This window comes from Micropterus salmoides, unplaced genomic scaffold (genome assembly GCF_014851395.1).
Source record: "Micropterus salmoides isolate LMB-PRFRI ecotype aquatic unplaced genomic scaffold, ASM1485139v1 Ms_hic_scaffold_8, whole genome shotgun sequence".
NCBI classification, from domain to species: Eukaryota; Metazoa; Chordata; class Actinopteri; order Centrarchiformes; family Centrarchidae; genus Micropterus; species Micropterus salmoides.
In genome coordinates, this window is record NW_024044570.1 from 26,238,978 (window position 1) to 26,365,881 (window position 126,904).

At 41.3% G+C, this 126,904-nt stretch overlaps 5 protein-coding genes across 9 annotated transcripts; all 5 read left to right on the forward strand.

Moving 5' to 3' along the window:
* The first annotated feature begins 9,318 nt into the window (after window positions 1–9,318).
* On the forward strand, window positions 9,319–90,341 carry btbd11b (BTB (POZ) domain containing 11b). Its single transcript, XM_038706384.1, has 17 exons — window positions 9,319–10,362; window positions 64,920–65,078; window positions 72,405–72,609; window positions 76,959–77,111; window positions 77,401–77,566; window positions 78,250–78,339; window positions 80,198–80,299; window positions 81,591–81,684; window positions 81,929–82,064; window positions 83,426–83,646; window positions 83,779–83,957; window positions 87,198–87,303; window positions 87,604–87,706; window positions 88,214–88,295; window positions 88,401–88,469; window positions 88,673–88,786; window positions 88,932–90,341. The coding sequence occupies exons 1-17, from the start codon at window positions 9,510–9,512 to the stop codon at window positions 89,139–89,141; spliced, it is 3,042 nt and encodes a 1,013-aa protein (XP_038562312.1). The 5' UTR covers window positions 9,319–9,509; the 3' UTR covers window positions 89,142–90,341.
* Window positions 90,342–94,584: 4,243 nt separating this feature from the next.
* On the forward strand, window positions 94,585–101,473 carry mlc1 (modulator of VRAC current 1). Of its 5 annotated transcripts, none has more exons than XM_038705064.1 (12): window positions 94,585–94,868; window positions 95,230–95,505; window positions 95,978–96,067; window positions 97,611–97,664; window positions 97,796–97,897; window positions 98,027–98,128; window positions 98,251–98,322; window positions 98,403–98,519; window positions 98,632–98,688; window positions 99,575–99,697; window positions 99,893–100,054; window positions 100,358–101,473. In XM_038705064.1, the coding sequence occupies exons 1-12, from the start codon at window positions 94,788–94,790 to the stop codon at window positions 100,436–100,438; spliced, it is 1,317 nt and encodes a 438-aa protein (XP_038560992.1). In that variant the 5' UTR covers window positions 94,585–94,787; the 3' UTR covers window positions 100,439–101,473. The 5 variants fall into 5 exon arrangements, with proteins under 5 accessions (XP_038560992.1, XP_038560995.1, XP_038560994.1 ...); XM_038705067.1 differs by having other exon boundaries at window positions 94,588–94,868; window positions 95,183–95,505; window positions 99,893–100,063; XM_038705066.1 differs by having other exon boundaries at window positions 94,588–94,868; window positions 95,226–95,505; window positions 99,893–100,063.
* Window positions 101,474–105,545: 4,072 nt separating this feature from the next.
* Window positions 105,546–115,573, forward strand: panx2 (pannexin 2). The gene is made up of 5 exons (XM_038705484.1): window positions 105,546–106,131; window positions 107,515–108,620; window positions 108,920–109,055; window positions 111,621–111,806; window positions 113,446–115,573. Exons 1-5 carry the CDS (start codon window positions 105,903–105,905, stop codon window positions 113,763–113,765), a joined length of 1,977 nt encoding a protein of 658 aa, XP_038561412.1. The 5' UTR covers window positions 105,546–105,902; the 3' UTR covers window positions 113,766–115,573.
* A 59-nt stretch (window positions 115,574–115,632) lies between these two features.
* On the forward strand, window positions 115,633–122,334 carry trabd (TraB domain containing). The gene is made up of 10 exons (XM_038705485.1): window positions 115,633–115,725; window positions 116,286–116,326; window positions 116,648–116,714; window positions 117,437–117,603; window positions 117,908–118,048; window positions 118,475–118,585; window positions 118,693–118,832; window positions 119,549–119,721; window positions 120,294–120,390; window positions 120,482–122,334. The coding sequence occupies exons 2-10, from the start codon at window positions 116,303–116,305 to the stop codon at window positions 120,651–120,653; spliced, it is 1,092 nt and encodes a 363-aa protein (XP_038561413.1). The 5' UTR covers window positions 115,633–115,725; window positions 116,286–116,302; the 3' UTR covers window positions 120,654–122,334.
* A 709-nt stretch (window positions 122,335–123,043) lies between these two features.
* selenoo1 (selenoprotein O1) lies at window positions 123,044–125,800 on the forward strand (the record flags this gene model as incomplete). The annotated part of the gene is given in 6 exon segments (XM_038705483.1): window positions 123,044–123,817; window positions 124,108–124,311; window positions 124,416–124,593; window positions 124,992–125,122; window positions 125,232–125,509; window positions 125,632–125,800. Coding segments are annotated over 6 exon segments (1,514 nt in total), but the record flags the coding sequence as incomplete, so codon positions are not given.
* Between the last annotated feature and the right edge of the window lie 1,104 nt (window positions 125,801–126,904).

Here is a 126,904-nt window from a genome sequence, read left to right on the forward strand (position 1 = left end):
TCTGACGACACCTGTAAAGCAGAAAGGAGCCATTTTGGTTCGGAGAGCATTTCAAGAGGCCAAACCCAAATGTAGCACCGTCAGAGACACTTGGGACCTTGCTCTATCAGAGAAGCTCAGAGAAGATGCCATCAGCCTCTTTGAAGAATATGCTGAGCTGAGCAAAGTCAAGTTCCCTAGAGCCCTGACACCAGTGAGCGGGCCAGCTAAGCCTGATGCAATTACTCTTTCTGATGGCAGTGATCATGCTTACGGTGCCGTCCTATACCTGCGGTGGGACTGTGACCAAGGTCCGATTGTGAGGCTGGTGGAGTCTAAAGCTAAGCTAGCTCCCCTAGACCACAAGGGGGAAGCAGTCAAGGCAGAGCTATGTGGGGCAGTATTCGCCGCCCGATTAAAGAGGTACTTTGAACGACATGGTCGAATTCAAGTCAAGCAGTGGTACCACCTTGTTGATAGCCAAACAGTACTTTGTTCAATTCAACGTGAGAGCTATGGCTTCCAGACATTTTTTGGCAACAGGATTGGAGAAATCCAGACCAGCACACAACTTCAGGATTGGTGGTGGATTCCTGGATCTCTGAATATTGCTGACATCATTACTCGTGGGGCTGGCCCAAAAGAGTTGGCTGAAAATTCACCATGGCAGAAAGGACCAAAGTTCCTGAGCCTACCAGCTGAGGATTGGCCGATTAAGTCTGCAAAGGATGTATCAGCAGCTGCCAGAGAGAGTGTTGAAAGGATGCAGAAGAAAGTATTTGCTGCGGCTCTCACAAGAGTTCAGGTGAAGAGGGAGCCACCAGATCTGGAGCATCGAAGACCACCTGCTGGTGCTGCTGTCCGAAATCTGGTGGATGAAGGACGGTTTAGCAATCTGACTCGCCTGGTTAAGACGATCGCCTGGGTCTGGAGGGCGGCAAAATGTTTTGCAGCTAAAAATAAGATCCTGGGAGATCCAAAGTGGGAGGCGGTTTCCTCAGCTAGGGTCATCACCACAACGGAGCGCCAAGATGCTTTAAGAGATCTTTTCCTTGCCACACAAGAGGGGGTGACCTTTCCAGCAACCACAATAGATCGGCTGGTAGTCTTCAAAGAGGAAGAAACCGGGTTACTAGTTTGTGGTGGACGAATCCAAGCCTTTAATGAAGACCGAGTTGGTGTCCCTCTCTTACCTTACAGCGCCTGGGTCTCAACATTGCTGGTTCAGGAAGCTCACAGCAAGGGTCACGAGGGTGTGGCTGCAACTCTGTTGAAGGTGAGGAAAAGAGCATGGGTCATCAAGGGACAAAGAATTGCTCGAAAAGTTATTGAGAAATGTATGGTCTGCAAGAAAGCCAGAGTGAAAAGATGTCAGCAGGTGATGGGAGATCTGCCTCAAGAGAGAACCAGGCCAGCATCTCCATTTGAGTTTACAGCAGTTGACCTGTTTGGACCCTATCAGGTCAAAGATGATGTGAGGAAAAGAGTCAAAATGAAAGTCTGGGGAGTCGTATTCTGCTGTATGGCCAGCAGAGCAATCCACACGGAGCTTGCCAACACAATGTCAACGGAAAGCTTCCTGATGGCTTATCAGAGGTTCACGGCAATTAGAGGGCCCCTAAGAAAATATGGTCTGATCCTGGGACTAATTTTGTTGGTGCCAAGTCTGTTCTGAAGGAGTTGTATCAGTTCCTGGACAGCCTGGATAAGTCTGCTGTAGAGGATACTTCAGCTCAAAATGGAACTGACTGGCACTGGACAATCCTGCCAGCTGACTCACCTCATCGGAATGGCTCTGCTGAAGCATCTGTTCGGATGGTGAAGAAGGCGTTTCAAAGTCTGGGAAAAGAGTCAGGGCTCTGTTTCAGCGAGTTTCAGACGACGCTTCAGCTGCCGCCAATCTGGCAAATGAGCGGCCCATTGATGCCAGGGTGCAGAGCCTTGAAGATACAGTGCAGTACATCACACCCAATACACTCCTGCTGGGACGAGCATCTGCAAATGGTGATTGGAAAACATTTGACTTCACAAGTTATCCCTATAAGAGGCTCCAGGAAATGCAGCATCAGGTCAACAAATTCTGGAGATCCTGGAGCCAACTTGCTGGTCCCAATCTTTTTGTGAGGAGCAAGTGGCACACTGCACAGAGGAATGTCGCAACAGGAGATATTGTGTGGATCTGTGATCAGAATGCATTGAGGGGCCACTTTAAGCTTGGAAGAGTCATCAGTGTCAACCCTGACTCCAGAAACATTGTGCGGGATGTGAATATTAGAGTTGTGGTGAGCTCCTGTATCCCGGAGGTGAGGCCTGAAACATCAGCATCCAAATTCCCTGCATCCAAGCATCGCGTCTCCAGTATTCGGGGGGACCTTCAGTCCACAATTCTTCACCGGGACGTTCGACGGTTGGTGGTCCTACTACCAGTGGAGGAGCAGGATGGGAGTCCAGGAGAAAATCTCTAACTACTAGTTCACTGTGTGCGATCTCTCCAGCGGTTTCCGTGGGAAGATCGAGTGGGAGGTGTCAAGCTGAGCTGCAGACCACGCCCTTTTTTCCCTGGTTGTGGTGCCTAGCTGCAGTCAGCTAGTTAGTCACCAGGTGGGAAGGATCTGGTAATTAGGAGATTTGGAGTCATTCACAGGATAGAAAGCAGGCTGGGAAGATGTGTTGAGGAACTGGAAAAAATGAGACTGCAGGACTAAAGCTTGTCTGAACGAGGAAGGAGTCGGTGAGCGTTTGTTTGTTTGTGAAATGTGGTGGATTTTAATATTAAAGTGAATCATGTAATTATATTTAGGGAAAAAATGTTTGTATAAAACCATGTGTTTGAATTGTAAACTAAAGTGTTGTACATTTAACATCATGGAGATTTGAAGCATGGTTAAAAGTAATGTATTGTAAAGTTTAAAAGGGAAAAACTGTAAGTGTAGGATTGTGTTTGTAGAGGGTTAAAGTTGTTAGGATTTAAAGTTAAATTATGTGAGCAGTGATTTAAAATAAGTATTTTGATGTTGGATGGTGATGGTTATTATGGTTACCTGAGTTTATTATGTGTTTCATTGATTTACTTGTGTTTGTATTTAAGGTTTTTTACCTGCTTATGGCTACGACAACTTTCAAATAAAAGAAGGAAAAGAAAGAATTGATTCCTGGTCATTGAGTAAAATCCAGTCCAAACCTTCAGAGGCAAGCATACCCTATCAAGTGGGGGAAACTGCAGGGTTGAACTTCACTAAAGTGAATGCACTTGACAGTTATTTAGTATGTTGTTAAAGGGTTTAGGTCTGTTGTCCTGTGTCCAGTCTGTTAATGTCATTGTATGCTCTGCTTGATTTGTTATTCCTTTGGTTATTATCTCTCTGTGTTTATCTGTTCAGTTATCTTAGTCTGTGGTTGAGTTGTCAGTGTTGCCCTGTTTCCTTGTCGTACTTAGCCACTCTGTGTCATTAGTTCGGTCCCTGTTAAGGCCTTGTGTTATAATCCCTGTTTCTGTCCTGTTTAGTTAAACCTTAGCAGTTGGTCCATGTTTTCTGTTTGTGATTTTGGTCCCTGGTCTTGTGTTCTCTGTTTAGTCTTGTGTATTCCCTTGTTCATCTACTGGTTCTGTTTAGCTCTGCATCTCAGCCCTGTGTCCAAGTTGTGTCTCAGTTCATGTCATAGTGTTTACTTTTGGTCTGTGTACTTGGGTGTTCTGGGTTAACTGTCTCTCTGCTGGCCTGCCTGTCTCTCTGTTTTCCTGCTGTCTCTCTGCCTCCCTCGTTAACCTGATCCCAGTCACCTGTGTTGCTCCCTCCCAGCTCGTTAAACCATGTGTGCATATATACCTGTTTGTTCCTTCAGTCTGTGTCCGGTTATTGTATTGTCATGTGTAGTGTGTTTAGAGGGGTGTCTTATTCTGGATTACGTGCCTGTTTTGGACCTAGTTCTAGTGCTGTATGGATTCGACTTTATTTTGGACTCTGTCTGCACCTTTCTGTGTACACCCTGTGTTTCAGTAAGTTTGAATAAACCCCTGAACTGTACCTCTCCCTTGGTGTCTTGCGTTTGGGCTCTCACCTCCTCTGCGCTCACCACCTCCGAATCGTGACAAATGGCATGAATGTATAATAACAATATTGCCAAAGCATCATAGAAACTACAAAAGAACAGTCAACACCATACATTTCATTAAACAAGTAATTAAAGCGTAAAGTAATTAAAGCGTGTGTGTATGTGTGTGTGTGTGTGTGTGTGTGTGTGTGTGTTTAAAAAAAAAAAAAAATTTAAAAATAAAATAAATAGATAATTGCTAAAATATCAAGCAATCAAAATAATAATAATCTGAAAATTTGTACAATTATATATCAGTCTGACTTTCCACTGGTTGTCCTGACTTCATGGCATGAGGAGACATATTTTGCAGCAATTATTTCACATTGGGACATTTCTCCCAGTAAATAGGGGAGTTTCTGTGTGTCTGATATGAATTTGAATTTTGGGGTATACTTGGGAAATGTTTGCAAAGTATTTTTGTCTTAGTGTATATTTAGGGCATGAGGTTAGAAAGTGCAGCTCTCTCTCTACCTATCCTGTGTCACACTGGTAGCAGAGTCTCTCCTCTTGTGGTAGCCAGCTCTGTCTGTGGCGACCCTTTTCTATGGGCATGCTGTGTTCACTCAGTCTGTATGTTGTCAACATTTTTCTTAGTTTAGGACATTTTATTGTGCTTCCTTTCTTTATGGCTTCTGTAGAGACGGATGAAGTTGGATGTTGTGGTGGTCGTCACTGAGTTTTGAGCTGCAAAACTTGCACACTGCTGTTCATTTCTTTCTACTGTCATCGACAACATAATCCTTGAATGTCTGTGTTGTACTACATGTAACAGTCTTTTTCTACGCCGCTGGTTACGGGGATCCGGACTGCTATGGTTACGTGAAGCACACATGGTTGCAGGATTATTAGGAATGAGCAAATGCAAGTATCTATTTAAAAATCAAGTCATTTTCAAGTCATTGTCTCAAGTCTAAGTCAAGTCTGAAATCATGAACACCAAGTCAAAGTCAAGTTACGTCTTTTGTCTGTTTTTAGTCAAGCAAGTCTCAAGTCTTCAAATTTGGGCAAGATACTGAATCCCGAATTGCCCCTGGTGGCTGTTTCAGTAAATGAATGTGTGTGAATGGTGAATGCAGATGTAGTGTAAAAGCGCTTTGTCAAGTCAAAAAGACTAGAAAGGCACTATACAAATATGGAGCATTTACATTTATCCCAGGGTATATTTATGATTTCAGCATAGAGAGACATTTGTATGTGAAAAACAAAGCTGAGCTATACTTGATGTGACTTCTAATGTAGGTTGGACTTTCCCTTTAAATAACATTGTAAGCATACAGCATAGCAATATGTGATGTATATGTATGTATGTATAGTTTCTTTGTTTGTTGTAATTCTTGCATAGGTTATTGTACATGAAGTGTAAGATAAATGGCTGTAAAGCATTCTTAACCAACTTTCTTCACATTTTACTCCACAATTAGCCTAATGTTTGATTTTAATTACACAATCAAAATACCAATTTTTTCTAAAAGGGGTATTGCAAAAGATTTATTTCTGTTGTTTTACGTCACACCAAAATGCCACTGTAAGATGTAAGAGAATTGTGCTGAAGTAAGAGGGAATGTGCTGTATCACCCTGGAGCAGGATGTCAAAAGATATTACTGCCACAGACCCAGACCTGTGGAGCTCTACAGCATATCTACAATAATCTTTACAGGCTTTTAACTTGTGCAGAACATTGTACACCTGACGATTTCTATTTCTGTTGTCGTCGTCTTGAAAAGATCAGCTTGGCTTGAGCAGCCTGTTCAGTGATTCAGACACCAAGGTCTAAAAGAAAACAGCAAAGCTTAATGTAAGGCACTAAAGTCTGTATTTTAGCTATTCCGTAATAACTAGTTATGAAATGATTTCTGCAGCTTCCTGTCGGACTTTTTCAGCTGCTTTTTCAGTTATGAAATGATTTCTGCAGCTTCCTGTCAGACTTTTTCAGCTGCTTCAGAAACTGCCTTAGTGGCCTAGTATTTGCCGACTGACACAACCCTCACTTCCTAGCAGCCTAAATTATAGTGCATGTACCTATAAACCTACAGCATGCTGTTTCATACCCTGGCATACCCTCCAGCATCACACAGTCAAAGTGATTTACTCAGTGAATCAGCTTTTGGGTTTGTGCTGATTGTCTTTGGTGAAAAGTTATTAGCCAAGGACTAGTTGCAGTTTGCATTTGCTAACTTCACCTGCTCACTGATCAACCTTTCTTGATTTCAAATTGTATCCATAGTTCTCACTATCCTAATAGCTGAAGAATTATAGTAGCCTAATTTCTATTTATCCTGATTGCTCATGTCAAAGACTTGGTTGCACTAGTTTCACAACAAACAACCAACTGACAGCTTTGCAAACGGACACTAGATGGCGGCCTTAACCAGGAATTGTTTTTGAAATGCCCTGGAATCCCCTTCATCCCATTTTTCAAGGGTTTTATTTGCTTTGGTTAAATCAGTCACAGCTTTGGCCACTTTTTGACACACAAAAGAGTACCGCTATACTGTTCAACATGTGTTCACATACACATACAGTATATAGGCCTATATATATTTAATGTAATATGCAACAAGAATATCTACAGTCATGCTAGTCGCTCTGTGCGACTGTAGGCCTACACAGCAGCTCATTTGGCTAAATGTTAATTTCAACATGCTCACAATGACAATGTTAACATGCTGATCTTTAGCAGTGAGTTATATCCACTACCTTCATGCTAACACCATAGCATTTTGGACAAATTGAAAGTTGCCTGAAAGCCTGGTGGTGGTGCTGGTCTATTACAATTCATCCTAAGGGGAAACAGTAATGTCTGTGCAAAAGTTTGTTCAAATCAATTAAATCCATGTTGAGATTTTTCACAGGATGAAAACTTGGAACTGCTGGTGGCACAAGAGAAAAAGTGACAGATAAGTACTCTGGGCACCATGACTATCTGTACCAAATATTATGTCAGTCCATCTAATAGTTGCTGATATCTCAGTCTCAACCAAACTGGTAGACTGACCAGCAGACTGTCAGACAAACATTGTCATCCTTATAGCCATGCCAATAGCATGGCTTAAAAACAGGTCACTTAGTTTGTGTTTAGGCTCCAGATAGGTTTTAACTAGAAAAGGGCTTTTGCCACAAAATTATCTTTTTTTATTTACCTTAATCTGAGTTGTGTAACCTCTTACATACTGCTCCTGGCCGCTGCTGTGATATTAAATTATCTTCTAGGACTAATAAAAACCTTCGAGGTGAGTTTTATTACCAAATTTAGCTACTTTAATCTTACAAGAAATGATTCTCCAAACTTCTTTGGTGCCCAACATCGTAGCTTTTCTTCTCAAAAGATAGAGCTGTCATAGAGCAATGAGTGTGATAAATTAACATTAAAATTAAAATCAGTAAATCTCTCTGTTTCTCACCCTGAAACTGAAGAACGAGGGCATCACTCTTATGAAACCAGGTCTCTCTCTTTCGCACTGTTGATTTCTCTATTTAAATGATAGGATAAGATCCAGCTTCATAATCTGTGACTATCTTACACATTCACAATACCGGGTGAAGAACATGGTTAAGCTACTTGTAGGTAGACCTGCCCCATCTGCCCTATCCAAATCAGCTTTGACCATCAGCCTCATTGCCCAAGGTTTCACATTGATACTGATACTCCACATGCTACTAAAATACAGTATCTGTTTCCCTCTCACCTTATTGTCCAGTGCGTTTCTCACTTCTCTCACCTACTACCTTTCTGTATGTCTTGCAGTAATGTATGAGGATTGTGTTCTGTTTACAATTTTCACATTCAGAGCAGAGAGAGAACCTACTAAAACATTTAAGGTCGCTATAAGTTTGTTTGGGAGAAACATGTTTTTCTTTTGCACACTGCACACTTTTTTGTCCTTTTCGTATATGACCTTCTGAACAGAATGTCTTCATACTTGTGTTTGTAATGGATTTCTACAGCATGTAATGTATTAACAGACTAGTCTTTTTTACAGCAGACATGTTGACTTAGGAAATACACAGGTGTTAATAATACCATTAACAATGGCTTTTATATGTTCAAGTGTGCAGTAAGTCATGACAGTGTGACCGTGAGCCAGCATGCACAATACCAGGACTCTGAAGCTGAAGCAGCTAATTGGAATTCAGCCATCAGCCAGTGTTTCCTACCATGACATGTTTAAGTAGCCTATCTTCCGTGAAAAAGGTCTGTGCCCAGTGGAGAATAAACTTTAGTTGTTTTTTTATCAATTTTCCATTAACACAAACAAAAAATTCCAGTGCACGTCATTTTTTTTGCCAAATGTGTTGTGCAATTGAAGCCTTTTGTCCTCACAAATAAAGTGAAGTTTGACTGCACAACACCAGGGTTCACTGTGGCTCTAGAGAGACATTCAACCTGCCGCCAAATGCAGAAGCTACAGTCTCATTGCATCTCTGTAAAGCAGCCACTGTCCCACTGATCAGTGAGCATTCTCCAGTTCATGGAGTCATTTGTCTTTTTTTTTTTTTTACCATGAGTTTAGATTATTTCCTGTAGTATTATTATTATTATTATGTTTTCATTTAACTTAAACCAAATTCCCACTGCTGTACTTTCCATTGTACTTCCACATGTTTCCATTCAAGGTGGATTGGTGTTCATGCAGATTCCACAGAGCTCGGTTTAGGGGAAAAAAACTAATGACTAGGTTAGATCCTGTGAATGATCCCAGCTAATGACCTTGAAAGTAATTCAGATCTTTTCAATGAGTTCTCCTCCAGAGGAGCAGAGAAGGATACATTATGCATGCAATCTATTATTAATGGTCTTGAGTCATGTTACGATCAGACATGGGTCCTCAGAAAATATCTGAATAGCCTGATCCTCTGGAGGACATGTCCTCTAAACAGGGTTATATAATATCAGCAACTTCTATATTGTGTGATTTATTATTTACTGCAATTTCTGTCTTCTACATTTTACTTTTACATGTAGGCTAACATTTGACAGGATTCCTGCATTTGTGCTATTCCAATGTTTTGAGAAATTAAGTTTATAATTCAAGTCCAAAGGGCTGTAGACAATGAAACAAGCAAATTGCTCAATATTGACATCGTCTTTTTATTAATAAGCCATCATGGGCTACATCAATGACTTGTTATTGATCCTCTGAAGCGATCCAATAAAACTCTTTGCGGCTTCATCCCGAGAGTCGATTGGCTGATAGCTTTTCTCGGTTCTCCGCCGCCCCGCCTCCATCTGTCAGGCACTGCGCTGGAACAGTACTGTGTGACTGTTGATGCACTGTAGTGAGATACTATTCTTTAACTTTATACGACGGACTTTTCATAAAAAAGCAGAATAGGTTACTATTTGTCAGCAGAGCTCGTGCGCACCCTAACTCCACCGTTTTGAATATTTTCCCCCCACTTTACCAAGCCCTCTTTTACAGTATGAAGTGCAATTATGGCAAGGAGTAGCAAGTCAGTAGCGAGGACCCTGGAGGATTTGACGCTAGACTCGGGTTATGGTGGAGCCGCCGACTCCTTCAGATCTTCCAGTGCGTCGTTGTGCTGCTCAGAGGCACATGGGGGGAATCATTGGCATTTAACCGACTCGATGCACAGTCGACACAACAGTCTGGACACTGTTAATACGGTCCTGGTCGAAGACGCCGAGATCCTGGAGAGCACCGGGCAGTGCGCTAAACTACCCGAGCTTGAGGATGTGCCGTGGAGCCTCGGGGAAGTGGTGAGCGCACTGAGCAGAGACGAGGAGATGAGCCTACCGACCCCCCCGCAGGACGTCCTGCTTAGGCTCTCGGTGCTGATAAGCCGGGCCCTGGTCAGGGTCGCTAAGGAGGCGCAACGCCTGAGTTTGCGCTACGCCAAATGCACCAAACATGAGATCCAAAGTGCCATAAAGATCGTCCTGTCGTGGACCGTCTCGACGAACTGCATAAGCGCGGCCCTCAGTGCCTTGTCCCTGTACAACATGAGCACGGAGGAGGACAAGTTTAGCCGCGGTAAGTCGGTGCGCTGCGGACTCATCTTCAACGTGGGGAAGTTCTTCAGGTGGATGGTCGACAGCAGGGTTGCGGTGAGGATCCACGAGCACGCCGCGATCTACTTAGCTGCGTGCATGGAGAGCCTCTTCCGCGATGTGTACGCGCGGGTGCTGCGCAGTGCGCTGCTGGAGCGGGATAACGGGATCCCCAAGTTCACCGTGGAGATCCTGGAGCAGGCCGTCAACAGTGATGCAGAGATATGGGGGTCTTTGCTGCCTTGGCAACACCTGATCTGTGGGAAGAATGCAAGCGGTGAGTTAATGATACTCTAAGTCTATGCCACAGGGTTTTCTTCCACTTCATATCCTTACCACACATCATATGCGTAATTTGTCACTTGTAGAGTTCCCCTTGCAAACCACAGTAGATATTTACATCAGCATATCAAAGTAAAGCCTTCTTCATTGGATCTACTCCAACAGATCACATATTAATGTAATAAGGGAGGTGGCACTGATCCATGAACCTGCACCATGAACATAAGTAGCCTATTACATGTCTGAGGATTTATATAAAGACCTCTCCCAGATTCACTTGCTGCCAGATGAGATGTCTGATATGAAAAGGTTACAATCTCTCAATATCTCTATTTGATTTGAGGAACTGTGAACTTTAAGTGAAAGAGCGTTTTTTTTCTGCAGCTGAAACAGTGCTTCCTATTCTCAGAGTGCAAGAGAGCTGCAGAAGCTGCAGGGAGGTGATGAGTGACTGAGATCAGAATGGGAGAGTGGGTCCTCTTGAGGCCAGCTTGCCTGCTCCGTCTCATACTGTATGCTATACTGTATGTGGTTGATTTGTTAATGTACGAAATGATGAAGCAGGGCTTGATATCCCCAGGCTTTGAGAGCTTTCAGTGAAAGGGGCTCTCCCTGTTGGTTTCATACAATGATGCCCTGCAGAGGTGGATTTTATTCTTTTCACCCAAAGAGGGAGGTCTTTCATTCCTGTGTACATTTACTGATCCTGATTACTCTCCGGTAGTTTCCGGCTTTCCAAGTGTTAAGACACACTTTTTTGGTGTGTGCTTTCAAAATAAGTGTAATTGTATTCAGACTTCACTGAAGCTTAAGCAGCAATACATCACCAACCACTCTAACGCATGCTTGCCCCTGTTTTGATGGATGTTGTAAAAGTGCTGCTGAGGCTCCTCTTGCAACAAGTTTATGTAATGAAAGGCCTTGGGGGACCTATGTGCTATCATGCATTATACAGAGTGATGTGAATAAAACTGAGTTATAGAGTGAGGGAGAGAAAGAGAGACAGACAGCACACACAGAGAGAGAAACTTAGAGAGTCTCTGTGACTGTATTGATGAATCACCAACAGAAGCCTGGCATCAGGAGAAAAGCACTTTATTTCACTGTAACTCTTTGTTTTAAAGGTACAGGGAAATATCTTTGGTAAACATGCGTGTCAGTTTGGTTATCTTTTCCATGTGTATTTGTTTACAATGGTACACACATAAATGTTAATTTTTTGTGATGACAACATATAGTATCATTATATTTCTGTAAATCTTGACACAGTGCAAAAATGCCAAGACTGGTCACAGTTCAAAGAGACTGTTACTAATGTAACATTAGAGTTTACTGTATGAGCACAGACTGTACAGTATTGAATTTCAATATTCAATCACTCTGCGCACTCCAAACACTGCAAATGCTCCAGCTGTAGATGGTATGGTGCGTGTTCAGTGGTGCATTAGGCCAGTGAATAGGATGAGATGCAAGAAAAATGTCTGGAGCATGTGGAATATTGGTGTAATGCCTAAGGCTAAAAAAGTGTCATAGTGCATGGTGTTGTTTATTATAAAGTAATTACTGGCATAAAATTCACTTGAAGGGGGCTACTATCTAGATTTTAATAACAATGCATCTGTAACAAGTGACTATGTTTAATGCAAAGAAAGCTTTATAGTGTCATTTTACTCATTGATTTCGGTTTTCCCTCGGATAACTGTATTACTGTGTTCACTGTTGGATATACACATGTGCATGTGCACTCTGAAGCTTGCCATATCAACATAAAAGGTGAAAATATGTCAGTGAGAAAAAGTAAATTATTGCAGGTTTAATGCGGATGGGTTTACAGACAGCAAAGGTAGTGCGTCTGTTGGGGCACCAGAGGATGACTGGTTAAGTGAATTTGGGAAGTTTCATATTGTGGAAGATTTTGTCCTCCACCACATTTCTTATTGTGACCCTGCAGGACCTCTAAACCTCCAGATACCCTCTATCTGCAGTGACAGATAAGGACGTGGCACAGCCACAGTCATTTGTTGTCTTCCCTGTGAAACCAAACAACCAGTCAATCTGAGGGTGGGTTGACCTTAACAGAGCCACTGCCTGCCAAATTGAACCTCCGCATCGCTCCATCCATTCTCTCAGTTTCTCTCTGCCAAGTGGGAGTAATTGAGGTGATTTTTCTATATTATGCTAACGCTTGTGACCTAGCTTTGTCAGGAGGCCTTTATGAATATCTTTATTGCATCTCTTCTACCAAAGTGGATTTCCTTTTATTGTGCATTCACAAAGGCAGTAAGATAGTTATGTCATTTGTGTCTGTTTTTTTTTTTGAACTGTTTGTACTAGGTACGTTTGTAATAAGCTAAATCATTTGGGGGACTTTTTCTCTACGGCAAAAGGTTGGGGGGAAGAATACAGTTTGCTAATGCTAAGCTAAGCTAATGGGCTCTGGGCAAGAATGTGAATAAGTGTATTTTACCAAATGTTAAACTAATTCTTTAAACCTTCAGCAATGATCAATAAAAGAAAAACAGTCTTACGTATACACTGATCTGTAGTTGCAGGTATAAGTACTGTATATACTGTATGTTAGATATTGCAATACATTTATTTCTTTGTAGTACATACATTTTTACAACAAGGGGAGAAAGCATGTTCTTGGTCGTTTCATGAATTGATGTGTCAGGCTTCAACACAGGATCTATAATTACCCTATGCTATAATGTCTGTTCTCACCTACTGCACCTTACAGTTCTGCATTGGCACATCTAGCATATGGCAGGCCTCCCACACACAAGCCCAACACACACACACACTCTCACTCACTCACCGACATACACATACATCAAGATGTCAAAGGCTCCTCTCACCATGTCTGACTCACTGTTATTTGTAGGTGGGTGTTGGGTTTCCCTTCTTCGGCTGTGGTATCCTATCTGAACAGAAAACTCCTCTATATGTTGGGATATTTCTTATGTCTCCCACTAGACCAGGAACATAATGATTCTTTGATTTCTTAAAGATGTATGTCTAGTGGAACATGATATCCAGCGCTCAGGCATATGAACTACCCTGAGGACAAGTTTCTAATCACACTTTAGGTGTGAGATGACTTTCAAGTCAGGGCAGAGCTGGTTTGGTTGAAAGATTTAAAAGGAAATTTCACCCTAAAGACATTTTAAACAAGTGGAGGTAATGTACCTTGCACTTCCAGGCCGATTGTGTTTCATGATGTTTTTTTCCTTCTATTTCAGACGGACAGGTTGCCAAACAGGCATGTTTTGGTTCACTTTCACTGCTCTCATCAACAACATTTCAAGCCACGGAAATCTGTATTTAGCCATAAAGCTCTGATAAACCCACTGTGCGCATCATTCCCACCAAACAGCAGACAGAAAAAGTTAGTGACTAGCTTGTACAGTAGTTGGAGCATAGCTGCTGCTAGTCAAATATTTCCTTCTGGAGGTGGTGCAGGCAAAAATAGAGCTTAAAGGAAAGTGAATATTGTACTTAACATTCATCAGGTTGCCAGTAGCATGACTCCAAATAAATGCTAATGTCGTTCTGTGTTTGCTAACATCTTCGCCATAACAACATTTAAAAATGATAGTAAGTCAATGTTGTGTTTACAGCTGAATCCACTGCTACAGCCGCAGCCACATAAATAAAATTAAATTAAAAAGTTAAAAATTAGTTTCTAACCTGACAAAAAGGTATTTTTATTAATCATATGGTTTGCATTTATCTAACATTAAATGGACTGCACTCGTACTGTATATTGTATAATGTTCTTTTAGTTGCTTGATATTTTTAATATAATTTTATATTTTTTTATGTCAATATGGTTGCACCTGTCCTTTATCTAAAGACATGATGAAAGAAAATTTGTGTTTTTAATGTCAGTCCTGCAGAATCAAGAAACAGTGGTTTCTTTATAGACATACCATTTTGCCACGACATTCAACAATTGGACGGCAATCTATGTGAAATTCAACACTGTTGCAGGGTAATTTGATGTAATTTGAACAGCTGGGCATGCTGGTCTATGGCATTGTTCTCTCCTCACTCTTTAGTTTTTCTTGCATAGAAAACCTTTGCTATCACCATCAGCGCTCTGGGAAATGTGGAAGATCAACAACTCAACAGGCAAATTTGGGGAAACTGGAGGTACACAAAAATGGTAAATTATAGTACTGCACCACATCCCCTGGAAACCACTGGACCAGTACAGTGTGGAGTGAGTAACCGAGGTGCAATTGTCTTTTTGTTGTTGCATTTGAAATTCCAAAGTGAGACCTCATTTTGTAAAATTGGTCAGACACAGACATCATTTGTGAAGTACAGAACAAATTGAGCAGTGATACTTTACTGTTCTTCTGCTGGGTAGCTTTGTGCAGGTTTAGTAGTGCTTCACGGGGTCGAGGGAGTGTAGGTCCCATTCCATTCACAGGTCTTTTGTTTCTTATCCAATAGTTAGCGTTGCAGTGCGAGGTCGGTGCCTGGTGCACAGATGTTGTGGGGAAGGCAGGCAGACAGGAATGACTGCGGTCTGCAGTGGTACCACTCTGTACCGGTGGAGACCAGCCCCCATTATGTCTGGGAGTGAGATATAACATATCTGTGCTGGGGAAACCCTTACAAAGCCGCGTACCCTTGAGCATGTAAAGCAGCAACATACACAAAGAGGGGAACACATGACCCAGGAGCAGATCTGATTTTAATTGCGAATTTGGGAGGGGGGTGAGGAATGCTGATGTGACATGGGGTCTGGTACGGTGAGGATGAGCTCCAGCCAAGTTTACATCAGTTGATTAAGGGGAAACAGGTGAAAATACAGTTAATTCTGCACCCAGCTGGCGGCATCTACAATAGATCGGGTGCCTTTTTTTTCTTCTGTAACCATCCTCCTTTCTCATTCACCTCATTGTATTGTATAAAAAGTATAAAAAGTTTCAGTTGCATAATGTCACTCATTGCTGTGTGTGTTGATACATGCAGCTGGTCAATTGGCATTAAGCTCAGTATCAGTTAGCCACTATATGATTTAGTATCCTACTGGACAGGATCTTTTCAGTGGCTATTTAATGCACACATCCTGTTTTTAACTTGATGAAGAATAGAATATTGCAGTCTGGGCCACTTTAATCAATATTTATGAATATTTCTTCAAGGCTAAAAACCAGAGGACATGGTGTTATCATTTTTCTAATTTTCACATTTGACATTTTACACCGAAATGAGATTTATTTCATTATAGCCCTGACACTGTCAACCCAGAAAGTGTGCACTTATTGCTTTAAAATCTATCTGCATAGTGTTTAGCTTCATATTTACTGTCAGTATTTTTATCTGTGGGTGACATTATGGAGGGAGATTTAGCTGCTGTATTTCTGTTCTTGGGAAAGATTTGTTTCCCTCTGGACTAAATCTCCTAGGATGACTGTAAAGTTGCGCACGTAGCAAATTCACCTGTACCTTTACTAGTGTTCAATATTAGCTCTTAGTTAGGTAGACAATTAGGAATATACCAATGCTAGACCAGAATAGTTTAACAATTACTCTGCACTATGGAGCCAAATCCAGTGAAGCTGTGGCTAAGAATGAATCGTTCATGATGTCGACTTTGGAAGAAAAGCAGAGGGAGAGAAAGAGGCACAGATGGCAAGGATCAAAACAGGAAAATCCATAAGAGAAGCTGTGGGTGACAGATGAGACCAAGACAAGCACTGCTTACTTCATACTAAAGCAGGAAGAAGACTCTGGGCAAACAAGTACCAGCACGTGGATTAGTTAGGTGAAACATCAGTATGGATTGCACTGTTTTTCTGCAGCTCTCAATTCCTATTGTTATATAGAGGGAAATGATCCTGTTGAAATAACAGCCAGTCTGGCCAGAAATTATGAAGAAGATACTAGTAAACAAGCTTTTTTTGACTTGTGATGTGAGCTCAGCAAAATTCAAAGAAATTGTCTTGTCACCATTTGAAAAGTGATATGTCTGATAGCAAAAGCTGCATGTCAGGACACGTCAAGATACCTCTGGATTCTTACCAGAAGCAAATACACGGTGCCGCCTCATACCATTGCAGTCACAGGCAGCACTATGCTAATCTAGTGACGCCTAGGTCACCTATACCTCACTTGTTGTTGTTGAATCACAGCAACACAAATGTTAGAGGATCTGGCTGTTCATTACTTGTGAGAAAACCAGCTACAGTAACAGTTAGCCTACTCTGGGTGTGTTTGTCATATCAGGACATCATTTCCCCAAATCAGTCAGCAATCCAGCACCACATAGAGCCAGTGAATCAGTGTGAAGAGGAGCTCTTATCTGCCCAGAGCACCAGTTGAGACCTATTTGAGAACAGCTTAGATGAGTTCTTTGGGATAGATAGCGACGCTCATCAGAAAGCTCCCACGTTTCCTACTCTTTGTCCAACTCGCTTTAGCTTCAGTAGCTCCCACACTGCGAAACAACTGATTGTTAGAACTGAAAATTATATTAAGTGGATTCTGTTAAAGGAATAGTTTGACATTTTGGGAAATACTGCTTTTTTGCAGCGAGTGAGGTGGTTAAATATGAAGCTACAGCCAAGAGAGGGTTAGTTTAGCTTAGCATAAAGACTGGAAATGGGGAAACAGGCAGCTTTACTCTGTCCAAAGCCAGCACTTATAAAGCTCACTAATTCACATGTTATATCTCGTTTGTTTACTAAAAACTAAAAATAACTATTTTTTGGCTGGGCCTCTTTCTGGATTCTTACCTGGCAAACTCCAGGAAATAAATGAGTTACTCCAAAGGGCAATTTGTGAGCTTTAGAGATATTGGTAGGTGGATTTTGCTACCTTCGGACAGAGCCAGGCTAGCAGATTCCCCATTTCCAGTCTTTGTTCTAAGCTAAGCTAAGCTCACAGTGGCCTTATATTTAACAGACAGACATGAGGGTGGTATTGATCTCGGCATGTAATAAATAAAGTCTTGGTATATTATTAGTATATATAGTATACTTACCAAGATGTGGACCTATTCCTTTAAAGTCATTAATCATATTTATTCTTGGTTATACTAAATCTTTTACAGAAGATTAGTCATGTTTTAAGAACATTTTCTCCCATATACCCTGTGGTCAACTTTCTTGCAGTTTTCGCTAATCCATGGCTAGCCGTGTGGGGGCACGAACATGTCTGGGATTTCTGAAGCAATTGTGGCGAGCTGAACATCTATTATTTCAGTCTTCCATAAACCACTTTATGTGTGTTACCTCTGCACATGACGAATACCGTGTCATCAGCTGTATAAACACAGAGCATATATAGTTCATGTGACAGAAATAAACACGCTGCTTCTGACGGAATAATCAGTGGAGGACATAATTATCCTTGGATGTATGGATACACTGGTTTGTAGCTGCTGTCATCTGTTTTCATTACTGAATTTCAAATTCATTTGGAGTCAGAATAAAGTGTGGACCCTTTGAATCTGAGATAAGTTTTTAAAAACCCTGCTAAACATTGTAACATCAATCTGAATATACCCACTTTATCTCAGTCATCTACAGTACTTGTAGATCATTAGTTGTTTTCCCACATTTCACAAAATGCCTTTCTGCAGTCCTCAGGGTATGCCTTGTTTTATTGATTTGGAAGCATCAGAAGTAAAGGTCATAGTGACAGTAACACCAAGAGAGCAAGTTTTCCTAGTTGAGAAAAACTCAGTCTCACCTCCTCCTCAGAACTCGTCTTGTGGCTGCAGTGCATTCTGGTCTGAGGAGGTGTCTGTAGGTAAAGAAATTAGCATATACATTGGATGGAGCTTTAGAAATGCTCAATATCAGTAGGGTTTTCTGTAGGAAAATTAAGTCACATTTAGCATTTAGTAAGATTACAATAGTGGTAAAAATATTTGCCATTACTCATTAATGTCCAGAAATATTGTGAAAAGTGTCATTATTGTTAACCGTTCAATTGACATATATTGGGTCTAGAAATCCTGGAATCAGGCTATCAAATACTCATTTATGTAAATACCCAAATTACTAGTATGAAATACAGAGGGCACCACCTCAGTGTCCATAATGGCAGCTAAAGCCTTGACAATAGATTTCTCCCTTTTCTCTCTTGTTTTGAAATATTGATTCTTCAAAGACTTATTTTTGGGACAACAAATGCCAAAATGTACAGTATATTTAGTCACAGAAAGATGTGCCGTGTTTCAGGTTAGAATTGGTTGTTTTCGAAGTTGCTTGTGAACAATGAAACGACATAATGAAATGCACAGACTGGGGCTTAGTAGCATTCTAGGAGGCGATGAATCTGCTGATGCACTACTGCTGTTGTCCAATGGACCGGTATCGCATTACCTCCCATGAGAGCTCAGAGCACTGACCTTTGGACTGTGTGTGTCATTGCATATATACTGTATGCATACTATTTTCCAGTGTGCAATCGCCTTTGTCAGAGCTGATGACCTGAAAAATTTGGCCAGATGTTTTAAAGTAAGGCTAATCCTGATGTGAATAAATGGATGTCTTCTATTTGTCTCTCCTCACTCGCTCTCTGTCTGTCCTTCTGTCTCATTTCTGCTGGTCTTTCCCCATTTTCTTTGTCTTGAGTCCACATTCTGCCGCCGCCTTGATGGAGAGAGTAAATGCCAAGTTGAGGTAACCTTGTCCCGTCCTACATGTCTGGCAGAGCTCTAATAGTTCTGTCAATCCTGACGGCCCAGCTGGGGAGCCTCGGCCGAGCGCACGGTGTAAACAGACACATGTGTCTGAACCATGAGTCCAGATCGAACTACAATCTGTAACTGTAGTTTCTACTGCGAAGTGGGCGGGGCAGTGTGTGGGTGATGTGAGAGAAAGTCAATGAAAAATGTCCCAGACAACAAGACTTTGCTTGAGTATCAATCAACAGTTTTACATTAGGTCCCCATATCCAGTGCCAAACAGCTTTTCTTCTTAAACAACTAAGTGTTGGACGTGTTCTCAATGCTTCACTCCAACTGAGTGAGTTTGCTCAACCCCCAGTTGAACTAGCAGCATATGGTACAGATTACCACAGGAGAAGGTATATGTCTATTCCGTTCATGACATTTTTTTATCACTAACATATGCTGGTTCCTGCTTTACTATATTTTCATTCTTAAAGTGCAGGAGAGACTGAGAGAATAACAACCACACTGTGAAAAGACAGATGGAATCAGCAACTGTAACTTTTTTACTTTTTTTGGGAAAAATACTTCTCACTGTATATTTTGTTATGGCAGCCAAAGCCGTGTACCTTAAATCCAGAAGATAAATATTTCATTGCAGTAATATAATCAGAGTACTGCAATAAAAGTACTCCTCTTACTTTCCTGTAGGAGAATTATTTGGCACATACTCTCTGCTAAACCCTACATACTTTACTACATGCTTTAAGTCTTCATAGGACATCATTCTAATGACGCAATTATGTGCAAGTGGATCTTTCCAGAATATGACCAGATATTACATAGATATATCCAACAAAGGTTAAAGTCAAGGGCAACTGGACTTGGTTGAAGATACTGGAAGACGTTTTGTCCCTCATCCAAGGGACTTGTTCAGTTCTGACTGACTGGTAGGGAAACTCAGCTGTTTAACCACAGTGGGGTTGTTTGCCAGGATCATCGATACTGCTGGTTCGTTAGTGTTCCTGGTTGTTGTAACTACAGACGTTACGCTCATTAGGACTACCCGTGGCCAAGACTGAACGACCATTGTTGGCATCCTCACCTGAGGCCAATAGGTTACGTTTGTTGAGTTTCCTGGGAATGGATGAAAGGACAGCAATTTAAGTGGGGGATAAGTGGTGGTGTAGACCCCTTCCCCTGTTCAATGGGTACATGGATATAACAGGATTTAGAGAAAGGTCCAGATAAAAAATGGTAAGTTAAATACCTTACGATACACAATCTCAGAGTTGACACTAAACGTGTTTCACTGGGTCACGCGCAGTGTTCAGCAGTAACGCTTTACTTAGTAACACGTTACCGTAGTCAAAGTGATTATTTTTTTCAGTAACAAGTCATGTGAAGTGTTTGCTGTCTTATTGAGTTTTTGATAGAAGGTTAAACATCAGTTTGGTTCTCTGCATTCAGTGAAGAGACTTCTGTCTGATACATGTGGGCTTGGTTCAGGGGCTGGAGAGACAGGTAGCCTCTGTACCATGAGAGGAAAACTGTCTTTTGTCTGTGAAGATTCTCAGTCATCCAGGTCATAGTTATCCAAGGTGGGTTAAATTCTTCAGAAATGAAGAAACCACTTGGATGGGAGGTGAAAGAGTATCTATCCAAGTCCTGCTGCCCTTGATTTTAACCAGTGCTGTAAATGTACTTTCAGTGTCTTCTTAGCTGACTTGCTATAGTTAGCCACAGGTAATTCTGCGTTCCAGTCCTGTCCTCACAGTGTAGCTACAGTGTTTGTAGCCCACACCCTCCAACTTTAAACTAAACCACAAGATTCCTGAATTTAGTGCTGATCAGTCATACACAAAGTACTGTCAAACTTATTCTGTGGACATGTTGCTACGGTGTTGCTAACAACGACATCTTGGTTTTTTCAACTTGTTGTATAAAAAAACAACTAGAATGCAGTCACGAGGGCTAACGTTAAGCTAGCTGTTGATCTTGATTAAATTTTCCTGCATCCCAAAAAGCATTTTCTCCATAGGCCACCAAAAAGAGACTTCTGTAAAACTGTTGACAGGACACTTCGACCTGCAAACAAGGTCTATTGTGACTCTATTATGAATTTTTATATTTGTAAAACTTTTCTCAAGCCAAGAATAGTGATTTAAAAATCTGTGATGTCATCAAAATGCGCCAGGGACCATCTTTGGGTCCAGTATCCAGTTCTAATAATACATCCGTGCTACAGTCATATTAGCGGCTCTGTGAGATTGTACTTAAGCACAGTGTGGTGCTTTCAGCTAAATGCTAACATCAGCATGCTAACACAATCACATAGAAAATGCTAACATGTTGATGTTTAGCAAGTAGCTGTAATGTTTATACCATATTCACCATTTTAGTGTAGCCTGTTGCTGATGTCATTAGTGAGCAAATATTTAGTCATAAGGCAAATGTCAACCTGATGGTGGCACTAGTTAAAAGGGTACCTTTAGCGTCAAGTACCTACGCTTTGTCACTCTTTCTCAAATCGTGGCTATATGACGCCCTGAGATGAGAACGGGCTGTTCATTGATAAAATCAATTAATTTGATTACTAAAAAGCTTTGACGCAAATTCTTTGCATCAACGCTTCGTTTAATCATTATAACTATATAGCACACAATTTCGCATGAACATTTATTACTGTTGTACTTTGTGCTTACACTGTGTGAACACAACGTGATTATGATGCCGCTGTTTGCAAAGTGGAGGAAGAAAGAGAAAATAGCGAGGGACAAAGAAGAAAGTGCCCAAAGTATGGGATTATTTCAAGCTAAAATAAAACAACAACTCTGTAATGTTACAGTCTGTCCACCGTAAAACATAACTTACATCGCCTATCGCAACAGCACAATGGCACCTGATCAGAAAGCACCGGAGAGGACCAGCGACAAGGTAACATTAACAGCAAATTTAGCATTTAACTGAAATCATGATTGATTGTTGAGTTGAAGGCTAAGGCCAAGCAAAAGTACTTCTAAAATGATTAAATAATCTATAGAATCTTCGAGTACTAAAATCATCGTTAGCTGCAGCCCTAATTAGCATACATGCTCTGGGCACTGTCATGGTCCTGGCCTAGTCTGGCTGTTAGTTAATTTTTTTTGCTTTGTTGGTTCAGTGTTTTGATGTGTATTTCAGTCTGTGATCTGTAAATCTGTTATTTTGGAATGGTCTGTGTTGGGTGTTTGTCTCGTGTTTGTTTGGATTTGGTCTGCATGTCTGACTGTTTTGGCCGTGTGCTTGTTCTTGGTTTATTTTGGTGATGGTATGTGTTGGGTTTTGTCTTGTCATTGTTGTTGTATATTCTTGGTTTTGGTCTGTTGTTTGGTCCATGTCTCAGCGTCTTTTCCGGCTTCCTGTTTTAGGTTGAAGTTGTCTGCATCTGTTGTCTGTGTCTAGCTTAGTTCCTGTCTGCACTGTCCAGTCTCTGTCGTGTCGTCATCATATGATGAGAGTCTCTGGTGTCAATGTGTATCGACCCTGCTGGATATTTGGATATTCCTTCTGTTGTGGATTAATGTCTTTGCTTTTTTACTCCTTTTTGCCTCTGCTTGGACAATGACCTGCCTTCACCTCATCTAAGCCTCGTTTTGCCAGTTGTTCTGCGTTATGGGCTGAAAAACTCTGTTTTCCTGTCTCAGCACTCAGGCATGGCAGGCACCATGAACAGGTCCGTTTTAAGGAACTTTGGGGGCCCCAGGCAAAAGGGATCATCCTGTGCTAAACTTTCAACATAAAATATTCTTTTTATTAACAAATTATATATAAAAAAAGGGAATACACATTCATGATAATAGCATGCAATAAACAAAGTGCCTAGGCTACTACAGACTGCATAAAATATTTTGGAATTGGACCCCATAAGACAGCACATCCACCCTACCTTCATCTGTGGAAACATCTTTTGGAGGTGGGCTAACTGGGCTTTAATAATAATAATAATAATAATCTTCATTTGTAGAGCACTTTTCAAAAACAAAAACTTTGTTCTGGTTATAAGCCTGGCAGCTGAGTTCTGGACAGTCTGGAGTCGATCAATAGATTTTTGGGTTAAACAGGTGAAAAGGCTGTTGCAATAATCCAGGCGTGATGAGATGAAGGCGTGTAAAATGGTCTCGGTGTCCTTAAAAGTTAACATAGATCGAATTTTTGCTATATTTCTAAGTTGATAAAAACATGATTGAACAAGCTTTGTGGTGTGCTGCTCGAAATTTAAATTACTATCAAACCAAACACCAAGGTTCTTTGCCACAGGCTTAATGTGATTTACTAGGGAACCAGCAGATGGCAGTATTTGATTTGCCATCTGATGGGATCCAATGACCAGGATTTCTGTTTTGTCTGAGTTCAGTTGGAGGAAATTATTTGACATCCATTTTTTAACTTCACAAAGGCAGTTGTTAAGTGAACTCAGCATTCCAGGGTCTGTGGATCTGATGGGCAAGTATATTTGTGTGTCATCAGCATAAATATGAAAAGAAATGCCATGTTTATGGATAATATGTCCAAGGGGAAGCAGATACAAGGAAAACAAAATGGGTCCTAAGACCAACCCCTGAGGCACACCATATTTAAGTGGACAGAACGAAGAGACATAGTTGTTTACAGACACGCAAAACTTCCTATTTGACAGGTAGGATGAAAACCATTCTAGGGCAGTACTGAGATCCCCACCCAGTGCCTCAGTCTGTCTAACATGATGTTGTGATCAATGGTGTCAAAAGCAGCGCTAAGGTCCAGGAGTACCAGGACTGAGCACATACCTTCATCAGCAGACATTAAAAGGTCATTGGTGACTTTAAGCAGGGCAGTCTCAGAGCTGTGGTACTTCCTGAAACCAGATTGAAACTTTTCAAATATTTTGTTATTTTCCAGTACAGTGAGCAGCTGTTTGGACACAATTCTTTCTAGAATCTTTGCAATAAAAGGCAGTTTTGAAATTGGTCTAAAATTATGTGGGAGGGAGGGATCTAAACCCGGTTTCTTTAAAAGTGGGTTCACGCAAGCCGTTTTAAAATAATCATGGACACAACCAGTAGATAGGGAGCTGTTGAAAACAGAGATCAAATGGGGCCCAACAGAATCCATTACTTTCAGTAAAAACTTTGTAGGTATTACATCAAGTGGGCTGGAGGACACTCTCATTAGTGATACTGTTTTTAAAAGCTTAGACAAGTCGATGGGATAAAACTGGTTAAAACTCTCTTGTTGCTGGTGAGGAACCTCAGAGTAAGAGGCCACGGGGGTAATAGAGGCTCTGATTGACACCACCTTATTGGTAAAATAAGATAAGAACAATTCACAGTCATCATTACTTCCAGCTGAGGCACAAGGAGGGGTTGGGTTTACCAGCTGATCCACAGTCTTAAACAGAAACCTGGGATTGTGTTTATGTGTAGTAATGAGTTATTGATGATGTTATTGTAGTTAATTAATAAATCCTTCAGACTGAGGTAATGGACTTGGAGACTGGATTTTTTCCATCTGTGCTCTGCTTTCCTGCATTCCCTTTTTAGGCTGCGAATGCTGTCATTTATCCAGGGTTGCTTACTAGTGTATAGTGACGACAAGCAGATATGATTGAAGTGATCGACCAGATTATTGGTGTTGGAATCAGACAGGTGTTGGCTTTGGCTCTGAAAGAATGTGCAAAACTTTGAAATGCTTTGTTCATTAAAGATGCGAGAACACACGTAGCTTGGTGAGGCGGCATGAGTAACAGGCGAATCGCAGCTAAAAACAATACATCTGTGGTCAGATATGGTCATGTCCACTAATTCCACAGAGGAAATGCTGACACCCAGGGTAAAAACCAAGTCCAATGTATGACCACGGTTATGTGTTTACCCTTTGACATGTTGTTTGAAGTTAAAAGAAGTGGCCATATTTAAAAAGTCAGTTGCATTAAAATTGGTGGGGTCATCAACATGAATATTAAAATCGCCACAAAGAACAATTCTGTCATAATTTAAAAGCAGAGTAGATAAAAATTCAGGAAGTTCTGATAAAAATCCTCCAGGCGGTTTTGGGGGGCGATAAATTATAATAAATATGATTTAAGAGTGAGAACTTCAAAGTTAAATTCATCACAGCGTACTTGATGACATTTTAAATATTTCCCATACACGCTCACTAGCCCACCACCACGACCACTGACCCTCGGTTGACTAAAACAATCATATTGAGGCGGACACAGTTCAGCTAGCTGGCTATAGTCACTCATTTGCAACCAGGATTCAGTTAAAAACATAAAATCTAGATTTGCAGACGAGATAAAATCATTTAAGATAAAAGTCTTACTTGAAAGTGATCTCACATTGAAGATTTTAAATGAGTTTGTTCTGGGTGCTGGAGTTGGTGCAGTTGTCCTAATCCTTAAGAGATTACTAATATTTCTGTGTGGGATGTGCACATTTCGGTTTACTGGTCTATGCGTGATGATGACAGGAATAGAAGTCTTTGGAACAACGCTGGGAGTGAGGCAGAGATCTGTTCAGTGAGCGGTGGTGTGTCCAGGTGTGCTGCATGAATGATTAGTCATTCCCGTAAGTCATGTGTGGACCGCACCACATGCTTTATGTGCGCAGCTAACATTTCTGAGCCCCGTTTGTTTGGGTGAAGTCCGTCTGTCTTAAAAAGAGACATTCTTTGCCAGAAAATATTAAAATTATCCACATAACACACACGGTGAGCCCTGCAGGCGGACTGGAGCCAGTCGTGGAGGCCAAGGAGTCTACTGAAGCGGCCAGCACCGCGACCAACTGTGGGAATGGGACCAGAGATAAAAACGGACTTTCCACACTGCTTTAAAAAGTTAAAAAGACGGTTAAAATCTGATTTTGTCAGCTCAGACTGCTGAAGAGCTGTGTCATTTGTTCCGACATGGACTATCACTCTTGTGATGGAGGACGGGAGCGATGGCATTAGGTCCTGGAGTTTTTTTAAAATGTCAGCCGTGGTGGCACCAGGGAAGCAGTGAGTGGTAGCGTTAAAGAAACGGATGTTTCTGGTTATGGAGTCACCAATTATTAGTGTGGTTTGGGAGAAAAGAGGACGAGGAGATGCCGGTTGTGGGGTTCCAGAGCAGGACTGAGCAGAATCTGCTTCAACACTGCGTGCGGACTGAGGATGGAGTGTGTGAGCTGCCGAGTGTTGTGTTGGAGTAGCAGTAACATACCTGAGAGAAGGGCTACCCGACGGTGCAGGGTAGAGACGGCCTCCGAAGCGTCTGAGCACAGCCTCCTTAAGAAATTTAAGCAAAGCATCTTGAGAGGGAAAGAAGAAGGGGTTGTGTCTGGTAACCTAGCTTTTAATTTTTTTTTTTATTTAGATGTTTAGAAAGACCAAATTTAACACAGTCACACATCACAAAAATAATTTTGCCAAATGGCAACATTTCATTTCTATACACTGACTTGAATTGTTGCCAACATAGCACATTGAAAGCATTAAGCAGAAGCTAATGTTATTTTTCTTATTTAGCAGTTTGCACTCGGTCTTGTCTCGGTCTCGGACATTGAGGACTCTGGGTTTTATTTCAAGACCAGTCAAGACCATAACTTTGGGAATATCAATAATTTGCTTTTGCATTGTTTGATTTATTTGTTAACATCCTAACTTTGATTGAAAGTAAAACTTATTGCTTCAAATGCAACCAATAACCCTAATTAACGATTGTCACCTCTCCCTGCGATGCTTACGTTGATTTCAGCTCTTAGTGTTTGTATGTGGGTGTTTTAATGGGAATGTGGATCTTTCAGATTAATTTGTGAAGTGCCTATGATCTCGTTCCACATTTTATTGCTTGCCATGCAATGCAGAAAACTGGTCTTGGTCTTGACTCGGTCTCGCCCTCCCTTGGTCTTAGTCTCGACTGTTCTCAGCCCCTAAAAGTCTTGGTCTTGTCTCCGTCTCGATAAACTCTGGTCTTGGTCTTGACTTGGTCTCGGTTTGGGCGGTCTTGACTACAACACTATCTCAATGTAAAAGATTCTCACTTTCCACTGTCTAGTCTTTTTTTGTCCTCCTTCTCTTGCTTTAGTTGTTCACTTTTCAAACTGGATCTATGTGGCCGGCCGAACGACCGACTGACAAACGTTGCGCTAGAACCATGCCATGATTTTCTCAGGCCTGATGGATACACTCAGAACACTGAAAATTAAAAGCTGTGTTCGTTTACAGTATTTTTTAATAACCAAAGCTAATTTCTGGGAAACACCTACACCAATGCCAAAGTACAATAGTTATGAAAGGCCACTATAAATGACTCACCCACATCATTATTCTCTGACTATTCTTCTGGTTCAGTCACTGTCTCTCTTTGGACAGACAGACGTGCCGAGTTCCCTCTGACTCACAGGACAGATAGGAGTTGAGAGGATGACACACTGCTGGTGAGACAGGTGTGTCTGTCAGTTTAATGCTCAGCATGATGTTGCATCAGCTTGGGCACACGGCTCTGATCCACACGGTCTCACTCACGGCTGGAAGAATGTTTTGTGAAGGATAGGAAGAGCACTTACAGCATGCTGGGAGGAAGGGCTTTTCACTTTCAGATAATCTCCAAACCTGCTGAAAAATACACGAAGCAAGAAATTCTCGTGAATTGGATGCGTTGCATCAATATTTGTTTATTCCCGCATTTGTAATTTAATGACTTTTGAGGGACTGCTGTTTAGTTTCCCTAGAATAATACCTTTTTGGTCATGTTATTTGGTACCATTAGAGGCTCCTCCTTGGAAAGATCATGATTTTAGATTAAACCAGTTTAAATGAAGTTCTGTCACCCCCTGCTAGAGGAGGAAATCTGTGATCTAAGAGACCAAATACTTTGAGGTTAATGCCTGAATCTGATTAAAAAGATCAGAACTTTATCTCTGGGTGGAAGGAGATTAATTCACCAGTTGCACCATGGTTATATCCTCTTGTCCCAGTGTCCCATTATAATCATTAACCTCCCTTACTGAACACTTCCAGACAGTGGTGAACTGAAGCGCACAGACATACAAGGTCCCACCGCTGCAAATGTCAAATTCAGGGTATAAATTATTGATGGTCTCCAGGCGGGGGATGACTGATTGGAAAACTGATTTCTACTATTGTAACCTTTTGCACACCTGCAGAACTTACACAGTGAATGAAATGATGAATTCAACCTCTGCTCTACAGAGACACTCAGCGTATTTTGTGTGCGAGCATGTGGTATGTGCAATCACACAGAGTTATTGAGAGAGAGAGGCTGCGAGAAGAGAAGCAGATGGAAGGCAGGATATGAAAACTTGGTGAAAAACATTGGGACCGAGAGCTTGAAAACGAGAGACAGCACATTTGTGTGTGTGTGTGTGTGTGTGTGTGAGACTGATGAGGGAGGGCTGAGCCGAGATCTGAAGTGAACTATTAGGGTCGCCTCTGCTGGCAGAGGAAGCTGCATCCATCCAATTTGGTCTATTTGCTTGCCTGTCAGTGGCTTGAACCAAGTGGGCAAAGCGACACCTAAAAGCAGCGCTGCCACAGTGACTGTATGGTTCAGCGCATGAAAATATGGATAAGATGTTTAGAGATGGAGGTAGGGGATATGGCAGTACCGGGGGTTTGATGGGGGGTTTGAGGGACATTTACTTTACTTACTTTATACTGCACAATATTTCAGAAGAAAATATTGTACTTTTTATTTGAACCTTTTTTCCGTTACATTATTTTGACAGCTATGGTTACTAATTACTTTACAGATAAACATTTTTTATACAGAACATTTAATCATCTTATACAATATAAAGCATTGTTACAGATTAAAGTACCTTATACACTGTATAAAGTAGTTAAAATGTGTTCCCGCTCCATTAAAAATGGATACATCAATAACAATAATCCAGTAATATTATGTTTATATCATTGTATTATTATTGATATTATTATTGATTGTTAATGATAAAATAAACATCTGAAAGGGACCACTCTGGATAATGAATACTTACTTACTTTTGATAGTTTAAGTACATTTTACTGCTAATACTTCTCTACTTTTACTAACATCTTGAATGCAGGACTTGTAATATAGTATTTTTTAAATTGTGGTATTGCTACTTTTACTTAGGTAAAGGATCAGAGTACTTCTTCCACCACTGCCTTCTACACATGACCAGCAGTATGAGCTGTGCTCACTGCGGCGCAGAGCACAGTGCAGAGGAAATGTTTACATCACAAACAAACCCCAAGCAGCAGGAAGACGCCAGGAAACTTGACAGTCAACAAATCAACATGTCTGAAATGTGTGAATTATGTATTTCAGTTCAATACAAAGGAAGGCAGTGATCCTCCTTCAAAGACGAAGACTGGTAAGAAAGCAACCACCGAGAAGGGTTTGTTTTATGCTCAAACTTAAGTTTAATAAATTTGAATTTATTTCAATGATGAATGATAACTGTGTGTGACGTTACCTGAAGGCGACCTGTGATGGATGAAGACCACATTCCCACCTTGATATACCCGATCTTGGTAGGAGGACTGTGGATAGCAGAATGTCAGTTGTCAGATGGGGTTGCCAGGTGGCAGATAGTAAACAATAACTTCCTTCCTGTAGTACCACACAGTGATCACAGCTCCTGCTGATCATATAATGAGGGCCTTAGATCATCACTACACAGAATTGATATAAACGTAATGGCCTTACCAAAATATTTTTCTTCTTTTCTTTAAGCACCAGTGTTTTCTCAGCTGTTTTTTATCCTGACTGATGATGGCTTCTGACTGCAGCTCTCATACTGTCTGTATGTTTTAAGGCAGATTCCTCTGTAAAAACTTGTTGGAAGGGCATTTAGATAGAGACCCTGCCCTTTGCCCTCTCCCACCACTTCTGGATGTTTGATCAAAATTACAGAGGCTGAGAGAGGGCTCCTCGGGGCCAACGAGTGATGTTGACCCAAGCTTTACCCCCTGTGGGGCAAAAAGATTATCACGTAGACATCACATTGTCTGTTTCAGCCACTGCAGTTAAGTGGAGCTGGGGGGGGGGGGGGGGTGCTGAGGAACAGAGGGAGCCCCAGGGAATGACTTCCACACAGACAAATATTCGACATTTCATCCAGAGCATCAGAGGCAGTGAACTCTGCTCTTTCTCTTCGTCACCCTTTGCTTCCATGGTCATCCAAAGTGCAGAGAAGACAATATAAAAGCTATAGCATTGATTTTCAGACTCATTTCATCTTTAATGGATGAAATGGTAAGGTCACATTCAGCCTGATAAGAGGCCAACTGCACTACTTATGTCACCTCTGCAAGGTTATGGTTAGAAGCGAGAGAAAGGGAGTGAGACTGTATATTTACTTGTAGACACTAGATATTGAAATACTTTAAATACTTGCCATCTATCCTCTGTTGGGAGGTGAAATGTCTTCTGATCTGTCACGCTGTTTGCTGCACCTGGACTAATCCCTGCCTCACAATGACTGACGTGGGCGATAGCACGGCACATTGTCCTCAGGAAACACATTCACACTGCTACTTTAGTATATTCTTGGACCAGCCAAGGGGATAGGGTGTTTGAAGATTTGATTTTCTCCATGGACAAGGATTACTACTCAAGATTCAAAACAGATATAAATCATTTGCATATTCATTTTGGCGGGATGAGAGCTGACCTGCCATTCTATTTCATCAAAAGACATATCCATCCATCCATCAATCCATCGTCAACCACTTATCCTGTGTACAGGGTCGCGGGCAAAAGACATATTGGATTTCTTATTTGAGGGATAACAGAATTGCTTGTACCCAGATCCTTATTTAGGGCGGACATTGTAAGGGTTAAGAGTGAATGTGAGGAGACTGATGCTTGACAGAGAGGGTCATTTTATGCATAATCGAAGTTGGGGAACCATGAGCTGTGAAATTTGTGTGTGGAGATTTGAAATGTCTCCTCTTTGTGATGCAGACTCAAGCAAATAAATCATGTCCGACTTATCACACGAGGCATGCCTCTCAAGGCCTGATTGTCAGCAGGAGAAAAATGAGAACATAGCGTGGATGATTTTGATCTGCTCAGGGACCTAGGACAGATAAATCATTCAGTTACCTCCAGCTGACAAAATCACATATTTGAGGGGTTTTTTTCTTACCAAAATGTTGACATTTGAAAAAGCAGCTCAAATAGTGGAATGTGATTAGCTTCATGACCAGTCCTTAAACAGAATAGCTGACAATTTGAAACGATTTTTAAAGAAACTAAAGTGCAGCATCATTAAAATATCTTGTGTAAGGAGATAAAGGTCACATATTTATAACTTTCTGATGAGGAAAACCCCCATTTGCATTTCTCTGTCTTGGCATTTATTAGAAAATAGAAGTTTAATTCAATTCAATTCAATTTAATTCAAACAACTTTATTTATCCCCGTAGGGCAATTCAGTTTTAATCTGCCAGTCGTAAAGAACAAGAACAATAATCAATCAAAAATTCAGAAACCCTGTCAGTGACAACATATAAGCATTTGGGCACCAGAGCAAATTTACAATACTTTTTTGGACATGTTTACATTACAGTTGTATCTTAGAGAATGAGCCAGCTTTTTTTCAATCTTCTTAGGAAAGCTGAACATAGCTGTTTTGATATAGAAGATAGGTATGAAGGCTGTTAACTTGTGTTTGACTTTCGCTCCTCAGTTTCTAAAGTAGTGGACTCCTGCAAACTGTCAGCACAGAGCAGAGAGTTTAATAATGAAACAAGTCATAGATGTTCGTCAGGCTCCATTACCTTCTTTTTATGTACGGGATCACTGTGCAGTTTGTCTCCCAAACCATATGATGTTCAAACCATATGTACTTCAAACAAGTACAATCTCATGACTCAAGCTATATGTATTGGGTCTATGAAGCGCTTTATGTTCTCTCTTGGATTCACTCTGCACTGCTGGGAGGGTCTCATTGAAATTTAAGCCTCATTAAAGAACCATTAAGATATGCTTACTTTGAAAATCTAACTCACTGTTTTTTCTCTCTACGCATGGAAACCACATAACGTGGCTGGATCTCTTGCTCGGCTTTGTTGAGCTTTCCTCACATAACACCGTGGCATGTGTTAAGCTGGAGCTGCTCTGACAGAAATGAAGAAAGAAGTCTTGAGTGTGGTTTAATAGTTACTGTACACCTTGAAAATGGGACTAAACAAAACAAACACAGACGCTGTGTACTGTAGTCCAAAATTATATTCATGGTAATGTTACCAAGTTGTTTGTAGATTTACAAACTCATTGAATGTGCTTTTGATTTTGTAGTGCATGGCTCTGCAGCCCATAATGAAGGGTCTTTAATAGTGTATAACAGTTCATCTCTGGGGGCCCAAACCACTGCGGTGATACTGTATCACTGTGGATGCAGATCAAGAGTAAGGCAGCTTTAAAGCACCCCATTTTTTAAGTGTGTCACATCAGATTATGTGATCATTGTTTATGAAACAAACTCCTCTTAATTAGTCATTTCTGTCCTTGCTAACGCAGCAACATACACACTCAGCTGCTCCTTCACAGTATTATTGTTGGCTGCAGGGGACAGTGTTCCTGTATAATCATTACTTGCTCATCTCTGTCTGAACTTACATGGTTTTCACATGTTCTCAGGGAGCTCTGGTAATGAAAATTGCCCAATGACATCACACTGCACAGCGCCTCGCCGGACCTATTTGGATGAGACAGCGTACTGAACAGAGGGGACCCACATGCTTGGGTTGTGGTCACGTTGGTTTTGGGGGTTTTAGGCCCATGGTGTAATGATGGAAAGATGGCAGAGAGCCACATGAAGAAAGGTCTATTATGAGAACAACATTCCCTGGTCCATAAGCAAGAAGCCCCCCCCCCCCCCCCCACACACACCACACACACACACACACACACACACTTTGCAATTGCAACATTAAATGTGCTGATAGCAGGCAAATGTAGTTTCAGACAAAAACTGAAAGAATTATCAACATACTCTTATCTTTTATTTTTTGAATGTTAGTGGATTATTGAGAAATGTAAACAATCACACATACAAAAACATACAAAACAAAAATGGGAAGGAGAGTAGAACATTTGGGAAATGCCAGAGGCCGCAACTGATTACCATAGCTTTGCGTGATGAGTGGGAGAAGTGGGACGAAACAAATTAGATGTAACATGTTAATTAGTGTGCTTTAGAGGTGGTTGTAGGCAGATGTTTTTGGTTTCCCTCTGTCTTTTTGCTAAGCTAAGCTAACTGGCTACTGACTGCAGCTTAATATTTAGCATAAAGACATGAGAGTGACATTGATTTTTCCAAAGCAAATAAGCGTATTTCCCAAATAATGAACTATTCCTTTAAAAATAGAGCCCACCCTTCAGCTTGTAACCCCCTCATAAAGCCACCAATTGACATGTCTATTTGTGTACTGGTTCAACGAAAGAGATAAGGCATGTCTATTAGTCGGCTTTTGAGGTGTTGGTAGGCGTGTTTGTGAACTTTGGACAGACATAGGCTAGCTGTTTCCCCCTGCTTCCTGCTAAAATAACCATTAAGCTTTGTATATATATTTAGGTTTGTGCTGATCATGTGAGTGATTATACTGTTTGCATAGCTTGTATACAGTATGAAAATAATTGTGGACAGAGAATGAGAGAGGTCTGTTATCGGAGATTGGGCACCAAACCCTGTGCTGACAACTGCAAACTGAATTTCCTCTCTTACCTGTTGTGTTGTGGTGGTGTCACGTTCCCTGGGGGGAAGGAGATTAATATGTCACACTGTGTCTCTGATCCCTCACCCTGTGTGCACTCATTACACTCTCTGTTGTGTTGCTTTTGCCCACATCCTCAGTTTGATCTAGCTTTTGACTGAACTCAGCTAGCACAAAACAACACTGAGGTAAGAGTACAAAAATGCTGCATCACTTTTCCCCATGTAAAATACAATATGTACTGTTAGCGATTCCTTCAAACTCAGAAATTGTCACCCACACTGACAGTCTCCTCCTGGTTTGTGTCCCATGAGGGAGTAATTTAGCATGGAGCAGTTTGGGATGACAGTAGAATGAATGAAAAAAGTTTGGTTGGTTGGATATCCACTGTTGCAGGAGGCGGTGGAGAAAAAAGGAGAAAGAGATGGCTTATGGGAGGCACATGCGTCACAGTACAGGAAGATCTATGCTTTCTGAGGTCCCTGCACACCATCCAGATGGCTAATGGCTCTCTGTGCCTCTCATGCAATTGAGAACTGTCATCTCCTTATACAACTGACACAGCTGGATGCCAGCCAAAACACTTTTGAATATATAAACAAGAAATCAATCCATGATCAATAGAGTCAAATATCCAACCATTCAAATGGCTACACACTGGTGTTTGATCAGCATGTGTGAGATCAATGAAGGATCGTCTTTTGAGTGTTCAGCTGTGTGGGGATCTGCACAATGACAGCATTCAGCACATGTGCCTCTCAAACTGATGGGCTGCACAGACACAACACACAATTAAAGCTGCAAGCAGCGTTGGGCGGGCCCTCGCACTTGTAGCGCGTCCGCGCGTGAACCGGCCGAGTTGCATATTCTGGAGCTCTGCCGGTGCGGCTGTGAATTTCCTACGCGGTTCCGACGCCGCATGAAGGTGCTATATGTCACTTCCTGTGTCCCCTATGTGGAGCTACATAGCACTTGCCGCTATGAATATAAATCGGTATTGGCGTGTAGATGTCTGCGTGGTGGGAGAGTTATCAAGCACGTAAAGTTTGTTTCAGATGTGACCATGTACACTGAACAATAATGTACCCAAACAATAAAATAAATTCCTTTTATATTTCCCTGCCTTGTTGTTTATGTGTACATACAGAGGAAGAATGTGAGAACAGCACACATTTCATCGTTACTGTGTGTTAGAGCATGGGAGAACAGTGGATACTTTTAATACAGCCCACACCCCTAATACTGTGTAACTATAACAAGTAGAGAACAGAAGAAAAAGATGTTCTTTCTTTACAACTGTCTGCATAGCTTATTCATATTGTGTAATGAATGAAAATAAATAGGCCTACTAGGATCCTCTCTACTTTGACATTTAAGATTAGCTTGTTTGATCCACCTTCATACACATGTGACATTACTGTACAACTTGAGAAAGGTGAGTTGTTTTCTGCTCCAGCCTGCCTAAAAGAAAAGCGTTTTTGGGATTAAATGGACTTTATTAGCTGCTGCAGTGCAGGATGAACTCAGAATAGACCCATTTCTCACCTTATTATTCTAAATCATGCAACGAAGAAGAAGAAATGCATAATAAATCCTGGGACAAAATCTAGCATGTAGTCTGATGAACAAGACTTGTGTTATAGCTGACTTGGGCAGTGAAATGTTTTTTTAATTCATGTGGTCATAGTTGTCCACAACTCAAATCAGAATATAAGAAGAAATGTTTTATACCACCTCAAGAAGGCTTCCTATCAGAAAGTTAGGAAGGTATTTCAAATGTACAACTGCAGTACTTAATTCTAAGTAAAGTAATTTCCCTGACATTACTGTGTTACGCATGTAACAGGTTTTATACTTCCTGTGAGTATAATCCAATCAATCTTATTTTCATACTGTATATCCGTTGTGTAATTTGATAAATTGTGTTGTATGTGGTGCTCGCATCTCAGAGAAGACTCTGACTGCAACATGCGTCTTTGTAAAGAGAGAAACGGACAGAAAAAGTCTCTAACTCTGCCTGTCAGCTCGCTCTGCTCCGTTAAAACTGAATTTACCATACAGAATTGAATACGAGTGCACTCCAGATTTAGCTGCAGCTAGCTGACCGTGTGCTTCTCCCTATACCGCAGTTCTGTGTCCATGCATGCAGCAAACTGAAAGCACCGTCTGTCGGAGCGTCTACGTGAAAAGAGAAGGAAGACATTGCTGGTAGTATTGTCTTCAGAGTTGTTAAACACCTCAGCGCACTGAAGGAAGCCATCTGACTGTGTGAGGGGCAAGATCGTTGATGTCTGCAGGCAGAGTAGGAGCTCTCCTGTCTGACTGGTCCACCAATAGCAGAGAAGATGACCCCTTGAGACACAGCCCCTCCTCATTTGCATAATGAGGCAGAAATGCATACAAAAATTTAAAAAAGACAGGCAGAAATAAATACCATGGGTGAAAATAAATAAGGTAAATAAATACAAAGGAAGAATAAAACAGACAAAAATATTAAAACACACACATAAATAAATACATTAAAAAAATTGTAATAAATAAAGTTGAATAAACAAATAAGGTAATTATAACAAAGGTGAATAGTAAAGGCACTAATTAAAATATACATTTATGTCTCCTTGTATAATTTAATTACTACCTACATTTATTTATTTACTTTATTTTTTTGTGTATTTAATTGGATGCTTATTTATTTATTGAGCATTTATTTATTTCTGTATTTATTTCTGACTGTGTCAGGATCGGTCCTCCATAACGGGGTGGGAGAGTTATCAAGCACGTAAAGTTTGGTTCAGATGTGAGCATGTACACTGAAGTTACAACAACTTCCTGTGTCATGGCGAAGACTTGATCTCTGACGCCACGCCACGGACACACCCATTGACGAAAACTTGCAAATAGCACAACTTTTCATCTTCAATGCCTTTAGAAGGCACAGCACAAATTTGAAGTCGGTCGGACTAAATCCCTAGGAGGAGTTCGTTAAAGTACGAAGTGTGTAAATCATCCAAAATTTGACGTAAAATTCAAAATGGCCTACTTCCTGTTGATTTTAGGGCATCGCTCCAAGAGGCTTTTTTGTGCGTCTGGACAAGATACACGTACCACAGAAAATTCGTGCACGTAGGTAAAACGTGCGGCGGGGGCTGCTTCGTTAAAAGTCACTTCCTGTTGCCAGCAGGTGGCGCTATGACTGTCTGTGAATGTCAGCATGTACATGTGTTCAGGGCGGGACTCTCATCCTACATGTACAGTTTGGTCCAGATGTGAGCATGTACACTGAAGTTACGACAACTTCCGTGTCATGGCGAAGAGCTGATCTTTGACGCCACGCCACGGACACGCCCATTGACGAAAACTTGCAAATAGCACAACTTTTCATCTTCAATGCCTTTAGAAGGCACAGCACAAATTTGAGGTCGGTCGGACTAAATCCCTAGGAGGAGTTCGTTAAAGTACGAAGTGTGTAAATCATCCAAAATTTGACGTAAAATTCAAAATGGCCGACTTCCTGTTGGGTTTAGGCTATGGCTCCAAGAGACTTTTTTGTGCGTCTGGACAAGATACACGTACCACAGAAAATTCGTGCACGTAGGTAAAACGTGCGGCGGGGGCTGCTTCGTTAAAATTCACTTCCTGTTGCCAGCAGGTGGCGCTATGACTGTGGGTGAATGTCAGCATGTACATGTGTTCAGGGCGGGACTCTCATCCTACATGTACAGTTTGGTCCAGATGTGAGCATGTACACTGAAGTTACGACAACTTCCGTGTCATGGCGAAGAGCTGATCTTTGACGCCACGCCACGGACACGCCCATTGACGAAAACTTGCAAATAGCACAACTTTTCATCTTCAATGCCTTTAGAAGGCACAGCACAAATTTGAGGTCGGTCGGACTAAATCCCTAGGAGGAGTTCGTTAAAGTACGAAGTGTGTAAATCATCCAAAATTTGACGTAAAATTCAAAATGGCCGACTTCCTGTTGGGTTTAGGCTATGGCTCCAAGAGACTTTTTTGTGCGTCTGGACAAGATACACGTACCACAGAAAATTCGTGCACGTAGGTGAAACGTGCGGCGGGGGCTGCTTCGTTAAAGGTCACTTCCTGTTGCCAGCAGGTGGCGCTATGACTGTGGGTGAATGTCGGCATGTACATGTGTTCAGGGCGGGACTCTCATCCTACATGTACAGTTTGGTCCGGATGTGAGCATGTACACTGAAGTTACAACAACTTCCTGTTTCATTGCGAATCATCGACGCCACGGACACGCCCATTGACGAAAACGCGCAAATAGCACAACTTTTCATCGTCAATGCCTTTAGAAGGCACAGCAGAAATTTGAGGTCGATCCGACTAAATCCCTAGGAGGAGTTCGTTAAAGTACGAAGTATGTAAATCATCCAAAAATGGCCATAAAATTCAAAATGGCCGACTTCCTGTTGACTTTAGGCTATGGGTTCTTGAGGCTTTTTTGTGCGTCTTGATACGATACATGTCCCCAGAAAATTTCGTACATGTAGGTTGAACGTGAACGAGGGGCTAATCATTTCCAATTTTCTAGGTGGCGCTAGCGAGTCATTTTGCCACGCCCATGTGCGAAACTTGTAGAATACGAAATTTTTCACCGGTTCTGACATGTTTGCAAATTTTGGTGAGTTTTCGAGTATGTTTAGGCCATGTCATTTGGGCCTACTTTGCAGAAAAAAAAAAAAAAAATAAAAAATAAAAAAAATCCGAGCAATTTCAATAGGGACCTCGCACGGTCGTGCTCGGGCCCTAATAACAGAAACACTGTACAATGTAATACAATCCAAGTAGACGACTAAACAATGTGAGCTCAAAAAGTGGCACAGAGCTCAACACCTCTCTGACAGAATCAGTCACTAAAATTACAGATAACCTTCACAAAGGCAGTATTTATTGCAGGGCTGTTTAGTTGCATTGCCTTACACTGCACAAATGTTTGTCTTATTTGGGTTGACCCTCTGTGCAGGCAACTCTGTTTACTTAGGAATCATTACCTGTGTAAAACGGGGAAGGCTCAGAGAAATGGGGAGGAAAATGTATCAAATGTCACAGAAAACAGAAAGATATTATTCCAAATGCACATACAATATATCTGCCTGATGAGAAGATAAATACCCCTCTCATGTCTGTACCATATGAAGCTACAGCCAGGAGACGATTAGCTCAAGCTAGCATTAAAGTGGAAAAAGCACTAAGCAGCTATCTGGGCTCTCTTCAAAAGTAAAAAATAAAGTGGAGTCCAGTAAGTTACTGCACCCAGCCTTTGTGCTAAACAGACAGCTGGCTGCAGCTACATATTTATTGTACAGATGTGAGTGGTATTAGTCTTCTCATCTGACTCTGCAAGAAAGTGAATAAGCCTAACTCACATCAGATGTGTCATGATAACTGAATATTATGACTTTCCAAAATATGATTACATGGAAAAATTATGAGTCAGATAGTGTACTGCTGGATTGTACTTGCATAGATTAAAATAGAATTGACTACATTGAATATACTGTATATTGTCACAGGACAGGTAGGTATCCAGCATATTTGTTTCTGACTGGGCCAATTGTGCATTATCTTTAGATAAACAGGCGCTTTGAGGAACCAGTAGCTGTAAGGCGACTCATTTCCGCTTTGACTTCCCTTACCTGTTTGAGTTTTGAATTAATTTAAACGCCAAGGTTGACAAAGATTGTGATAATACACATTTTCCATTTACATTTACCTCAATTGCTCCAAATCTTGAGAAAACAGTGATAAATGTGTCTGACAAGTGGCAATGGTGGGATAACCAACTTTTATATTATTTACTAACTGCATGGGTTTTTGTGTATTTTCCCTCACTTTATTGCAAACTCTGATGGAACATGAACATAATTTGTTAAAAACTGCATGTATATCACTTGTTCACAGTCACACCACAAAGAATGTGAAGAAGTAGCAAGAGGTACTTTTTCATTAATTAAACAAGCATACCTGATCATGTAATGATGAAGTATGAGAAGGTGTAAGCTCCCACCTGTTTCAAACACTTGCTGCATCATCCTTCCCTCTTCCACAGCCGAGGCCTGCAGGGCATTTTCTCTTTTATGTTTGATTAAGGGCAAGAGCTGCTTTTTCACTGCTGTGAACACCTGCGGGTCAGAAACTCTCTTTACTAGTCTTCACATGGCCAATGCAGCCTGGCAGGTGTAATGGCCAGTATCAGATATCATTCTCCCTGCTGGGGAGATTTAGACAAACCACTCAATTATTTTCACAGATGAAAAGTGGACGGGTAGAGAAAGGTCATCCCTATTCATTAGCCACAGTAGCTGTAAATCTGCATTAGCACAATTCTGTCGTCTTTGGCGATAGGGACATTAACATTGTGGCTTCTGTTAAGGTTGACTCAATTTCAAAATTAAACTGAATTACTTTGTGTTCACTGTTACTTACATAAAATGACAACTTTGTCCTCTGTTTTGGGTGAGAGATGAGATTTTTCTCAAGGTCTTTGCAGGGAGAGAGGGAGAGGGAGAAAAAGAAAGGGAGAGGGAGGGACAGTAAGAGGACTGCGCCCTGCAGTCCGCATGCTGTAGTCATTAGTTTGTGTGGTGGGGAGCTTTATTGCTTCCCACTTGTGTTAAGTCAATCCAACAATTTACTCTGCTGCCCTCACTCCCTCTCCTCTGACAGTTTCATGTACGGACGGCTGTTATGTCTATGGACGTTTCTGGTCAATCAGTGCAATGTTCTGGATGGGTGAGCCAGCGGTCTGTCAGCCCTCTGGTTGAGGCCGTACAGTTCCTCTAGGCAACATGAGGATGGGTGGAGCTCCTGATCTTGGAGCCCTTAACTGGATGGCTGCAGGCCAGTGGCTAGGACACCCTCCAGCTATTGATGTCATCGCGGCTTTTTTGGTATCAACACCCTCAGGATGTGTGCCCAGCCATGGTTGTTTCTTTCTGTAGGACAACAGCAAGTCGCAATACCATCCAATCATTTTTTCAAAGCTTCCTTTGTTCCTGTGTCCTTATTTTACCCGCGTCTTGCCACTGTTCGCTAAACATAAGTGAAGCTAAATGGGAGACAAAAGCTAGATGAACTGTAATGTGGTGGTGCTTTTAAACACTGATTACATGGGGCGACAACAAAGGCCTATTTTTGTGCTGTAAAGTTGCTGACCTGGAGCTGACGGGGGACGATTGTGTTTCACATGCTCCTGCAGGCTTTTCTGCAGGCAGACGCACTATCACATTTTCCACCAAAGGGCATCAGCTACTACTCTCCAACTTTCAGATTGTATTTTTGTGCCTTCTGCATCTGTCCAGGCGCATCACAAGGTCACTGCAAGAGACTGCAGAAGCATTTTTGCAGCTGACTGACACACATCTTGGCAGGTAGTATCGTCATAATATTTGATGACAGGGGAAGTGACTGTCAGTTGCTGGGCTTGTCATCTCCAAATCCTCTCAAGTCTATTGACTGTCCATCACTGTCTCCCTGTTTTCATTGATTTTCTCTTTTGATTTCCCCACTCACTGCACCCAACTCATCACTCATCTTTGTCTTTTTTTCACACTGTACATCTGTCTTTTGGTCATCCAGGCAAATAGGAGTCACTGTCTAAAGTGAGGATGCCCTCATTTTGCCAAAAGGGGAAAACAACTGACTTTCATTTTAAATAATTTTTCAGTAATTATTCTGATCTGAAAAGTGCCACACCCTAACATTCAGCACCATGTCTTTTCTCCAGTAGTCCATACACGTAGACGTTTTATGTTTTAATCTAAATTAATTTAGGGACTGTTTAAAAGTACATTAAAAGTACAATGTGTAATAAATGGCCAGAATTTTAGTTTAAAACATGAACTCCCTCTCGCTCTTCTCCCACCTGAGGCCTCGCCTGAACCCACTGTGTCTTCGTTGTTGTTGTAGTCTCGTAGGCTGTGTTCCCTCCCGGTCTGTTCACTGGGAGGTCGCTAAGACCAGTTCCCTTTGGTTCTGTTGAAAAATGCCACACCAGTATCTCAAAATAATATATTTACAATGCATAACATAACAAAGTGAGGTTTATTCTAGCCACTGTATTTTTAAATAAAGACCTGCTAAGTAAACAGTTATTACAGCCTCTGTGGTTTCTGATGGACTTGCGCACCAAAGTATTTCCCCCCACCCCTGGATTCTGCTCAATGAAAATATATATGAATTAGATCAGGTGATGATTTAACCTGACATGCATGAGATTGGATGTCTGACTATACTTAATATTAATAAATATTAATATTAAAAATATACTTAATAAATTATTATGATGCATGGGATTTCACATTTCTTTCAACGAGCACAGCGTTAAATATGAAAACCTATGGCATCTTTGAATGAATCTGGGATAGGGAAAAGTTAAAAGTCTCTCTCTGCTCTCCCAAACAATACCTTCCCTCCAGCAAAAATGTATAAACCTCTCCCATCTCTGACCACCTCTTATAATTTTCTTACAATCCCTTACATTTTATGTATGAGGTAAGCCAATAACCCTGCCAAGACCTTTATGCCATGCTCGCCCCACCACAAAGGTTATGATGGTATATGACTGTGAGTAAGCCTATACGAAAAGTGTATGTCAGTGTTTAAGTGTAAATTCAGACAGTATGTAGCACCATATAATATTAACAGCAATGGATATTTTTATGTCCCTTAGAACCACAGAATCACTTTTATCCAGTCACGGTGAATTATTCACAACTTTAGTCTTACCTGGACTACAGGAGAGAAAAACACACACCAATCTCTTTTTTGTTTGTGCATGTGTGCATGCTCGCAGACATGAACGGCGTGGCTGCCGTCTGGTGCAGAGTGTCTCTGTGGAGTCAGATTACCTGTCATTCAGGAGGTTGCCATGTCTGATGAAGAAGCTGAATCCTGCTTCAGTAGTAAACACAAAACATAGGCGGAGTGTTATTTTCTGCTCATGGTCCCAAGGTGTTTTCTTGAATGTGACAGATAAAGCTAAGGAAATCCCCCATCTCCCCCATCTAACAGTGCTATGGTGACTCTATCAGTGGTTTTCCTCTGTTTTGACCTAGAGTAAAGAAATGGATTGCCAACACCATCCCCTTAGGAGGGATATGAATGGCTTGCCAGTCATTCATTGGCAAATAACATTTCTCTGGCAAATATAAATTCCCTGCAGGGGCCGAGTGGCACCGGTGTGGCACAAGCTGCTATTGTGACCACTGACTTCCTTTCCATTCACAAGCTGATAGTAATGCCCACCAAAGCTCCTCTTCATTCTTGATGCATTCAGTAAACCACTCTCCTGTAATTACTCCACTGACTTCTACTTTATTCACAATATCCTCATTATATAAAGATCAGACACTGGCATATTATTAGTTTAGGGTACAATCAAAAAGCTGCAGTGCAGTCTCACTTCAACTACATTAAGTTTATTGATCATTTTAGCAGGACAGCAGTCAGAGAGATATTAGTCAGGCGTCCTTATACCATCATGCTGTTTTGCCATTTCAGTCACACAACTGGATGATTGCCAGCGTAATTCTTATACAGTATTTTGTTGGTAGTTGTTTGCCTCCCAAAGATTCACTGTGTTTTCCTGTGTGTGTTTGCAGTTAGTTATCATCCTCATTTAACCGAAATCGAAACTTAATTAAAAACAAAGTGACTCAAAGTTTTAGGAACTCAAGTTCTGCCTGTTTTTTCTGCTTGATTAGCTGAACGGAAAGCATTAATACACCATTTGTGGGAAGCCAGTTCTAAGTGGGTATCCTAAATGATATAAACGAGTGGTTTGAAAGACAGACTGCATTATGATTGCTTTGCAGTTTCTTTATATATTATCATCCAATCATCATTCATCATTACATACTGTATATAACTGATTGTTAGGGTAAAACACACACACACACAAAGTGTACGTGGTATGATAACTTGTGTAGTGAAAATGTAGCTTTTTAAAGTGCACAGAAATTTTGATTTTTAGTTTTACCATTAGAATTAAAAATTAATGAGAAAGTAGGAAATTATTTAAATATGACTTATTATTTATAATTTAAACAAACTTGAATATAATTTCTCACAGGATAGTTATATAATATATATTAGTAGTTTGTCATGTAACTTTGTTGAGAGACACTGAACACTCAATGCTTTCTACATTTACACCAAATGTGTGTTAGTAAAAGGGCATCTTCTTTACAATATCAAGGCAAAAAATATAAGGTGGCCAGGCAATTTCCATCAGCAATTATATGTGTCCAAACACTCACCGTTAATTCTGGTACTCCTTGTCTGAGATGTCACTGTATGCTGTAAATCAATAGATTCTCATTTGTTTTCTTTGTAACAGTGCCACCCTGTTTGTCATTGCAGTGGAAGCATAATCTGTTTGTTTTTTATTGGGAGTGTGTGGAAGGAAGAGGACTTGCACCATGAAGGATCTCGTCGTGGCCCGTATAAAGATGAGGAATGACTGCAGCAACCAGAAACTCTGCTTTAACTTGTTAACATGGGTGCTGAAATGAAAAGCAAGAGGTTCCGTGATGCTCATGCAGGGGTTATTATCTCTTAAGGAAAGAGACTTTTCTACCCCCAGCAACAACTGCTCACAGGCTCCCACTGCTGCCTTACACACATCATCTGCTTTGACATCCACTCAGGAGCTTCCAAATCATCGACTAGTAGCCTACAGTTAACGTTGACTTTGCAACAAACTGTTGCCATTCAGCTTCCGCTCAAGCTTTCTTGCCCTGCTGCCTCTCCTCTGCTGCCAACTCAGTATACCTAAGCATTTTCCTTTCATACGCCTCATCTGCAGCATCCTCCCATCACACTGTGAGCTCCTCAGAATACATAGCCTGCTGTGCTGTATGACCACAACACAGAGTCTGACTTTAAGGTATGATTTTTTCCAGGGCTGGCAGCTCCCTCTACAAACAGATTCCCATTTCCCTGGCCACCTTCCTGCCCCACATTCACTACCTCTTTCCACCTTTATGAAAATAGTAATATCTTTCTTCTTGTGAGCAAATTCATTTTTACCCATTTCCTCTCAGCTGTTGCCGCTCATGGTTATGCTAGCTAGGTGTACTGGGACAGAGAAAATATCCTCACTTCTTTTCAGTGGGAGTTTGGAGTTAGCATTAGATGTACATCATACTTGACGATTTATTTCACTTTGCCTCTATACCCCAAGATTCCCTGCCACAAACCTACCTGCCGCTTTAATAATTTAGGTAAGTGAAGTGATAGATTGTCACAGGCAAAGGCTCTGTCCTAAGATAAAATCTGCCTATTAGCACTGCTAAATGTTGTGTTTTTCTGTGTAAATTGTAAAAACAGCACATGTTGGACACAGTGGTTGAATTGGGAAAAAATAGGTGCCAGTAGCCTACACCCCATTCATGTTGACGTGTGTATCGGCTGATACAAATTTCGCTAATGAACTACTAACTTGTCAATAATTATAACCATTCATAGATAATGACTTTGAAGAAAGTTTGCTGTAGCACGTCAAACGTTTTTTAATATCCTGCCCCATTTAAGCTGTGAATGGTCGGTTTATGACTTAACCAATTGCCTCGATTTTCGCCCCAAGTGCAAATGAGAAATCCATGTCTGATCCTAGTATTTTGTCACCCTATGCATGCCACACAGGTCCGTGAAGCTAGGAGCTCAGAATCTCAAACCAACCATTTGATCCATACCAAACACACATCAAACACCAAGCATCTAAATGAACATAAATCGCTCTGTAATCACTGTACATGGCTGCAGTTGCGCTAATCTTATCCTACACCGCTATCCGACCACTCTAAAGCTCAGCTCCAGTTATTAGCTTGATAATAATAATAACAACAACAAACGCACCAATATACATTTACAGTTACAACCGCTGACTTACTTTTGCTGTTTTTGCTGTTTTTAGTTCAAAAACACCTGTTTTCTGTGTGTCAAAATATCACCTGGGCTGCCATCTTGGTATTACACAATCCCCCTGAGCTCTTAGGTTTCATTTTCACCAGGGACTGAAGGAAAGAAGTGTTGTCCAAAATATCAAATGATTCGTCTGCTCAATCCAAAGAGATTGAGCCCACTATTACAGCCCTGTAGGATGTTCTGTTGTCAAGTTGTGGGCCTGTACTTTTGGTCACAGGAATGTTGATCAATGTTCACTGCTAACTGGCTTCTGGCTGTAGTTTAATACTGTTACTGTGGTAGATCTGTCTCAGCAAGAAAGCAAGTAAATGTATATTCATACTATTCAGTAACTTAAATAAATGAGATATCTCCATCACTTTTTGTGTTTATAGACATGTTTGCACTGCCACCAGAACATGCAAACTAACATGGCTATCCAACAGCAGCTCCCATAATGCCCTTAAAGCAAGGACTCCAAACTTTGAGAAACTGCAGAGAGGTATTTGATTGTCAAGATGTCAGTGAGCAGCACTCAATACAATTTTGCTGTTTGTTTTCAAGGCAGCTCCATCACTGGATGTAGACACACTGCTGTTAAGGACCCATTTTTCTCTCAGTCTTCTCTGTTTTGTTTCCACATCAATCAGTTTGGACCGGTCGGGTCCCTGCTGAGATCCAGGATGAACCTCAAATAATGAAAAAAAGAAAGAAAGAAAAAGGAGCTATTGAAGAAATGTAGCAGAGCAGCAGCATGTCGGCAGACTTTTAGCAGCACTGAAAACCCTGAATTTGTCTGAGTGGGCTGAAGTCACTTAATGGTTGGTACAGTTAGGCCTACTACAACAAAGATTGTAATCTGTCATAATGGACGGTCTCGTGTGTTCTACCTCTAACAAGAATCCTACCTATAAAAGGCCAAAACAAATGTAATTGCTGCTCAATAGTCCTAACAGTTGGCCTAAATGTGTTACCCTGTTGGTTTAATGTGGTTATTCACCTTCAATGCCTGAATGCTAATCAGAGACCTTTATATCTTAGTCCGTCCTTTTATTTAGTTTAAAAAATACTCTACTTGTCTATACTTTTATCTCAGCTTCACTGTGGCCTTGAGGTGCCACTGTCAGGTAATTTCACAGCTGTGGTTCCAGTTCATCACTGTTGGTCGCAGCCCTTGATACCATCAATCATTCCATCATCATTAACTGACTAAATAGATGCATTGGATTTCAGGGAAAACGCTAGAGTGGTTTGTTTCATATTTGTCAAACGGACTCTGCTCGGTCTCAATAGGTTAATTTGTATCTTCATTCAGTCCCTTGTTATATGGGGTGCTTCAGGGGTCTGTTCTCGAGGCTTTTCTTTCTCTTTCGATATACTTGCCTTGAGCCAGATATTAGTCACTTTTGTTGTATATCCTATAATTGTTACACAGACAACACTCAACTTTATGCTTCAGGAAAATCAGATGATTTCAGCAACCTAGACACTCTCTTAGCTGCTATAAGGACTGGATGTCACTAAACTTACTTCAACTCAATTCTGACAAAACTGAGCTTTTCATCATTGGCCCTGAAAAAGCTACTAAAGGCATTTTCTAGTATGTTGGCCCACTTTTCTCCTATTTCAAAGCAAACTCTAGAAATCTTGGCGTTATTTTTGACCCTCATTTGAAATTCAAAAACCATGTCAGCAAACTGGTTCAGTCCTGATTTTTTTTCAACTCAGAAACATTGCAAAAATCAGACCATTACTATCAGCTTCATTCATTAATGCCTTGAAAATATCGCGTCCCTGACTTCTGCAATACCCTCTTCACTTGTCTGAGTCAAACTGCCCTGCCACATCATACTGCTTGTACAGAATGCAGCAGCTAGGCTTTTAACTATAGTCATAGATCACACATCACACCTATTTTAGCCTTGCTGCAATGGCTGCCAGTTGAGTTCAAGATTGATTTTTAAATTATTTTAATCACTTATGAGACACTCCATGGCTTAGCGACCTCTTCTGGTCATCCAACCAAAACCTTTTGCCTATACCATGTGCCAAATGTAAAACAAAATGCCATGTTTCTACAGTTGCCCAACTATGTTGAATACGGAAGAAGAAGAAGAAGAATCTGGAGTGAAAATGGCTCCAGTGCGCATGGAAAGGAAGGGGTGATCCGAGGTTCAAATCATCTTACTTGAAAGGAATCAAAGGACGATTAGCAACCTTGTGTGCAGACACGCAGGCTAATCTCCAGTAAGCCAGAAAACACATCTGTGCTTATAGAGGCAGGTCACATGCTCTGGGGGCATTTCATCACTACAACATGCTTTTCTGTCATTGTGCACAAACATGCACTAATAGCATATAAGGGTCACTCATGGGTACAGTCCAAGAGGGGGCATTGTTTAAGAAAATTAAAAGAAAATAGTGAGCGAGGTTTAACTTTGATCTCCTCTCTGATTCGAACAGGCAACTGAGTGTTTTGGAAAACTCGAGAACGCAGATTTTAGTTTGAGGCCTCTATTCATTCTCAAACTCTCCATCAAGACTTGGCTGTAATACCCCTGGCAGCCAAGTCAACATTATACAATATAATGCATATGAAAGTGCCTATTGTAAATGCTCCGTATTTGTATAGCGCCTTTCTAGTCTTTTCGATGCTTTTACACTACATCTTCACCAGTCATACACATTCATTCACTGAGCCTAAGTGCTCAAACGGAAACTAACATTCAAACACATTCATACACTGGCGAACAGCCACCAGGGGCAATTCGGGGTTCAGTATCTTGCCCAAGGACACTTCGACACGCAACCAGGGGGAGTCAGGGATTGAACCGCCTACCTTCCGATTAACGGCCAACCCGCTCTGAGCCGCAGCCACCCCCTATTGTGAAAACAGAAGGACACTAAGTGATGCAAACAGAGTAAATCTATTGCGGAACTTGTTGCTTGCAAGCAAATTGACAACAGGATGTAAATGAAGAATGGATGGCAGTGTGAGCAAAAATCACAAGCCTATTAATACCAGTGTGGAGACTTTTTACCACAAGACTGTTGACAGCATGATATTAAACTGTGACAGGCTTCTGGGTATTACTGCTCTCATTTTGCTGAACAAGAAAAAGGACTCATAAGCCTGGCACAGGGCTTATAAGTCCACAAATGCTCATGACATTTGCCTGCTCAGTGCAATTACTAATGGATTTTTGTGCAAAAGCAGTCAACCAATCATGCATTCAATAATGCAGGTCATTGGCATCTTTTTGTTATAATCTTTACTGAAACTCTCTGTACTTAACTTGCATTAATGCCTCACTGACTGTGGGACCATAGAAGTTGGCCTCAAGTGGAGAAATGAGGCAAGCAGAACATTTGGAAAACAAGTTCACACTACACCCATTTGGGATAATGGATGATGTATTTCATGCGTAGCCTCCATTCTAAGCTTCTCAAAAGTATCTTGAGAAGGATAAATGACACTGTTTAATAAGAGTACCTTCGGTTGATACTGTTGTGGTGTTAACGCATGTGGACACACTTGACACACAGAATCTCACGCAAGCAGTCATGCTTTTAAAAGCAAAAGATCACATGTGCGGCCTTCTCAAAGGCCACTTCACTTCAAAGTCAGACTATCATTCTCCATGGGGAAACTCTCATATGCACAGACGATTTGATTTCACTTTTTAAACTTTTCACTTTATTTAATCTTACCTCTCTGAGGTTGGCCAATTTCCAGCTCTGGCTATGCAGCCAAGTACATTAAGCGGCGCAGATGAAGTGCCACAGCCAACCAAGCAGAAAACAACTTGTGCCTGCCTCCACTGGGCGGTGGGGGCGGCCCGGGTTAGGTTTGGACACGGTAGTGCCTGGGGCAGCATGGGACTTGGCCACCATTAATTACCACTAATGAGTTGAGCATGAGTGATCTGATGATGATGGACTGTACATCCCCTTTATGGGCTAGGGAGGGATATGAGATACGACACTGTCATGGGACATGTGGGGACATGTGGCTATGCTGGTTAGTGGGGTGTAGCAGCAGAGATGCATTCTGATGGTGAAGATGAATAATCACTGAGGAAAGAAAAGTATAAACATGATGAAGAGCAGTGAAAGTTCCCTGTTTTATCGTGCTGAGGAATCAAGTCGATCAGCATTTCTTAAGAGATTTTTTCATTTTGGAACAAACTATGAGCGTGAGGTCAAAAATCTCACATCACAGTTTGAGTTGTGCACTGTTTGTGTCTTTGAAAAACTTTAGTATCCATGTTTTGCTGTTTTAAACTTTTAAGTGAACTCCACCCCTGGAACTGAGTAGAGAGTTGAACACTGAAATTGGCCGGTTCAACAATGACTGCCTTTTTGCATTTATGTTCCTGGCATGCAGCGTGTATGAATCTCACAACTCGGCAGAGTGAAGCAGGAACAGAGGAAAAGAGAGATGCTGTGTGTGTGTGTGGTTTTTGCATGTACACACATGCCGCAGATGTGTACATCTGGGTATGTGTGTGTGCGCTGGGATGATTTGGAGAGCATGCGTGCACATTCCAGGTCCATGCCTGTGTATTTGGATTTGCAGTCACTGCTCTCAGCCAGCCAGCTTCCTCCACCTTCCGTGCTTCTCACAGCAGAGCCAGTGTGCCCAAGGGAGAGGCTGGGAAAACATGTGGGGGGAGTTCCCAGAGGAGCAGGAGGGAGACCAAGCTTACCTGCTGCCTGCAGCTGACTGGAGTCGGTGCAGGGCAGGTGCAGGGCAGACACCCAAAATACGATACCTTCAATATTTGCTTTGGCTTGGTTTGTATTTTCCGTTAAAGGATGTACTGTTGGCCTGGGCTGTGACATTTTTAACCTGCAATAACAATCCTGCTTTGGGAATATATGCTTTTTTTAAACAGCTTGTGTTGCATGCATATTATTTTGCTAATCTCTGTTTATGATGCATGAGGTAGCAGCACTTGTCCTGTCTGTTGAGTTTTATTCGTTAGAAGTGTTAGAGGACATGTTTTTTTGAAAGGTGAGCTTGCATGACTGATTTAATGAGTGATACTGCAAATTGCTCAATTACAGCTTGGCCAATGTTCACCCCTAAGTATGCAAGCAATCATTCATTCTCGAGACTTAACAAAGAGGACATTATTTTTTGTCAGACTTTCCACATTTTCCATAATAAGCAATACAGATGAGGTCACCAGGGTGCCTCCCCTGAGGTTTGGAGCATTGTTCAAAATTGAATGATCACAGTTCTGATACGAGTGCTCTCACATTATCAAAGTGACAGGGATATTTGATAACGGAGGCCCTCAAGAGTGAGGGTCATCCCCTGGAGGAGGTGCTGGGGTAAGGGGAAGCCCCAGGCCTCATCACTTTGTGCCAGGCATGGCCCACTTCCAGTCAGTGTCTGTGCTACACGCAGCCACTTTGCAAAGTCAGAATGATAGATTACGCTTGGTGAGTTAAACAATTATGGAGCAATTTGGAGCTTCATGCCTCATCAATTGTTGGTCTCCCATCCTGAAACATCTCAGGGAAGAGTAATGAATCAACATTCGGAAAAGAAAGTCAGATAAGTCGCTGAGGCAATTCTTTAATGTTAATAATAACAATCGTAGGGGAAGGAGTGTTGTTTTTTTGACAAAGACATTTCTGTGCTGTTTTGCTTTGTCTACTGTTAGTGCATTGGAGGGCTTATAACCATGCACATGCACCATTTAAAGAAAAATACACATTCAGTTAAATTCACAAACACACACAACACTGTGACATTGTTTTTTATGCTCATATGAACAGGAGCACAGAGGGGAGAGCTTCATAGTTCTGAATCATGCAGGGTGTTTTCATGCAGGTAACTGATAACTGACTTGTCTGCCCACTGTTAATACAACAAACCACTGTCTATAAAGTAAAGGAGGAAGGAGAGTGCAGGGCATGTGCTTGACGTGACTCTATAGTGACGCACAAGACGCCAGGGGTATGTCCTGTTTGCTGGGATGGCAGCAGTTATCAGATTATTTCCGCCAGTTTGCAGACATGGGACTCCTGGGAGGAGCAGAGGGAAGATGGAGATACATTTGGTGGCTGGCAGTAAGGTGCCGATACTGAATAGATATTACACATATAGTAGCTTTTATGTGTGAGTTGGTATGTGTACCATTGAAGACACTATAGAAAGGGTCAAATACATACAAAATACTGTATAAAGAAACCTAGCGGTTGAATGTAGCTGAGAAAGTGCTATTTTAGATTGTGGTGTTGTGTGATGTTTACAGTGCACCACAGGAGCCACTGGAATGAAACATAGATTGCAGCATGACCACATTTTAAAGGATAAGGCAGGTGTAATGCTATATAATACTTATTGTCAACAATCCCCTGAAAAGACCAACAATGTTTTAGACCATCTCTCAGTACTTTGAGCCTTCCCTACCCTCTGTGACTCTCAAGCCCATGTGTTCAGTCTGTCCTCACCAGAGAAATATGTTGTTCAACCAGCTTGTTACGACCCATATTTACTTTTATTGTGGCTGCGACCACAAGTGGGAGTTTGACGGTAGCAAAGGAGGAAGTTTCCCTGTGGCTGGACTGGCACAGGTAATGTTCATATATGTTGTTTTGGGAGGCATTGACGAAACAACCTATTTTGTCGTTTAGGTATGGTGACATGTTGGTCATTTTCTAAAACAGCGTGGCAAATTTCTTGAACAGGAGTAAATGACAAATGCTTGTTAGTAGGATCATTTCATTGTTGGTTATGGTCTTCTCATTGAATTTCTTTAAACAGAGAAAAGATAGACCAGAGTTATCCTTTAAGTGTGTCAGTTATTTAACTGAAACATGTTACCTATCCTTCACCTGGTGTCATCAGCCATCACCTCGCTTTACATCCAGCACTGTGTGTGATGTTTTTCCCAGAATACTTTGAATCATCCTCTCTTCCCCTCATTGCAAATGTCTTTTTTCACAGCGTGTTTCCTTTTACTGTGAGTCAGTGAGAATGACAGGAGTGGGGAACTCTAGCTGCTGCAGTAGGATTTTTCTCAAGAAAAGGCAACGCAGAGTCTATTCAGTGTAGATTTAGGGTTACAGAAATGTGCAGTGGAGAAATTTTCGTTAAAGATACTGTAAAGAAAATGTTGGTAAACACCATTAATAGTTCATGAAGTTGTGGTTTGCTTCTTTTTCTACCAGAAATCTAGACACGCCACACACTTCCTGGGAATAACTTCACACACACACACACACACACACACACACACACACACACACACACACACACACACACACACACAGTACCTTTCCTGCCTTACGGAGGTCTTATCTACATTGCACTTTGCTTCATATTTATGATGCTGAGTGTTCATGTCCGAGTGCGTCTTCACTTTAAAGCTCCCAGTGTTAACAAGCAGCTCAATATGATGTCACCCCTTTAAAACGACCCAGAGGAAAATATCCCCTTGCAGCAAATCTCATTTTATGACATTAGTCATATCCTTTAATTACGCCAGTGCCCTCAGTGCTAAATGAGCAATTACTTCAGAACGTTGTTGCTTTTAGCAGGATTGCTGTGCCTGTTTGTCAAAAGTTCAGAGGCTTTTCATATTTTTTTTTATCATAATTCTCAGCGACTCCATCTTTGAATTTACTGTAATGCAACGGACCGCACAAACCCACTTTTTTCTTTACCGCCCCGTATCAGATTATATGAGATAATTGTGAGGAAGAAAATACCGTACCGCTGCTTTTTAAGACCCTCCCAAAAGCTCATAGAGAGGTAGTGCAGGGTGAGCAGAGAGATTACGGCTCAGTGACTTCAGATTTTTCCCTGCTGCTGCTGATTGCCAGTATTGTCTGGAAAGCATCCTGCGGGAAGCGTTCGACTCACGGATATTACACACAGACTTATTACCCTTGACAGAAGAAATGAGATGAAAAGAGAGAAATAATAGCGAAAGAGCTGCTACCTCGGGGTGGAATAACACACGGCCTGCAGGAAGGCGGGTTTTCCTCTGATTGGAGAACATTGTGTAATTCTAGTTGTGTCCTTGTTGTGCGTCAGTCACCCGTCACAAGTCCTTCGTCTGTGTGTGTGTTTGAGTGTATGGTCCATTGTGTGTTGGTGACTTGTATGTACTTGCGTGTGTGTTTTTTGCTTGACTTATTCTGTCTATAGCAGTCTGTCTTGCTATTTCCAAGCTGCCTTCAATGATAGTAAGCTGACCTCTGATTTCTCTATTTTGTTTAATTTCTTTTAGTATTAGCTAATTAATGTTAACTAAAACGTTTTGCATTGGCTTTAATTAGTTATGATGCAGGATGAGTAAAAAATAAATAAAATAAAAATAACAAATAATTACGGGACTAATCTGTGGTTAAAAAGTATATACAAAAGAGCAGCCCCACCATTAATAATCAAAGACAAGAAATGTAACCTGCTATAACTCAAATTCGGGTAACTTCAGTATTTTTCCTTGCAGAATGTGGGAGTTGCTGGTCTACCACTGCCTCATTTGGTTTGTTTGTGTTATTTTGTGACTTTGGTGTTTTAAAGGGTTAAAAACACCAAAGTCACACAATAACACAAGCAAACTAACCGACTGAGGCAGCGGTAGACCAGAGATGTTTTTGTCAAGGGAGTCTGGTGACTTTAACGTGAGCGATATAGTGACAGTTTCTGGTTAAACAGAAATTATCTTACTATTTAAAAAAGGTCTATCTCTGTATGGATCCTTTCCATAATGTTGTCAGACACTTAGAATAAGTCTGAGCCTGTCAGTGGCAAAAACAAGTATTTGAGTGGACATACTTTTATAATGTTTTATAAACTGCAGCGTGCTCATTCCACACTGGACCAATTTTAAAAAAACATGGGGAAAAGGGTCCAGGTTGAAAAATACAGAAGTTACCCTTTAATGAAGGATATAACCATATCTATAGCTAAATCTATTAGTGATTTCATAATCTGTTTAAAGTTTTGTGAAATTAAAGGTTTGTAAAATGTACTTGAGAAACTTGAAACTTGTAATGTCCATCTATGAGTGCTTTTCCATCCACCTGTTTTTGTGCATATTTTCATTTGCACATTAAAACCTGAAGTGAAAAAAATGGAAATAAAAAAATAAAAAGTTTAAATATTTAAAGTTGTTACACTTGGCTGAGGCGGAAAAGTTGGTGTACCAATAAAAGCAAAATGCGACAAGGTGCAGGAGACTTAATAAATAAATCATGACATACATGAAACATGTCACTTTAAAACTCAGTGAAGCTTTGGCTCCTCTGAAGAGATGAAAAAATGCACAGACGAAAACATCAGATCTATGTGGAGCGACAGGGAGACTAAAATGTCGTCTCATTGCGCCATCTTATTTTGCATTTGTTTAAAGGTAACCAATACGTATATATATAATATTCACTCTACTTTATAGTATGTTTGGTATCCATCAACTCCTGAGGAAAATATCTGGCTCTTTAGCTGTAAGCGCTTCACTATGTTTACCAGCTATTAGCTAACTGTATCTGTTGGTCATGGGCAGCTAGTACAGTTTAGGTGTGGAGAGACTGAACCAAAACATAAAATTTGCGAGGTGTAAAATGTGCAGAGTTCAGTGATAACTGTGGGTTCCACCCCATAAGAGACCCCTTTCACATCATGTAGGCTAGTCATTTTGTCCATTGCTAGTACAAAAACATTTATTAGTGCAGCTCTTAGAATCAATTAACAAGTTAAATAGATTTTTTAAATTGTACTTAACTCGAAGAGAACAGCTCTCCAATAACAGTGCTGCCAAAAGAGGCTAGGCTTCATATAAAAGAGGATGGACTGTGAGCACATTTGTCTGTTCGTTTCTTGATTTCTTGGTGTCTAATGGACACCTGCTTCAAGGAGTGTCAATGATGAGGTGTGACTTCAATCAAGAAAATCTAATCTAATACAAGATTGTACGCACCATTCAATAAACACTAACACGGCAGAGGGCAGCAGGGTGACTAAATTATTAATTGGATTGTTTAAGCCTCCTGTGTCAGCAATCAGAACCTTAGTGAAGTGTCCTTGAACAAGATGTGAGACAGTGACTCCTAATCAGCTCCAAGAGACACTGTTGCGTGTCTGAGCCCGACCTCTGACCTCTGCTTTGAGGAGGGGTATCAATAAAGTTCCAGTACAGTATCACATTCATTTTTGCATTCATAATAATTCATTATTTAAAATAAGAGCAGAAGAGGTTTGATGTGCTTATACAGTGGGCTCTTCTTACTAATGATCTGAACACAAAAATAACCTATTGTCAGAATGTGTTTCCTTTTGGCAGTTTACTCATCCTTGTTTTAGACCATATCAGGAGGTGTGTGTTTCTTTCAGAGCGATACATAATGCAAACTCAGGAGCTTTTTCAGTCTTCTGTGTTAGGGACAGCAACAAGTCTTCAACAGACTGCATCCTGAATGTACTTCGTCCCCAGCGAAAGGAAATATCCTGTTTGGATTTAGCTAAACACATTGTTCTCCCTGCAGAGCACGTCCCACTTCAACTAGACATGAAGTGCCTGGGATTAAGACATTTTAATTACTAATAATTATCTGTGTGTGTGTGTGTGTGTGTGTGTGTGTGTGTGTGTGTGTGTGAGTGTGTGTGTGTGTATGTGTGCACACACTTCGGTGTTGTGTGCAACATGGCTTGCTATCAACTAGTTTGCAGCTACTGACTATATTAGCATTTGTGTGTGCACGTGTATGTGGTTCATCCAGTGTTCACATGCCTTCTCCCTCTGCCAGTTTCCTAATTTAAACATTTGCATGTGCACATGTATTTTTTCTCACAAGACTCGTTTATGCCCCTGTGGCTGGCACAGGACTAACCCATTAAAGACTTGTGGCTACCTCAGACCATATTGTGGTCACCTGAGAACCCAAACTGAGACCGTACCTCTGGAGATTTACAGTCTATTCAGGCATAACAACACTCCTTCATAAAAAAACACAAGTTTCATATTCACACCTCTATTTCTACAACTCAGTATGAATCAAGCATTCACTTAGAGAAGGAAAGTCATTCTAACTCATCTTAACACACATCACTACTCTGTTTCCCACTTTCCATCTCGCTATGTCTCCCTCTATGTTCACTCGCTCGGTATACATATGGTGGCCATCTGGCCTGGCAGAACAGAGCCGGAGCCTAGAGTGGGGCAGCACTACTGTGATCCATGTACAGTAACAGCATGATTAACCCTTTAGAACCATAATCGTGCACAAAAAGGAGTCTTGTGCATTCTGTGTTTGGATCATGCTGTCTGTATCTCTCTTACGTACTCACCTTTTTTCCTGCTTGTCTTTCATTTCATCCTATATCAAATACTACAGTTGAGTGAGCAAATAAATTTCATTCATACTGCTGTACAGCTTTAGTGTACCTGTTTGTACAGTATATTCATGATTTGCCAGATCAAAGCTCGACTGCTGTCATTGTGTCTAATCTGTCTGTGAAGCCCTAAGCCAGGTTTCTGCAGAGCTGCAGCGTGTTTAGGGAAGTGCATTTCTACTATGTCTCCCTCCAAAATAGTTTTAAGTGCAGGGTAGGAGCCACATCGAGGTCAGCGTCCCTGCCCCACTTCATAGTAAACCCTGAGACAAGTCAGAGCGGATCCAAACAACATCGCTACAGTCTGCCCTGACAGACAGGCCATGAGGAAAAAAATAGTGAAAATGAGGTGAAAAAAATTTGTAATGTTTGTTGATTCATATAGGCCTACAGCATTAGTGTCACCGTACCATGTACATACAGTCTGAACAAATTCCTTTCTTGACCATCTCATAACATTTACGCATTATGTACACATTGAACAATCTTCAGATAAAGCTAAAAACATGTTCCACTTAAAGCCAGATAAAACCAATTGTTAGACATTTTGGGAAGTATGCTGTATCCCGTCCTTGCCTGAAAGTTAGATGAGAAGTAAGATACCACTCTCATGTCTGTACTATAAATATGAAGCTATTGCTAGCAGCTAGTAAGCTTAGCTTAGCCCAAAGACATGAAACAGGGGAAACAGTTAGAAAAAAACAAAGTGTAAAAAACACAATATACAGTCGGTACACTGGCTGTTTGGGCCGAATCAGTGGATGGACTGCACAAATGGTTCAGAGGTCAAATTCACATGAATAATAAAAGGTGAAAATTTGCCTCACTCTCTGTCTGAACACACCTCTGCTACACTTTTTTCCACATTAAACTAACAAGATTAGTGAGCTTTGGTAGGCAGATTTACTTACTTTGGACAGAGATTGGCTGGCGGTTACCCCCTATTTCCAGTCTTTATGCTAAGCTAAACTAACAGGCCATTAGCTGTAGCTTCATATTTACTGTACAGACACGAGAATGGTATAAGCATCCTTCCCCAAACTATTCCTTTAAATATCTAGCCAAGATACTTAATGTGATAACCCAAATGCATTACTGCCAGTGAATGTGGAATATGTGTTTGACCATGCACTGGATCTCTTCTGTGCAGCTGCCTATCACAGAATATGACTAAGGTGCATGCAGTGACATCTTAATGGGATCTCCTGCACTCATTAGTTCTTCTCCAGTGAAGGTGTCGTGCCTAGAGCATCTTTCAGCATCCTCTCCTCTCCTCGACAGTGTAAGCCATATGGCAAACAGGGCTGGTCTACTTACAGAATGGCAGGTGCCCATTAAAATCTCTTGCCACTATGCATACTGAAACAATAACCAAATGTTCTATTGTTATAATTATGCCCAGTAAACTTAAACATCTTGTGCAGTTATAGCCTACTGTAGTTTGAAACCTGAGAACATTACATTTTCTGATTTCTGGTGCAGTGACAATGAGGAGGAAGACAGTGACAGGAGTTCTCATCACGCACACACACACATAGAGGGAGAGCAGCTACAGTCGGTGGCATATAAGAGCTCCATCATATCCTCCCTGAGGGTAGACAGTGCCTTGCATTAAGACGCAGAAAGCCAGTGAGTCACCTTGCCACAGTCCATCCTGAGAGCACTCAGCTCTTCACTCTCAGCTGGTCCTGTTAGTCCCCTGAACCAAGGTTAAGCACCTGGTTAAGCCGGTTTAAGAGCAAATATTAGGTCCTAGGTCTACTCATACAGCCCTGTATGATCCGACTGTGGCGGGAGCAACCTCCAAAACAAAATCAAATCAAACTGACAAATAAATAAAAACACACAGATGTTGATGACCTGGCCAGGGTTTAATTGAGAGAGGTGCCTTTAGCCACTTGTGAAAATTATGCCATCTACAGTGCAATATTCAGCAGAATCACACCTGGGGGCCTTTAGTCTGTGCACATCAAAAGAGGTAGGTTTTAAATCCGGTGGTCATGCTGCAAGTGGGCTATTTACTTTGGTATGTAATTGTTTGAGAAGAAAGTGGGAGTCAGGAAGGTGCCAGGGTTGCCCTCCTGCTGCTTTAAATGGTTTAAGATGGATTTCCTGGAGTTTGCACAACTGCTTGCCAAAGAGGGCCCACGGTGAGCAATAAAAGCAATAAAGGAGGTGTTTCAGAGTAATCCCTGCAGACAAGTTCCTGCAGAAACAGAGAGAACGTTTCTTTTCTTCATAATTGATCTTGTTGGCTTGTGTTTGGCTGAAAACTGCAGCTGTTTAGGATATCTGACACTGGCGCAGGAGATGGTGACGTCTCTTGCGCTTTGTTCCAGAGACGTGTAGGTTGACATTAGCTCTTGCCTGACCTGATGTAGATGAGATAGTGCCGCATTTGCCGCTCTGTAAGCAGCTGCTCTGTAGGTTTATGAGCTAAATAACTGTGACTTATTACCAAGAAATCTGTTTCCACACACTATTTTTGCCATACAGTTTTTACTGCTTGTAAGGTACAAGGTACAAGGTTGTTTATTAGTCATTATACAGCACAAGGCTGCATAATGAAACAAAATGTGTAGTTTCTTCATTCTAAACATACAACATATATTCGGTAACATATAAAATAAATTATAAAACGGGTAGGTCAAATCAAGCAATCTGATTGGTTCATAGTAGTGATATAATGAGCGTACACAATGGTTTACCAAAGTTAATCTACTGATGCTGGACAGTTTTTTAGTGGCTGCACAACAAACGGCAACGTGTAAATACATATAAATAAATAGTTATAATAATTCTAACCTTTGATGTATGTTGCTTAGCAACCGTCATGCGCTATGTAGCCTTACGGCAGCCTGGTGGGACTGCTTTTTGTATTCATAAAGAAATGTCTGTTGATGAAATAAAGTTAAATTGTAGTGCATCTGTTAGCCTACTTTCTTTTTGCCATACTTGGTAACCGTTTTATAAAAGCAATAGCTCACTTCAGGCCGTGATATTCGGCTATTATATCACAGTTAAGGGGGTTGCCCTTAACTGTGATATAATAAGCGTACACAATAAACAGTCTGACATTTAGGAAACAGAGTCCATCTTGACTGTTTTTGAGCACCAAGCATCACTGATGTAAAACAAAGAGTCCACCTCCTCTCATCCTGTTCCTGAGTCTTGCGCTGACAGCTCCGAACATGGACAACCTGCCGAGTGCTTGATCCAGGATGTCGATGGGGCAGGTCTCTGTAACGATGTGCGCACAACAGTCTCTGAATTCTGTTGCTTGGTCAATATGAGTCCCATTTTGTCCAGCTCGGCTCTTTAGGAGCAGAATTAAGTCCAAGCTGGGCCAGCATGGCTCCTCTCCTGGCTCTCTATCCTCTCTTCTGAGCAATCAACAAACCCGCCGTGGTGCCTGCTCTTTAATCCAAAAATCCTGTCTTCATCTTCCAATGACTATACTTATGTCAGAGGTAACGCATGTTTGGGCAATAAAGCCAGAAAAAACAGATTAAAAAAAAAAGTGTAGCGAAGTTTGATGCTTCTACAAGCGGTGCCTGTTGCCATACCTGAGGTATTGTATAATGCATGGTGAATAGCAAACACAAAAGTGGAGTATCATCAGAGGCATGCCTTTTAAAATCAGCACATTTCAAGATTTAGTTGCTGTATATTCAAAGGAAATATTTGAGATATTGATAGTAACTTCTTTTTCTTTATCGTTGGACTACTGGACTATAGTGGGGGGCTAAAAATTATGTTTCACCTTTTTTTTTTTTTTTTAAAGTAAGGTCCTCTCCAGCATGATCATTATTTACTTTGAATCCTTCTCTTGGAATTGCCCACAACAGCTTAAAGTAAAATAACACTACTGAATTGGTACAATTACAAGTACTCCAATTTAAACCTCCACTGACTTTCCACGGTCTATTTACAGGGCTTGGGTAGTACTACTGCATATGTGTGAAAAGTTGTTAAAAGCCAATCAATTGCCTCATGTGATGTCACTTGAGTCAGCATCGGTTTGTTCTACAACTTTGAAAAAGAAAAAAAAATCTGCAGAAAGAAGTGAGCTAACCAGACCTCCGTAGCTCGCTGCTCATCTCTGCTTGAGGCTAGCAGTTGGAGGCTACATTAGCTGCTACTAGCATTACACACCCAAATCTCCCACAGAACTGTTGAGTGTCTAGTTGCATTGTGGGTAATGTAGGTACCAAGTTTTTACACAGAAGAAGAAAAAGAAGACAGGCTATCTGGTTCTGCTACATCGGCTTTGATCTACTCTTTTCTTTGCTGCCCAACTTCAGGGGCGCCCCCAGAAAATATTCCCAGGGGTGGCCAGATGGGGCCACTGAAAATCCTGGGGTGGCACACTAAACCAAAAGCCATAACTGAATTTCAGGAATTCTATTATGCAGTATATAGACTAGTTGAATACTACATAAAAATATGAGTTAAGGAATCACAGACTGAATTACTTTGGTTTCTTATTTTACAGTTAAAATTGTCTAATGTCCGTAGACTAAAACCAGTTCAGTTAACATTCCATGAAAATCCTGTTTGATGTGTTATCTCTATATGTTAGGCAATTAATTGTTCTTTAAATAGGCATGTTTCCTTAAAAAGACAAATACAGCTTTTATTTGTAGGAGTGCACTGATGGGGAGGAACAAAATATTTACTGGGAACAAGTCAACTCAAGATTACAGACAAATATTTTTCTTTACATTCAAATTGAAATATACGATATGTGTCTGTATAGAGTTGTGTAATTATTTGTTAACATACTAAGTTAGGTGTTATTCTTGTTACAAACAACTAGGATAGTTAATCTTGAAATATCCCACTATTTAACCACCAATTTGACCAGTGTCATATTTCTGTATAAAAATGGGGGGAGCACCAACCATTTCAAAACATAAATACCAGTAAAACTACAATACTCTCTCTTGCTTCTATGTTTTTTTAACATGTCAACAAACAGCATGGCTCCGCAAAACACTTAACATGAGAGAGCGAGCGAGAGAGAGAGAGAGAGAGAGAGAGAGGAGTGCATTGACACAAGTACCACTGTCACAAACCTAAATTAAGAATGCAATATTTAAGCAGACACAACCGAACCAAGCTCAGAACAAATGAGCCTACAGGGCCATAAGCAAAGAGCAGTAAGCTCAACACCAATGAAGTCAACAATGACACTCAGACAACGTTTTAGGGATCCAGAGCCTTTCTATAGCTGCTTTCCACTGAGATCCTGCAATCAAAATTGAAAAAATGTCAGCCAATATATATCCCATTCCCAGCTTCTTGTCGGGCTGAACAACTCTTAACTTTGATATAAGTTAATAAGCGTATACCACGGCCTGTCATGAGCTATTGCTTAAATATATATCCCATTCCCAGTGTTGTAGCCCTACTGGTTTTCAAACTAACTGGTTGCCATACTCTTGCACGTGTTGTGTGCAGCAGCTGCGGACTGACTCCATCCCCAGATTCGTCACACATTCACAAACATATTCCTGGCGAGTTTCAAGTCGCATCTTTAATCTACTGCGGCGATCATGATTGTATAAGTGAGCACTACATTAGAGCCACACACGAAAAAAGAAATGAAACAAAATACTTTTTACAAAATCGCATCAAGCTGGATTTGAACTCACCTGAGCAATAAGTAACATCTAATCCCAGCTCTTCATGTTACCTGTGAGCTGACCGAGCAATCACAGATGACTGTCTTCCAGTCACATATTGATTAAGCACGTCATCATCCAGGTAACACTTTGTTTGGGCTGATCTAAAACAACTGGTTACCTTGAGTGATCTTAAAAATACCACAACATGTTTATCAAGGTATTTTTCTCAAGGCTTCGGCCATATTGACCCCCTAGACACTATGACACGGGAATACTTTTAAACAGTGACGACAATACTGTGAAAACATGAATTCATTGTCAACACCGAGCCACAGGAAGATCAGAAGTGCAAATATTCTGCCCAATAACACAGTAGGCCTAAGGCATGTTTTTGTAAAAAGGCTCCATATCTTTCATACAGCGGTGCGAGCCAGCAAACTGACCTAATATTCCCGAATAATAAGGCAGTATGAAAGTGGCTATATGACAACAACATCATAACAACAACCGTAATCCGTAGCCTAGTCTCAACCGATCCAGCACAACAATTTGCCCATGCAGGGACCAGCAGCAGAGTCAGGATGATAAAAGAAGTTTTCACTCACCAGAGCTAAGGTCTCACATGAGGCGAGAGGCGGCCATGCAGTTTTTCCTCTGGGCAAACTTCTGGGTGGCCCTGCAGTGTTTGTTGTGCTGCTCACTGGAGCGCCTGTTGGGCGCAGCCCAGTTTCACAGCATGTCCAGATGACTCCCGTTGTTCTCATGTTTTGCAATCCTCTCAGAAAGATGAAGGTGAAAACAGGCACAGGACGGTCTCCCTCGAAGCATACCGTTAACAGCCGGTCACACACGGCGCTGTCAGGGCTTCAGTGTTCGTACGCTTAGCTTGCTGTTAGCGATGGTGCTAACCTGTTGATATCTGTAGACTATTAGCTCTCACACACAGTACAATACACAAAACTGTGTAGCAGTGTGACACATTAATTAAATTACACTTTTCGTTCTTCTGCAGCTGGTCACTGCCTCCACAGAAAACACACACCGGTGTACTCCGCTCTGCTCTGCCTGTTAGTCCCGCCCCTTAACCAGTCACAGTTTTAGAAACGTGACAGGCATCTACGTGGACAAATTGGAGGCCTCTCCTAAAATAAACATCATAGTCTGTCACAGCTCAGGGTCAGAGGTTACCCTCTTAAAGTGACAGAGCCTAATATGAGAACACTTGTATGCTGCTATTCAGCTTTTAACTCAAACATATAGTATATAGCATTTTATGCCAGGGGGGGCCACTGGGGTGGCCACCTATTTTCTAAAGGTGGCCGTGGCCCCGCCCCCGGCCGTCCATCTTCAGTGACACCATGTTAAATTGGCAGAGTACTCTTTTAATATTTGGCTGGAATAATCATTTTCACTTAGCCACTATATATAAATCAGATTAGCTATGGGTAAAATGATGGCAAAGATAAGACAATGATACATCCTGTTTACTATTCTAGACCATTTTTACTTTTATTCTATGACACATTTTACCCCCCCCCCAAAAAAGATTTGACAACCCTCCCAAAAAGACAGAATATATGTCCCTCCCCTTTTCTGAACCCCTCTCCCCCCTAATTTTGAAATACTGTCTCATTGAATCATCCTATATGCAACCGTCTACTTCCACAAGATGAATGAAGGATGTCACCTTCGCCGCAGACAGCATGTGCATTACATTAGCAGCATATCATGAGAGAGGAGCCATTGAAGCCTAAGCTTTTTTCAGTGATTGAAGGGTTAAGTAGAGAGTCAGTGCTTTCAGCCATTTCATAAGTTGACACCCTGTAAATAGTAAGAAGGGTGCAGCATGAAGCTGCAGAGGAAAAAGAAACTCAGCAAAGCAAAATGGAGAGCAGTCTGCGTCGTCACCCTCAGAGCGAGGCAGACTAACTAACACACAGAGGTGTGACAAATGAAAACACATTTGAAATATTACACATTTATTACCTTTGGGAGAGGTCTATGACAGGTGCAACTAAGAGGCATAATTACTACTTTGTATGAGCTCGATTGATGTGTCATTCAGATTCTCACTCTTAAAACAAATAATTACACTTTAATATGAGAAATATATAACGTGAAATAATAAGATGTCACTGATATCTACGTTTTTTTAAATTTGCCTTTTTGTCATGTAAAGAGTAATTACTTTTCAGACTTGTCTTGTGCTCTACCATGACATTGATGCGATGCCGCTCTCCGTTTCTCTCTCTGTCTCTCAGGTGTGCTCTGCCTACCTGAGGGTCTCACTCTTCACAGGGACCAGCAGCAGCAGCAGCGAGCGGGGAAGAGCGGAGAGGGAAACTCCTACAGTCAGCCTGAGCTGCGTTCCATTGAACAGTGTTTACTGGCTACAAGAGTGGGCAGCATCTCTGAACTAAGTGAGTTGTGTGTGTGTGTGTGTGTGTGTGTGTGTGTGTGTGTGTGTGTGTGTGTGTGTGCAAAGCCCTGACCTCAAACTAATCCTTGGGGATGAATTGGAGCAACGTCTTCTAGTCAGGCCTTATCACCCAAAACCAGTACTCAACCTCACTAATAGGCCTTTTTTACAGCAGACACTTGTCATAGTTGGAAAAGCACAGGTGTTGCTAATAACATTAACGATGGCTCTGTTCTAGTCAAGTGTCCCAGTAAGTCAGGACAGTGTGACAGTGACCCAGTATGCACAATACCAGGACCAAAGTCAAACAGCAAAATGGAATTCAGCCATCGTTAATTGTATTACTCACACCTTTGCTTTTCCTTCTGTGTCAAGTCAAAATATCTTCTGTGAAAACAGTCTAAACTGTACAACAAAGCCTTACACTCAGATTCCAAATCTAGTAAAAAGCCTTCCCAGAAGAGTGGAGGCTTTTAAAGCAGCACGTTAATGCACATGGTTTTGAATTGAGATGTTCAAAAGTCACATATGAGTATATTGTTTGGGTGTCCCCATACTTTATGTGAGTATCCACTTACTTTTGGCTACTTAGCGTATGTGTGTGAGGCAGGATGCTGCTGAGAAAGAGCACTTAAGTTCAGGGGAATCTACCCATGAGAAATACATTTTAAAAACTGTGTATGTATTTGATAAATTTGGCTAAGCTAGAAGCTTTTTTTAGCTTAAAATTGCAGACACCTGCTATTTTGGGCTGATATTCAAGAGTTTTAAATGTGACTTTTTTTCACGCCAAAAGAATACTCCTTGTTCTGTACTTGGTGTTTCCCCCAGAATTTTGTTCTTGGACTGAAAATCTTTTGAAGCAGTATTTAAACCATCTGATGCAGTGACCCATCCCACGTACTCACTGGCAGAGAGTGCTTTTTAGCCATTCTAGCGACTAGGGAGTTTAGGGATGCCAGTGTCGTTATGTCGTTACGTTATCTGTTGGCCTGTCTGTTGGCCTGTCAGTCCCCCTCTTTAGTTCAGACTTAAAATATCTTAACAGCTATGGGATGGATTGGCATGAAATGTTTTTTACAGGCAGTCATGGTCCCCAGATGATTAACCTTAATGACTTTGGTGATTCTCTGTTTTCGTCTGGCCTGTAAAGTCACTTTTCACTTATTGGATGGACAAATGGATTTGGTGTGGACATTCATCTGTGCCCACAGGATAATTCTAATGAATCAGTTCATCCCCTAACCTTTTGTTTTAGGGCCATCACCAGATCAAAGTGTGTACTTTCACTTAAAATGTCTCAACATCTATTAGATCTATTGGGACAATACTTTGTACATTCTTCGTTCCCCAAGGATGGATCTCAATGACTTTGGTGATCCCCTGACAATTATTGGATGGTTTGAAATAAAATTTGGTATGATCATTTATCTCCCTCTCAGGATGAATGGGTGATCCCCTGCCTTTTAATCTAGTACCCCATCATCTAGCCCAAATTTCCATTTTTGATTTATAGCTAAATACCTGCAAAACGAAAGGCATTCTCATCAGCTGTGCTTTGTGCTAAGTACCATGGCATGTGAACATGCTTAACAAAGATAGTTAGCATACTGACCCTTACATTTAGGTCAGAGCACAGCCCAACAGAGGAGCAAGAATGGCTGTAGATGCTTAGTCTTGATAAGCCTTTAAAGAATTTACATTTTGATTGCAGGTTTTATTGAAGGTGTGCAGCTCTGGTCAACTAATTCTCCTACACATCTGAGTTGGATGACATTATTGGCTGATATGATAATGTGATGTTTAATAAGGAACAAATATTGTTCTGTAAATCGCTGTATCATAATCCTGCTGTGCATGTGTATGTGCCTATTTAAATGAATGTGAATCAGTGGGAGTTGTAATGTCAGAGAGAGAGCAATTCTAATGAACTACAGCCATTCATTAAAAAACGATTTTAGTTTGACAAGCACTCCAAAAGTTAATTGAATGGCTGTCCACTCACAATGTACTCATTATTCAAAGAATAATCGGCATCTGAATGATTTCTGAATACATTTATACAGCACAAAGTCATTTACATAGGCTTTAGGAGTTGTTTTTATATAATAATAATAGGTTTTCTGCATCATTTGAGAAATGACATACTGATTATGTTTTATTCTCTTGCCCTCACAAAAACTGTACACAACCACAGTTTGACAATGCCAAGTTCAGCAAAATGCCTTCATTAAAGTTTTCACCTTGTTTTCTGTTTTGGGGGAAACTTTCTTACAAAATTCCACAAGGACATAACAAATCTGCACTGGCAAGCTGTGTTGCAAACCACTGAGAACACAACTTCATGTTTTCCCATTTGAGATCATCAGATATAATCACAGAATCAAGATGCTCATTGGAAGTGATGAACGGTTTTGTTTCTTGGTTGCGAGCATCTCTGCAGCTCATTCCAGAAAACACTTCTGACAGAAAAATAACAAATGCAGTTGTATAGGCACAGATTATCTCCTAATGTGCATGACAATATTAAAAAAAAAACCTCAGGCCAAATAATGGGGAAAGGGCGTTAGGGTCTGTTTCTGTTGTCATGGCATCGGTATGTCAAGACAAGGCTGGAAAAATATTCTTTGTGTATCTAGTGTAAACATTTATCATCAGAATAAACACTGAGCCAATTCCCCTCACTGTATGTTTTCTCAGGACCGAGATGGGAGGGATGGGGTGTAGCGCTGAGGCAAATCGCCAATACTCTGTCCATGTTGTACTGATGAGGTCAAGCAAGGACTCATTCTGTTATGTTGACACTGCAAACACACTCTGAGACAACAGAGCAGCCGATGGATAATAGCAGAGCTTACTCCAGAGGTAATGTTATCAGCTCTGGAGAGGAATTCTGTAGGATTTGCAAAGAGAAACACACCTCATGCTGGAAAAAAAAAGAAGAATTGAGAAAAGCAGAATAGCCGGCAATGATTGCACTACCAGGCTGTCACGTTGTGTATTTGAAAGAAAGCAAGATGGGAGACAGAAAAAGAATAAAACGTGAAGGTTAGAAAGAAAGACAGATGAGAGTTAGATTTTTTAAACCACATTTCGTGGAATAAAACATCGCTGGCTGCTGCAGTGCTGTAGAGTGTTTTGCACTGGCATTTAGACTCAGTTTTAGAGGTTTGCCTCTGATTTACTTCTTTGTATTTTCTCATTTTCTCTCCCGCCAAAATGCCAAATTAGCATATTTGAAATGACAGGCCCGCAAGTACTGCAATTATTAGGACTCTTGGTGTGTCATCATCAGTCAGTCAAAAACCTGCTTCAAAATATGTTCCACACAGCGTTGCTTGTGTAATTCTGTATGTTACTGAATTCCACTGAATCTATTCTTAGAGGCGACAATGGGTGGAGCATACAAATTACACGTAGGCTTTCTCCATATATGTGTAAATCTATACAGCTGGAAAATACCACAACCAAAAACAAGGTCAATAGGCGGTGATGACCTCTCTGTGCAGGTCGGCACGACTGCTGGCCTCAAACCACACAACCGCCAGCACATCATGCACTGAACCTCCCTCTCCTGCTTTAAATGAATAGTTGGATATTTTATGGAAATATGCTTATCTTTCTTACGTAGAGTACTGTACATGCATTAGAGTGGTATCAATGTTCTCATCTAGCCTGACCAACCAGCAAACTGTTTAGATGTTGCTAAGAAATATCCCTCTGTGTATAACAAAAACAGACTGATCCAATCACCAATTTTGTGTATTTCATTGACAGTATCCCCCAACAGAGCAGATACCTATTGATCCTTGCTAGACCATAAGGAGCTAAATTAAATTAGTTCTGGTTTTACTCTTACTTTTAAAATTGTGTTTCTTATCTAACAGCTTTAACTAATGGACGCTTGCAGCTGGATTTTAGACTTGACTTCTTCATCATGTACATCATGGCCTTTTAACTTGTTCACAAATTGTATTACCTGCAACTATATTTAGCACTAAAATAATAATGCCAGTATTAAAAATTCATGTTTAGCTTTACATTCCCCGGTGGGTACTTTGTCATACAATATTAGTTATTAATGCTGATTAAAACAGAATCTATTCATTATTATTGGACATGGAGCACAAAACACATTATACCACAGCAAGGAAAAAGCTTTTGGCGCTGGTCTTAGGAGTTCCAGAAATCATGATCTTTCTTTCTCTTTTTGTCTCTTCTGATGCTTCTTTTGCTTTATTCTCGGGTTCAGTGGGATAGAATTTTCCTGTAAATGTTTCAGCAGAGAACAGAAGATGCTGCTAATTGCCATCAGCACTCTCAGTGATTCATGTCAAAGATAATTTTGTTGTGGCAGCAGTAACAGTATATAGATGGGTTTTGTAAAAATCAGCACTGAAGATAGTGCTTACTTTTAATACCACATAATGGCCATATATCGGATGAAAGTAGCAAAATCTTATGGGAAATGGAACAATTTAACGGTTTTAGTGCCATCTTAGTGTTTTGCTCTGTGAGGGGGATTTTGATTGAGAGGCTCAAACTCGAACAAATTCAGCTGGTGGATTCATGGTAGCCTTTTGTTAACAGTATGCAGTGAAGTCCATGGAATTAACATAATAACGATGGACATCTCATCTCCCATCCTCAGCTACTCAGAATACATACTTCCTCCTCTAATAAAGACTCTACAGACCACTGACAGCAAGATAGTCGTCACATCATGTTACTTTGTTTGCAAACTAACCCGTCCTGATTCTTGAGCGAGGGGGAATAACAAACACTGTGTTCTTATTCCTATCACAGATTGTAATGTATGATTTCTCAGTCCTTGTAAAGTCATTCTTCAAGTTAAAGTAGAGATGGGTAATGATGAGGAAAGACCTTCTAAGTCAGAGATTCACTCATGGCATGACACTGAAAAGAATAATCAAAAATGTTTTATATTCAAAGAGAGCATGAGTTTATTTTTTTCCTTTCTTTTCTCCTCTTTCTCAGTGAGTCCTTCCACAATATCTACACTAGATTTAGATGAAACAGCTCTTTAAAGATTGTGTTTGTGCCCTCCATGTTATCAGACACGCGTGGCAGTTGGTGGCTAATAGCTCTGGCTCTTTTAAAATTGACAAAACTAATAGCAGGAAGAATAGCTTTAGATTCTTGTTGAGTCAGGATGGCTACAGGCGATCGTTAAATGTAATCACGGCTGCATAGCAGCAAATAATTGAAAAACAGAAACTGTGATGATGGCAGCAGCTAGGAACCATTCATCAATACCCAAAGGAAAGCTGGGTAATGTGTATTTATTTACCATATAAAGGCTTGAATATAATTATTACATCAGAAAGAGTTAATATAGTCTACTTTCTCTCTCTCGCCCTTAAACATTAAACAGTCATCTGAAGTAATGAGCAGGTTGTTATGTCAGAGCTGCCTCGCCGGTTACTGATCTTAAAGGTGCCAACTCATGTAAAATCTCTCGTAAATCAATGCAAGACCATTATACTCTGGCAACGGGCATATTTGTGTGATTTTGCTTTTCTAAGGGGATTTTTAAAGCATTGAAAACAAAGAGCGCATTGCTCCACCACTAAAAGGTAATCACTTGAGGAGCAGGATCTACTGTGTGTGTCCTCCACCTTCTTGTTAGCATAAAGAATTTCCCAGAATGAGGTATTGATTATTGGCTTGAATCTTATAATGAAAAGGCTGTTGATGTTTTAGCTTATTAAACTGCTATACTTCAGTCCATCCTTCCTCTTTTTTGGACAAAACAGAAAATCCAGATGTATTGTCACCAAAAACAATAAGTTAATCCTTTTTCATCAGTTATTTCTGCGTACATCTGCTGAAGGAGCGGCAGTAATCTCCCTTTACGTGTTAAGCTGCTGCTTCAGTTGCACTCTCTCAGTGTTAGAAATAATCTTCCTCCTCAGCCCTACCAGCCTCCTCTGCTAGCGTAGGAAATGTCACAGTCCAGCATAAATAAAACATGAGAACTGGCTGTCGCTGACCACCTCAGCTCCCCTTACCAAGCTTTAGAGGGCACTGTTACAAGCTTATCTGTATTCCCGTTGGTACAATTAAGAGAAAAGATGCAGGAGGAGTAACAGATAGCGACAGAGAGAAACCGCAGGGCCTTAAGTTAAAGTTTGTCCAAGAGGTGTTCATTCCTGTCATAATATTTCCTGCTCATTGCATCAGGACATGTTGTCCAGCACATTTCTATATCAGCACAGCCCCGATTTTCCCAAAGGGCAGTCGAGAGATTGACTGTTTTATTGCATGAATGCTCTCCCCCCATTCAGACGTCCTTTTCACACTCTCCTCACACATTGTCAAGGCTAAATGGAATCTTGGCAGGCGCCAAGTAGCACAATTTTGATACTAAACAAACCCTTTTGTCCACTGGATTGGCTGTTAGTATTGTATAGACACACATACAGTACAGTTCATTTAGACTGGGATCCAAGTGCCATTGTGCTGTATTACTTTTTTTTGCCTTGAATAGTAGGAAATTGACCTGAACAATATGACAGTGTTTTATCTTTTTTGTTCAGATCGACCCCGCTTCAGAATTTCATTACTTGTTCTCATAGTGCAGTGGGTCTACACAGAAAGGAGAAGTGACAGAAATGTGACAGCATTCAGTGAAATGGGATTTGAGTCTGTGCTGTAATAATACAGGGTTGTTTTTCCAGCAAGCATATTTGCTCTTAGTCTTGACTATCTGGCTGGCTGTGAAAAAAACTTCCAATGCATGTCTTGATTTTTGATTAACTGAATTTGCTACACTAAGAGGCTATCTGTCGTGTCCCTTAAGTACAAAAAATGGGCTGAACATGCTTTTCCAAGATCTGTTTACTTTATTTTAAACCCGCCTAGAGAATATTAAAATTTTTATAAGCAGAGTCCTCTCAAGCTTTGATTTTTCAAGCCCAACTGGATGACCTTAAAGTACTGACAAATTATGCAGGGGAAATAGCTGGAAGTAGCTAATGTTTATCCATAAATATTCATTCTCCACACAGTGCAGTCCTGAGCGTGCTTATTCTCCTGCTGTCCCCCTGTGAGCTGCACAGAAAGGATCGGGATGAACCCTGTCTTTTTCCTGACTGTGGCGCATGGAAACTCCCGATTTCCCCTGACAGAGTGAGCTCTGAGGGGGCTGGAAGGAATGAGGATAAATCCCTGACGTCTTTTTAAAGGCCGCATGCTCAAATGTTCCAGTCTTTTCACCCCTGTGCCTGCTCATAAAGTCCTTTCTCACTGCTCATGTTCCTTTTGTGTTTCTCTGTATGGTGTGTGTGTGTGTGTGTGTGTGTAGGTGACCTGGTGTCCCGGGCCATGCATTACCTACAGCCGCTGTATATGAAGAACCACAACAATGGGACGCCGATCCACCACAAGAGCAGTGTGATTCACTGGGCGCCAGAGGCAATCTACACACTATGTTACTTCATGCACTGCCCTCAGGTGGAGTGGGAGAACCCCAACGTTGAGCCCTCCAAGGTCACCTTACAAACCGAGAGGTGAGAAGCAAAGGTGTGGCCAAATTTAAAGAGGAGCTTCAAATTCCACTGAACACTGAACCTAAAAAACACAGAGCAGCACCATATCCAAAAACCAAAACCAACCATGAATTGATCTTACTAACAAGTATTTCTCTGTGCCATAGACCTCCATTGTTGCCCATAAAATATTAAAATCACATCAGTGAGCCACATCGTCTCGTGTGGCTAGATATTTGTGACCCTATTTCAGTAGGAACAAATGAGCTTGGGGCTGAGAGCCATAGACAGGAAGAGGAAGTGGTAATTTCATGAGAGTCTAAAACAGTGTTGGTTTTGGTAATTTCTTGTTCACAAAAAGAAAAATATAGACTAACACCAGCCTTCACACCCTTGGGTTTGACCCCTTCGACAATGAGAGTAAAGGGCTGAAAGCAACAGACTGCACCAATTCTATAACTTTCACAAACAGAATTTAATGCCACCGCAGTGATTGAAAAAAATGCTGTAACCACATACGGTTTCTACACAGAGTATCTTTAAGGCTGTTACACTGAATATTTTTGACAATAACAATTGGTTTGAATTTCAGGGCCTGCAACTTTACTGTTTTGGTTCACTCTCACCAGCGTTGTTTTCAGACGAAGCAGACAGCTGTTTTCCACAAGGCTTTAGAAACCCACTACACGGCCTTCCCAGCACTGAACAGACAGACAAAATTAGCAACCAGCTAGCCAACTTAGTGGAGCAGTTCACAGCTAAAGGGCCAGATATTTTTCTCAGGAGTTGGTGGAGACCAAAAACAGAACTAAAAGAAGAGTAAATTTTGGACTTACAGTTGTCAGGTAGACACATGCACTACTCCAAATGAATGCAGATGTTGCTCCGTATCTGCTGGATGTGTAAATAGGCAATTGTTTGCTACAAGTTTGCCAAATCAACTCCAATGGTTATCCATATATCAACATATACAGCTTGATCATTTGAATTGCTAACATTCAATCTCATTTCAAGATCTTTTTGTACTATAACAAACTTTACTAAAATTGGTGCCATTATGGAACGACGAGCAGATGGACATCAGCAGGTTTGTGGCAAAGCTTGCAGCCTCAAACTGACAGAAATATGAAATTCATATTTTCACAATAGAACAAGAAGCAAGTGAGCTCAAGAACAGATGTAACAAGAACATCTAATAAAGTAATATAATGGGATAATAATGTAATATAGCACAATGTACAGTACAGTGGTACAAATAATTTTTTTATTTGTTGTAGAGAAAGATGTCACTTACAGTACCTAGCTGTTTACTCGCACCTCCCATCATATGTGAACCGTGAAAAATGTTTTGTGTTTTTATACAGTGAGGATTTTTTTAAAACCAGAACAGGGCAAAGTAATAGAATCGTCTGGTATCGATTAATCTATCAGACCCCTGCACCTCAATTTTTACGGTGGGACAGTAAAAATATTGCACCTTTCATGTTCACTAGGAAGAAAATAATAGAGGACCATGAGATCATAGAGAGAAAAAGTAGAAATTCCCTTTTGGTTATGCATCTGTCCTTCTTTTCACCTTAGCTTCTAACCTTCTAGACACTATCCAGTGGTAATGTGCCTTCTGGAGAGAACTGAAGAGATCATTCTGCTGTAACTGTACACCTCAGCAGACTTTTATATTCCTGGCTGTCTGTGCTCACTCCTGAAAAGGCACACCAGATGTTTTCCTCTGGTAGGAAAGTACAGTTTTATGTAAGTGAATTGTCAACTTATTGGCTACTTGAGTGTGCCCTCTGGGTGACCAGTGCAGCAGCAGGAAGGGCCCGTTGAAGCGGGTGTGTTCACTCAGTATTTATAATTACCGCCACTGACATAGCTGGACATTATTAGTCGGCAGCTGGAGTACGGTGCTGGTGACTTATGCGAGAATGACATAAGGATTAGGCAATGTTTCCATGGTGTTAATTCCCTTTATCCTTCATCCTGTAGTTTTTGTACACTTCACAGTTTTCCCACAAGTCAGGAAAACAGAGGACAGCCCTCAAAATCTTTTCATTTTCTACTCATGACACGCTATTTCTTATGACTTTTTTACTCATAATATTTGACTGGAGCATTTGTACTTCGACCTGATCAGTATTTCCTGCACTTTGGATGAGACCCCTGTCTGCTTGCGGCAGGGGTGAGAAACAGTGCTGACAGTTGAGCCTGACCAGTCCTGCTCTGGGGCTCCAGACTTTATCGTCTGCAGTGGAGCAAGTTATCAGCTAATGTGTGTCCCAGGTGTGCAAACTCACATCTGCTTTAGCTCTAATGACCATTTGTAGTGAAAATTACATTCATGTATGTTTGTTTCAGACATATTTAAGCACACTGCCAGAGCCAAAATTAGGCACAGCCCTGAGATTGCAACAACCTCCTCAAGAATGTCGCAGCTTTATTGCAATTCTTGAAAGAGGTTTGCTTGGGAACAGCAACACCTTGAACTTCTTCTGAACCAGTGTTTCCATTGGGCTCGTGAGGGAATGTATTGTCATTATACATTCGTTGCCTCGTCATTAGGTGTTGTGTGCTGCTTTAATGAAGTCTGTGGAACCAATAATGTAACATGGCTGTAGGTCAGGCTCCTTTGAAGTGAGTAAAACAAAAGGGGTTTGCATTTCTTAGCAGATCAAACTATTATATATATATATATATATATATATAAAAGATCCTTAAACCAGCTCAGAGTAGCATTGATGAGTGACTAATTAATAGTGACTGACAGATGTGGGTCGAGCATGTGTCAAGGACAGTCTAAGCATTGACACATCCTTTGTAAAGTGATGTATCGAATGCAAAATCCCGGAGGACTAGACCAAGTTTCATCAAGTACGCAGAGCATTGATATGTGACAGCTCATACGAAACACATGACCATCTTATTTCTTTGGCAGCATTCAAACAAATTGTAGTTTTTTCTCTTCTGCAATCAAACTGATTGTTTATGCAATGATCAGAATACTGTTTTAGATGCATACGTACTATAAAAAAATGTCAGATTTGATGTAGACTATTTAAATCGTTTTGTTTAAAAGTGAATAATTAAGCTGTGTGACTTTTTTAAAGCCCACATTTTTCACATGTTTTTTTATACCTATATGCACATTTATAAACGTGTAATGCATTGTAATAGTATCAGTCTTCTTAATGTATTTGTTGTCATTACATGTCTGATAATAATACTCAGCTCATTGTTTTGCGTAAAGGAAGAAAGTGAATATTTACATCCATAACATGCTGTCATTACAGTTACTGTATGTACATGCGTATGGATTCCATGTGGCTGCAGTAAACACTGATGCAGGAAGAGTGGAAGAGAAGCTCTTTATTTCATCATAGATTTTTGCATTTTGCATAATTACGTGTGTGGGTCCTGCAGAGCCGGAGTTCTCACTTGGAGATTTTCTCTCAATGAAACTATGATTCTGTTTTCTGTGTGCCACCACATTTCCACTTCGCTATCTCAAGTTGTTTGCTGTGAGAGCTTGGGTGTCAGGATCAACCGTGTGATGGCCGTTTCCTGCCTCTGTCTAAGCTCTGCAGTATAGTAGGTTGGCAAAACACCAATAAAGCCTTAGTTTCCTTTAAGCAGATATAGAGCTGTCATAATGTCATAATGGCGTGCAATAACCCCACAATTGCCATTATGTTTCAAGAGAGCACCATGATGTTCATAAGACAATATAATGTTGTGCAAAATAGATAGAAGCAGAGCAATTGCAATACTTTCCTTGTAAAGTGCTATGCTGACACATGTAAGGCCTTATAACTGTTACAACATCACAGTGCATTTTAAGGCAAACCATTATAATGTATTACGCATATTGCAATATGTGGGGTTTTTATAGCATATTATAGATATATTCAGCGTAAGCAGCTGAGCCATAACAGCATCAACACACAGTATTATAACATCACTCAGTCAAGCTTTAGGTCTATAGAACACAGCAGAATAATTAGTGAAGAGATTCGACACATAGTTTATAGAAATCTTCATAGTTGACACAGACTGTATAAAACAGAATTTGCTTTTTTTAATGTCTATGATCTATGGTTTATAATCTATGCTATGATCTTGCTCAGTTCAGACTTTCTCACATCAAAGTGTCTCTCTGTGACATACCAGTTTTGGGTCTTTGATTTCATCTTCTAGACAGAGTTCATCCTGTTCTCAAACATCCGCTCTACCAGGCAAGATCTCCAAAATAACATATGCAAATTCTGTATTAGGTGGATTTTCCTCGCAAGTGCCAGGGCACACTAAGTACTGGCTGAAGTTCAGTGCGAGTCTCTGGTGTCCAGAACATGTGCCTCTATCTCCCCCTACAGGCCGTTTATGGTGCTGCCGCCTCTGATGGAGTGGGTGCGCGTGTCTGTGGTTCACGCCGAACACAGACGCAGCTTCTCTGTGGACAGTGATGATGTCCGGCAGGCTGCCAGACTGCTGCTGCCTGGAGTGGACTGTGAGCCCCGTCAGCTCCGGTAAGGCTGTAAGCAGTCAGTGTACTTGCCTTTTAAGCGTGTGTGTGTGCACCCAACCTCTTCATCTGCACATAGAAAACACCAGGAGGCACACGTGTGAACTCACACACAAACTCATACATCAGTGATATGAGCAAGAAAAGACGTGCGTATTTCCCATGGACTCATCCCTCCCTGTAGCGTTAAAAAAATAAAACTTGTCAGGTGTTCAGGGAAAATATGGCGCATTGCAAACAGTCAAAACAGTCAGCTTGCTCTGTGAATCACTTTGTGCGCTTTGCCCTTTCAGAACGGATGACTGCTTCTGTGCCTCAAGGAAACTGGATGCTGCCTCTACTGAAGCAAAGTTCCTGCAGGATCTGGGCTTCCGTATGCTCAGCTGTGGACGCACGGACCTGGTGAAGCAGGCTGTCAACCTACTGGGGCCCGATGGCATCAACAGCATGAGTGAGCAGGTTAGAGACACAGTCAACACATTAAATAATGCATATGGAGGCACATTTACACTGACAGACACACGCAAACACACACACACACACACACACACACACACACACACAGCCTATGGAACAGAAAATCTTATTCGCTTGGTAAACTCTGGCTCCCTCACCTTTGAGCCGTGCAGATTTGTGAGCAGAAAGGTAGTCATGAATATTAAAGCTCATTCTGACATCTATTTTTCCTGCAGCTTTCCTGCCAAGGTGCTCTGCATTATATCACGACTACCACCTCCAGTACAGTAAATCATCAGGAGAATACTGCAAGCGTAACTCACGATTTTCCACGGGAAAATCAACATTTAGTTTGAGGCTGATGTAAGCAGAAACTTTCAAGTACAGAGTCTAGAATTGTTGATGTTTCTGCTGGACAAGGTCTGCTGACATTGCCAATGGCCCAGAGGAGATATTGACTCATATGGTATTCTTTTAAACAATCAATAGCAGAATATTACTCTCATCAGACTCAAGGTGCCAGGGGTGTAACTGTCAAGGATACAAGTTTAGATCAGAAGTTAAACTTAATAACTAAGTGGCACAATGTCAAATGTGTAACATGGCACTTCCTCGATGAAATAACATGCTTGATCTCCAATATCGAAATTTAGGATGGTTGTGTCTGTACAAATGTGTGTGTATAGGGGATGACCCCGCTGATGTACGCTTGTGTCCGTGGAGACGAGGCCATGGTACAGATGCTGCTGGATGCGGGAGCTGATATTAACAGCGAGGTAAGTGCTGATGAAGTTTTTTTTACTGCTATTCTGGTTTCAACTTTGGGTAGATCAAAATCAAACGAAGAAATGATTTTTCTTACGTGAAATCATACAGAGCAAAATGGAGTACAGATTGCCCATATCAGTTAAACAGAAATATCTTTTAAAAAAGATACTTTTAAAAATATCAAACTGATCCAGCCAGTTTTTATAACGACATTTTAGTGGGAGACATCAGCACTATATATATCAATGTAGGGTGGATTTTGTGACAGGCGAGAGGTGCTGACAGGACCTTTCAACTTTTGTATTCTTCAGTATGTACAGTGATACATTTCCTAAAATGATTCATCAGTGTTGTTAACTACTGAAAACTATGTGTGTGGCGTTGAAGAAAGCCAACTATGTGGTCCCTCATCTCCCCTTCTTTGTTCTCTCCCATGTGTCGTGGTGCTAAATGTCTAAGAGCTTAAGATCATGAGGCACTGACTGCCCTGCCACGTTAAAGAATACATAGCAGTGTACAAACGGATTGAAATAGTGTGTGCAATGAAACTCACTTGCATTTGAGTATTTAGAGCGTAAAAACATGACGCAGAGGTTTGTTGCTGAGTCATTTTTTTCTCCGTCAGGGAAAAAAGTGATAAAGACCGCCTGACTCAAAGCAAACTGAATTCTTCACAGACTCTGGAGAGATTAGAGACGGCATCCTTCGACTCTGGGCAGACTTCAGAGAGGTGGTTCAGTTAAGGCCTCATGATCTTGGTCTTCGTTAGTCACCTCTGCAACATGTCCCATCAGCCATTGTGTCAGAGTTGATTTGCAGTCCACTGCATTCATGACCCCTGGCCAAAGCACAAAGCACAAAGCCTGAAATATAAAGACCTATTTTATGCATCTGGTTTTGAGCCTGGTTTACATTTGATCAGTTAAAACAAATGTACATTTCTTTCACGAGCTGGGCAGCCTCAAAATTATTTATGTTCTTTAAAATCTTTCAAACTTAGAATGATTGATAACGCTTGATATCATAGCCCATAATTTACAGTGTATATTTGTAGTATGAATCACAAACCGATATACTTAATATACTTACTGGTTCCTACTGGTACTTAAATGTAGGTACAGTGGAAGAAGCACACCAACGCATTTATTGGGACTTAACAGGTTAAACATTAAACATTAAATATTAGCCCACTGCATAGGTGATACCAGCTTGAATTCTTTGGAGTGACTACAGTGTAGGTGCTGTTCCTTATAGTAATAGATCTAGAGAAGTGCAATAAAAACAAATTATTTTGCCCACTGCTCACGGCAGTTATTAGATAAGGTTGCCCCAGAGGAAAATCTGGTGTCTATCTGACACAAAAGATACAGTTGTTATAGAGACCCGCTTTTATTTCCAGTGACAATATAGCAACAATAAACCTTAATTAAAGAACACAAAAGACACGTTGTAGTATCATTCATTAACAAACATTAATCCCGTCTTGTTGTTGGCTCACAGTTATTCACTGTAGCCCGACCAGAGAGATGAGCCTTAGAGATGTTGGGTCCAAGCCCTGTCAGAGAAATTCACAGTGGAGGCTGAAAAGATCAGAGTGAAGCCATTAGGACTAGGCCTAAGTAGACAGATCAATCCATCGTGTTCATTAGGCCAACAACACAGTGAAAGGATGTCCTCCGCAGCCCCAGGGTTCCTAGTCAATTACTCTAGTTTATCATGTAGGGCTTCCTGTCCCCCCTCTCCTCCCTGCAGCTGCTTGTATTGTGCCCCGTAGGCCATGCAGTAGTTTTAATGGCTTCGTATCTCTCTCCCTCACCTTTCTCCCTCCTACCTACCCAACCTACCTTACCTGTGTCCCTTCCCCAGGTGCCAAACTCAGTGCACAAGCACCCCTCAGTCTTTCCCGAAACGCGGCAGGCGACGCCACTCACTTTCGCTGTGTTACACGGACATGTGCCTGTGGTGCAGGTAGTGACATCCTTTCTCACCTGTGATTCTCTCATCATGACCTCTCGTTGTGCTTCAGCTCATGGTTGGTCATCATTGTCATTTTTGTCATCAGAGCTTCTTGGTAGTGATGATGATGATGGTTCTCCAATATGAGTTTTCTCATGTCTCTCTTTTTTGTTTTCATTTTTCTGTTACTGAGATGCTGTTTGTGTGATGTACAATTTGATCTTTAAATTCCTTTAAAGAGGGAATTTACCCAGCCAATGTTGTGGTCTGAACAATTGTGTTGAACATGGCCTCCAGAGTCCCCGTCAGGCATCAGACCGCATTTAGCGAATGGAAACTGGAAACACAGCGGCCTAATTGTTATCGAACTCATTTAACTAATTCATTTTGTCCTCTAAATGATCTGTCCATTGGATTTTGAATCATTTAATTCTAATGGAAAATGTTTAAGCCATGTGACACTACAATTTGATCTTTGAGGACATCAGATAAAAGACAGATTGAAGTTAAAAAGATTTAATTCAGAGTAGAAGAAGAAGTGTATTGTCATTAAATATATAATCATATCCCACTCAATTTTCCAAGATATTAATGTTAAATTCAAGTCATTTTTCATGTTATTAGATGGCATAAATTCTGATATTCAGGAACTTGTCTAGATCATTTTCTCAGTTACAGCCGGTGTATGAGCAGTGTTCTAAAAGAAGACGACTTTAAATATATAATAAGCGACAAATAACAATTAAAATCATAATAACAAATCAATTAAACAGTAAACTTTATGAGACTACATTCTATTTAGCCTGCTTTCAGACTTTGACTCATAGCCATTACGGCTATGTTACACTCAAAATATCAGCAAACATTATAAGAATAGTTTGACATTTTGGGGTTAAAGTTTTTGCCAATTTCTTGCAAAGAGTTGGATGAAAAGATTGATATCACTCTTGTGTCTTTGCTTTAAATATGAAGCTGGAGCTAGGAGATGGTTAGCTTAGCTTACATGTAGCATAAAGACTGGAGACAAGGAGAACCCACTAGCCTGGCTCAGTCCATAGGTAACAAAATCAGCATTCCAGTACCCCCAAAGCTCACTAATTAACACAGTATTTCTTGTCTGTTAAAAAATAAGTTTAAAAATGACAAATTTAGGTTTTTCAGGGATTTGACTGTTAAATATGATGAGAGAATCTAGAATCTGGCAGGCTAACTTCAAATCATTCTCATCAGCCAACTGACTCTTTCTCTTCTCCTCTCTCTCTCTCCCATCATACCCCTCCATGTCACCACCCGACCTCTGCAGCTGCTGCTAGATGCCAAAGCCAACGTGGAGGGATCCCTGCAGGACGGGATGGAGAACTACACAGAGACCCCGCTGCAGCTGGTTGCTGCTGCAGGTACAGAGACACAGACAGACTCCCGTCCTCTGCCTCCTGTCCAACTGTACTGTAACACGCTGACAACTCCAGCTGAAAACAACACCTGACTGTCAGCGTGATCATTACTTCAGAAGCATATTTATGATCAAATGATCAAATGTTTGCCTCTCTGCCATTTTTTTGGTTTGATCGTATTGTGTGTGTGTGTGTGTGTGTGTGTGTGTAATGTATATAAGCTCTGCCAACTGTTTTTCATGCACAGGTAACTTTGAGCTTGTGAGTTTGCTGCTGGAGCGGGGGGCGGACCCCATGGTGGGAACCATGTACCGTAATGGCATCTCCACCGCGCCGCAGGGAGACATGAACTCCTACAGCCTGGCAGCAGCTCACGGACACAGGTATGTTAACATCCACACACACATTCATGATCAATCATGAGTACACCCTCCCGAGTTAATAAACACACGGTACACAAGCACACTTTGTTTGTGCTGTGTATTCAGCAGATAATCATGTTTATGCACAAACACAATCTCATCAGAGCATGTCCATGAAATTGACACCTCATCTGTTGAATTGGTTTGTGTCATTAGATGTTTAATACTGTATTCTTGTGTTTTTGATGTTGTTTTTAGTTTAGTTCAAGATGGCACAAGATAGAGACTAAAAACAGCGCAGCCATCTTAAATGTATGAAAAATAAAGACTTAATTAAATACAGTATGGTCTCAGTGTGCCACCTTACAGAGCTAACACCACATTTCATTACCTCTTTTGAAATTCATGAACCTCTTGACCTTTGTTCACATCCAGGTTGTTGCAAATCTTTGTCCATGTGTGCCTTTTAGTTTTACTCTTTCTGTTAATAATCCATGGCATGCTTTCAGAATAGTTTACATTTTACATTATACATTGAGTTTACATTTTTGCATCTCCAGCTGACTTGCTGTGAACTCTCCACGTTATGCAAGCAATTCATTGTAATTAACTGTACGTGTGCCAGTTATGTACACTCTATATTTCCCCTATAATTAATAACAAGAATCATAGTTATGTCCATGAAACGAAAGTAAAATATGAGGAATTTATTCTAAAATGCTGCTGACCTGTAAAATAGAGCATGACCAAATTTTTCCAAGTAAGTTTTTGTTTGTGTCACGCAATTACACAGCGCCAGTGTGTCTAACTGTATTTGGCAACATTACACCAGCGATATTGTGTTGGGCAGTTATATTTTATGGGACGTTAGCCAGTAAATTTAATTAAAGAATTGGCATGGCCTATCACATAAATAGCTCACTAAGTGAGTTTACTCTTTATCCAGCTTTGACAAAATTGGTGACCAGAGCATCAAGCTTTCCAAACAAGACAAATCCAAGTTGGTCCACATGGAGGACCAGACATATTAAATATGCACCATAGAATATTTGAAGTTTTTGTTCATGAAAAGAAATGGGTTTAGTTCGTTAAATGATTGCCCATGTTCTCAAGTGACTTATAACTATTTAACACCAAATATAGTAGATTGTCCATCCAACAAAGTTACTTGTAACTCTAACCATATATGTTAATTAAAGCTGAGCTATATGCAACAATAACAAGTCAAAGCTGTGAGTCAGTTCATTTCAGATTGTCCTGGCCTTATTACTTTGAAGATACACAGAAGTGTATGTTATACAAATGCTTGCCCCTGTTTGCCCCTGTTGGTGATATTGGACATGAGAGAAATAAAATGTTGTATTTTTGTGCTTTTGCTCTAGAAATGTGTTCCGTAAGCTGCTGTCTGACACAGAGAAAGGGAAAGGGGACGTCTTATCCCTGGAAGAGATTCTGGCAGAGGGTTCAGAGCTGGAAGGTAGAAGTCAGTCTCAGATTGACCTGATCCGAACTGGAAAGGCCAAACTTAAAGCCCTGAAAGAAGCGATGTACCACAGTTCAGAACATGGGCATGTAGACATCACCATAGATATACGGAGCCTCGGTTAGTTTCTGTAAACACTCTCTAAAACACATGCATGCGTGTTCTGTCTCACATTATGTATGCAACATTTGTACCTTGTTTGTGTGTCTTTTTGTGTGAATTTGATAGATTCTTTCCGTAACTATTTCCCAGGGGTCCCATGGACTTTGCACACTTGGCTGGAGTCTCTGCGCACATGTTTCCATCAGCACCGCCGACCTCTGATCCAAGGTCTTCTGAAAGAGTTCAGCTGCATTGAGGAAGAGGAGTACACTGAGGAGCTCATCACGCACGGCCTGCCTCTCATGTTCCAGATCCTCAGAGCCAGCAAGGTACTGCAACGTCTGTATCACCTGTTGAATCACGTTGAATTTCAGTTGGATTTCAAAGCTACATTTTGATCTCTACCTTTAAAATGTTTACATCTAGGTAGTCAGCTTTGCAGACACTGACAGAGCCCCAGAGACCTGCTCAATATCAGTCATCTAAAATGATAATGATTTATGACATGCTCCTTCCCCCTCCTGCTCTCTGTTGCTGCTCATTAGCTCAGGGCCCTGTCTCATTACTTAAGCTCATGATCCCCTTGGTAGGCCAAATTAGATTTAAAACAGCACATCATTGTGCTGTCTGGCTTAGTGCTGCCCTGCCGGCATTATGGGTTTCACGTTCATTGCTGATATGACAAATAACAATGCAGTGCACACACACACACACACACACACACACACACACCCTCACATGGATAAGCACACACATGCAGACCTGCAGAGACACATGCATGTGCAATCTCTTACCGACAGTGTTTCTTTCTCTCTATCTGTCTCACACACACACACACACTAACACACACTAACACACTCAGGCCATCCCTTCAGTGGATTGCTGCAGTGTCAGTCCTTGTCTCGGTGTTGGTTGATGTATGGTGGCGAGGGGGCAGTGACCCTCATGAGCTTCAGGGACCCCTGGCACTGTTGTTCTACCACAAAGTTAGGAGCCGTCTATCCTCTGCCAGATAGTATGAAACCTTTATACAGCAATTTAGTCTGCCACTGTCACACACTGTGTCTGGCTGCTGAATGTGAGGGAAATTACAGAAACGCATATTTGTTCCTCGTAGAGTAGGTAGCTGTTCATAGCTGTTTGTTGGCGACATGCATCATTAATAGCAGGGCCGTGCAGAAGGGCAGGTGCTCAAAGTATAAAAGGGGCACATGGAACAAGGATTTAAATTTACTCATTTAGCTTTTATCCAAAGCGGCTTACAATTGCTATACATGTCAGAGGTCGCACACCTCTGGAGCAACTAGGGGTTAAGTGTCTTGCTCAGGGACACAATGGTGGATGGGTCACAGTGGGGGATTGAACCTGGGTCTCTCATGCCAAAGGTATAGTCTTACCCTTTGCACCATCACATAGGGCTCTTCTCAAACAATCGATACAGAAATATATTGTTATGTATTCCTTGATTATATGCATACACAGATGCTTCTGTATCGATACATCAACAAATGCTGTGACATAGTTTTGAAAAAGAAACACAGGAAATACACAGATCTTGCTTTAAAACACGGTGGGCTGACATAACTTACAGGGAACAGTTGCAGATGCTGCTGCTGCTGCTGCTGATACTACTGGAGGTGATCTGTGACTAGAGATATTATAACAAACATAGGAGATATATTAGCTGATGAAACAAATATGTGAGCATGACAAGATGTAAAGATTGCTGACTGTATTTGGGACTGGCTCACTATGACTGACCTGCTGTAGTGCTGCAGCCGCTGCCAAGGCTGACTGCTATGAGAAAATACAGATGCAAACAGAGACTGCTGCACACCAAGAGGTGCAGGTAGAGGAAATAAGATACCAGGTTCAAAAAAGTGTGGGAAATAATCTGGGATGGAAACAATACTGGGAGAAAGGACTAGGTTAGCACAGGCAGGGGTAAGAGTGAGACAAATTTATAGACAGGTGTGTGTGTGTGTGTGTGTGTGTGTGTGTGTGTGTGTGGTGTGTGTGTGTGTGTGTGTGTGTGTGTGTGTGTGTGTGTGTGTGTGTATGGGCAATATTGTGATAATGTGATAATTTTATATATTGCATTGTGAATCTGATATATATTTGGATTTATATGTCTAATCATAAATCTAAAAAGATGTGTGTGTGTGTGTGTTCATTCTGTTGGCCCAGAATAACCATGACAGAGCAGCATTTACCTTTCACATTAACATTTCATACCTTTTTCTGAAATCCATTTCTTCTTCACTCTTTACTTTGATGTCAGGAATATTATTTATTTTATATTGACACTGACATTATTACATGTATTTCCAGTTATTTAGTTCATATAATAGGTTTGCTATTAAATCTATTCAAATACTGTTCTAAATTAAATGATCGTTTAAAAAAGGCTGATAAGTAGGCTATAATACGGAGGAATAAGTAATAAACCTGTTTTACCAATGTTGTTATAATTATTTTAAGGCACATGTTTGTTTTTTTTAAGTTACTGTAATAATCCTAGTTCAAGTGAAAGGTTTACAATACAATACCTCGCGACGCCCGTGAAACTTTTCTCCCTCAAACAGCAACAACGAAGTGAACAGAGCACCTACAGTATGTTTATCTGAGTGCAGAAGTAACGTTAGATGTCAGCGCAGTGTTAGTCGGCAGCTAACGTTACTTACTACAGGCGACACACAGCAATATACAACTACTGTGCAGCTCTCTATGCGTCTTTCTTGTAAAATACATCCAACAACCCACAACAAGCACATTGCAGCAAACACCTCTTACCGGCGGAATCGCAGGTGTCCTGTAATCAGAGCTGCTGAATCACTAACGGTGTGTGAACGGGAGGGTTCGTCACGGATGAGATCATCAGGTGAAAGGTCATAATGTGGGTCATTTTATTTACGGTGAAATTATTATTAATTCATTCTACTAATAGTTTGATTTGGCAGGCCTTCACGAAAGGACCTTTACAAATTTAAAAATGAATGAATGAATTAAATTTGTCATTGACAAAAGGGCACTTTGGGCATCGAAGGGCAAAAGGGCAGGTGCTCAAGCACCCATTGCACCACCCTCTGCACATGCATGAGTAATAGCACACATAGAGCTATATAGTATTGCGCAACATTGCTGCAGCTGAATGGCGCTGCACCTCCTTCAGTTTAAGCACCACATACCCAAGTGGAAAATTAGGTGTAGTGAGACAATCTTACTCTCGTGTAATGGTGTTCCCCATCACAGTAATCTCTGAGGAACTGAGGGTGTAAGAAATAAGCCTGATATTCATCTGTTCCCCTTCCAAGGTTGTGAGATGGCCATGAATATGTGACTTATTGGAACAATTGCTTGAATAAAGTGAATGCTGAGCGTGATAGGAGGCTGCAGGAGTTTAACCTCTCTCACTGTGCTGATAATTGCTTTGGGGATGTTTGTGTAGGAGAGGACCATTACAGTAAGTGCTTTTGTTCTTGCATAACATGGACTCCTGGATGTTGGCTGAGCGCTGCCCGCCCAGGCAGCTTTCATCACCCTATGATGTTTTGTCTGTGCTTTGTCAGAATGAGGTGATCAGCCAGCAGCTGTCTGCAATCTTCACCCAGTGTTATGGCCCTTACCCCATCCCCAAACTGGTGGAGATCAAGAGGAAGCAGTCATCACGCCTTGGTGAGAGCTTGTCTTTATAGTGTTTAACAGTGTAAAAATACAGCACAAAGGCACTGCTTTGATGTATTTTTATTTGAGTGTGCTGTTACTAGTAAATGCACAATGTGAATGAGAAAATTGTAAGTGCAGATAACACCATCTAGTGTTCATAAACTCAAATAGAATTTGTTTAAAAATAGTCAATATAAAAGTTTAAAAGTAGCATAAATTTATCTTAAATGGCCATTAAGGCTAAGGTGTACACCCTTTTTTTCTGACAATTAGAAAAACATCAAGTTTTTCTGGCCATGTGTCTTTCAGATCCCCACTTCCTGAACAACAAGGAGATGTCAGATGTGACCTTTTTGGTAGAGGGAAAGCCTTTTTATGCCCACAAAGTCCTGCTATTCACAGCTTCCAACAGGTACACTCACTTAAACATTTGCCTTCAAATATACAAGTTCAGGAAATATTTACTTACAGTCATTTTTGTAGCATAGGATTCTGCTGGATATGGTGACTCCTTAAAGGCTCTTAATTATGTGACTGTAAAAATTCACTGAGAAAAGATTAATGAATTCATACAGCAATGAGCAAACACTTGTGATCTCGGTACTGTACATCTCTTCTTGCTGATCCATAAAGTAATCCTTGACAGGTTGTCCATTTCATTCCTATGTCATTTCGCATTGATGATAACCAATCAATCCTGTCATGAAGTGACTAAAGAGTGACTCATTAAGCTCATTTTAAACTAACCCATTGCTGTAGAGTAATTCAAGGCTTATTGTGCTCTCCCTCCATGCTATAAGCTACTGTATATTATTAAGATGTATTTCCCTTCACAGTGTTACAAACATGAATAAAATACCAAAATATTGGATTAGGCTGATCTTTCCTCTCTCACCCTCTGTGCTCTCTCTCTCTCAAGGTTTAAGACTCTTCTAGCAAACAGACCTTGCGGAGAAAACACATGTATTGAAATCAGTAATGTCAAATATCACATTTTTCAGGTGAGACTACTTTGAATTACACATGAACCACACTCATATTCCTTCCTTCATAAATTCTTATTTATCCTTGTATTGGAACCAGCAACATGTGTTTCTTCTTTTCAGCTGGTGATGCAGTATCTCTACTGTGGAGGGACGGAAGCTCTGCACATCAGGAACACTGATATTATGGAGGTTAGGTCGTTATTACGATTATAACTTGCCAGCTGTTTTTATTCTCTATAAAGCTTACAGTGAAAATAAACATTTGCCCTATGAAACAGTTCAGTGTCACATATAGATATTGCACTGTTCAAATGAAACAACAATATCTATGATAAAAAATAAAACACATTCTAACTGTCAAGATTGAGTTGATTGTTTTTTTTTTCCTCCAGCTTCTGTCTGCGGCCAAGTTCTTCCAGCTGGAGGCGCTGCAGAGGCACTGTGAGATTATCTGCTCTAAGAACATCAACACTGAGACATGTGTTGAGATCTACAATCACACCAAGGTGAAAAAATAGGATACACTAATACTACTGGACAGTCCAAAACAAGCTGTGCTACAAAGCAGTAAGCTTAAGCCAAAAATGTGATCTCTAATTTCATGAAAATTGTTTTTTGTTTGTATTTTTATTTTATTTTTATTTTTTACAGTTTCTTGATGCTCCAGACTTGGCATCCTATATAGAGGGCTACTTCCTAAAGAACATGGTAATGCTGATCGAGTTGGAGCCCTTCAAACAGCTGCTGTACGACGCGCCTCCTGATAGCCCCGGATGTGACATCCTGGAGGCCCTAGAGAAAACCCTAGCCATCCGCATCCAGTCCATCCACCTGTCCTCCTCCAAGGGATCCATCGTCTGACCTCCTACCTGAGAACAGGAACAGATCTCATTTATCAGAGAAATTTATATTCATCTTTGTGTCACATGACAGAGACGTGACACTGTATTGAGATGCATCTGAGTGACGGATAAATTCAAGTGAAAGAGAAAAATAAGACTTGTGGACTGTCCAATTACATTGTTTGTCTCTGTGAAGCTCATCAGTTGCTAATATGCTTCTTGTTATCTTAGCACAGGTGGTCTGTCTGTCTGCCTCGTTGATATCTATCAACTATGAATTACAGTAACATACAATGACATAAGATAGCTGTATTATGCCACACTTTGCCAATAACATAGATTACTGTAACAGTGTCCCTCATTCAGCAAGAATTTCTCAGCTAAGTAGTACACTCTGCGTGTTACATGTGAGACTACGAAAACTCAGAGGAAGAGTTGCAGCCAACTGCAACAGTCAGAGCATCTGAATACATGGCTCAATGTACCTCAGTGTAATGTGATCAGCCATCAGTGTATCCCTTCCTAGCTGTGAGGAAGAACTGCTGCCTCGTGTTTGTGTTACTATTTGCGTGAACGTGTGGACCTGTACAGAATACTTCATTTGTATATTTGTCAGTCACTTAACACTATCTGTGCTGATTACTCCTGGGTTGATTACTCTAGCCAAACAAGACAAAACAACTGACAAGTACCTGCAATGTGACTGATGCAAAAGAGGGACGTTCATTATGTGACTTTGGGCAAACAGGTGGGAAAGAAGACTTTTATTTCCTCCACTACTGTGTAAATATTGTTGATAAAAAACAGAGCTATTGATTATGTAAGTTAATGTATATATCCACCAATGTTTTTTCTCATGTGTCTTACTGTTGGATATTGCTGTAAAAACAAGAAGCTCATCTTTTAAATATCTATGTTTAAATGTTGCATGTCAGGGGGATGACTGTGTTTTGCTTTTTCGGTTTGAACTGTTTATAGATTACCTTGAGGAGACGAGAATATTTTTGTCATTAGCATGGGTCACTAAATGTGTAACAGTTAAATGGTGTTGCCATTCTGTGCGTGAGAGGCTCCAGGCCTGTTTAGTCCTGAACTGGGAACACTATGCTGTCAGCTGTTTTGCAAGGCTTGTGAAACCACATGACTTGTGTATTTGTGACTTGATATATCTTTCCTCTATAAAGATTAATATAAAGAATGTTATGAATCTGCTCTTAGATTCTTCTGCTGTAGTCTCTGGCTCAAAAACACCCGCAAGGGGACATTTTATTATTCTGTGTGATGTAACATTTTGAAAGGGTTACAGTTAGTTGCGATTTTGTTCCCCACTGCTAAAAGGTTAGATCTCAGCTGGGAGGTGGTCTAATTGGAGCTATCTAGCAGGCATTAAGGAACATGACCACTCCTCAATCATGCCACTCCTGGCCTTTGCAAAAATACCCAACCTTCCTAAACCACCTGCTCTTCTTCGCTCTTGTATTCTGCTTGTACAATTAATTGTAAATTTGGCATCCAATTCCACACAAGTCAACAGAGTCTTGGAAAATAGACTTAAATCACTGGCACAAATGAAACCTCTTGAACAAGTTCCTTGATTGGAGCCCCAAAAGAGACAAAATGTTGTAATAAAACTAACGTTGCATCACCCAGTTTACGTTATGTAAATCAAAATTAGCTTTCTAATGCTACTTGGAAGTTCCAAGACACCTGCTTTTATCTTAATAATTATCTTCATCTTTAAGTGCATGCCTTTTTATGTCTTCATCAAGGACCAAAATGCAAGTCTTGGACTCTTTGGTTGTTCTCATCGACAGTTTAAAATTGTGTCTCTTTTGTTATCATGTCAAACAAACTTAACTAAAACCTACCTATTAGCCTTAGTTAGCTTGGCTGTGTTTTGAAATCACTCCCTTGTACGCTAACTAATCATCCTCATTCTGCGTCATCACTGACAGTTGTAATGTAGAGCCCATTCAGAAGCTAAACCTAACCAAGTGGTTTTTGTTGCTTAAACCTAAACACCCACATGTTAACATTATGTGACTGAGGTCACATGATTTATGTAACATACTTCAGTCCTGTATGCTGTTGTTGGACTGGTCCAGAAAACGCCCCTATGTGTTGTTTTGGGGAGCAGTCTTATGCACCCATAAAATGCTGTGCATTACATTGTGGGATGGTTAGCAGAAAGTACTGTACATGCCATACTTTTCTGTCCCATTGTGGAATTGTTGAGAACACTATTACTGGATACATTTACACATTCAAGTGACCGATGGAATAATGTATAGTACCAATAAGTCAGAGCAAGCAGAACATTTAATAGGCTCATATTTAGTATTTTCCCCATTCTCATATTTTCATGTAATATCATAGTTTATGGCTATAGATGTTATTGTCAGTCGCAGCAGTTACAGCACTTTTGTGTTTTCTTATGTTTTATGTGCAAAATGTCATTCTAACAGCAGCAGTAGTAAGCAGAGTATGTAAAGTGTTGTGGTTACCATTGGGGATACCAGATACAGGGAACCTTGCTTCCTCCCTTCAGTCATCTCATTATGGGAGGAAAGTTGTGTCCATATGTCTTTCATTAAAATACTCTCCTCAGGGCTTTTACATTTGCACTCAAACACTGTACAGTGTTATGATGATTAACATCATGTTTACGGGCTGGTGTAGTTTCTTGAAGAAAGTTAGCTTCAGGTAGGTTGCTTAGCTGAAAAGGCTGTTGCACAGTGCTAACCACTGTACCAGTGTTGTTAGCTAGGCATACAGTTATCTCAATTGCTTCACTGAAGTTACACACACACACACACACACACACACACACACACACACACACACACACTCCTCTGGACATGCCTTGGACATAGAAAATAGATTATTGATTAAATGGGTGCCAAGACCAAAAGAAAAAAGAGGAAAATGAGTTGAAAAATAGAGCTGGTGAAATGTGTCTTTCACAACAGTAAAATAAGTTTATTTAACTATTTAGGTTTATTTGATATTTATTGATGTATTCTGGTTTCGTAGGGATGCACATGCTGAGTATCGATCCGATTCCAGTTTAAGTGAATAAGCTGTATTCTTCACTGTGAGGAAGAGACAGGGTATCATTCTTTTATGTGTAAGGCAACATCAGGCTTGACTTGCTTCCTAACTTTATACTATACTATAGTACTACTATACTATACTAACTAATATTTGGGTCTACCGGTGCACTGCTGACACATCGCATAACCAAGTACGGAACTGAATATAACTGCCCAATAGATTAGATCGCCCTCCTTGTCATGATACCCAATCAAGCTATTTGAGTCAGTATCAGGCAAATATCCGATATCCAAAACCTTCTCATACCTAAACGACAAAATAGATTGATTGTCAAGGGTCCCAAAACATAAGACTGCTCCCCAAAACAACACATAGGGGCGTTTTCTGGACCAGTCCAACAACAGCATACAGGACTGAAGTATGTTACATAAATCATGTGACCTCAGTCACATAATGTTAACATGTGGGTGTTTAGGTTTAAGCAACAAAAACCACTTGGTTAGGTTTAGCTTCTGAATCAAAGGCCTGAGTTGCTTGAGTAATCCATCCAACCCACCACCTTCCTTGCATTAACTTTTTTTCTCTTTATACAACATCACCTGACTTCCTCTGCCACTGGAGGTCGCAGCCTAATAAGAAACATAAATATGGGTCACAATAAGCTAAATTTTCTTGGGTGGATGGGCTGCCAACATTAGAAGCGGATTGGTGCATTTTGTTATATTTGGGACTTCATACTCATATGGTGAAATACAAGTGAGCCAATATGCTGTAGATATTGTTTGTAGCAGTTTGCAGATGTGCCAAGGAGTTCAAAGAGGTGGAGGTGCAGAGGGGGTGTCACGGTCAGTGAGGGAGACAGACACACAGGTGAAAAGCAAATAAGAGGAAAAAATCAATCAGACACACACCTATAAAGAGAAGTAGAAAGAGAAAATCAAAGCTGCAGAGAGAACAGACCTGGCCTTGTTTTCTTCTGCTTCACTCTCAAGGGGTAAAAGCAAAGCAGTGAGTGTGTGGTACTGCTGTTGTCAATGAGATGGTGCTGAAGAGAATTCCTCTCCCACTCCTCACGCAGACATGCATTGTGTATCGAGTTCACTTTTTTAAAACTCTTCACACACACAGTTCAACACTAACACTAATTCAACCAAAACACATCATACACACGAGGATCAACTCGTAGTATACCAGAACACTGATAACATTTGTCTCAGTAACACTTTTTTTACACAAACAACATTAACAACCTTTACAAAATGTATTCCTAAAGTATCTCTCACTGTCTTTGTGCCATCCTGCTACAGTGACACCAAACATGACACTGATATTATTTTTTCTTCACATAAATGTCAGGGGTAGCAGGATACTCAGGACTTATTTGGCTCCCATGTTTTTTTTAAACATATTTAAGAAAAGCTTAACTCTCAGAATCAAATTACTGGGAGTAAACAATCCAGTCCAGACAGCCTCTTTGCAATTATTTTTTACATTCCCATTTATTGAATTATGTCTCATCTAATCAGTGTTCCTCAGATCCCCTTTAATGTCTCCAAAGAACTGGTGCAATATACCTCTCTCCTTTGAGTGTGTAGCCTATGGTATTTGCAGTGTTTGTGTGTGTGTGTGTGTGTGTAGAGACAGAATGGCGAGGGACAGGGGGGACAGCAGTTGTTAAGGAGTCGCCATGGTTACCGGCGCCCAGGAACAATGTTGAGCGAAGAACGCTCCGCTGTGTCAAAGACTGAGTGAGGTGCACGTACATGTACATGCTTATACATGGACACAATAAACACATTCACACACACTCACAAGATGTCGTCATCCAACTGGATTCACTCCTGAACGAGTAGTTTGGAGAATGTTGTTCGAAGTAGAAATGATTTGTCATCAGATTAGCTGCGGCAGACAAGAAAACATGTGATTAAGCCGGGGAAATGTCTCTGTGGCCTGTTTTGTAAAGCACTGCTGGGCATCTTAATTCACTGGGCTGTGAACTGCAAGTGGACCACTAAGTAACGCCAAGAGAAGAAGCGAAGTTGTGAAGGGAACTCCACAGGGGGACACATTCTGCTATTATGGAAAAAAACCAACTGCTTGACACTGTACATGATGGGGTTAATGTGAACTTCTCTGTGGCAGCTTCATGTTTCTTGCTATGAACTGGAATTTCTAGAGACGTATCTTTGTGTGTTGCCATGCTCTCATTTCTGAGTGTCCATTGTTCTGTTTAGCAAGTGGGTTGATGTGCATGTATCTGTGTGTGTGTGTGTGTGTGTGTGTGTATGCATGAGCAAAAGGGGAGTGTAAAAAGGGTGTTTGCCCTACTAACTCTGCCCCCAGTGCGAGCCCCTTCATCCTCCCCTTGTTGTCATGCACAGGCGCTCTCCCTTTGGCACAAAGTAGGTTGGCAGCACAAGAGCCATGTGTTTTAGCTCCACGCTTTGAAGGGGCTCAAAAAAAACTTTTCAGAACTGTTTCTGAGAAACAGGAGAAAAGGGAGAGAGAGAGAGACAAAAAAGAGGAGGAGAGTGGGGGTGAAAGAGAGTGTAAGTGTGAGGGAGAGAGATGGGGAGCAGAAGGAGCTGCAGACAAAAACAAGCTGTCTTCCATGTGGAGATTTGATCTCAGTTGTTCAAAGATACCTCTGTTGGACAATATTTGTGAGATTCTTCAAGTGACCCAACAACAGGTGAGTGTGGCAGGAGCAAAATGGGAAAAAAAGAAGTAGTAAAAAAGGAGGAAGATGGAATGAGTGGCGTCCTTTTGATTCAGGCAGACAAAAAGGAGGGGGTTGTTTTGGGGTTACTGCATGATTAGTAAACTAATGGCTCATTGTTTGGTTTGATGCACTTTTCTCCTTACTCCGATTTCCATCTTCATCTTTTGAAAATAAACGTATTGCCTTCTATTGATGGGAACTGCTGTGCAGAAACAATTTAAAAAACAAAGGCTCTGAACTCATGTAGCTTTCTCAGTTGCATTTTGTCACCCTCCCTTTCACAGAGGCTCTAATCCTCACTCTGTGTTTCCCATCCCGTCACTGAAGTTAGCCACCAGCTGTTTCAGTGATGCAGTCCGACGAGCTCTCAGCCAGAGAGGAGTTCACCTACAGCCACATGCCCACCCTGGAGAGGGGCGGTGGGACGCTGGGGCGACGGGGCGACAGAGGAGCAGAGAGAAGGCCGGAACGGGGAGAGCGGTATAAACCCGAGCGGGACAGCTACACAGTGGACGTGAGGGCCAGTGACCTGCAGCTGGCCCAGCCGGAGGCTCTGAAGCACCCCTGCTTCAGCTACAGGGCCTGGCTCTACAGCGTCCTTATAGGGGTGAGAGGAAAGATGCATGGTCAGGGACGGGTACAAAGGAGGCACATGACAGGGTGTATCTATTTAGTCCATTACACACAAAGTTTAAAGGTTGGGGTGATCTTTTACTCTGATGATACAGGATCCCAGTCTAGAAATTTTGAGTGGGATGGCGACATCTTGTTTTGTGCTTCCACATCACAACAGTATGGCTCCAGACAGTGCAAGCTCTAATCAATAAAAAAAAAGGCTGAAGTAGGAATGTGATGGGGTTGCTCCCTGTCCGTATTTAAAATGTCAGCAGTTTGGCTGTGTGTATTGTGTTATGTCTTATTAACTGGGCATTTCAGTTAAATGTTTTATTGTATTGTAAAATATGTGTGTGGATGTGTGAGAGTATGTTAGCATTCTTGTGCAGTCTTACCTGTTGAACGCATTTCTGAGTGTCTGTATTTGTATTTGTGTGCATGCCTGTGTGTGTGCGTGTCCACAGGGCAGTCTGCTTATCACATCTGGTTTCTCTCTGTACCTGGGAAATGTGTTTCCTGTTGCCATGGACTACCTACGCTGTGCTGCAGGCTCAGTAAGTGACCATCATGCAAGTGTAATCACAGTCACATTCATATTCAGCTCTGCCTTAATGTGCTTATACACATTGTTTAGATAAGACATCAAAATGTCAGTAATACAGCATCTGTTAAATAGACACACGCAGCTGCTCATCGATGTGAATATGTTCTTCTATGCATGAAGTTCTTTATTATCATTCAGCCGTTATTATTATTACCTTTACCATAGTTTGCAAAATATTTCAGGTTACGTTAAAAATATCCACATTTACCCACTTTTTCAACTCATTCATACTTTTAGCTAGAAGCTCCAGTTGAAAATCAAAATGTTTCACATCTTCTGTACATTCTAGGCATTATTCAACTTTTCAAATCCCATTAAAACTTTTCAAAATATTTAACATTCTTTGAAGTGTCAGCATAATGTGAGTTGATGAGAAAAATCTTCAGCCTCATCCTGCTCATCCATACATTCACTTAGAAACTCCATTCAAACTTAAACCTTTTGGGCTTTCTCACATTAAATCATTTCATTCAAATTAAAGACATTTTATACCTTCTGAAATTTTTGAGTATATGTGCGGGGCAGAACGTTCAAAGCTATAGTGGGTAACATCAGTGCAGAGGAGGTGTCAAATCATCTGAAAATCTACTTTTAAACTTGCTCTCACTGCCGCAGTTTTCACTCCACATCCATCATTTATACATCAAATCGCAGGAAAATGTGTGCCGGTAGCAGACATGTTACTATGGAATCAAACACACACTCACTTAGCACAGTTAGCTTCAAAGGGACAGCGGTGCCACCCCCAACTGCTGTATAGACTTCCATCTTAACTGAGACCAGATTTTTCAGGAGGGAGGTAGAAACGGGGACATTTCTAACCTGCTCTAATTCACACAAATCTCACGCAGCTCTTTCAGAGTCTCCTCTCTCTTGTAGTGATTTTGTGGACACATCTGCCTGCAGCTCCTGCAAATCCTGACGCTGCTGTCACTCTGTCTCTTGCTTTGTCTCTCGCTCCTTCTTTCTCATTGCCTCCCTTGCTTTTCTCCACTGGAGGATCTTCCCAAGATGTTTACCTCTCTCTGCCCACATCTTGCGTTCGGCACCACGGCTAGCTGAAGGGGCTGAGCTGTCCTCCCTCCCTGTCTGTGTGCAGTCCTCACCCTTTAATTTAAACGCCACCTTCTCATCACCATCATAATTATCCACATGAATATTAGGCCTGTCGAAAGTAGAGTATCTGAGTTATGAAATGATATTGTGCTTTTGACGGATGCAAAAAACGCAGAAAATCAAACCTGTTCCATTTCCCACTTTTCCAGCTCTTCATCCTACTTTAGCTGCTTCTTCATACAAAATTAAGCCGGCAATGCAGAGTAACATCAGCTTTTCAACAAACCTTAAAATATTCCACATCTTCATCCATTAATGATGATTTTATTCCACTTTTAAAACCAACAATGCAGTTTAGCGTCAGCTTTTCAACATCCAGAATTTACACCACAGTTTCTCAGAAATCGCCTTCTCTAGTTTTTGTCTGTTCTTCACAGGGCCTCCCTGCAGCAATAGCCAGTTTCGCCATTGCCAAGAACAGACATGTTGCAGTGAGTAAACAATGAACACACCAAAGGCAAAAGAGATAATTATGTTTTAATGGATTTCTAATTGAATTTCCTCAAGGCAATTGAGGCTTGATACGAATAAAGGTCTCATGTTTTCTTGTTTTTTTCTCAAGGTGTCAGATTTCCAGGTGGTCTATGTGTCAACATTTGCTGTAACGACCACCTGCCTGGTTTGGTTCGGATGTAAACTGGTCCTGAACCCTTCAGCTGTCAATGTAAATCCTTTGTAGTAATGTACTGATATCTTCCAATTTGTTGGTTGCACATAAGCATATCAAGTTTCCCTTCTTTAATTGTCCTTCTGCTGTTGTGTCTCTGCTCCCCCTCCCACTCTGTCTATTCAGATCAACTTTAACCTCATCCTGATGATTGTACTGGAGGTGTTGATGGCCAGTACTGTCATCCTGTCAGCCCGCTCTGCAGAAGACTGCTGCTGCCACAGGAAGGTGTGTGCTTGAGTGTGTGCGAATGAGTGATTGATTGCTTTGATTCCTCCAACTGATGTCTCCTTCCTCTTACTCTCCCTAGAGCTTTCACTCTTCCATCCTAACTCCTTTCAATCTTTTAGCCGGTGACATATGACAGACCTGTGGTTATAACGCCTGCAGTGTTCCCCACTCGACTCCTTAAAGCGTATTCTGTGAGTAGTTTTCAGTTTATTTGCACATGATATTTCTGTCTGGCCAATGCTTATCAATCACTGAAGAACATCTCTAATAGGTGATTGAAGTAATCGTGGGAATTTCTGCTGTGTTTGGAGGAATTATTGCCCTCAACATGGATGCTTTGCTTCCTGGTCCGTACCTGTCTGTCACATTTTTCTGGATTCTTGTGGCTGTGAGTTTTTCTTACTTAAACTTACTTTTCTTTATGACAGAGATTGCAGTTTAGAACAAAAACTACAATGCAGTCCATTATACCTTTATGTCTCGTCTTTACTCCTTTGCAGTGTTTTCCCAGTGCTATTGCCAGCCATGTTGTGTCAGAATACCCCAAGAAGTGTCTGGTGAGTGCAAGACAATTAACATAATTCATTTTGCGCTGTCTGTCTTTATTAGACTTCAAATACTTTCAATTTTGTGATTGTGCAAATCATACTAGGAAACAGCTCTTAAGAGTCTCAAATGATATATTGATATACTGTGATGCAGGAGAATGTTTTGGTACTGTTGGATCTCAGTGTAGCTCTTGACACCGAAGACTACAGTATGCTTACTGACAGACTTCAGCAGTGGGTGGGTAATTCTGGATTAGTCCTGGAATGGTTCTCCTCCTACCTCTGTGATAGGAGTTTCTCAGTTGCTATTGCTATATGTGTCTTTACCAGAAACTCTGTTTTGTTGTGTGCCCCAAGGTTCGGTCCTTAGTCCTATTCTGTTTGTCTTGCATATGCAGAACTCAGTTCAAGGTTATTGTGATCGCTTATAGAGCTCTGGTCAGACAACTGCATTAGAGAGCCCCCTCTAGCCCTATAATAGTACCAGGTCTCTAACATCCTCTGAACACAGTGCTTTTGAGGTTGTGGCTCCTAAACTTTGGAAGGCTCTCCTAATGGACTCAAGATATGGACCTTTTCAGTTCAAGATCTACTTATTTAGATGTGTCTTTGTGTCATGTTTTTAAATTTAATTCTGTTTTTTGGTGTTTCTTATGTCTGTTTTCTTATATTTATTGTGAAGCACTTTTTGATGTTCGGCTGCTGATAGGTGCTCTATAAATAAAGTTACTTATTGTAGGCCTATCTTCTGGGAGCTAATAAGGAGTGTCTGCTGAGGAAGGATCATTTTTATCATTCAAAATAAAATTTCTCAGTTATACAAACTGGGTCTATTTCCTTTTTCTTTGATCCTTTTTTTAGTTTTTCTGTTTTCCATCTTCCTGGTGTCTCTCAGGTGGAGATGCTGATTGCCATCAGCAGTGTGACGTCTCCCTTGCTCTTTTCAGCCTCCGGCTTCCTCTCTTGCAGTGTGATCAGCTTCGTTGAAATTTTCCTGTATGATGTACCAACAGCCAAGGTGAGTTTAATGAAGTCAACATGTCCCCCAGTAATATGCAATGTGCAGGTTCCTTCGTAAGCAGTAACCAGCCCTGACCTCCATTTGCAGGAGAAATACAGCTTTATTTTACAGATTTTAGATAAAGTGTGAAATCGACTCAATCATCTAATTTTCTTGTGTGTGTGTGTGGGGGGGGGGGGGGGGGGGGTCCAGCAATCCTACGACATCCTGCTGCTGATTCTGATGGTGCTGCTGCTGGTGCAGGCAATTCTAACTTCAGCCACTGTGGTGCACTGTGCCTCCTACAAGAGTCAGCTCCGCATGGGGGCTCCAGAGTGCGAGGACAACATGCACACCCCAGCCCACTACTGCGAGGTACGGCAGGTAAAAGCAGGAGTTGTGTACACAGGTGGGCAAGTATCTGTCTCTCTTTTTTTTCTCCTTGTCTGTCTGTCCACTTTCAACAAAGGACATTTGAGAGTTTAATTCTGTCCAGGTGTTCTGACCAACTCAACTCATGTACATGTCATTTCAATAATTGATAATGACATAAACATCTGTGAGCTAGTCACACAAAAACACACAAAGCTTTTTATCCTTCACACATCATTTATCTCTTCCACATTTCATCTCTCCAATCTCTCTCTCTTCCTCCATCTTCCTGTTTTGCTCCCTCAGCAGCAAGCATCTAATGGAACGCTGCAGGAATTTGACAAAGACAGAACCTGGAAGGCAGTTGTGGTCCAAATGGCCCAATGAACAGCCCTGCAGTGCGATGAGAAGTGGGAGAACAAGGAATAAAAGAAACTCTGTGAGCTGTAAGAGTACAAACTGGGACAGAACATGCTAGAAGAAAGAAAAAAAAACAGTTAAGATGTATTCAGAATGAGAGATAGAGGAAAAGGTGGGGAAAATAAAGAATGAAAGATATGGAAAGAAATCAGAAAGAGAAAAAAAGTTGAACAAATACAAAGCAGCAAATATGATTCTTATATTTGTTATTGGTTAAGATATTTGCCTAGATAATGTTATGAGCACTTTGCTTTGATGTCTGTTTTCTGGGTTTTTATAAATGTTGCCCTCTTACTGTAGTGAGGAATGGCATCATTTGAAGTGGGAAGTGAACCATTCAATGAACAATCATGTGAGTCAATTTTAACGAGTATAAAAATGTTCAGAGCAATTATGATGTTTGTTCTATTTCTTCTATGCAGCAAACACATACAACTGAATTAATTTTGGATTTAACGGATGGTACCGATTTGTCCGTATCGTTGTCGAGGTTGGAAAGGATGTCAGGATGAAATGAAAATGTTTGATATTTTTTATATCCCAAAAAATAGAATGATCTAAAATGAGAAATGTGCATTTTTGATGCTTTTCTCCCGCGTGTGGTGGCTTTTCTATTACCCGGCACTGGCTCAATTTATTATAAGGTATCAACATGTCATGACCTTGTAATGTTTTGAAACAGCCACATTTATAGGAGTTTTCCACAGATGCAAAAGATCCTCGGACAGCAAATGAAACATGTTTAAAAATCAGTGGCAGACATTATTCTCTGCAAATTTTCTTTCCAAATAGTCAACACTTATCTTACAGCACTCTCTTGATTGTTGTATTTTGTTCAGTAGCAGGCCTCTTTGTGTCTTCAAAGTGGTGTGGTAATGGTTGCAACAGTTTATTAAGAGAATTGCAGATATTAACTGATGTGAAGCGTTTTAACTGAAATTGTGTCACATTTAGAAAATAAAATGTTTGGCATCAACTGTAAGTAAACACATGTGTACAATGTTCTGTGGTTGCTCTGGTTATTGTTTGATGTTGCTCACTTGATCAATCTGCAGATACAGTATAGATGGTAAGATGACAGACCAGACGGCAAATATACATGGCACTACCTGCATCCTAAAATAACTCCAGGAAATACTGTTGAGTTCTTATCCTATTTTTAGAGGTCGGGCTGTACTAAACTAAACTATAGGTGATATATTTTTGTATATTTACTGGGGGGAAACCCTACTCACCCCTGCTTTCTTTTTGAAAGTGAGAATGGTGTTCTCATTATATTCACACTAATGTATTTACTACAATATGCTAATTTACTTAATTTCCTTCCTCTTATAATTTACTCCCTTCCGCTCCATTCTGTGTTAGCCACTGCACATGATCTATGCTTATTAACAGGGAGTCATTGCCCTCCCTTACATATAAGATTATGCCTCAGAAGGCCTAGATGAAACCACAACCATGCCATTTACTGGAGGTGTTATGCATACAGGCCAAGACTTTAATGCATGTACAAACATATTTCTAGACAGTTTTGGTTTGCCAAAATTTCAAACACACACTCAGTGTACAATCGCCTGAAATGCCATACATCTGTTCTGCTATAAAGTCTACCTTTATGATTCCTATAGTGTTCAGATTCTGTTAACACTGCCATAGAGGTGTTAATTCAGCTTTTGGCATTGATGTGATACAGATTTAAGCCCCCCTCCCCCCCTTGTATGTAAATGGAGAGGACACCTCTGGATATAATGTCTCCTTTAACTATTTTCTTTCCCATAGGCTGCATTCTTTTGCATTCTTCACACCACCATGACTAGAAGCAGTAAGCTTTGTCACATCGTAAACATGAACATCACCAAGATCTTTGCAACAATGCTGGGGGGGCTGTATTTTGAAGCAGACTTAGTGAGGTGGGCTTTACTAACCAGAGGAAACCGGCTTGAAGTACTCTGACTTGTGGCTCAGTCCAGCTGATAAATGCTGCAGCACAAGACTCCCTACAGTGAGCAATGGCAGCAGGAGCTACAAACAAACGTACCACTCTCCCTGTTCAGCAGTGATGCAGCAGTAAATTAAAAGGCAAACCTGTGTCAGTTGGCAAGAGCAATACTAACAAATACACATATTAAAATAGCCATTTATTTATTGCTGTTCTAGAATCTGGTAACTCTCTCCACATAGGTTACCACTACAAGTAGCCCATGCAATTAGGGGCACCTCCATTATCAACTGCAGAAGGCTGTACGTTTCACACTTGAGTTGAGTCGGGTCATCCTCCACTGCATGGTCCCCTAACTGACTGCTGTCTTGAATGCACCCCTTGAAAAGTCCTCGCCACACCCACTGAATTTGAATGACAAACATCTTTCCCATTCGTTGTTTGCACGTGTCTATGTCAAGTCCCACACTCAGAGTTGATGGGCGGGCTGGATAAACCTATCAATAAGCCTGTCACAGCCTTGCAGGTCCTAGTTAGGTTGTAGACTGAACGAACAGAGGATGGGAAGTGGTAGCCAGTCTGTAGTCATTCATCTGGACTATGTAGTCCAGTCTTAGTCCTAAATAGATAATCCCTTATTAGATACTATTATTGATTGTGTTTTATCGTCGATGATATCACTGCAACATTTCACTAACCCTCACATAAGAATCTAGATTCCTAAAATTATTATGATAAACATATTTTAAAAATTATTATAGAATTAGTAGGATGTCGATTTCTGCAACATCACTGAATTCATCTTTCAGCATCTCTGCCACACACACCGCCTGCCCTTCGGTCACAGTTCTGCGTTAATTCGGTTAACCGCGGAGATGAAAGCGAGGTGATGTGATGAACTACAGAATCTTAATGTGGTATCTCATCCCTTGTTTCTGAGGATGAGGAAGGGCGGGGAGGGGAGCTGGCGGGGGAAAGGCGGAACAAACCGGTGTGCTCGGATGCTGTAGCTGCTCGCCCGCACTGCAGATTAACTCTTACCGCGCTGGGAGATGCAGCGAGTCATGGTGAGTGGCTTTCTGTTATTTTCCCGCTGCATGCACATTGGCTCGAGAGTGTGGCTTTCCTCTCCGCTTTCCAGTGCGGACATGTAGACAGCTGATGCAGGTATGGAGCATCTTAGAGACTCCGACAGTAGGATCTTCTCTTCTCTCTCTCTCTCTCTTACACACACACAGACACAGAGCAGCACACACACTCAATCGCTACACTGGATCATCAGCAGCAGCTCGTCTCCGGCTGGCTATCCGGGAGCTATCCGCTGCTCAGGTCCTGAAACGGCTCGTCATCTGCAGGCAGCTGCAGTTCATTGCAACGCAATGTCTCTGGAAGTGCGGTCCTCCTGGTTGCGATTCTGTCCTGGACTCACAGACCCGTCAGGAGACAGCAGTCATAGCTCAAAACGAGCTAATTAGGACATAATGATCTTCTCTCACCCTGATGAAATGTTCCTGCAGTGTTCCTATAGGGACTTGCTGATAGTCAAAAGTAAGAAAACAGTGAGGTTTATGGTGTTCTTTTCACTGTTAGTATCTCAGTGTTAGTATAAAATTGTTCATCTTTCTAAAATGCATCATTGGTCTGCTATATTATCTGTTCAGATTTGTTATCTGAAGTGTCAGATGGGGACTGAAAGTTCTTCCCTCTTTGGCCATCATCTAATTCATAATGAATGAATGAGGCTCCTCTTGTTCAGCTGTTGTCCCGGAGCTTAGCTCCATCTCTTTGTACTCCGGCTGTACTGGTCACAGCCAAGCGGGAAGCTGTAGTAGCCAAAAAATGTGGAATTCCCTCTCTAAACACTGGTAGCGTTACCCAACTGAAGGGTAATATCTGTCAGACTGGAACAGTGCCAAGGGCTCACAGACAGCAGTGCAGCCTCTAACTGAGCGCCAAAAATGTGATGCTGCCCCTTTAAATTTAAATTATGCAAAGTTTATTTCCTCTTTTCCTTGAGACAGTATTTGAGGATATGTATAAAGTTGTCTTGACTGTCACCAGGCAGTATGTGGACAGGACAGAGTCAAATCTGTACTATGTAACGTCATGCTATCCCAGATATAACACCAGTTACTGCATGATGTCAGAATTAACATATGCAGCCTTGAATTATGTTCTCTGATAATGTTTCAAAGAAATCCTCTCCTTACGATGTTTCTCTTCTTGTGGGTGAGAGTGCTACAAAGCTGACAAGAGAACGCTAATTGTCCCCTGTACTTGTACGACCACAGTCTCAAGGTTCCACTTCCTGAGATATTAAGTGTACTTTCCAGCCCCTGACCAGAGGGCTCTGCTTTTAAGGATTTCCAAGATGAGCTGTGTTTGTGTATAATGAGAGGAAAGGTAGAGGAGGGAGAGATGGAGATTGCACAAGAGAAAGGGTGATGTATTCCTGCTCCTCTTGAAGGACATTAACATAACCTTCAAGAGAAATGAGTGTGCAGCAGGCACCAATTCCACCCTGCACAATTACTGTTCAAGTTCACTCAAACACTCACACGTGTACACACACTCTGACACACATGGCAAGACATCCCACTGACAAGTGTCTGGGTGCACCCGACACCCCAGTGTGAACATGCTGTTCCACAGAGATGACGACCACCAAGAGTCCAGAGAGGGGCAGGGGGCACAGAATCAGTGTCCATTAAGACAAGGTTGTTAATTTCAAGACAAAACATTTGTCAAAATCATTGAATAAATTCTGTTTTTAATCAATTTCAGGTTAGCATACTCCCCAGAGAACAAACCTGCCCTTTAGTGTCCTTGCTCGCTCAAAGGCACACACCCCCCTTAGATGTAACCACATTGACACACTCCACTGGTCACAGACTGAGGGTTAGTCGTCCTCAGTCACATGACTGCATTATAGAGGACAAGGAAGGGAAGAGAGAATGTTCTGGAGGAAAGTGTGAGACAATACAAATTCACACTACGGTTGGTTTGAAACCTGGTTGCACTAATTATCTATTGTACACATGTTCCCAGTAATGACATCTTGTACCTCACTGTACTTTAATAATAAAAAAATGCACATACTAACTGACCTAACTGGTCATTTGTCTTTCAGGAAAGGATTGTTCAGAGCTTCTCCTTACCGAAGCTCACGTAACAGCTCTTCAGCCAGCAGTCACCTTCCCTGGGGATCGCAAGCGCCCTTCCTAAACTCATTCCTCAACCTGCCACACAGAGTGTGTGGACTGAGGCCAGGCGCTGTAGAGATGGGGCCAAACACAGGCACGCACCCAGAAGAGGCCGAGCGAGGAGTGCGCTTCTGAACGTGATGTCTGTTCTTCTAGAAGAGAACAGCTGTGGGAAAGCCTGTGTGCAAGTGTATCACACTGTGTTGAGGAGCATTTAACTACAGCGGGGAGTGTCTGGTCTCCCCTCCAGCCCTGAGGGCAGTTGTGGTCTGCGCCCTTTGTGTTCCGGATGCAGAACATCCTCGATCAGAACTTAGACATGGCCACAGCTCTACTCGCCGGCGAGAAGCTGAAGGAGCTCATCTTGCCAGGCTCCTCTCAGGATGACAAGGGCCTGGCACTGGCCAGCCTCATGGTGCAGCTCAAACTGGAGCTGCCCTTTGATCGTGTTGTTACTATAGGGACGGTGATCATCCCCATCCTGCTGGTCACCCTCGTCTTCACAAGGAACTTTGCAGGTGAGACATCTGCCATTAGAGGGGGTTCATTGCTACAGTAACCTACCACAGCTAGGGATGTCTAAGTTACGACAGCAGCTGTTACCCCTCATAATATTTTTGACCAGGTCTGCAAAGGGTCTGGAATGTACACATACAGTGGACTTTGTCACATATACAGCACAAGTCTGCAAAGTCTCTCCACAAGAATGTGATAAAGGTTAAGGAAGTTGAATCACACCCATATTTTCTGTTTGCCATGCAGTGCTTTTGCGTCTTCTGGGACGTACAGTGATAAGAAGAAGTGTGCTGTACATAGGAGATTAGGCAAGGCAGGGAAAGTGCATTAGAGTAGCAGACAGAGAGAGCTAGAAATGTCTGGAAAGGGCTAGAGAGATTCTGGAGATAGAGCTAGGAGGGGGAAGAGGAGGGTGTTTGGTTAAGAGGCAGAGTGGAAGCGATGGATGGGAGAGATGTAAGTTCATTGCTGAGTCAGACTCTCTGCATGAAGCCATCTGGGACTGACCGTATAACTTCAGCAGCAGAAAGATGTGGGCGTTCAGACAAGTTCTTCAGTATTCCCTCACTGGTGGGTTTTACAATGACATGTAGGGCATTGCCAAACAACTTTTAGATGACTCAGCACAAGGACAGTATCCTGCCTTATGTGGCTGTAATGTCACAGCACATATTGTCCTTATTACCAGTAACATAAAAGAACGCATGCTGACTTTAAAAAAATCTTCTAATAGTCATTTTAAAACATTTATGCAATGCAACGCAACCATTTGTATTATCAAATGTCACTGCACTTAGATCCAAAGATTGAAAGTGGACTTGCTGCAGCCCTGAACCACTTTGTACTTAACGGACTTAACAGAGAGAGAACAACCTCTCACTTCCTCTATGAGCCAGGCAGACACTTCTATCATTTCAAATAGCAGCGTGAGTATTGTCAGAGACACACAGCAGGACAGGTGAATGATTCTAATTAAAGTTATTTCCTAGACTGTCTGTTCGAAACATCTGTTCCACTATTTCTGAGACACATATTAGTTAACTTTTGACTCACAGTACTCAATGTAGTTGTGTGTTTTACACTACAATGGATTATTACAAAAGCTATTTCAGGAATGTTTGCCTTTTCCCTTTCAAATAGGTGGCTTGGATAACACTGTTAAAGTGTATCTCTCTGTCTGGCCCCTCACATGTTGTTAAATTGTGTCTTGCAGAGTTTTCATGTTGCCAATAAAATTCAAGAGCTGATAGGAGTGATCAGTGAAAAATGACAGTAAGACCCAGGATGTAGCTGTAGCATTCTTCTGCCAGCTTAATTTATATTATAATCATCCAACTTGTTAAAGTAATGTTTGGGCTGCTTCTTTCTATCTGTACTTTCTTCAGAGGAGTCCATATACTGTTACACACCACACAACTTCACCAGAGACCAGGCACTGTATGCAAGAGGCTACTGCTGGACAGAGCTGCGGGATGCCATTCCTGGTGTGGAGTCTCACCTTTGGCCTTCACTATTTGAGCACAAGTTCCTCCCCTATGCCCTGCTGGCCTTTGCTGGAATCATGTACATTCCTGCTTTGGGCTGGGAGTTCCTTGCCTCTACACGGCTCACTTCAGAGCTCAATTTCCTGCTTCAAGAGATTGATAACTGCTATCATCGAGCTGCTGAAGGCCGAGCCCCAAAGATTGAGAAGCAGATCCAATCCAAAGGACCTGGCATAACTGAGCGAGAGAGGAGGGAGATCATAGAGAACGCAGAGAAGGAGAAAAGTCCAGAGCAGAACCTGTTTGAGAAATATTTGGAGAGACGAGGCCAAAGTAACTTTCTGGCTAAGCTTTACCTGGCACGCCATCTGGCAATTATCTGCCTCAGTTCTATCCCCATTTCCTATCTGAGCGCTTACTATGCCCGCCAAAGGCAGAATGAGTTTACCTGTGCACTGGGTGAGCCCCCAGATATTAGCAGCTACTCAGAGCTGAAGCTCAGGGTCAACTGTAAGCTGCCTGCTGTGCAGCTTCAGCGCATCATGGCAGCAGTTGACATTGCTTTGCTCTGCACCATGAACCTGATCATCCTGCTTAATTTGCTGCATTTGTTTGTGGTGCGCAAGTCCAACTTTGTATTTGACAAACTGCATAAAGTTGGTATTAAAACACGGCGACGCTGGCAGAAGTCTCAGTTCTGTGATATCAACATCCTGGCCATGTTCTGCAACGAGAACAGGGACCACATCAAGTCGCTCAACCGACTGGACTTCATCACCAATGAGAGTGACCTCATGTATGACAATGTGGTGAGGCAGTTGTTGGCTGCGCTTGCACAGTCCAACCATGATGCAACGCCCACTGTGAGGGACTCTGGAATACAAACACTAGATCCAAATATGGACCTGGGAGTGGGAGAGATGGGTGGGGAGCCGCTGGTCATCAAACGGCCCCGTAAGAAAATTAAATGGATCCCAAGTTCAAATCCTCTTCCCCAGCCATTCAAGGTAAGGCAGCTACCTGAGAACACTTTCCATGTCTCCAGTTTATTCAGCATCAGTGACAGCAGTTATGAAAAAATGAATGTGTTATCCTCTAGTAACTAGTAGTTCACTGAAGCACAGCAGTTCATGTCAACATGGACAGTATTTCTGTTCAAAATGCTTCCACCTGAGCCATATCAGCTCTTGATCCTCTTTCTCTGGTCCTCATTTATCCAAAATATGTAGAACACGTCTATGCTGGTTGCCTTTGGCTGCCTGAACTGCAGTTTAACCTATTCTTGTGTTTTCTGTCCTTTGTAAAGGAACCCCTAACCATGACACGTCTGGAAAATAACACCAAGCCTGAAAAACCCAAACCAGTCAGACGAAAGACAGTGGCAGACAACTTCATTGCACCACTTCTGGATAGCAAGAGCACACAATATCCTGCAACAAAAGGTATGCACAGGGCTGCCAACTTTTCAGATGAGTTTGGAGTGAGATTTGGTATAGGTTAGGGCGGTGTATGCCTTCTGTGACATTACCCACCACAGGGTTCGGGGTCATCACTCTTGACTCCATGTCAATAATCATGGTCAGTGATGAATAAGTATGACTGATCAGCATTTTTGCCAACCTCCTAACGTCATAGCCTACATCAGGAGACAAACCTAATTAAGTATCTGGGGATCTTCCCCCCAGAAAATGTGTGTAATTTTGGAGAGTGTTTTCTTGCATTCTAGTGAATGTATGGACACGTAGGCATGATTTAGTCTTCCCTCCTCTTTTGTGTATTTGTATATTGTATATTGTTTGGGGATGTAACCTTTTTAAATGTGCATGTGGCACCTTTTCACATCAATGATAAATGCATTTATAAACCCCTGTACTTTGAAAGCTCCTGTATTTCAGCAAGTGTTTTGCTTATGTTCAAAACTTTCTGCACATTCAGAATCCCACATATCTGTTCTCTGACATGTCGAGAAAAAAGTCATCATATTACGAGAATAACGTCATCATATAATGACAATTCATAATATTTTCTACCTGCACTCGACTCTGCTGTGCATTAGCTTATCTGCTGATAAGGTAGTATCCCCTTCATCCTGTCTGACAGACAAGGAAACTTTTGGTTTTGATTGTACTGGCGGAGACAAGGAAGTGGAAAACGAAACCTACTTAAAGCACTTTTGATCAAGCATAAATCCCACCCCAAATCCACACAAATGTTAACTTTGGCACATCTGATGAAGTGCAGCTCACAGCCACTTAAATGAGAAGCAGTGAGACAGTCCCAAACAGAGCAAGTTTCAATTTCAATCCCTTCAGCTACACTATCTCTTTTTTTTCCTTTATTTGAGACACAGGAAAGGGGATAGAGCCAGGAAATAAGGGAGAGAGATAGGGCACGACTTGTAGCAGAGGGCTGCAGGCTGGACTCGAACACGGGCTGCTGCTGGAAGGACATAGCCTTGTATATGGGGCGCGTCTCATGTGACTCATAATGCATGCCTTTTTACTCACTTTTTAAAAAATATAAACAATAAATAAAACAAACATTGTATAGCCACCATCTCATTGTCTTAAATGTAATGGCGTATGGCCTATATAGGAACATGATCCTCCTTACCTTTATGTATCCATATTTAACTGTTCAGATGGCAAAACATCAAGCAACGTTACCACTCATCACAATCTTTCTGCAATTCACAGTGCAAGATTGGGTCCACTTGATTACTTTAACAGCATACGCTGGTGTCACATCAGCATTGTGAGAAAATTGATATGTGGCATGAGAGCGTGTGAAAAGTGTCAATTGCGTGGGTCCCACGCTAAATGGGTGAGAGTTGGCAGCTCTGGGTAGCCTATGCAGAAAGAATACTATGAACAGTAAGGGCTTGTGTCCATATAGCAGTTGTTTTTGATTGATCCCAATAAGCCTACGCGGCAGCCTACAGAAAAAGCACTGCACCCAGCATCTTTTTTTCAGAGCGCTCCAACTTTTTTGTGCAGCTTCTTTGAGCGCTTTTGGTTGAACCTTTCAGAAAAGCACTTGTGTCGTCACCTTTGCTCCTTTTCAGGCAACTATCATATATTAGAAGGGGTGGAACTTGTCAACCTTGTAACCAAGAAAATTGAGGACAAGCTTGTTCTGGCCATGTCTGTCTATTCTGAGCTTAATGATATGACACTCATAACAGAGACAAAAATGCCCATTTGTGGGAGCAGATCAGCCAGACACTCATGCTTTCAACACCCTATAGGTTGTAAACTTGTTGTTCGCTGTGTAGTCAACCTTTTGCCAAAATTGCATTTTTTTTCTCTCACCACACAAGTGCTTCATCCCTGCCAGTGCCGGTGTTTATCTGCCAGAAAAAAATGCTATACGGACACAAGCTCTAGGTCTGTGACAGAAAGATTTTCAATTTAAAGCTACACTAATCAATGTTCTTATATTAACAATGGATCATATGACTATGTGTTATGTGAAAGGGATTGCTCCTAGTGACAAATCTACAGATAATTATCACCAGATGCTGCAGTTCCCCTTAACTTTACGGAACTTTTTAGCATCTTTCAGCTAACTGTCTTGGTTTTACAGCCCGCAACTGTTTTGGTTCACTCTCACAGATTTCGTCAACGTTGTATCCAGACGCAGCAGGCAGCTGTTTTCAGGGAAAATAGCAGGCAAGTTAGTGACTAGAAAGTGAACATAGTGGAGCATTTAGCTGCTAAGAGCCAGATGTTCTTCTCAGGAGTTGGTGGAGAAACCAAACCAGAGCTAAAACAGAAACATGACTCCAAATGCATGCTAATGTTGCTGTTTATCTGCTAAGCAACTGTTTGCTAACATGTTCGCCATATCAACTTTGTACAGTGATACTATAAATATGCTGTTTACGGCTTGTTTGAAGAGGCCAGGCAATCAGTTAAAGAGGTTTAAATATACTCTGGATGAATGACCTGTCTTTTTGCTGTAAAGTTCTACCTCCTTTAAGTCAGACTTTTCATTTTCAATTGTAGATCTAAGTGGGATGGAGAAAAAGCACACTCGCAACTTCTCTCTGGATGTTCATCCATACATGCTGACCATTCGTAAACCCAAGGTGGAAGCCACAACCATAGAACCTCTACCGTCTGAGCACAATTTGGATACGGTTTACATTGAAGGCACACACACTATTGTCCATGTGTCTGGTGCACTTACAGGTACTGATCTTTCCTTCACTCTTGTGCTTTCTGGTTCAGGGCAGAATTAATGACATTTCCCTTGAGCCATTTGGTTCAAATATTGAATATTTTCCTGTGTTAGCTAACAGACATCTAGCATCCCACCTCATCTAACTGTACCTTGCACATTGCCTGCAATGACAGCTTGGTCCAGTGGGTATGATTATTCATGACATGTTATACCTGGTCAGTCAGTCTTAGCATTCCAGTTGAAACCAATAATTATACCTGTTTTGGAAATGAAACACAAAAAAACAAAGCGTTAGCTAGTTACTGCTGATTGTGAGCACTGGGATTGTGAAGACATTCATCGTAAGACGTTCTTTTAAATATATATCATCTTTTAAATAATCTGGTGTTTGTACACAGTCCTGGCACTGTAAATGGGAAACAAATAAAGTGGCCCATACCAGGCCACACAACAATATACCAGCCGTTCAAGCCACGATTTGTGTCAGGAAATGTTAAATATCTTGTCCACAGACATTCAGCTTACTTTCTAGTTTGCTAAGACATGCTGTTGTTGTGATGTTAGCTATAATAGCAGGAGAGTTGTGAGTATAGCTGTTTGGAGCTGTTGTGCCTTACCCCACCTTTAAGTGTGTCTTTGCCATATTAACAAAATGTCTTGTGTGTGTAAAGGGCGTATATATGACGTTTATAAATTGATTTAAAAGCCACTACAACTAAGAGATAAAATGTCATAAGGTAATTTACATTCAGCTTCTGTCATTTTCAGTGATCATGGCATTTGCCCCCTACTCAAGCGACATAATTAGGCTACTGTAACTACTGTAAAGCATTTAACTACATCATAATTAACATTTTATCTAAATGTCTACACCGTTGTCTCATGAATTAGTTTCATGTTCCAAAACAAATCCTAAAGCAACTTGTTTAATACGGTATGGCAGTATTAGCCTTGCTAATATTATATTAGCGTAAAGAAAATGGATATGATAAAGCTAACGTACTCTTGCTATTCGTAAAGCTAGGGTAGGCAACATTGGAGAAACTAGCAAGAGACAGCTAGATTATGAAAGTATCATAACCACCGCCTCACTTCAAGCCTCCCTCCAAAGCCACTCCCCCAAAACACATTTTCAAGCACAATGGGTGCAAATGCAGGTAAACAGGTAGGTAGGCCAGCCAATCATTTTATTCAGTCCCAATGAAATGACTAGTCGTAATTTATTACAGTCCAGCGACAGCCAGAGATACTGGAAGTTTTTCTTCTTATGAACATTTGATTTATTGATCCCTGTCAGGATGTAAAGAGAATTTTAACAAATATTAAAATAAATTGCCTATGCTAGTTTTAAGGCATGCAAATTGACTTCCAGAGACAGCCCTCTTCAGTGTTTACTTTCTCATATACGTTGCATGTGCCAAGAATACAATCACCAATCACACAAATTAACAATTCTGGATCACCTTAAATGACCTTTAATTGAAAGGTATCAAGTTTGCACCCCTATATCCTCAGAGTATCTCTGTGTCGACCTTTGTATTTTTTTTTTTTTTGAAAGGGACACATTGCCTACACTGTTGTCATTAGAGACTTTGATTTTCTCCTCTCTTCCTCTACCCTGTCCAATATTTCTTCTTGTATTTTCAGAAACTAAGGTTCTCTCTCCTGAATCGACCAACACTGCCTTTTCTACAGTGACCCTGCCCACCAACACGTACGTAAACGGCGTGAGCCCAAACCCTCCCTCCAGCGAGGACACCCTCAGTCCCAAGTCCTCTCCTCCTCCAAGGGAGCCTCTCACCGAGACAGAAAACCCTGAGTCTCAGCCACCAGCGCTAACCATTGCCCCTACACACCAGCTGCTGACTATACATCGCACTCTCTTCGAGGAAGAAGAGGATGAAGAAAACCGTAGAGACAGACTGGCAGAGAGACCTGGGGAGCTCATCGCTGCTGGGGAATGTTGAAGAAGGAGAAAGAGAGGAACGCTGAGATTCCTTTCCCCAACACTACACTCTGCGCACATGACCACCATGTCAATCATCTCCTATCAACAGCCACCTCTACTCTTTAAATTAACTCACACACTTCTGTGATGGCTGGATTGGGCTGACTCATGAGCAGAAAGTGGAAAGTGAGAAAATGACAAGGAACTAGTAGTCATAAAAGCAAAATGACTTTTAGATGGGAAAATTGATTCAGAGAGGATATGGCAAATGCTTGTGTGTTTGATCGTGTTGACCAGAGTATTACTATAGGAAATGATGTCACTCATGTCTCAGGATGACTGTGCACAGCTAAACACCCTCCAATGAAACCAGCAGTGATATAATTCAACAGGGTGCTATATAACAGCTATACTGAAAAGGTCTAATGAAGGGATGAGTGGCGATGAGAGATGAGCAAGCTTTCTAAAAAAAAAAAGGGGAGGGGCACACTACTTAGAGATGAATATCTGTAAAGAAGACCGCATTATGGCTTCAAACAAAATGTATTTTAAACACATTATAATAACGCTTAGTCCCTTTATATAATAAATAGCCAAGTAGAAAGGTAGCTCACGCAATACAGTTGTTGAGATCAGCACAATTAATATGCAAAAGATCACAATATATTTGTGGCAATAATGTATGCGCTTACAGCATCAAATCTCACAGAACGCTATATTTATAGACACTGTATATGACTCAGTGTTGTGGGGTGTTTAAAATATAACACACATTTCATGGCTTTATCATTGCCATTTCACCGTAGATTAGGGATGTGCCTCAGATCTTGACTCGACTCTATTTGCACGTCATTAATAATAGGTAAATTGGCATATTATATGAAGAAAGAGCAAAAGAACAGACTCCACAATCAAAGTGTGGCACTGTGAGGTGACATGCAATATTGCTCGGATAAACTGTTACTGATACTGCGAGACATGTAGTAAAAAGGGAGCGATGTGGGTGTTCTCTTCTTGAAGACTTTAATAGCAGCTCCAATACTTTGAATGGAGCTGGACTCACTGGCACTGTATGTGACTTTTGTGTTCTGCTGGCTTCTTGTAGGAGTGCTGTGATGTGATGTGAATGAAGTGATGAGTAGATGTTAACCTCACTGGAAGGATTATTATATGATGACTAAGGTTTGGATTGTCATCCGCTGTCTCTGACACAGTAGTTATTTCAGTAGTTCTGCCCTGTCTCACATGAAAGAATGAACATTTAGACTAGTTGGTCTGTTATTTGTAGTAAGACCACGACTATAATTTATGTTAGCACTCTTCACTGGGAACGAGTGAGTGGACAAGGGGATGGGTGCCTACCACAACCTTTCAACACACATTTCTTGCAGCTGCATACATGATTACAGGAATGTCATTAATTGTCTGCACTGACTTACACACCAGTGTGACACCTACCCAGGGTCCTGCTTACAGTATAGGTAGACCTAAGCATAGCCTACTATACTCATCTTTTCTTCTGTACATTCAGTAAGCACACACTTCAAGACTTTCCATCTCATTGTCATGACACAGGTTGGCTCGTAGTTACCATTTTAGACTACTAAAGCACACTAAATGCATCCAAAAGCACTTTAAGACTTGTAGCACTAGTGTCCGTGAGAGCACGTTATACGTTGTATCACAGCTCTGTGGAGATTTTCACATTGGGACAGTGCGGAGGTAAAGCTCTGACAGTCTTGATGATAGTGAAAACGTGGAGAGAAAAAAAGAGTCCATACTTTGATTGATACTGTGTGAGATGTTATAATGACAACAAATTAAAAACATTTTCATTATATAAAAAAACCATGTGCGCATTCTAACAATCAATGACTACATGTACCAGAATGCACTGCAGCTGTCAGTTTCAGCAGCCGAGCATTGTATAGGTGCTGTAACTGGCGAGGAGTAAGCTGACAAACGGGCTGGCTTTCTTGGTAAGTTGTTGATATTTGTTTTAGACAACCGTGGCGTATATTACCGAATATAGTGTACTTCATAGTGGCAGCATTTGTTGTGAGATTATTCCGTTTTTAACGTGTATGAGTTAAAGAAATTCTTACCGGACTTGCTAGCCTACATTAGCTTGAGTTAACGTTAGCTGTTATCATCATCCGGTAAGTTAGCTAGCCAACCCAATGCTCAATGGTTTGCAGTCCCGTACCTGGAAGTAACGTTAGCTAGTTTGTAAACCTGCCCCCGGCATGTCACTTCTTCCTTTGGTGTGCAAGCCTCTTGTTTAGGTAACATTGAGTCGTAACGTTAACTTAATGACAGCGTCGTTTAAGACGATTTGATTTGTATTCATAAATCAGTTACCGTGAACACGTTTCCCATCAACATCACCGCGTTAGCTGCGATTCAGACAGAAACCATTGCTCGTTACACTTTAAGCTACGTCAGCAGTCAGCAACTTACTGTCTCCAGCTGTCAGTGAACGTCTCACTGTTCAGTCGTAAATAACGCATGGCTTCATCCTGCTCTCTGTCACACGCAGCTTCCAGTGCTTCAAACATGGACCAGGACAACAACTCAGAGGTTTGTAACAGTTACATACACGTTTGTGTGAGCGAGGTGTTTTTGACTGATGTTTTTCCAGATGTCCCGCTCACGCTCGGGTAAGCGGCCACACTGGGAAGCTTGAGTACTTTAGATGTAGTCTCAGTTTAAACACACGTTATTCTGTTAAAAACTTGTTAAAGTTGTTTTTCAACCATTGCAATTTTAATTTGCACTGAACAGTGACCTAATTATGTTCAGTCAGTCAGTCTTTCTCAACCTGGCTAGGCTTTTGACATGAATAATCTCTTAATCGTGCCTCCTGTCTAAGATATTGTTTGCTGTCTTCATGTCTGGCAGGATGAGTCAGTCGGCCCATCAGAGGATCCCTCAGAAGAGGAACTGCCTTGTCTACCTCCAGGGCTCTGTAAGCAGTTTTTTTTTCTACATACCGGTACATTTGTATGCTGTATTTCATGAGACAGATGGTGTAATATCTCTTTTTAAAAATGTGACCGTTTGCCATGTCATTGTTTCTGTTGCACTAAAATTTTATGTAATTTAAATTAAATACTTTTTTTATTTTTTTACATTTTGCTTGACTGGATACTGACCGTTCATTGCAGCAGCCTTTTCGCTGTCAGGGTTAATTCAAATAGTAAATTAGCATGGTACAATAATGAAAGTCTTACAAATTCCATGCATTGTACAAAAAAGGGATTCATTATGTAGTGCTACTGCCTGGAGCATTACCTCCACGTAATACCACATCATACCTTAATAAGCTTTTCCAGATGCAAATGCATGTGTCACCTTACTGTCCACAATAGCCACAGACTTTGTTGCTATTTTCACGAGTATGAAATTTTTGTGTATACTTTTCTATTCTTCTGTTCCTAGACTTGTCTGTAGTTTATATAACGGCAGTAACTTAACTCATCATTAATAGAGATGCTGCTTGTTTGAAGCTGCTTATGCAAAGTAATGGGATGAAAATTAGCTAATGTGTTGAAGAAAAATATAACTAGACAATTTTTCTGGAAACTTGAAAAACTGTCCTTCCTGTAACGTATCATAGTTATACTAAGACACCAAACACTATAGTTTACTTCTGTCCCTTTAATATCTGTCTCTGTTGTTTCTGTACAGCGGATGGTGAAGCAATGGAGCTGCTTTGGCAGTTGCGAGCCCAGCGCCGCCAGTCGTCCCCTGAGCTGCCAGACACAGTGACCCGTCTCACTGCCCCTGATGGCAGCCTCCTGTACCTGGTGGGCACTGCCCACTTCAGTGACAGCAGCAAAAAGGATGTGGCCACGGTGAGACAATGAGAATTTACAACGGGATATGTAGGATATCCCACTTGCACCCTTTTCAAATGGGATATGCTGTGAATTGCCAGTGAAATAATGGAGTACTTCTGTGAATGTGGAGAAGTGCTGTAGAGTAGCACCTGTTTATACTGTAATTAGGGTCGGCATCTTTTGCAAAGCATAATCTTGTCTTCGTCTGTTTGCACATTGCTTTTTTTTTTTTTTTTCTCCCATGCTGGCCTCTTGTCTCTCTCTGACCCTCTTATGCTCTCTTATCTTCCAAAACCACTGCTGTCTCTTCGTCACCCAGACCATCCGCGCTGTGCAGCCAGACGTGGTGGTGGTGGAGCTGTGCCAGTACAGAGTGTCTATGTTGAAGATGGACGAAAATACACTGCTGCGGGAAGCCAAAGACATCAACCTGGAAAAGGTTCAGCAGGCCATCAAACAGGTCTGGCTTTCAGAATGATGGGAATTAACAATGGTCGCAGTGTGAAAAATAGCAAGAGCAGATAAAATGAAGAGAGGTAGAAAGGGTAACAGTGACACAATGACAGTGAGGTGTGTTATCAATAAATCATTAACGGTGTTTTGGAATTTGAAACACCTCTTATCCTATGAGGGGAGAAACAGCGAAGGGGATCGAAATTAATATCACTGACATATGATGCACAAGCAGGATTATTTGTCGCTAAAGAGCTTTCTGTCTGTTCTGCACTTGTGTGTTAGTCTTCTTGGTTCTGTGTTATTGTAAGTGCATAGAACTAAAGAATGTGTTGTACTGTCCGTACATTTAAAAACTCAAATTTGAAGAGTAACCACTTAAGGCATATCTGTGCTTTTGCGAATGCTTATTTCTGCCATCTGTGTTTGTCAGAATGGGCTGATGTCTGGCCTGATGCAGATTCTCCTGCTCAAAGTTTCAGCTCACATCACGGAGCAACTGGGCATGGCTCCTGGAGGAGAGTTTAGGGAGGCATTCAAAGAGGTAAAACATAGAAGAACACAGAAAAGGGGAAAAAAAGGTGGACTATAGGTTCATTTTTGTGTGTTTTATTTGATTCTCTTTTTTTTAATCTTTTTCTCTTCACACAGGCTGGACGGGTGCCGTTCTGTAAATTTCACCTTGGGGACAGGCCGATTCCTGTGACGTTCAAGAGAGCCATTGCTGCTCTCAGTCTGTGGCAGAAGGCCCGTCTGGCATGGGGTCTTTGCTTTCTGTCAGACCCAATCAGGTATGAGCTCACCGTAGTACTTTTTAGGTTTAGAACTGAATCACAACATGCTGTTTCACTGTAATTGGGGGAAATTGTGGTAGCAGTAGCAAACATTTTGCTTTCAGCTATTTTTTGGGAAAAAAGGCAGCTACAGTACATGTGTGAGCGTCATTGCTGTGTTGTGTTTAGACTGAGCACCCACACATATTTTGAAGAGTACATGCAACTCTGCCAATTTTCTAAACTGCCGGTGTCTGTGAGATCTGACTGGAAGCTTTCTGCATAAAGTGATTGTGTGTCCATCTTCTGACATCGCTTTAACACAGTATATGCTTGAAAGTATCTTTTAAAGGCCAGGCCATACCCACAGTTTGAAAAGGTATTTTTTAGCTCACTAAAGTTGATCCTCAGAATTTTGTATTTCTAGACTGAAAAACACAATTTTGCACTGAGGGGCAGTAAGAATGACAAATTTCACCCTAAAAATAATAAATAGTACACAAGAGTTATGCCTGGTACACAAGACTTCTAATAGTGGCTGCTTAAAAATGTTTCAAAAACATGAACACAAACTGTAGAATCATGCAGATTTTATCTGGCCCTATGCATTTTTACTGTGTGTTCCTCTTTCTTTACTATATACTGTCGTAGCTGAAATACTGTGGGAAAGGAAAGCAAAAAAATGATCCTCCTTCCTGCGTGAGCACTGTGTTGGACTGTGTGTCATGTTTTAGTAAAGAGGACGTGGAGAAGTGCAAACAGAAGGACCTGCTGGAGCAGACCATGTCAGAGATGATCGGCGAGTTTCCTGCTCTCCACCAGACCATCGTGGCTGAAAGAGACATCTACCTCACACACACGCTCCGCCAGGCTACACGCTGCGTGGAGTCCCCCCCTGATGCCCAGAGTGCGTATTACACTAGTAATTACACACTTAGTGAACTAAGTTATCACAAGACTCCTTAGTTGTTGATTTTAGCTCCCTGATCCGGTTCTCTCCTCCGTGACATGTATTGTATCTATGGGTTGATACATTGAATATTTTCATTCACAAACATATCATAAAATAGTGTTTTGTCTGTTGATTTTGTCGTCATATACATTGCTCATTAGAATTGAACATTAAATGGTTTGGATTTTATTGTACTTTTTAAATGTATCACCGGAATTGCATACATGGTTGATATAGACATCACTGCTGTCCTCTGTGTGTTATCTATCATCAACTTTCTTATTAGATTCTTGCATAATTAACCAACCAGTAATGAGAATGCGGTTTGATTGCCGCAGAGACTTAATGGAAATGCAGTGGGACATTTGTTTGAACTGTTATTGCTTACAGTTGCTTAAAAGCTAATTTAGTGTTCATGATGAGACCAAAGGAACTCACTTTGTGAATCATCATGTTGCCCTTTTTGCATTTGTCCTGGATAATTTATGTGTTGTCAAATGTAACAACATTTTATGCTTTTTTTGTAGAAGTGCCTGCTGTGGTGGTGGGAGTTGTAGGGATGGGCCACGTCCCTGGCATAGAAAGAAACTGGGAGAAGCAGCTCAACATTAATGAAATCATTAGGTATGTTTGTCTTGACACTGGACATCTCAGTCAGTAATAGTAATATTTCAATTCTACAGCCGCTCAATGTGTCCATCTGTCTCTTCCTCAGTGTTGCACCTCCCTCGCGTTTCAGCTGGGTGTTGCACACAGTCATAAAGGGTGTCATGATGGGAATGCTGGGATACGCCTGCTACCGTGTTGGAGGGAGTTTAGGTAGAGTCGTGCTGTCCTTACCTGCGGTCCAATCTTTACTGGAGACTCTGCGGTCACCCCCTGCTTGAACCCACTGGTCTTCTCTGAGCCATCAGTGACGCGACCTTTTGATCTATTAAAACAATGCATCGATCACCAGTGGCCTTAAAAACAGGAGGTGAGGCTGGAGGAAAGGTTTCACCAGCCCACACTATGAACTAAGAAGGACCTCAGGGGGTTAAAAGCCTCCCACCTCGTATTGATGTCCCTGTGGACACAGCAGGGCTGTACTGCCAAAGAAACCGCGACAGTACTTTTTCTTTTCTTTAATATTTTGTGCAAATCCCGCATTTTGTAAGGTTTACAAATGCCTATAATTTGAATAGATTTACATTCCCCCCTCCATTTCGTTAAATTACGTACACTCAGAGTTTTTATTTGTATCATCGGAATCCTCTTCAGTCATCTGCCCTGATATGACTTAGCCATTTTCCAAGAGGCACATTTTTCTAATACTCTTTCCTTATTCCTTCCTCCTCTCTGGTGCCAACCAGCATTTTTTGTAATTGGCCAATTCCAAATCCAGCTGTTTGTCAGAGACTGGTAGAGTTGTGTACTCTACATGCAGCCTATGGAATGGAAAATAAAGTAAGTCAGTCAGTCAGTCATAACTATAATTACAGTAACAAATTACAAAAATATAAACCAGGAAAACTTTTCATTTGCATAGTTGGTGCATGTGTAAGGTAAATGTGAATCAGTAGGCTGACCATTATTTTCTTAATTCTTGAAAAATCTACTATTTGAAATGTATATTATTCAAAATTCACATACAGGATTAGCATAAGACAAAATATACTTATTTCCCACGTGCACGGTCCTGCCCACATCAACAGACAAGTGCCTCATATTACAGCAGTTAAGGGCTAATGGTGGACTGAATGAAATGGGGATCTGTGTTATATGCATCTTATACGTACTACAACCAAATGGTCAATGCAAGTTTCTAATATACTGTCTTTATGAAATTATATGATAGGCGTATTTTATAAATACTGATGCCATCAATATAGACTTTCTAGTTTGTGTTTGTCTTGGCTGCAGTTGAAACGGTTCCATGGCCCATTCATTTTAGTCACCATACATTCAACAGGGACCTGACGCCGGACGAGCTTAACTGTGCCGAAGGACGAGCAATGCATTAATCTGGTGATTTGTATTTTAATTTACCTCCACTATGAGGCACTCATACATATTGGCTTGAACTAGCTCCATCTCTAGAATAAGGGTTCATACATGACACAAGAATATGCATCATATACGGAAAGCCATCTTTAAAAACGTCATTCAGCACACCAGCTGTTTGTACTTTTATGATATATGCATTAATCGCAACATGGGAATGGGGATTGAGGTGATAAAAAAAAAAAAAAATTTCATTAGTTTGTTTCCCTCAACTTAAGGATTGGACTTGACTGTAATGATTTCTAAGAGGGATTCCCATGGAGGGAAATGTGTTGACTTGTTATGACTACTGTGAAGGAAAGTGACAGTTTAGATTGGTCAGTGTTGGGAGGTAAAGCCTTACACTGTTATCACTGCTGCCTTTGACCCTGAGATTGCCTCCTATGCTGAAGCTTGTTATCACCAACACTGACCTGTGGCCATAGTATAGAGCTTCTCATTGCACGTGTACAAATTGGCTAGATGACATTTCTGGAATTTTATGTGGGAGATTATCTAAATAAATCCAACAGTCTGAACCAGCTATTTACGTGGTTGCAAGGCTATAAATCAACATAAATTTCCAGGTTTTCCTAATATTATTTTTAAGTGATTTTATGAGCAGTACACTCACATTATTTAGATGTATTCATAAGAGATATGGAAGGAGTTAATTTACTGTCTTTACTTTGTGAAATAGGCCAATGAACTAATATGGGACTTGAGTAAATCAAGCAGTGCCATTTCATCTTCCAAACCTAATTAAACCACTTGTTATCCACACACAAAGTAACTCAGATAACCGTCTTCCAATTGATACATTAATTATCCTGCTTAAGTAAGAGGTAAAGACAATGAGAAGGTTAAGCACAGGTGTATTCGTGCCTCTCCGTCCCTCAGCAGTATGATGCAGTCAAACATAACCATTATGTGTCTGTCACCCTCCCACATCATTTCCAAATGTTTAATCTACTGTATGTCTGAGAATTGCCAAGAACTGTGTGGATGCCTGCATTTGTTGTAAGACTTGTTTCCCCACAACCTTGTATGGTAATGTCATTGTCAAAAAAATATTAAATCCCAGCTTCTGTAATGAATCATTAAACCATTTTAAGTAAAAATGTGTCAAAGATGTTTTTTTAAACCCCACTGCATTACATTAGCTGTAAAGATTTGAATCCACACAGTGATAATTAAGATACCTATGGATCAGAGTCCAGGCATTTTATTGTATAGTTAGGATTACTTAAACAAATACCGAGGACAACATTATTGTCTAAATATTAGTTTGATATTCATTTTAGTTTCGTCATAAGTAGTTCCATTTGTACTGCGTGTTTCTGGTCGGACAAATAATAATGTAACACAGTCTGTCTCGCAAACATCCGCTGTAACTTGCAGGATTATGAAAGCATGATTAGTGACCACATTGTAACTGCGTCAGCGAGTACAAGCGGGCAGATGGCGGTGTTTGGATGGCTTATTTAGGACCTCGTCTGGGACGGTTACGCATCTTTCTCCCCGGTGTTACCGTGTTCAGACTCCTCGCTACGGTCGGGATGGACGACATGGGTCTGGCAATGAGTCTTTCTCCGCTGGAGCGGCTCGACTTCGACAACGTCGCTCTCAAGAAACTCCCCCTGGACTCGTCCGAGGAGCCGGGGGTGCGGCAGGTGAAGGGAGCGTGTTTCTCCCGGGTGAAGCCGCAGCCGCTGACCAAGCCTCGGTTCGTGGCTGTGTCACACGAAGCCCTGGCGCTGCTGGGGCTCAACGGAGAGGAGGTCATGGACGATCCGCTCGGGCCAGAGTATCTCAGCGGATCCAGAGTTATGCCTGGATCCGAGCCCGCCGCTCACTGCTACTGTGGCCACCAGTTCGGCCAGTTCGCCGGGCAGCTGGGCGACGGGGCGGCATGCTACCTCGGGGAGGTGAAGGTGCCACCCGGACAAGATCCCGAACTGCTACGGGAAAACCCGAGCGGCCGGTGGGAGATTCAGGTGAAAGGAGCTGGACTGACCCCTTATTCCAGGTACAAGGGTTTGTTTTTGTGTCAGTTTGTATTAGGGTTAGCAAGATTATTTTACATGTATATTTGGAAGAGAAGAGAAGGCTGGACTCACCGGTTATTCAGATTTCACCAGAGAGGTGAAACCATAAATTCCCCTTTTTGAAGCTTTACAGATCACCTAAGAGCAGATGTGTTTGAAGAGTGGCAGATGAGTTTCAGAGGGATTATTAAGCTTTGACACAGCTGAAATGTGGGTTGTCCCAACAGAATCAGGAAAATGTCCCTTTCTCTATCTATTCTGTGCTCCGTAGACAAGCTGATGGCCGTAAGGTCCTGCGCTCCAGTATAAGAGAGTTCCTGTGCAGCGAGGTTATGTTCTTCTTGGGTGTTCCCACCACCAGAGCAGGCTCCATAGTGACCTCTGACAGCAGGGTCATACGGGATGTGTACTACAGCGGGCATCCTCGCCATGAGAGATGCTCTGTGGTGCTCCGTATTGCTCCCACCTTCCTCAGGTGAGCGCACATTGTCGCCTACTCTCTATCTGTCACGGATGGCTGAGCTTCTTGAGATGTACACACAAGAGCTTGCTAGTCTTAGTTGTGCACTCTCTGAGCAGGTTTGGATCCTTTGAGATCTTCAAGCAGGCCGACGAGCACACGGGCCGTCAGGGTCCCAGCTATGGACGTGACGAGATCCGAGGTCAGATGATGGATTACGTCATTGAGATGTTCTACCCTGAGATCCAGCAGAATTACCCAGATAGGGTGGAGAGGAACGTGGCTTTCTTCAGAGAGGTCAGAGCACACGAGTCCCACTCTCTCCCACTTGTCACGGCACAAATCTCTGATTTCAGGTCTACAGCCTGATGTGTTTCTCAAAGTGTACTGTGTATTAGCAGGTAGCGATTCGAGGCCTAACGTTATAGTTTGCAGCCAGCCAAGAACATTTGTATCCTCTTATCCTGTTAAGCTGCTGTAGATGGTTCACTGGCGGCTGAGTCACTGTGCACTCTGCTCAGTATGAGATTAAGATACTAACAAGGCATTAGACTCTGGAGACTTTTGACATTTTCCTTATCTAAGTAGTCATTTAGTAAGAATTTACATTATCCACACTCCCCAGGGGTTGATGGGGATTCAGATATTTTTTGAAACACTCTAATGTTAGATTACTGTCTTCTCCCTGGCTGTAGGTGATGCGCCGTACAGCTCGACTCGTGGCTCAGTGGCAGTGTGTAGGTTTCTGCCATGGGGTCCTGAACACAGATAACATGAGCATCCTGGGACTCACGCTGGACTATGGTCCATATGGATTTATGGACAGGTCAGACACAGTTGGTCTGATTGATCCATTCTCATAATGAACATGTTGTGGGTACGAAGTCTCCATCACTCATCAGATTACAGAAAACAGCTTTCCTTATTTCTCTCAGGTTCGATCCAGATTTCATTTGCAATGCCTCTGACAACTCCGGCCGATACTCCTACCAGGCCCAGCCAGCAATCTGCAGGTGGAACCTAGTGAAGCTGGCAGAGGCTCTTGCCCCAGAGCTGCCCCCAGACCAGGCTGAAGCCGTTATGGACGAGTACCTGGATCTGTATAATGGATTCTACCTAGAGAACATGAGGAAGAAGTTGGGCTTATTGAAGAAGGACGAGCCTGAGGATGAGATGCTGATCACTGAGCTGCTGCAGACCATGCACAACACAGGTGGGATGGGAGTCTAATGAGAGAGCACTGAATCTAGTGAGAGACAAAGCATGTGAGAATACAGTTTATACATGCAGTACTGCATATAAAAGTATTTAAATTTTCTGCCCTCATCCCTTCAGGTGCTGATTTCACCAACACCTTCCGTAGCTTGAGTCAGGTTTCCTGTCCCACCGAGGGAGAAAGTGAGGGAGAAGAGGACCTTGTCAAGAAAACCACAGACCTGCTTGTGGAGCAGTGTGCCACCTTAGAGGAGCTTAAATCTGCCAACAAACCCACTATGGATCCACGGTGAGCTAGCCAAGCATATATATATATTTTAATCTATTTCATACCATTACAGAAATAAAAATGTAAGTGAAACCTAGTTCAGTTCTTTAGGGTGAGGGATTTGGAAAAACATAATTACCTGCACATGTTTTTGCCCTGATAGAGACTTCGTGTTTATGGCGAGGTCGGGCTTTCTGTCCATCCAGTGCTGTAGTCCTGAGTAGTAACTACAGGCCACATTGTAATGAAATTTAGTATGGAAGTTCATGGTTTCCAGAACATGATTCCCATCATTCATATTAAGTTAAGTGACCACTCTTCTGTCTAGGTCAAACAGTTCTCTCGGACACATGGTCCATGACACATTCTTGATATTGTATCTTGAAAACGAAGCTATATTTAAGGGAAATGTGCTGTGTATATTCATGGTTGCCAGAAAATGGATGCTATTACTTTAGGTGATTAGATGATGATCAAAAGAAGTACAGTAAGATTGCCATGAGATAATTGTTCACACTTCCCAGGGCATGTGATGTCCTGATAGCCTGTCTTTTAGCACCACCCTTTGGACAAAACTGATATTTTTTACATTTTCATATTCGAGTCTATGGTTCAGAGACACACACACACACATATATAATGCAAGTCCAATGTTCACTCTCCAGTTCACAGTTTAGCTCTGTGCTGGTCACCACCAACTCCTGAAGGAAGGATCTGCCTGTTTAGCTGCTCCACCAAGTACTAAGACTAAAAAGCTCTGTGGAGTTGAGGGAAACTGCAGAGTTGGATTATAATTAGTGGTGTCAATCGATTTAAAGAATGTATTCAAGTTAATCACAATAAAAGGCTGTGATCAATCATGGATAATCACAAGTTTAAAATACTAGTATTTACTTGTATTTTGGGGGGGGGGGGGTAAAACAAATACACGTGTGGTGTTGGAGTAAAAAAATGCTTGACAAAATATTTAGAGGAATCGGGTTTAAATCTTTACTTTATTATAACATCTCAGCTAAGTTTTGATCATTTCGAACAGATTAGAATTAGAATCTCTTTATTGCAGACTTATTTAGCAGACAACTGCATAAAGAACATTTACAAAGTAATGTAAACAGCTTACCCCCT

Bases quoted from the DNA above. Each gene is read 5' to 3' on its own strand.
- btbd11b (XM_038706384.1), top strand. From the start codon at position 9,510: ATGGCAAGGAGTAGCAAGTCAGTAGCGAGGACCCTGGAGGATTTGACG. The intron at 83,958-87,197 runs GTACTGCAACGT...GTGCTTTGTCAG, and splicing joins AGATCCTCAGAGCCAGCAAG to AATGAGGTGATCAGCCAGCA. The intron at 88,470-88,672 runs GTTAGGTCGTTA...TTTTTCCTCCAG, and splicing joins GGAACACTGATATTATGGAG to CTTCTGTCTGCGGCCAAGTT.
- panx2 (XM_038705484.1), top strand. From the start codon at position 105,903: ATGCAGAACATCCTCGATCAGAACTTAGACATGGCCACAGCTCTACTC. The intron at 109,056-111,620 runs GTATGCACAGGG...TTTCAATTGTAG, and splicing joins ACAATATCCTGCAACAAAAG to ATCTAAGTGGGATGGAGAAA. The intron at 111,807-113,445 runs GTACTGATCTTT...TTGTATTTTCAG, and splicing joins TGTGTCTGGTGCACTTACAG to AAACTAAGGTTCTCTCTCCT.
- trabd (XM_038705485.1), top strand. From the start codon at position 116,303: ATGGACCAGGACAACAACTCAGAG. The intron at 117,604-117,907 runs GTGAGACAATGA...TTCGTCACCCAG, and splicing joins GCAAAAAGGATGTGGCCACG to ACCATCCGCGCTGTGCAGCC. The intron at 118,049-118,474 runs GTCTGGCTTTCA...TGTGTTTGTCAG, and splicing joins TTCAGCAGGCCATCAAACAG to AATGGGCTGATGTCTGGCCT.
- mlc1 (XM_038705063.1), top strand. From the start codon at position 94,788: ATGTGGAGATTTGATCTCAGTTGTTCAAAGATACCTCTGTTGGACAAT. The intron at 96,068-97,610 runs GTAAGTGACCAT...TGTTCTTCACAG, and splicing joins TACGCTGTGCTGCAGGCTCA to GGCCTCCCTGCAGCAATAGC. The intron at 98,689-99,574 runs GTGAGTGCAAGA...GGTGTCTCTCAG, and splicing joins AATACCCCAAGAAGTGTCTG to GTGGAGATGCTGATTGCCAT.